The sequence below is a fragment of the Dreissena polymorpha genome, chromosome 3 (genome assembly GCF_020536995.1).
Source record: "Dreissena polymorpha isolate Duluth1 chromosome 3, UMN_Dpol_1.0, whole genome shotgun sequence".
Lineage (NCBI taxonomy): Eukaryota > Metazoa > Mollusca > Bivalvia > Myida > Dreissenidae > Dreissena > Dreissena polymorpha.
In genome coordinates this window covers 67569234-67713412 of record NC_068357.1, presented here as the reverse complement: position 1 = coordinate 67713412, position 144179 = coordinate 67569234, and the positions used below count along the sequence as shown (strand labels likewise).

The 144179-nt window shown below is 37.9% G+C and overlaps 1 protein-coding gene and 1 non-coding gene across 9 annotated transcripts; both read left to right on the top strand.

Annotated features, from left to right (window-relative positions):
* Positions 1 to 29998: 29998 nt before the first annotated feature.
* LOC127874600 (cytoplasmic dynein 1 heavy chain 1-like) lies at positions 29999 to 133543 on the top strand. Of its 8 annotated transcripts, none has more exons than XM_052418994.1 (86): positions 29999 to 30343; positions 35392 to 35494; positions 36703 to 36876; positions 37184 to 37439; positions 37746 to 37932; positions 38228 to 38448; positions 38742 to 38962; positions 40198 to 40351; positions 40581 to 40672; positions 42220 to 42436; positions 42838 to 42924; positions 45165 to 45320; positions 45940 to 46074; positions 53609 to 53815; positions 60804 to 60887; positions 61476 to 61655; positions 62259 to 62417; positions 63135 to 63281; positions 64138 to 64275; positions 64642 to 64742; positions 65092 to 65395; positions 65742 to 65981; positions 66572 to 66695; positions 67165 to 67310; positions 67620 to 67730; positions 70014 to 70223; positions 70713 to 70859; positions 71126 to 71292; positions 71698 to 71871; positions 72542 to 72707; positions 74612 to 74797; positions 75263 to 75463; positions 76530 to 76812; positions 77241 to 77341; positions 77613 to 77769; positions 78968 to 78985; positions 79917 to 80157; positions 80857 to 81040; positions 82592 to 82804; positions 83789 to 83941; positions 84450 to 84535; positions 84831 to 84987; positions 85435 to 85650; positions 85959 to 86162; positions 87201 to 87368; positions 87762 to 87995; positions 88415 to 88589; positions 89180 to 89333; positions 89739 to 89904; positions 90406 to 90569; positions 93319 to 93505; positions 95716 to 95979; positions 96829 to 97041; positions 97499 to 97590; positions 98775 to 98868; positions 99125 to 99316; positions 99925 to 100104; positions 100831 to 100984; positions 106530 to 106725; positions 109324 to 109441; positions 112532 to 112747; positions 113179 to 113317; positions 113943 to 114043; positions 114628 to 114812; positions 115057 to 115126; positions 115956 to 116102; positions 116524 to 116613; positions 117272 to 117586; positions 118507 to 118638; positions 119025 to 119222; positions 119898 to 119969; positions 121382 to 121457; positions 121892 to 122052; positions 122386 to 122497; positions 123637 to 123935; positions 124306 to 124476; positions 124912 to 125013; positions 125763 to 125884; positions 126408 to 126543; positions 127299 to 127436; positions 128334 to 128348; positions 129185 to 129377; positions 130059 to 130198; positions 130781 to 130891; positions 131365 to 131519; positions 132319 to 133543. In XM_052418994.1, exons 1-86 carry the CDS (start codon positions 30106 to 30108, stop codon positions 132491 to 132493), a joined length of 13968 nt encoding a protein of 4655 aa, XP_052274954.1. In that variant the 5' UTR covers positions 29999 to 30105; the 3' UTR covers positions 132494 to 133543. The 8 variants fall into 8 exon arrangements, with proteins under 8 accessions (XP_052274954.1, XP_052274953.1, XP_052274959.1 ...); XM_052418993.1 differs by lacking the exon at positions 106530 to 106725 and adding an exon at positions 105739 to 105934; XM_052418999.1 differs by lacking the exon at positions 78968 to 78985.
* An 8765-nt stretch (positions 133544 to 142308) lies between these two features.
* Positions 142309 to 142390, top strand: Trnas-gcu (transfer RNA serine (anticodon GCU)). The gene has a single exon. It is a non-coding gene; the product is annotated as a tRNA-Ser (tRNA).
* The last annotated feature ends 1789 nt before the right edge of the window (positions 142391 to 144179 follow it).

Sequence of the window (144179 nt, the reverse complement as noted above, 5' to 3'; positions counted from 1 at the left end):
ACTTGAAATGACATGCATAATGTCCATATTGCCATCTATCCATGTTTCAAGTTTCATGAAAAAATATGGAGAATTTTTAAAGTTATCGCAGGATCCAGAAAACTACCATTTTCAGCAGTATTTCTAGTCTATTTGTTGCCATAGCAACCAGAATTTTTGACGTAGGAACAAAATGAAATGACGAGCATAATGTCCATATTGCCATCTATCCATATTTCAAGTTTCATGAAAAAATATGTAGAACTTTTAAAGTTATCGCAGGATCCAGAAAAGTGTGACAGACAGACTGGCAGACAGACTTATGGTTTTCGCTCTGTGCGTCTGTGAGTCTTGCTGTCTGACAGACTCACAGACGCACAGAGCGAAAACCATAAGTCCCCTCCGGTGAAACAGGTAGGGGACAATAAGGCATCCAATTGGCTGTAGCAAATCCCTAATCACAATTCATGTACAGGTAGTGATCGAGATGTCTTTATAGTCAGACAGTCACAGATGGACACCATCCAATCGATTTCTTTACATCAAAACGACCCTATACAATACAGTTACATATTTAAGAAAAACTAAACATTTATCAGAAACAAACATAATTTTAGTGTTTATTTATATGAAATACAAAGAATATTCTTAACATAAAGTGTAGGCTGATATTCGAAGACACGAAAGCTTGTTTATCATAATGATTAACATGTGAATGTTTGAATTTAGAGTATGCTTTATCAAGACTTGTGCATGCGAATAGCTTTGAAATATAAAAGACTAGACTCTATGCGTTGTTGTTTTTTTTATAAAAATAATTACAACACCAGTACATAATGAACATGACCTACGTTCATGTTGAAAACTGGACATCATGAAAAAGATCGCCCTTATAAATATAAATTCACAGCGAATAAATTAAAATCCATAACACATGTGAGACGTTAACCGATCCGCATTTTTAGACTTTTGTTTTTAAATGTACTAATTCAAATCACGTACTGATCTGAAGGTCCGGACCGGAAAGATCGAGTAAATTATGTATAAAGTTGATATGATTCGCAGGTATTATCGTTCTTGCCAATTTTTTATTAAACACTAGAATAAAAACTGAAATATATCAAATTAAAAACCCTACAGAAAACACCAAAACCCAAAATAAATGGCAAGTCCTTTTCAGAGAACATGAACTTAATTGGAAACACATATTTACCATGCCATATAAAGCAACTATTGAAAGCACACAGAGAAATTTTCAATATAAATACATCCATAGAATTATAGCTACAAATAAATATCTCTTTAAATGCAAATTATCTAACTTAAATCTGTGTGACTTCTGCGGTGAAAACATCGAAACTATAGAACATCTTTTTGGGGAGTGCAAACACATCCAGCCTATTTGGAATCAATTAGTATCTTTTCTTGAACAACAGCAACTAAACGTTAAACTATCTTTCTTAAATGTAAGTTTCGGAATTAACTCAATGAAATCAATAGACTGTTATAATATTGTGAATTGTATTCTTATATTGATGAAATATTTTATCTTTAACATGAAGTACAAAAAACAAGTACCAAATTTTAATTGTTTTGTCCATAGTCTTAAACTAAAAATCCAGATTGAGAAAGAAATAGCCCTCAGTAATGACACATTACAAATCTTTGAACAAAAATGGAATCGGATTAAATTCTCATAATGTTTGTCCACTTATATACATTTCACTCTAATGTTAGTTTATCTTTCTAAAATATTTTTGTATATTTGTTTTCAATCTTATAAGATCATTGTGAATACACAACAAAAGACACAAGTCCAATATGCTTTCTTCCCACTTAATACAACTCATCATTTTTCATAACTATTCTTCTGTTGTTCTTTTCTTTTCTCTTTAAAAAAAAACACCTATCACAAACAACCAAAGAAAAAACATATTAACCCATTGTTTTTTTTGGTTGTTTTTAATCTTAAGGAAACCAAAAAAAGTATATATTAGCATATCATGTATAACATTTCTGAACTCTATTGCTTTGTACAATCACTTTGTTGTATGATCATATACATGTATACATTGTATATATTATATTGAATAATAAAAAAAACACTAGAATAAACGTTCGGATGAAGTGGTAGCAGTTAAATAAACAAAAATTAGTGTTTGCAATCAAAAAATAGTATCGTTAATAAAATAGAAAATCTATTCATGTACACTGCTTTGAAATTCCAAACATACGTTTAGAGGTTAATACATCAGGACTTTATGCTTAAGAGTACAAGTGACACCTGTCAAACAAGTTTTTATGTGTAGGCATATGGAAATCAATGTCATTTAAGAGTTTTTGGAGGTGCGTTTACAACACCTTATCTCTCTGCTATTATTAGAACCATGTCATAAGTGTCGGGAAACTGAAACTAAACAAATTTAAGAGGTTCATACTCGAGTAATATCATCGTGTATATCATCTGCTGTTGTGTACTTAATTTACTGCTTCCAATATAACATTACAAAACATACAAAAATCTTTTAAGAATATAAATGCAAAAAAAGCACAATTGATTTCAAGAACACGTGTCTGTGTTCTATGAAAGCGTATCGTTGGCCAGTTACGCCCGCTTAACCAGCCGCCTCGCATCCTTCATTTTCGGCACGAATTGACGTCTTTTCATTATGAGTTCCGATGGAAATTACTCGAAAACCCGGTACGCCTTGCCAACAAAAAATTGCCACCTTTTCCTCACCATTTCCATGTCCTTTAAGAAAGAAAACTTCACCTACATGTGTATAATCTACCGTGTGTTTGTGATCCCGGAGACCGATGAACACGTTGGAACCTGATAGAGGTATCAACTGCCTGTGTTAGCTTGAACGCGTTCTCCAAATGCCTCCATCGCCTCCGGCATCTCCATAACGATTCCGGTAGCCTCTGATTCTAAAGTGAAGATTATGTTATTACTCATAGAATGCAGAAGGGTTTCAAACTCCTGCACTAGCACCTGGACTCTCTCCTCAAGCTCTGCCGCTTTGATATATTCACCTTCGATTTTATCGCCCATGCGTGATACCCGCTCTTCCACCTTCTTGGCCTTCTCTTTATGAACCACCCTCAGCCGTTTCATTTATTTTCGAAACTCTCTATCCGCTTCTCGATAGAGTCCATAAAACCCAATTGCGCCTCTAAACACTGTAAACGAGAACGAGACGAGACGGTCGTGAGCAACACCATCACATCCCGTGTAGTGGGCTCAGAATTTATTTCTGCCACGTTATGATCAACTCCTCTTCCGGTTTCACGGATAGGATCACCACTGATACTTCCACTACAACTAGAAATCAGTAATACACTGTTCTACGTCAAACACCAAGCAACACTTAGTTCGCTTATCTTAGTCCATTTAATTTGTTACTAGTTTTGATGAGATGTCTTGCAAGTTTCTTTGTACACGGTTAATTGAAAAGCGGTTGCGAAGCTCGTTTTTGACGATGTGAACAGCATCGTCCAAGGTTTGATAATCACCTAAAACAAATTCACAATGGCAACCTATGTAAAAGACCGAGCCAGTTCGATTGAGATAACTCGATTTTTCAGTTACTTCCCTTTTGCATTCGCCACTGCGTAGGCATTGATAACATTCTCCTAGTAGAATTGTCGTTCGTGTTTCAACATTCAACAATGGCCGCCACCACGAGAGTCTCGATTCAAAACTTTCTTACTGCATAAATTGGCTTGTTTCGCTATTTAGAAGCTGTCATTTAGGACATATGAATTATTTATTCACTAAATCTTCGCTTATGAAAACAATAGTTGGAATTCGAAGGATATATACTCGATGTGAATGAAGGACTTTCTGGATCGTAACAGCTTGACACGGCAAAACTGGCATACTGGTATTTTTAGTTATCAATATAAGTCACATTGTGCTTTATAAATTGTATTCGAGCATTTTGCGACTTATTGAATGACTATGATACCCGATATCAACATTTCATCGGGGATTTGCATATCACCAAGCTGTCCTGAAATTCAACATTGATTTCAAACTCTTTACTGGTTTGTATACTCTTTCTTAGTGTTAGTACTTTTTATCATTTTAAAGTTAAATGAACTGTGTCACAGTAAAAGAGACATTAAGGCGATTGTGGCCAGTTTGGATCTAGATCAGCCTGCAGTCGCTTGAAAGCTGTTTGCTTAAAAGCGTTTTTCTGACAATAACAAATAATTTAATTGGATACTGATTTGACTGCACTTTTCCTGTGACCTAGCTCAAATAATAGAATTGTCATTTATCAAATTATTTGTTTGGAACATTAATCAATTGTTTTTCTTGTCCCTCGGGATCAATGACTCCAGCACTTTCCTGTTGAGAATTGAATACTGCTAAAGGCGATGCTAGGGGACGTGAGAGATGTTGCACCTTCCAGTATCGCTCGATTGATCATTGTCGGCTTGGGTACTACGTACATGTACCCCGGGTACTCTTAAGTATACTTACATGTATCCCGGGTACGGTAAATATACTAAAATGTACCCGGGAAATTTAACCCTAAATCAGTCGTTGTCGACTATTTTTTTGTAATAATTATATATACACATCAGGGCTTAACACTAACTTTTTTTTCAACTAGCCCGTTCGGGCTAGTAAATGCAGAACCTACTAGCCCTGACCAATCTTTCATGTGCCCTGACCCAAGTATTATAAAAACCTTTATATTTATCATTCAACTTGTATTTTCTTGTGCTTGGAGATGCGCAATTATGATTAAATCATTCTTATTAGCTTGCCTTACTAATGCTATTGAATTCAATATTCATCTATTTAAGACATCTATTTGTAATCTTCACGCAATTTCTGGAGAAATTTGCTTGTTTTTTTTATTTCCTCATACTTTCTCTTACTTTCCTCCTTCCCTTTTCTTTTCGTATCCGAGGAACCCCCATCCCCACCCGTAAAGCCAAACTTAAACAACGACATGAACGTTAAAACCTTTTTTACATAGATTGCCGGGTTACCGTCTTACAAGAAATGGTAAGTGAATCTTAGCAAAATAACGTGTTACGGTAGTTGTAACAATTGAACAGGGTTAACTCTCTACTAAAAGCCGGGATCGACCATTAATATTAGTTTTGCTAATTGAATTGCGTAAAAAATATTGTCAAAACACTTCTAATCTAAATAAAGTCTCTATCTTCCTCTAAATGGATTTATTAATCGTCTAAAGGATGGAATAACTTTTCCATAACGACAACTAATTAAAATTATTTAAAATTGATAAATAACTATTAATTTTATAGTTACTTTGTGTTAATGTCGAGTTTTATACCTTCATCATTCCGGACGATCCTGGGCGATCCCGGCTTTTAGTTCCAAACGTATTTTCATTGAGAAAACTCGTCACTTCGAGGAAACCAATCAAAAACCGTGTCTAGCGGCATTCCGTTTAAAAATAGGTACTGACGTGTTTTACCAGGAAAACCGCCAGGGATTTTCTGAATTGTCGGCCTCTTTTTGATTGCAATCAGGGGGTTCCGAATCTATTTCGAGATACGATCCGTTTGTTGTCTCCGAACTCACTCTGGGATTTAATTGTCATCTGATCGTACTGTATTAAGATTTTTGCATCTTTGAAAAGCTTTATTAAAACGCAGTTTATTGATATAGAACATATAATCCCGCCCAAAATACACACGACCGGTCGGGCATGTTCCTGGGACATTGGCTAGCCCGGACCAAGGTACAGGCAGTGAATGTCGTTCGGACGTGCGTTAGTGTTAAGCCCTGCACATTAATGTCAATTTTCTGTAGAATTGCCTCTATTTTATCGGAACACATACTCAAAAAGAATGTTGATGCAGTGTTTTTTTAAGAGAAGTGTGTTTAAGATAATCGGTTGCCCGTTTTACGACATCGGATTTTGGGCGCGAATACAACTCGGGTACAGTCTAATATGGACCGAGTACAATTACGTTTATTTACCGTACCTGGGGTACATGTAAGTATACTTAGAGTACCCAGGGTACATGTAAGTGTACTTAAGAGTACCCGGGGTACATGTAAGTAGTATTAGAGCCGACAATAACCAATCGAGCTCCATTATCCCTCATGAACCGACTCAAAAACCGAGTCGGCAATATTTGACTCAATTTTTGGTTTGGTTGCTCTCGAGGGATCAAAAATTTCAGAATCTTCCTTAAAGCCCTACGGGTTTGATCCCCAGAAGCGACATTGAAAACTAGCATACTTTGTTATCTAAAAGGCTGCTAAACCTGATATACAATGATAATGTGAATTTTCTCTCACATGATGTTCATCAGTCATATTATATAAAAACTTACAGCAGTAGTAAACAACTGGACAATAATTAATGAACGCATCTTTCATTTGTCTTTGACACTTTGATTTTGACATGGCCTAGATTTAAATATGTGACTGGACTTTACCAGCACTCTTGTAACAGAGCAAAAGTTTAAATGTACCATTGAAGATCACCTAAATCCATATTTGCTATTATAAACGTGTGGAAAGTTTTAAGGGTGTGACAAGTAAGCAAAAATTGGTCATTACCCAGAGGCCACAACTGATCTATGACTGTATTAAAACAAGAAAAATCAGTGCCTGATTAAGATTTCCTTAGATAGTTCAATGAAAAACTAATTCCATAAGCCTGGTAACAGTTTAACCGTAATGCTACCAATGTGTCACACCAGGGCCTTGAATTTGAAATCTAGGACACGCATGGTCATTTCTTCATGAAATCAGGACACAAAATTGTATTTTAAGTCCTTAATTGACCTGGCTATAGTTCTCAGATTATTATAAGCTCAATCAGTATATTTATATCATTATTTATGCGTTGTGTATTGTAAACATATACACAATCATGCAGTAACATGATAGTAATAAATAATATCAAAGCTACCCATACTATAAAGGTCATTGACAAAGCCTATGGTCAAAATGTGAACACATTGAGTGTAATCGCCCTCTCGTTCCAGCAAAATCAACACGTTGACAGGTTGTCATTTTTGACCGTTCTACTTTCACTTTCATTTTGTGATATCAAACTATTAACAATTATGTGGCTGAGAAAAATATCGCAATTGCTTTTTATGCCCCCGGTAGGGTGGCCTATATCAGTTGAACTGTCAGTCAGTCAGTCAGTGTGTCAGTCTGTCCGTCCGTCCGAAAACTTTAATGGCCATAACTTTTTTAATATTGAACATAGCAACTTGATATTTGGCATACATGTGCATCTCATGGAGCTGCACATTTTCAGTTGTGAACGGTGAAGGTCATCCTTCAATGTCAAATATAAAGCATCTGCCTGTCTGTCCAAAATCTTTAACATTGGCCATAACTTTTTCAATATTGGCGTGCATGCGTATCTCATAGAGATGCACATATTGATTGGTGAAAGGTCAAGGTCATCCGTCAAGGTCAAAGGTCAAATTCTGCAATATTGAAAATAGCAACTCCATATTCGGCATGCATGTGTATGTCATGGAGCTGCACATTTTGAGTGGTGAAAGGTCAAGGTCATCCTTCAAGGTCAGAGGTAAAATATATGGCTTCAAAGCTGCGCAGCAGGGGGCATTGTGTTTCACAAACACAGCTCTTGTTTAATATATTTTCTGCACATTTCTTTAAAAAACTTACATCAATACACGATTTTCTTCGTTAATTCAATCATTTCTGACAGACTTGTGTACATATTTCGCTTACATTTTGACGCGCGTAGGTAGGACCGCATTACCGCTTCCGAAATGTGTATTCATACTATTGCCTTCGAGGAACTTATCTGATGTTTGACGGAAAGGGCCGAAAATGTGCGAGTGTGGGTCAAGTTCCCCACAGGTACTACTTTCCCGTTCCCCCAATTTTTTTTCCGTACCTAAAATTTTTCGTACCCAATTTTTTTTTCGTACCCATTTTTGTTTTCATCCCCAAATTTTTTTTCGTACCCAAATTTTTTTCGGTCCCAATTTGTTTGTTCCCAAATATTTTTTCGTACCCAAATTTGTTTTCATACCCTCATTTTTTTCGCAAAATTTTTGTACCAAATTTTTGTTTCGTACCATCATACACAATTGTGGTGATTGTGGTGATGTAGATAAACTTAACTTCATGCTTTTATATCCATCCTCTCAAAAGCATCGTCACACCAGCACTGTCAGTACTTTGATTGCTAATATGCCGGTATATCGCTGTACCGCGCGGAACAAAAATGTCTGCACAAGAGAATCGGTCGAAGCCATTTAACAGATTATTTGTAGTAATATGGCATGTAATGTCGGAAAAGCAGTGGGATCTAAGATGTTATAATATGGAAATTTTAAAACAAAATGATCATTTGTTTATGGAGACCTATAAGGACACAAGGAGGAATTTACTAGAGACCTTCTGTATAGATCGTAGTTCAATGGTTGACATTGTTAGACTCGTTTGATCCAAATTTTACAAGCCAATTTAATACAGATACCGTTGGGTAAGTATGTAATATAAAGAAACAACGGAAATTAAACAAGCACGTGTTTTCCAAAATGCAAATAACAATTCCCGATTACTCTTAACCCATTTATGCCTAGTGGACTCTCCCATCCTTCTTAATTGGATCAATTAGTATACTAGTATATTTATTTCTATATTTAGAATACTTCTTACAGAAATTCCTTTTAAGCAAACAGCGCATACCCTGATGAGACGCCGCATCATGCGGCGTCTCATCTGTGTCTACGCTGTTTGCCAAGGCCTTTTTTCTAGACGCTAGGCATAAATGGGTTAAATATAGAAACCAGAGTTATTTGTATTTGCCATTTTTGTGATTAATCAAAAAATGATGTTTCAAATAAAAACTTCTTCTACTTGTCTCGGTATGCCCCGGACAAAACAAAAACAACAACAACAAATTCAGTGCAATCACGGTAGTCAAACAAGAAAGCCATTTATGCGAGGAATCGAAGAGGGGCTTTTTTACGTTTTATATTTAGAGTAAACTCATATTAAGCGTGATGAATGCCCCTCCTCAAACTAAAATATATTGCGTTACTCATTTGTACGCGAGTAACAAATAATTTTAAATGGTTAAGATTGAAAGAAATGCAAATGTAATAAAGACATTGGAAGAATACGTGACTGATCGACTGTTTAATTGCAAATTCAGTCATTTGAATGAAGGAAACAAAACAACTAAAAAGCTAAACCGTTTTCGTTGTGTAATGGTACATTGTTTTTAAATGGTAAATGGTTTACACAAAACTTGGTACATACTGATCATCAGTCGTATTATTTCCTCATCCCGGATAAGTAAGAATAATTGAATAAAACGTCTGCCTCCGTTTTAATAAGCGATCTAAAGTTACTATATACAATTATTTGTTATTTGACACCCGTCACGCTTATGAAGAGTATTTTAAGACAACTGAAACAAAATTATTTTCAGTGGTATCCATATTATGGGTCGACACAGATTTTGGAGATCTGAAGAAAAACATAGTATATGCAAAACTTTCTTTGTTTTAAATAAGCAAAGTAAGTTTTTCTTGACAAGATAACATAAATGTACATACTCGAGTTTTGGGTCAATAACATGAGCTTAACAGGCAACGGAAGTAGAAGTAGGGTTTACAGATCTACCGGATTGCACAGCTACGCCTCAATCCGCATGAAACTGAGAAATAATAATGATTTTTTTTATTCCCGTTAAATATACGCAAATTATATAGCCTTAATGAATGTGATTGTTTTTCCTTCTGTAAGCCTTTCGCATCGTCTTTAGTTGTTTAAAATTCGTTAATTATTTGCGCGAATGTCTTAAAATATGTTGTTGTAGGATAATATTGTTCAATCATATAATACGTCCAACATATATGTGAGGGTCATAATTTCACATAAGTTTACGATAAACCTAAGACGAGACTATAGAAGAATAAACTTTCTATTGCAAAGTAATAGATGCAGTCATCATTCACATCATGGCTTAAAGCATAGAGTAATCATTATCATAAGCAGAATTAGCATAATCAGCCGTGGCACTACCACAACAGCCACTATCACCTACAGTATCTTCATTAAAACATAACTATCACCAATACTACCATCATAATTATAGTCATCAGCACATAAACACCGCCAGCTTAATTATCATCAATCATCAATACCATCATCATCACCGCAATTTATCATCATTTTCATCAGACCTATAATCATCATAATAATCATCATCATCATCATCATTATCATCATCATCATCATCATCATCATCATCATCACCACTACCATCATCATCATCATCATCACCATCATCATCATCATCATCATCATCACCGCCAAAGTTGTCATCGTCATGCCGCAAAAAACTATTTATGATCATAGCTATGTAACTATCCACTCAAATTTGATGAATTTTGTGCCTATACCCCGGTTTCAGGGGGCAAAGAACACATTCATTTCGTCAGACAAAGTGTAAGTTAATAATGTCACACAGAAATTCAACATGGTGTCAAAAATGGCTGCCAAGATGGCCGCCAAATCATATCAATGATCATAACTATGTTACTTTCCACTCAATTTTAGATCTACATTTTGGTGTCTATAGATAGGTTTCAGTGGGCAAATAACACATTAACGTCATCAGACATTTTTAATAAGATTATTATTTATCACTCAAATCCAAAATGGCCGCCAAGACGGCGATCAAAACCTATTTATGATAATAAAATATGACTATGTAACTGTTCACTCAAATTTGATTAATTTGGTGTCTATACCCAGGTTTCAGGGAGAAAAGAACACATAAATATCACATTTATATCATCATACAAAATGTAAGCTTAATTATGTTACACAAACATCCAACACGGCGACCAAAATGGCCATTAACACAATACGAAGGACTACAGGTCCATAACTTGTTACTTAAAAGTTATGGTTGTTATGTAAAACGCCATAGTTTAAGAGACAAGGAACACTTAAATCGAGTTGAGGTTATCATTAAGCAGTTGAATAATCATAAACTCCAATTTATGACATTTGGAAGAGAGAATAAACTAGCACGTGACTTCAAAATAGGATCAGGTTTTACTAACTTCTGCAGACTTCATTTTTTACCGTTGCTGAAAATCATTGAATATTAATTACAGCCTGAATAAGCATGAGTTCTTCCGTAAGATTAATATTATACACTTTGTGTTCCTTCGACAATGTATTTACATCAAAGCAGAAGTAGATGGTTTTATTGTCCCTTTCGGAGTAATGCAGGATGAGCAAATCTGTATCCTCGCCCTACAACTGTGTGGTGCTACGACGGGATCGTTATACTGTTTCTTTAACAATTTCAACGTCTGCATCCGCTGAAGACAGAACAATATAGCATCCCATTTAAGGAAGAGTTTTGCTGATCAGAGCAATCATGCCGGTCGTGTTTCTGTCACGAGACAAAAAGTCTCCCTTTTGTACTAGAGCATTTTGTTTCTTTGCCTAAACTTACAATATGATTCACTTCTGTTTCAGCGTCTCCGGTGCGTGTTGTCTTTGTTATAATGACCGTCCTCGTAGCCATCGAACCTCACTGTCGCATGTACGTTATGCATTTTCTATGAATCTACATAAGACTCGGCTATTGCGTTATATAAGTCGCCCTTCTCCATGGTCAAGGATTCAGCAAAGTGCCACCATCATGCATCTGTTTCATGAATACAGTTCATCTCAGCCTCACATGATTTGTCTATAGCATACTCTCAACTTGCTTGAGCGATCGTAGGCTTATCTGTTGTACACAGTATGTTCTTGGTTTCAAAGACGGCAGCAGGAAGGGAGCTCAGTTCAAAAGACGATACGACTGCAAGGGAAGGATCTTCAGATTTTAACACCACCAGAAAACGCTGGAACAGAACAGCAGGATAAAAAGCACGGTCAGACGCGATCTTAACAGCCAAGCTATTCCCAAGAGCTTTGGCTCTGTATTTTCTCGTGAATTTGTAAGCAAAGACCGAGTTTCCTATGATATCTCTTATGATCGTTTTCCCAAACGCCTCAACTGCATGAACATTCACATCTGACACAGCCACTATCTTATTGACCATGTTTCTCAGAGTAGGGCTAGCTGTGTATGGAGAGCAGGTTGTAATCTGTGTCTGCATTTTCTCTAGATCAAAAGAATCTCCTTTGATGCACGCCTCAGTTGAATCTTTGTGTTGTGGAATTGAAGTATAGGTCAGATCTGTGAAATCCTGCATCCCACTGTTGTGCTCGGGTGATGCAGATAGGGTCCAAGAGGGTTGCATTTCCTTGGCAATTTCACTGCCGCGAGCTAGACCACATGTGCTCTATAAATACATCATCAATGTGTGCTCAATGACAAGATCACGTCCTAGCCAAGCATAGCATTGATGGCTCCTACGAACAACGTGAAAACCAATACCGAACTTTTGATAAACGTCTGGGTGCGTTTCCTCTAGGTCGCTTATTTGCAGCAAAGATGGATAGCAAATCGGGCACTGCCTGCTCATGCATCAGCCAACACTCAGTACGATATGCTTTTATGCTTCCTGGGTCATTTCGGCTGCAAGCTGGCTGTGTATGCCCTTTTCAACAAGAAGATGGCCCCGTGAAGCACTCTGGACAATTTTTCATGTCACAATGTGCACAATCTGCGCATTTTCTCTATAGACTGCCACAAGTATGTTTTTGAGAGCGGTTTCTGCCATGAGGGATCTTTTGCCCCCCCCCCCCCGCAAGCTAATACGTTTATGAAACATCCCAAATTTTAATCAACACTTTGTGGCGCATCAGTGACGATTTCGGCAGCCTTCCAATACAAGGGTTGGTCAAACGTTACAACAATGGTGTGAAGGTTGTGGCAAGGTTGCAAACTAAGGCTTATGTTGACAGAATGCACGCTTTGTCCCGAGTGTACATATTAATCATAGGCAAGAATTTGAATGACAATTGCAGCCCTGAGTACTGTATTTTCTGATTCAAGATACGCATCATTCCCTGCAAACTCAGTGTTGCCTGAAGCTGAAAAATATCGATCCTCTTGTCAAAATCCAAAAATCACGACAGGTCCAAACTATGGCGTTTCACATAACAAGCATCACGTCAAAAGTAATGGACTTGTGGTCCTTCGTATTGTGTCGTTTAACGCCATGTGAGATTTCAGTGTAACATAATACACTTAAACTATGTCTGACAATCGTAATGCGTTCTTTGGTCCCTCGAAACCTCGGTAAAGACACCAAAATCATCAATTGTGAAAGTTACAAAGGTATGATCATTAATAGATTCAGGTGGCCATATTGGAGGCCATTTTGGACGCCATGTTGGATTTGTGTTTAATATAATAAACTTAAACTATGCCTGATGATCTCTAATGTGTGCTTTGCCCCTTGAAACCTATGTATAGCCACCAAAATAATCAAATATGAGTGGATATTTACAGAGTTATGATCATTAATAGGGTTTGGCGGCCATCTTGGCAGCCATTTTAGACGCCATTTTGGATTTGTGTGTACTATTGTAAACTTAAACAATGTCTGATGATCTTTATGTGTTCTTTGCCCCCTTGAAACCTAGGTATAGACACCAAATTCATCAAATTTGAGTGGATAGTTAGATAGTTATGATCGTTAATATGTTTTGGTGGCCATCTTGGCGGCTATTTTGGACGCCATGTTGGATTTGTGTGTAATATAATAAACTTAAACAATGTATGATGATCTTAATGTGTTTTTGCCCCTTTTAACCTATGTATAGCCACCAAAATAATCAAATTTGAGTGGATATTTACATAGTCATGATCATTTATAGGTTTTGATGGCCATCTTGGCGGCCATTTTGGACGCCATGTTGGATTTGTGTGTACTATTGTAAACTTAACAATGTCTGATGATCTTTATGTGTTCTTTGCCCCCTTGAAACATAGGTATAGACAACACATTCATCAAATTTGATTGTATAGTTACATAGTCATGATCATTAATAGGTAATTGGCGGCCCTCTTGGCGGCAATCTTGAAAAAATTAACTTTCCGGAGGTCCGATTGTGTTAAACTTTTGATATGTGTTAAAGACCTTCTACCCTACCAGGATCAGTTAAAATACCCTTTGTAGCAATTTTTTGGTGGATGAAGGTATTATTTCATATATTGACCGTACTAGTACATCTTGCTAAAAACAGAGTATTGGCGGTCATCTTGAGAAAATGCCGCCATTTTGATTTTTCAAGTGGCTAACATGCTTTTTGAAGAAAGGGGTACCTATGGGTAATGTATGCCAAGTTTCATGCTTGCATCACTAAGTGAACGATTTTTTTCAATAATCAGCGCAGCTAATCGTGTTCAAACAAATAATAACACAGAATTTAAATCTACACTGTTTCAATTCAATGCCTTTCATAAAATATCTTTGTTATTTGCTTTCAAATTAAATATTTTTCTTATTAGGTATTCGCTCGATCTTTTCCGTTGGAAAACATTTTCGTTCGTAAATATATACATTTTATTCATTAACACTTGTATAAGTGAACACGTTCATATGTAAATAAACTACAACCAACAAAAGAAAATAGCCAATTATGCAAATAAAAATGATCATTATTGAATGAAATATGGAGTATAGATAATGCAATAACCCGTAGATATAAAATGGCATACCGTTTCCATTACGACCGGATTTCTGCAATTAAATCGATGTCTATAGTGACCGAATGAGACTTAGGTCCAGAAATGTTTAAGTGACAATTTAAAGATCGGTCGTCCGTATGCACGAAGATTTACTTCCTTTCACGCTGTATTTTATGTGTAAGTTACTTGTAAGCTGCATAAATATTACCCTACCGATTACACGTTCGTTTGTGTTTTCACTGTTCACGGTTCTTTAATTTGCTAAGAACCGTCAAGTGCTTGTCAAACTGAACCCGCCTCTGAACCATACCCAGAATAATTGTCTATACTGGCAAATGAAGAATAATAATATGATGATTATGTTTATTTCTTCGCCCATTTTCCTTAAAGTGGCCTTTTCACAGATTTTGGCATATTTTGAAGTTTGTCATTAAATGCTTTATATTGATAAATTTTAACATTGGATCTTAAAAGCTCCAGTAAAAAATCAAGAATAAAATTTAAAAAAAGGAAAAAAAAGTAGCCGGTACCAGAGCTCGAACCAGTGACCCCCGGATTCCTGGTGTTAGTCTGGAGTAAAAACACACTAGCCCTCTCGGCTATTCCGCCGAATATACACGATTTAAGTATTTTATACCTTATATAAGCAATCTTCGTAGTTTCGTAAATGTAAACAACAACAGAACTCTCCAAATTATTCAATCGTTGCGAGTTGCAACGCTTTATAATTTTTAGGTTTTCAAATCGTCAAAAGATACATATAATGGCTATATTGGACTATGGTAAATGTTCAGTAATACTGTTTCCCCACAAATATCATAACTAAAACGAAAATTTGCGAATCTGAAACAACTTTTTTCAATTTTGTCAATTTACCAAACCGTGAAAGATCCCTTTAATGTATTTTGAACATTTCAATTTACTGTAAAGATTTTTTAACTTTAAAGGAAAATAAAAGTAATCCAATATATACAAATAAATTGTTGAATCATGTTAAAATTACCAACACATTTGAGACAAGTACACAATTTAAATCGAAACATATTTAGGATTAAAAACATGATTCGCTTCTAAAGCTTAATCATTTATTATCGAATAAAGATTTTAGAACAGAAATATTGTAATGGTCTATCTTTCCATTTTCTATAGGCGTAAAGTTCTCATATCTAGGTGCCCTCCAATGAAATTTACCTCAGTTTATTGCAAATAAATCATTACCTAGTTAAGCGGACATATGTGCTGACTTTTTATAGCCATGCATTTGAAGTATGCGACTATTGAGCGCGTAGAACACATTGAATTTAACTTTAAATAAATTTATGATATACATGTATTATAAACGTATAAAAAATAATACCTATTTCAGAACATATGAAGCCGTACTTGTGTTTATTAACAGGGCTATGAAAAACAATAAATGAAGCGATCTCGCAAGTCTAGCTAGTACTGTTGTAATATAACCGATGGTATATTACTACTGATAGACTCATGTAAGCCACACTTATTACCGCATAGGCCATCTAAAGGAAAATGATCTATAAATAGTCTGTACTTTTGTGAAAATGTGGGTTTTTAATATCATCAGTTAGGCGCTTTCACTTTCGCTTTTAAATTGCATGGTTTTCTTACCCAATCTCCGCGCAGATATTTGATTGGAACCAGCATCGTTGGATCAAATCCCTGACTTCTTAACCAACCACGAGATGATTGAGGAGCCATAATTTTCCCGTTGTTATTTTACGTTACTTTAATTTAGGTAATTTATTTCTTTATTATAAACCTAAACTTATACATTATTTTCAAAATTTAAAGGAAAATGATACTACTTTTCATAATATAATACTAACATCATAAAATCCTGCCTTATCTAGTATTATTTTCTTGTGATGCCAGAGATTGTATTCGAGAGCAGGGAACACGAATGCTTTTTACTTTGACCACGAAACACTCCAGTTCGATTGGTCATTGTCGGCTCGGGTACTACTTAAATGTACCCGATTACTCTTAAATTTTCTAAATATACCCTGGTTACGGAAAATATACTTACACGTACCTGGCCAATTTAGACTGTACCCGAGTTTAATTCTCGCCCGAAGTCCGATGTCGTAAAACGCATAACGGAATACAAAACCAACTATCTTTAGACAAAACCTGTCTTTACATTTTTTTGAGTAGGAATTCCGATCAAATAAAGAGTCCATTTGACAGAAAACAGACATAACTATGAACATAACTACTTTGATAAAAAATAGCCGACAACGACCGATTTAGCGTTAGAATTCCCGGGTAATTATCAGTATATTCTCCGTTGCCGGTTACATTTAAGTATACTAATGAGTACCCGGTGTACATTTAAGTAGTACCCGAGCCGACAACGACCAATCGAGCGTTACTACGCCATGTTTAAGCATAATTGGTGACCTTCCAATACCGGTATTCATAACTCTAGGTGGAGATTTTTGGTAGGGGTAACAGAAGACTCAGCGTATAGGAAACAATTTCCGGAACATATATACGAAACTATATATTCTTTATACGTTTACAAATCACTTGAAAGCTACTCTTAAGACAGAGACTGTGTAATTAAATACTAAAATGCATGAATTAACAGATACATGTTATACTGTGGTGACATATACATAGGCTCACTAGAAGCAATATTAGTACAAAGAATTTTGTCACAAAATATAAACTAATAATAACAAACAAGCTTGGATGCATAAACGTTCATTTTCACACCACCTTAACTGGTTTTATATTTGCACCAAACGGCGAAATCTTTGCAGTTGTTGGTGAGAATGTTATATTCATTTACACCGAGTTTAGACCTCGCCCTTGAAATAACAACGTCTGGCTCATACGTATCTCCTTCCCTGTAAATCACTTTGTAAATTGGCTCCTGAAATTGAATCGAATCTTCAACAACTCCGTCCATGTATGTACTTCTTATGACATAAAGTAATTTTTGCCCTGGGTCTGTTGCTACAACAATAGCGTGACATCTGGGGTGGAAAAACGAGGGGCAGAAGACAATCTGGTCACCTGTTGAAATTTCACGTATGTTTTTCACGGCTTTGTCGTCCCATTTGATGAAATTTGTGATGACCTTCCCAAGCTGCGTCCCTAGAAAAGACCCCAATACACGTCCTCCTAATGCACCTGCGGTACCTAAGACCACACTTCCGATGAACATCCCGATAGCAGTACCCGCTGCCGTCCCCACAACAGGAATAACGCTTCCAATTGCCGCCCCAATGGCTGCCCCAGACAAACTTCCCACGATTGCCAATCCAGCGGCAGATAATGCCTCCATAAACCGTTGCGCACTTGACTCAATAAAATCTTTTTTCGAAAGCCCTCCGTCTTGCCTGTGCTCGTACATTTTACTTATGTCCCATACCATACATCCGCCTTCGACAGCTACAACGAGTATGTTTCCCAATGTGTCAGTCTGATTAAACGCCTGTTCAACACCTTCAGCCAGTGTTATTTTCCCCGCGCCTGAGAGTGTTTCTTTAAATGTTATTTTTACTGCAGCTGTTGTCATCTGTGCTTTGACGACTTTCACAATTTCTTTCATTTTGCCCCAGAGCCATCTCACCTGACAACTTTCACTGACTCCCGTCTTGCAAAAGGAGGCCATAGATTCGCAATTATTGCTGAAAAGGCTGTATTTTGTTTCACCCAGTTTAAAGTGAGCCCTCGACAAGACGAGAGATGATGGATTTGTTTTATTGACCTCCTGATCGTAATTAATCCGATATAAACTGCCCCATTGCTGGTCAACTTTGATCCATTCCTTTACTATCTCATACTTAGTCTGCGCGTCTTTCACTTTACTGTAATGTATAAGCTGAAGCCGCCGTCCGGGCATGTCCACGTTGACGACAATTGCATGGTGCCAGATGATGTATGGTCGATGCCAAGTTATGTGGTCACCTGGTTGCAAGAATTTCCAGTCCTCTCCTGGCAGCTGTGTGCGATTTCCACGCACTTGAAACACTTCTTGCTCTTGCTCGAGTCTGTTTTCATGGTGGAACAGTTCTTGGCTCTGAAAAACTATTCTAGCATCACGATTCCCTGTGACATATTCACCCTTCAGCCATTCTTTTCCACAAGGTGTACAGTTGACCCCTATAAGCTCCTTTTTGCTCTGGTCTATATACTCCCTAAAGCTTGTTTGTCCACAGCTACACTGCATGGTGTTTGCTCATACAATGGATTAACGTTTGTACAAATGATCCGAAAGACAAAGAAAGCAGTTGCACAATCGTGTCTAAAAATAGATAGTTGGGAAAATAGCGTTTTCAGAAAAAAGGTCAAATGGTTTTGTCAAGTTGAGTACAGTTGCAGAATCGTGTTTAAAAATAGATTATTGGGAAAATAGCGTTTTCTGAAAAAAAATGTTTAATGGTTTTGTCAGGTTAAGTTCAGTTGCAGAATCGTGTTTTAAAATAGATTATTGTGAAAATAACGTTTTCAGAATCTGAATGCGTAAATAGTTTTGTCTATCAAGTGAAGAGCAAAAAATGCGTACCACGAAATACGCATGTGTCATCTGATAATAATACACACAACGATTTCATATAAAACTATCTAATCGGTATATATTTATGTAAAATTGACCAAGTACAGTCAAGTTACCATTACCGGATCATTACCCATAACGGATCAAATTGATGTTCAAGACTGCGTATCGCGATAAATAGTTGACATTTTTAGATGATATTTTGCACACAGCATCTTCAAGGCCTGTTCTTTAAAACGCATTGATTGAGTCGTAATCGGAGCTACTCTTTGTCAAACATTTCGGTATGTTTTGCTTACATTTACACACGACTGTGTTTTCTTCCGTCTCGTTTACAAAACGAGGTGGAACATTTTTCGCGGCCACATGCTATAACTCTGTTGTAAAGTAAGAAGTTTACGCATTAATTTAAATACCATTTAGTAGTCTTTTTGCCTACAAAAGTCCATTTCAGTTTTGATTCGTGTTTAAGATTTTGCAACACCTTAAATGAAATGAAGAATTAGGGCAATAACGGATCAAGCGTGATACTCTGCGTATTGATAATATATATTATTAAAATATATGCAAATCTTGTTGATTCTTACAATAAATGATCTCAATCTAAATGTTTTATTTATGTTCCATGTTCAATATCGATGATTAGATATGATTCAAACAATGTATATGGTTTATAAGATGCCCATATCTTTTCGATCTTTTTAGGATTTTCAACAGATAATTCACACAAGAACACCATGCGTAAAGTGTAGATACAAGCTCACATATAGGAAACGATTAATAACAAAACAATGAATATAATTTATAACTGGAAATGTAACTTGGTCATTGTTAACAACACAGTTCGTGTTTCGACAGTTCAAATAGCGTGTTAGATGCCCCCTGAGTGGTTTCGATCACGTGATCCATTATGGCTACAACTGATCCGTTAATGCATGAATTCTGCGGCATAATAAAGCTATCACAAATACATTTTGCCTGCGTTTAAAAATAAGACTATGTGCTGAATAAGTAATCAAAGGTAATATTTAATCAAACTGGTGTAAAAGAAGTCTCAAAACATTTATTGCTTTTCACCAGAACAACTTTATAACGCTATACTGATCCGGTAATGGTAACTTGACTGTATATATTTTTTAATTACTGCGCTGACTTAAGAAAATCATTTATTAAAATAACTCGTGCATTTTTAGCGAATCCGATGGCAAAATCTTCTTGAGATTACTAGTAGGTTAATATTGTTTTGTTCAATGTCTCTCCGCTCGTTCTATTTCAGTTGATTGGTTTACTTTACGTTTCAGACTTACCCACTCTCAAATTGCGCTAATCAATAACATGTTTCAATACTTTTGCACACTACTTTCAATTCTTTCGTGTTTTGAACATTTAAAATATAAAAATGACACGCTCAGTTTCTTCTCACAAAATGAATTGTCGTTTGCCAAGTTCAACAAACTATTCAGAAAAATGGTATACGTGTAAATGTATTTCACATTATGCTTGTAAATGTGCATAATAATAAATATGTAATTTGTCAAGTCAAATAGACGTATATATCAAATATTTTTATATCAGATTTAATCTGTAAATAACGCTTAAAGGGGGCGCAATACTATCGATGTGAGGAAAGTGAGACAGAGTAATCTACCTTAATTATATATTGGTATATGTATTAAAGTTAGCTTTTTGGAACCATAATTGCAATGAACAAAACACGAGAATTGAAAGCAGATATCCGCAGATTTACCGGTGTTCCGTACATTTATTTATCTCATTAAAAACCTGCTTGTAATTTGCTAATTACATAATGCTTTTGTTATTTTCAGAACGTATGGGGGTCTAGAGAAAACAGCGCTACATCTTCACTCTAATCATTGAATAGGTCTTCATGAATGAAAACGTTTCCGAATGATCCCTAAAAAACTTCATAAACTACCAGTGTTGTTGACATGAGAAGTTCCTAGTTACATTCTATTGCATGCAATGAAGATAGGAGATCTGATTAAATATGTGTTTGTGATTAACAGAAAATGATCTAAACTTAACCCATGTATGCCTAGTGGACTCTCCCATCCTTCTAAATTGGATCAATTTATTTCCAAAATTAGGGATGTCCAATATATTTATTTCTATATTTAGAATATCTCTAACAGAAATTCTTTTAAGCAAACAGCGCAGACCCTGATGAGACGCCGCATCATGCGGCGTCTCATCTGGGTCTACGCTGTTTGCCAATGCCTTTTTACTACACGCTATGCATGAATGTGTTAATTTCACTAATTTTGAAATATCTGAAGCGTCTATTGTTGAACATGATAAATAGTTGAGCATTGTCAAATAATCTAAAGAATGTTATGTTCTTAAATTATGGCGAAGTCTTTTTAGGTAAAGAAGTGATAACACATTAAAAAACACGCATAAACACATTCAGGAGTTGAAAATCTAAATACCAGTATACAAATAGTACCAAACGGTGAACGGCATTGTGATTTAGCAATAAATAAAGTTTGGTTCAAATTATATAAAAGTTCTGTGGTTAATTCATGTTTCTTTAAACACTATAAAAGTATTTCTGTCAAAAGTCGTAGATGATAAAAAAAAATCTTAATTATGGATTGAAACTCATGGAAAAAATAAATTCATGTGTGTGTCTTAAAAGTTTAAAGAATCGAATTTGTCGGCTTTAACGTTTATAATTTAATGATTATAGTATTTCATTTCAGCAATAATGGAAAAGGTATTAACATGTGTTTTTTTATTGCATAAGTCTGCTGTTGCTTAAAATATATATTTTGATTTTTAAGAAAATGACCAGGAAACTGTTTTTTTTTATTTTATTTTATTAATATTCTCATATATTTGGATGTTGTACTCTACAAACATATTTCATACCTTATTTTCGAATATGATGAACAATGACTTTAAATTGTCAGTAAGTTTCATAAAGTTGTGTTATTTTTACACATAGTAATTAAAAAAAAAATTGAATTAATTTTTATACATATTTAATCCAATGTTTTATATTTTGCTTTAGCTTTATTTTCTTACATTTATCTTTAGGTAGAGAATATGTTTAGCTGAAAGCACTTATTTAAATGCATGTAAAAGTAATTCCTCAAGTTTAAGATCAATTATGATATAAAAAAAAACTAAATAAATATGTATAGCCCTTCTATGACGTGCAATTCAATGCTTAGTATTTGTTTATTTTGAACATTACAGAGATTGACTGATTAAGCTGATAAATCGAACCTGATTGTGTTAAAAATCTATCTAGTGAGTAGAAGGCCAGTGTTACAAAGTTTTTCCGACTAGCAACAGTTGCTGTTGTCAGTGTTGTTGTCTGTGAATCTTTGTTTAGCACATTCGCTGCTTGAACAACTTACAAATACAAAGACAAGTGAGACATCCATGAAGTAAGCTAAGAGAGAGGGGGGAGGGGGGGGGGGCTTAAACATCTAATACGTATAGCTAATGATTTTGGTAAGATTACTTGCAGTTAATGACTTTTCGTCATCCACCATTGTTGGTCTTTCCTTTATTAACTTAAACAAAATACCGACAGAGGTGTCATTATATGTAGGCCTTATAGAGCCTTGCCTACAACTTGTCTCCTTAATTCGAAAAGAAGATTATGAAAAATGCATGTAAAAACGAAGGCTACGTTCATTGAGGGTCGATCATTTTATTCCAGTTCGATCAGCGATAAAAACTTAATCCTTGCGAACTTGTCTTCTAACATTATTTTTTACTTTACATCTAATCCGTATGGTTTGATGGCAAAATACATGCAGCGTGTTTTCTTAATATGATAAACATCTAACTGCGAATCTCCGCTTTATGACTTTCTCAGAAGCTGAAACAAAATCTAGTTATGCATCTTCTTACAGAAAAGCACCATACGCTATAAGCATTCCGGATATCGTGGCGGTAAGGAATAAGAACGGAACAATGGAATTGACTGTAGCGGAACACGGTTTGACCCGCACGGCAACGAAGACTGGCCGAGACTTCGAGAGGCGTTTGGTGATTAAAAAAAACAGACGGCGATCCCTACTACGTTTAGTGAGCTTATAGCCACATAGATAGCCACATAATTTTGATTGGCTTAAATAAGCGACGTATAGTTCAGAAAACTGAGTGCGCCCAATCACTCCTACCCAATTTACATCAAAACTCACTTAAATTGGGACGAATTTTGATCTATAGCTGCGATTTACAGCTCCTAGTATTTAGTTTTCGGAGGAAATCATTCTTGTCCGGTATCTAATGAAGAATAAAATAGAATGAAAGAGTAGAATGAAACCCCGTAAATGGCAAGAAGCGTGTGTGGCTATTCATACAGCATTTAATATTGTGATCTACATAGAAGCGAACCAGTGTACACACCGTCGTTTCTTACATTACATCTGTTCACTTTTAACGCTTAGATTAATTGTCAAATCAAGTCGAGAAATGTCCGTGAATTTCCCATCAATACGTTGCAGCATTCTTTTTAACGCCTTAAGAAAGCGCTCGGCAATATGATCGAGAAGCGCAAAGTTAAATGCGATATAAAAACTTCAGAATCGGTTACAACTATTGATTTCAAAATGAGTTAAGTAAAAAAAAAATGGGAACAAAACACGACAATCATTACATATTGAACAAAAGAAAACAAATGAAATCGCTTTATTGATAAATGATCAAGAAACTACGAAGATGACGGTAGAGGTACATGTAAAAGAAAACTTCTACGAAAATAGATGTTGTGGAATTGATCGATAAACAAAAAGATCGTAAATTACTATTCGTGGTAAAAGGAGGGAAACACGGGAAACATATTCCTAAGCCAATATTTCATCGCTTCTAGAGATGCAAAGCGTCTTGAAAATGGCAATATCAACTATATCAGGTTCCTGTACACCGGTCATTTTTTATTTTGGCGCGTAAAACGACAGACCACTACACGATGATCGAAAGCATCAAGAACGGGATCTTGTGCTACTGCAAATATCAGTGCATGCAAAAATGATTCGAGGCCTCCTACCAGGGTGGTCTCAATGAACCAGGACCTACGCGTTCTACAACCTAGACCCATGTGAGGTGGCGGCACCTATCATTCCTATCGAGGATATTGACCTAACTCCTGAGGGTGAGACACAGTTAAGACACAGTTTGCATTTTCACGTATTTTATTCAATAAAACATGCTATAATTGTACAATTATTGCGTATTCAATAGCATAAACGCTTGATAGTTAAGAAAAAAAATAAAGCAAGAAATTATTGATTCGAAACATTTGTCCGTCATGGGTTTGAGAAACGCGCATTCCGCAGTCTTAGCGTCCACCTTCGTTGGTCTAGTTCAGCGAGCAGTGGATTTTAACCGGCCATCCTGCTCGCTTCGCTCGGGGTCGTGTGCGTCCATATGGTCGCGGTTCTCGTCCTGTTCCTAGGTGTTTCATTTTATTCTCAGGTGAATTAGGCAAGAAATGGGTATAATACTTTGCATCCTGAAAAAGGCCCCTCTCTGATCTCTGGCACGGGTTATTATTTTTTTTAGCATTGTAGGGTGCCCAATCCTTCATACTAGTTGTATCCTTAAAATCTAATATATTGGTAAACAATCCATAGAGATATAAGTTGTTCACTGTGGTCACAGTACCCGCCTTGTTGTCCCCCATGGCTCTAAACACCCACTTGTAGATGTTGAGTGATTCAGGAACTTTGCCCAACTTCGGAGATTCAGCAACATTGTAAGCATTCCACCAGGGTTTTTTGCCTTTAATGTAGTCGTAATTCAATGCTGGAGAATCACTTTTCTGAAACACGGATAACACTTCTTCCTTGTTGATACGTAGCGCCGTTTGATCTGCTGACATGATGAACCCAACATAAGTCTGGAATGCTCCTATGATGGTCAGCAATAGATGAAAAATTGCCCACAGTAATTCCGTATGGACTTGCAGGAACTTGAGTCCAGTATACATGTAGCTCCCTCTTCTTGGACATGCTCCTTCTTCTCTTATTGGACCTGCTCCCTCTTCTTTTATTGGATCTGCTCCCTCTTCTTCCATTGGACCTGCTCCCTCTTCTTTTATTGGACATGCTCCATCTTCTTTTGTTGGACCTGCTCCCTCTTCTTCCATTGGACGTACTCACTCTTCTTTTATTGGACCTGCTCCCTCTTCTTTTATTGGACCTGCTCCATCTTCTTCCATTGGACTTGCTCCATCTTCTTATTTTGGACCTTCTCCCTCTTTTCATCATTCTGGCCACTTTTCTTGTGTCCAATCTTCTCATCTTACCGGGGATATTCTTCCTTCTGCTAACCCGGCTACCCATCCTCTTCCTTGCGGTTAACACCATCTTCAGATTGAAAACGTTACGTTCTTTCCCGCTCTTTATAAAGGCGCATTGTTAGGTTTACCTAAAGGATTAGCCAATCAACGTCGTCGTTGTATTTTTAGAATAAATAATACGTCAACCAATCAATCAAAACGGAAAGATTCTGAAATTATATACCCACGCGGATGTCCTTGGGAAAACCGGGCTTAATGCATGGTCGTATACGTTGTATATGTGCGCCCGTTTCGTTTCTTGTCATACATGTACTGGTTATCTGATGTGAATGCGAGTATAAATTTTGCTGTCTACTGATGAGTACTATGCAAACTGATTAGCTAATCCGCCTTCCTTCCGTTTGAATGAATATAACACCGCTAAAGCCCAAGTCTCACTATTGCCGGTAGGGCCCCGGTCCATCCCGGTTTGCTAACGCCGGTCAACCGGCGAGAACCGGGATGATTCGTATTTTTTTTTAATGCGGTCACACTATATCCCGGTGCCGCCCAGGTTGAAGCCGGTCAACAGCCCGGCAGATTCAAGGTCAACCCCGGACTGGTTACGGTTTATCCCGGTGAAGCCCCGACAGAGCCCCGGTTGTCGCCGGTAATGCCCCGGTTGAGCCCTGGTGTAACCCGGCAGCATCCCGGCAGAGCTCCGGTTGTGCCGTTAATGCCCCGGTTGAGCCCTGGTGAAAGCCGGCAGCGTCCCGGCAGAACCCCGGTATACCGTAACTCCGCCGGCACTCACCGGGGCTATACCGGCATTAGACCCCGGCAGAGCTACGGCAACGCCCCGGTTTAACCCCTGTCGTCACCGGTAATGCCCCGGCGGAGACTCGGTGAATGCCGGTGGCGTCCCAGCAGAGTGCCGGTTTACTTATGTACCGTAGCTATACCGGGACTCTGCCGGCATTCAGCGGGGCTCTTCCGGGGCGTTGCCGGAGCTCTACCGGGGTCTGTATGGGCCCCGGTGGAGCTACGGTGCCGTCCCGGTTGTTTCCGGTGTTGTCACGGTTGTTCCCGGTGCCGCGCCGGTCGTTGTCGGTCGTTGCCGGTCCTTCCCGGTGACTCCCGGTTCATCCCGGAGGTATTAAACATTTTAATACTTTCCCGGTGGAGCCCCGTTTGTTCCCGGTTCATCTCGGTCGTCCCCGTGTCTGCCGGCATCATAGTGAGACTGGGCCTTAAGATAATGAATTCATTCTAGTATAAACTAGTAAATTGGGGGCCATTTAAAACCAATTCATATGTGTATTTCCTTCTTCTTCGGTTTGAATTGTTCAAATGAATACCTTCACAGAATGTTCATAGACAATAAGATTAAATAATTACAAATAAGCAAAATACTAGCATGAACCAGTTTTACGTTTCAAAGAAAAAGGATCAAATCCAGAGAAAAATATACACGTTTGACACATATTCTCAGTTTTTAATAATAGAGCTATACTTGAAACGCTTTATGTTTTATATTCCATTACATTTTATGACAAACAAATTATTTATCATCTAACCATTTAGAATAAAAACAAACACATTTGTTTAGGTGTCATGACAAGCAGGGTATTTTATTTCTTGAAACACACGCACGGAGTGGGTGTTTGTATCTGACAGGGCTTTCTACACATAAATGCAAGAAACAAATTTTCTGACGATCGTATGTGTTCAATGTGCAACAGATATCGACCCCAATGGCACCGCTCAGTTGAATAGTCTCGAGACGTCAGTAAACGTTACGACATCCTTCTCATAAATTTAAGAACTGAAACGATACTAAATCCATTCTGTAGAACACGTCGTTATACGTATCATTAACAAGAGCACCGCCTTGCGGGTGCAGACCGCTCATCTATTTTCATTTTAAAGGTGAAGGGACTCTCATTTTCAATCACAAAGGTGGGAGGGGTGGAGTGAAGAGGGGTGTATAGTGTGGGGGTGAGGACATTTATTACATTATTTTCCAAAAATGCGAAAAAAAAAATCGGGGGGGGGGATGGGGATTCTTGGGTGCGATGGTTGGACGGTAGTATAAACATAAATTAATAAAAATAAAAATTTGTGTTTTTAACCGTTTCAAAAAAAAGGGAAATTTGGGAGGGTGGGGTGGGGGGGGGGGTATAGTGTGAGGGTTTGGTGGTCATTTGTGAGATGATCTTAAAAAAAAAAAAAAATAATTAGGGGGGGGGGATTCGGGTGGGGGGAGGGGGGGGGGATTCTACGGTGCGATGGTTGGACGGTATTTCAAACATAAAATAATAAAAATAAATCTTTGTGTTTTTTAACAGTTTCAAAAAAAATAATTTGGGGGGGGGGGGGTGGGGTGGGGGGTATAGTGTGAGGGTGTGGTGGTCATTTGTGAGATGATCTTAAAAAAAAAAAATAGGGGGGGATTCGGGGGGGGGGATTCGGGGGGGGGGGGAGGGCACGGGGGATGGTTTGGGTGGAGTCTATTGTGGTATGTCAGGTAAGAGTAGTTTTGTCAAAGTATAAATCAAATCTAATCATTAATAAAGAAGTTATGGCAATTTTAGCAATATTTAATAATTTGACCTTGAGAGTCAAGGTCATTCAAAGGTCAAGGTAAAATTCAACTTGCCAGGTACAGGAACCTCATGATAGCATGAAAGTATTTGAAGTTTGAAAGCAATAGCCTTAATAGTTAAGAAGTAATGTGGATCGAAACACAAAATTTAACCATATATTCAAAGTTACTAAGTCAAAAAAGGGCCATAATTCCGTAAAAATGACAACCAGAGTTATGCAACTTGTCCTTTTACTGTACCCTTATGATAATTTGCTAGTGTTCCAAGTATGAAAGCAATATCTATGATACTTTAGGGGTAAAGTGGACCAAAACACAAACTTAACCAAATTTTCTAAGTATAAGTGACCCATAATTCCGTCCAAATGCCAGTCAGAGTTACATAACTTTGCCTGCACAGTCCCCTTATGATAGTTAAAATGTGTTGCAATTATGAAAGCAATAGCTTTGATACTGTAGGAATAAAGTGGACCTTAACACAAAACTTAACCAAATTTTCAATTCTCTAAGTATAAAAAGGGCACATAATTCTGTCAAAATGCCAGTCAGAGTAACATTACTTTGCCTGCACAGTCCGCTTATGATAGTTAGTAAGTGTTGCAAGTATGAAAGCAATAGCTTTGATACTTACGGAATAAAATGGACCTTAACACAAAACTTAACCAAAATTTTCAATTTTCTAAGTATAAAAAGGGCACATAATTCTGTCAAAATGCACGCCAGAGTTATCTAACTTTGCCTGCCCAGTCCCCTCATGATAGTAAGTAAGTGTACCAAGTTTGAATGCAATAGCATTGATACTTTCTGAGAAAAGTGGACCTAAACGCAAAACTTAACCAAAATTTTCAATTTTCTAAGTATAAAAAGGGCACATAATTATGTCAAATTGCATGCCAGAGTTATCTAACTTTGCTTGCCCAGTCCTCTCATGATAGTAAGTAAGTGTACCAAGTTTGAATGCAATAGCATTGATACTTTCTGAGAAAAGTGGACCTAAACGCAAAACTTAACCGGACGCCGACGCCGACGCCGACGCAGACGCCGACGCCAAGGTGATGACAATAGCTCATAATTTTTTTTCAAAAAATAGATGAGCTAAAAATGCTCATGCGTTACATGTGAATAATTGAATATTATTAATACCCATCAGACGTCAAGCCTAAACTCAAAATCATACAATCGCACAATTTAACTACACAATTCATAATCACAAGCCCAACCAAGGACGCCACGGCCCTAACAACCGCCGCCGATGCCCAAAGCGCACCGAGGACGCCCCCTATGCCCATCCACAACGCCTATTCGCGAAAAGAACATAAAGTGCAGCATTAGTTTTGATTAAAGCAGCTGCGATAATTACAAGATTTATTCATTACCATTAATTAAGAGAAGTGCACATGACTTCACGTACACCCCAAACAATAATCGGTGGTAACGAACGATTCAGGTGTAACCGCGAGCGGGATACGCAACCCTACTGCTCATTTTTCATTTGTCTTTTAATGGCAGGGGGGCGTTTGAGGACCCATGGGTCAAGACCGGTGTCTAGGTGCCTTCATCACCCCCTGAAACCTCTAATTTTAGAGAAATCTACAAATAATCAGCTGTTACTATATCGTAAACGTTAAGTATTCTTTTTAGAAAACCATGTAAATCTAATGGTAAAATGTCCGGAACAAATGCCCCTTTCTATCTCAAGTCAGTCATCCGTCTGCTCTCATAAAACTCACTGAAACACATAAAACATAATATTAACATCAACACACAAACAGAGCATAACTAAATAAAACGATTTAAATCAAGTCTTCGCTCTACACTGCTTGCCTGTCGAATGACTAAACCTACCAATCTGTGCACGAGGAAATCTTGATTTCAGCATCATTGGACATATATCACCTTCAAAAACCTGTATAACCAGTTTATTCATTCACACAACGATAATAAATACATTTAATGTATCTTTGCGCGACAAAAGTCGTTGGCTAGTTTGAGTGTTTCGTCGTGAATGGACTGTGGCGGCGTTAGCTGTATCACTTCCGCCTGTGATTCATTCAGTTTCCAGACGAGATAATTTATTCGTCTGGAAGAATTTGCGCACGAAACAACTGTCAAAATGGCAGAGCCTGGTGAAACTGAGGTTCCACCAGCGCAGCCAGTTCACTCAGTAGCAGATCCAGATAAATTTGCGGCGTATTTGTTTCGTTGTGTGCCTGTTTTACTCGAAGATAGAGAGGAGGCGTCGACGGCCTTGAGAAATGCCGTCGTCGAAAAAAATAACAGCGAGCAAATCAAGAAATTTCTGAATGATCCCCAATATCCTGTCCTGCTTGTTCAAAGGTCTTCAACTAAAGGTAAGCCTTATAACGCAAGACGTATTTGTTAACATTTCTCAGATTTTTAAGTTAGATCTTTGTATTCAAATGTGTGTTGACCACAGGGGTCAGTAAAAAAAAATAAAAAATAGTATATCCTTCTTTCCTATGGTTTCGTTCACTCGTATGGTTTCGTGAACTTATCGATGACGCAATTTAAAACCACTGCACGTTCACACACGCGTCCGCAATTCTATTCGTCTTTTGCCGGAAGTATTTTGCTCTCCAGAAAACAGTGAAATGCGGAAGAAACTGGTATTTTAAAGGGTGCTGGAGGTTTCGGTAAATGACAAGTTCGGTAAATTGATTTATATAGTAAAAGCCGTGGAGGTTTCGGTAAATTGATTTTATAGAAGAGGTTTACCTACAACGAGGTGTTAATGACACTTATTAGCGGCTTGCAATAACATTAGGGGCATTTATTTGCAAACTGTGGATTAATTTTGAGTTGAGTAATTAATGCTATGCCTAAGGTAAAGAATTAAGGGAAATGAATGAGCTTTACACTTTGCAAACATCTCTAATTTGATAAAATCAAGTCCGTACATTTAAACAGATAATTTAATTAGTGCCAAACAACTCAATTAATGTACATCACAATTAATCCACAGTTTGCAAATAAATGCCCCTAATGTTAGCCGATAATATGTGTCATTAACACCTCGTTATAGGTATACCTCCTATATAAAATCAATTTACCGAAACCTCCACGGCTTTGACTATATAAATCAATTTACCGAACTTGTCATTTACCGAAACCTCCATAACCCATTTTAAACACTGTTTACAAAAAACAACAACACTGTTTACCACATCCCATGCTGTAAATGCAACATTTTTGTAATGCAAATGTCCATTCCTTTTGATAAAAAACCTTTCATTTCCCAATTTCTGTCATTTGTTTCTTTCCCCAGTGTCAGCAGACGCTGTCAGCTGTTTTTGGTACGATGCTGTCCGGTAATCTTGCGCAGTTAAGGGTCAATTGGTTTAAAAACATGTTCTTTTATAAATTGACAACATATTATCTAAATTTATTATGTAAATAATAAATTAATGTGCTTATTAACACAAAAATATCTGAGTAATTCAGTGAAGAACTGTCCGATTTGATTTCAAAACAAACATGACTCACCTCATTTTCAAACTATCACCGTGTCCGGTAATCTTGCGCACTTTCTGTAATGACCGCGTTTCGGCAAAATTGTAGACATATGGTGTCCAATTATTGACAAAAAAACATGCAAGAAAAATATTTTTAAAATCAGTTTGTAAAACCATTGAAATTAAATGTGGATTTCTAGTGCAGTTTTTGTTCACCACAAATCAACAAATAATATAGTCACTAGTAATAGTGTACAATTAATAAAAAAGTACCGGTATGCGTAAAACAAATGTGTATGCATAACGGGTTTGATTTTACCAGGATCATGCTTCCATAGTGTACATAAAATATCAAAACTAGGCCATTGCGCATGCGGAGATCATACCAAATTGGTTTGACAGAATGGCGGGAAATAATGACTACAGGAATTAATTGACTATGTCGGTCTGATGCGATATATTTTCATGGCCAAAACTACCATAACTGATCGGATATTGTGCAATGGAATGCTAAACTACACGTTGGTTTTATGAATTCTTAATTTAAAGTATGAAAACGCTAAAGACTGCAGGGAATTTGTGATTCATTTAGAAATTTTCGTAAGTGGGCCAGTGTTTACGATGCATAGGGATGACGCAACCGGTGTTTAAATGTAAAGATCAAATTTTATTTTTGCATGAAATACGTACCTTTTTAATCCGTTAATTATTAAGAATGTGAAATTCCATCTTTCATCACTAAACAAAACCATTTGTCGTCTGCGAGATTCACAAATGCCAAGTGCGCAAGATTACCGGATGCGCAAGATTACCGGACTTAACTGTATATCACGTGATAGTAAGGGACATAACTTTGCACAGCTATATATCAAGAGGCCCGTCATGTGGTTAAATATAGATCTATTTGATTAATCGTAATGATATGAATACTTTTCTCTTAACCTCATTTAGTAAGACAGATTTGTTTTTTGTTCTTTTCTTCAACCTAAACCCCCAAAATATCACTCAAATTATAAGAAGTACAATTCTGACAATTAGTTGAAGGCCTATAGCGCCGTAAAATCAGACAAAATCAGTGTACGCAAGGCCGCTCTGCAGTACAGCGTACCATACCAAACACTTAGAGATAGACTAACTGGGAAGGTTGACATAGAAAACTATGACAAACAACCGATTTTGTTAATTCTCGACGGGCACACCACACACACGTCGCGCAGCATGATAGACTGGGCTTTATCCAAAAACGTCCACATCTTTCTGCTTCCTGCCCATTCTTCACACGTACTGCAGCCTTTGGATGTTGCAGTGTTCGCCCCCTTCAAGCGCTATTATTACAGTGAGTGCGCCGCGTACATGAAAGAGCATATTGGAACGGTTATCTCTAGATATGAAGTGGCAGCCATTGCAAGTAAGGCATATTTGAAGGCAATGTCTCCATGGAACATTGTGTCAGCTTTCAAAAAAACAGGCATACACCCACTTAACAAAGACGTGGTAGCCCCAGAGCGACTTCTCCCATGTGAGTCATTCCGTGACACGACGCCAGTGCTGAAGGTCAAGGCAATGCAAGCTGGAAGAGATGCAGTAGAAGAGTATCTTCAAAAGAAGCTTGCATCGAAAAAAGCCGTCTGCACGTGCACATCAAATAATGCACCTAGAGCAAAAAAACGACCAAGTGCAGGTGGAAGAGAATTAACCAGCCCATCATTCATTGCAGAGTGGGATAGATATGAAGAAAACAAGGAAAACGAAATATCAGTACAGCCTCAATTAAATCAGAATTCCACCATCAACACCATTAGGGCTGTCACGATTCACCGGTATATCGCGGTGCATGTCGTGAAAAAAATCGCTCCGCAGTACGGCGTTGCCGCACCGGTTTTTTTAATATTATTATATTTGGACAGATATAAATACATTACATAATTATTTTGATATAGATATCGTTTTGAAAAATGTAAAAGCGATTCAAAAGGGCTAAATAAATAATCCGTTATTATCCAGGTCAAGCAAGCGCTTCCACTTGTAGATGTTTAACTTTCACGTTTAAAATACGACGATGTATGGGTCCGTACCTTTTTTGGAATTAGGGACAGATTTCCTTTGCAAATAAGTTCATTATTATCCAAAAGATGTTTATTCTATTTCTTATTTTTTTTCTTTAGTATATCGATCGTTCAAAGCATGGCACTTCCGAATCATGTTATCTTAATTAAGATTCTGAATAAGTCGAGGAAGAGTCAGAACGCTACGGATTGTCAATACTGGGCCCGCTGACTCCGCATTTTGAACATGCCCTTGAAGCGTTCGATTTACACAGATCGTAGTCACAGCTATTGTAAACAACATGGCGGACATTTTAGAAAAAGGCGCGAACAATAACAATGACTACTTCTATCAAGTTTATTACAGTTTCTTTTACAGTTTCTAGTCATACTATGATACCAGTGTTTTCTGATTATTGAGTTTAATAAAGTTTGTAAAACTTGTTATTCTGCTGTTTTCTTCACAGATACATATTCTGTAAAATATCGCGGTACGCTCACGGCGTATCGTGACAGCCCTAAACACCATCAACGCTATTGCAAGCTCTATTCCATCCACAAGCTGCATTCAAATAAACAGACGAAACACGCACATGGACACAGAGACTGATGACGACTCGGAGATGATGAACGATTCTGACACATGCTGTGTGTGCAATAAAACGTCTCCTCCAAACTTGGACAAGAGGCCATACTTAACTGGGGCCAATGTGACCAATGTGGACACTGGACACTGGGTCCATTTACAATTTTGCCATGAAAAAGTAGTTTTGCAGCGAGGAGACGTGTTCATGTGTCGTCACTGTTCATAACTGTTTATTTTTAGATTTGTTTCGAAGCGTTCAGTTCCCTCCAGTTAACTTTTTCTAGCTTATTTTTATTTGACGTTGTTAATATAGTGCACTTGAATCAATTATTTCATTGTTGTTAGCTCGTTTTATGTGTGTGACGATATATGGATGCATTTTAATAAGTAACTACAGTCCTGGCCTCATCTAGCACCTGCAAATTGGCAACCAATCAAAATTCACGAAACCACAGGAAATGACATGGTGAGTCATACAGTGTAGGTCATGTTTATGTTCTTGTTATTTTTAGCGTTAACACAATCTGTTTATACAAACTGTTTTATTTATTCTAACAAACATATATTTCTCTATTTCATGATACAAAATGTTCTTTGAATTGTTTCATATTTATGCGCATACGATTGTTCAAAATATTATATTAGCGAAACCATAGGAAAAGTGGCTATATATTTTTCTTATATATACTTTTTTTTTTGACTAGCCCCTGTGGTGTTGACGTTTTAAAAGATGCTCTTCGGAAAATGAACATTAAAGTTTATGGTCAATAACGCTTAATATACCAAATAAGAGAGGATCTCTGGTTCTTGTCTTTTCAGCGAGGTAGTTTCAGTAATCCAATTACAAGCTACTGACCCCAGTTGCAGGGAGTTGCAACTCCTTAAGGAGCTACCTGTCACATACAAAATTTGCATTCCCTGTGCAATACCCCAGATTGTTTGGATTGAACAAATCATGTAGTGTTGACTAAACTTTGGAAATCCATGTTAAAGTTGCAATAATCCAACTACCAGCTATTGACCCTCTGGCGTCTCATCTGGATCCAAACTGTTTGCTATTCTGATAGTATTCTTTGAACAAAATTCGAAGAAAATGCTAATTTTAGAAATTCAGCAGACGACATTTTAGCAGACGACAAATTTCCCAGCATGCAAAGGGTTAATAGCAAACATTATTTATCAAAAATCAAAATTGTAAAATTTGCTTCTATTAGTTAAATTTAAGAAAATTAAATGTCAATCCTAAACTCAGGTGTCCATTTGGTATGAGTTGTAACAACGCTTGTTTGCTACAGATGACACAGACATGGTTCCAGAGGGAGGGGAAGGGGAGACTGATGGGGGAGTCAGTTACTTAATCTCTTCAGATGTCCACTTCACAAGCTCTAAGGTTACAAGGTACACTCATTGTGTATTGTATAAAACTATATGTATTTTGATCAAGTGTCGTGGGAAAAACAATCATGCTCTTTAGAAAATCATGCATTGAATAGCCTTAATACTATTAAGATCTTAAATCAGCTTTCTGTGTGTTGACTTCTTGAAAGTTTTGGAATAAAAAACAAAATGTGTCAGTGATTAAGCAGGCATTGCCAATCAATGCCTGAAGCATCAAGCAACATGTTTGGTTTGTTTGTATTTTTATGTCCCCCACTATAGTAGTGGGGGACATATTGTTTTTGCCCTGTCTGTCTGTTGGTCTGTTGGTCCGTTGGTCTGTCTGTCTGTTTGCGCCAACTTTAACATTTTGCAATAACTTTTGCTATATTGAAGATAGCAAATTCATATTTGGCATGCATGTGTATCTCATGAAGCTGCACATTTTGAGTGGTAAAAGGTCAAGGTCAAGGTCATCCTTCAAGGTCAGAGGTCAAATACATGTGGCATAAATCGCTCATTTTATGAATACTTTTGCAATATTGAAGATAGCAACTTGATATTTGGCATGCATGTGTATCTTATGGAGCTGCACATTTTGAGTGGTGAAAAGTCAAGGTCAAGGTCATCCTTCAAGGTCAGAGGTCAAATATATGTGGCCCAAATCGCTTATTTTATAAATACTTTTGCAATATTGAAGATAGCAACTTGATATTTGGCATGCATGTGTATCTCATGGAGCTGCACATTTTGAGTGGTGAATGGTCAAGGTCATCCTTCAAGGTCAAAGGTCAAATATATGTGGCCCAAATCGCTTATTTTATGAATACTTTTGCAATATTGAAGATAGCAACTTGATATTTGGCATGCATGTGTATCTCATCGAGCTGCACATTTTGAGTGGTGAAAGGTCAAGGTCAAGGTCATCCTTCACAAGGTCAAGGTCATCCTTCACAAGGTCAAGGTCATATATAGGGGGACATAGTGTTTCACAAACACATTTTGTTAGAAGCTGTTCATAAAAGTATATCCATTCTCTATAAAAAGAATTGTCATGGAAATAAAGTATGTACTTTGATGTGAATATTCATGAAAGAATGAAACCTGTATAATATAATATAACATGCAACTACTCTGTTTATGCTATTTTGAGAAATATGAATTTTGCAATTAACGATGCATAATAGGTGCATGCTATTTGTTCATTCTATTTGTTTAACCTATTCCAGCTTGGTGTTCATCAAGAGAGGCCCTGTGCTGGAAGGAGACAAGTCATTTCCCTCACAGCTGCAAGTCATGAACATCAGTGACGGCTCCCCGTACGAGGTACTGCACTCCTACATCAGCAACGCAGTGTCGCCCTACTTCAAGTCCTACATTCGTGAGACTGGCAAGGCTGAAAGGTAGGCACTGGCTGACAGGTCTGATAAAGCCCTCACCTTACAAGACAGACTCCTGTTTGATATTTATTTTTAGGTTAAAAACTTAAAAATGTGCAAATTTTTAATTTGTACTTTTTGAGGAAAGTAGATGTTAAGACTCAATTGTATGTTTGTTTGGTTAACCCAGAACGTGAATTTAATAAATTGGATTGGATTGTTAGATAATCTTCTTTTATTTTCTTCATTAATGTAAACCCATGAGGTTAAATTTTATTTTTGTCTCCGATAATACCAGACTATTTTGACACACCTCAATTCCACATTAAAGGGACGGGGACAAGATGGCTCCTGCAGTTGAGAAAAAAATCGTAGACCTGGAGATGGGCTTGTTACACCTTCAGCAGAACATCGACATCCCTGAGATCATACTGCCCATCCACCCCAACGTCTCTGCAGTGATAAAGAAGTGTGCGGATGAGGGACGCAAACCCAAGGTCGAGGACTTTGGTGATAAGGTGGAGGATGCCCAGTTCTTGAACGCTCTACAGAGTGGCGTTAACAGGTGGATACGAGAGATACAGAAGGTATGTGGCACACTGGTTCTATTGTTCTAATGAAATTAAGATAAAAATTCTTTTAATATATTAGTTGTTATTTTCCCATGTTTAATTAAGGAGTTTTTGTTTGTGACAATTTTGAAATTTGTTTTCAAAACAAATGTATCATCTTATGTAAAGACACTCTTCTTAATGTTTAAAAATCTTTTTATGAAATAAATTACAGTTTAAGGCATTGAAATGTTTTCTGAATTTTGCCATAAATGTTTTTGTACAAAACTCAGTTAATGGCTGAAATAGGCATTTACGCAATGGTCTGCATATGTGTTTAAGGTGACCAAACTGGACCGAGACCCAGGGTCAGGCACTGCCCTGCAGGAGATCAGTTTCTGGTTGAACCTGGAGCGCGCCCTGCTCCGTATCCAGGAGAAACGGGAGAGTGCTGACATTGTTCTCACTCTCGAGATACTAAAGCATGGCAAACGATTCCATGCAACTGTCAGCTTTGATACTGATACTGGTAAAATGTTGCTTGTATTATTTATTGTTATAGTCATTGTCAGACAAAGAACTTAAAACTAGCCATGTTTATCCTCATAAAACATTTTCATCAAAGATAAGATAAAGGGTCTAAAGGGGCACTTATTCCTATTCAATTTTACATATAGTTTCAGATTTATATTACTTCAGTGGTTTAAAATTTGGTTGAAACTTCAATGGCAGTATATTAAACATGGCAAGGTAAACTTGGTGAAATGCATTCTCTACTTCTAATTGCATTTTGCAGACATACAATTAATACTGCTATTTTGCAGGATTGAAGACGGCCATGACAACAGTGAATGACTACAACCAGCTCATGAAGGACTTTCCCTTGAACGACCTCTTGTCGGCCACAGAACTTGACCGCATCCGTGTGTCCCTGCAGGCAATCTTCCTGCACCTTCGCAAGATCAGGCCCACAAAGTACCCGATACAGCGAGCACTGCGCTTGGTCGAGGCAATTTCCAGGGATCTCAGCACTCAGCTACTGAAGGTGAGCCATGCAACTCCTTTTTCTGCTTTGCATTATCTTTTTAACCCCAGGGAGAGATGACGTCTTGTTAAAGTGTTGCTTTTGGTTGGTTCGCTTGCATGAAATATTATTCTTATTAGTTTCTTAGGGAGAATTTCTTTCACGTCTTAAGTATTTTATTATCCAGAGATTTATTACACGGATTCCACATTTTACTAGCATACCTACTACAGTGACAAGATTTTATTAATAAAAAGGTCACTTGGGAAGAGTTAATTTGTACACAAGTTACTTGCCTTATTCCCTGTGACCAGGTGCTGGGTACGAGACGACTGATGCACATCCCGTATGAGGAGTTTGAGAAGGTGATCTCTGCGTGCTTTGACGTGTTCAGCACATGGGATGACGAGTATGACAAGCTGCAGGGCCTGCTGAGGGACCTCGTAAAGAAGAAAAGGGAGGAGCACCTGCGTATGGTCTGGAGGGTCAACCCCGCACACAAGAGACTGCAGGGCAGACTGGACAACATGAGGAAGTGGGTGGTTGTCTTGTCTGAAATCAGGATTTGGTTCTTTTATCAGTCAATTCATCATGTAATTTAAAGTTAACCACTCTGATACTTATTTTTATGTGTTTGAAGTCCCTTAGCAAATCAAATAAAATTAACGACATCTTAACAGATTCATGGTTAAAGGCTTCATATCCAGCCAGAAGTAAATGTCGAACAGCAAACAGCATAAAACCTTAACCGACTGTTAGTTACTCGCAGACTGTTCTTGTTTTGTGCTGGTTGCATATAGGGAAATATTGCTTTGCTTCTGAGTGGGAAAATCAAATGGTTTATCAGTCAATCTATCATGTACTTATGTGGAAATACTTATTTTGTAGTTCTTTGGACAAGGCAAGGAAGTGGGATATTTTCTCTTTATCAGGATTCGATTCTTTAAGCAGTCAATCCTGTTGTTTACATGATTGGAGATATTTTTGTAGTTGTTCGACTCTTCGAGTCATTTGGAAAACACAAGGGAATGAATTTAATAGGAGGGTATTCTCTTTTGCTTAGACATGAGCTAAGGGTCTTGTGAAATCAACTTCATGTCTACATAAGTAAATTTGTCGAAATTTTACTAGGCATTACATAAAGGTTAAAGGTGTGTGTCTGAAAACAGGGTTCCCAGCCAACCTGGAAATCAGGGAAAATCTGGAAAAATACTTTCATTTTTTCCAGTCAGGGACAATTCAGGGAATTTGGGAAAAGTTCCTGAAGTCAGGGAAAAATCAGGGAATTTTGTTTGGTCAGACTTTCTCGACTTGTGTTGAGAAGTCCATACAATTAAAACAGCAAATTGATTCCTCTGCATGGCTATGGTGGCTTTTTAGTATACATGTAGCTTAGTTATATCTGCAACTGCTATTTATTGAGGGTGTCTTAAACAAGAAATAGGTCAAAATTATGATCCTGGAATTTTTATTTTCCATCAGGGAAAAATCAGGGAATCTTGTTCATACAAAAAGCTGGGAACCCTGGAAAACAATAACTGACAGTTAGGCTTTTTTCACCATTCCTCACTTGCTGTAGATGGCTTATATCTGTAAATTTCTTAGTCATGATTGTGAAATTACATTTTAAATGTCAACTATGATTCACACATAATCATTATTGAAAGCATTTGTACATTTTACCAAATGGGCTTTACAATATCCATTTTTCTTTGTGTTTAAGTACACTTATGTAGTGAGTTGTGTTAATATGTTATATTTTTTAAATAGATTCCGTCGTCAACATGAGCAGCTGCGTCAGGTTATTGTGCGAGTGTTGAGGCCGGTTTCCAGCAGCAAGGCTGCAGTCATGTCACCCAGCGAGGAGATAGTGCCCAAACTGGAACCAGTGGTGGATGAGGCAGCTGATGCCAATGCCATTGAGGTACAGCCCAACTGGAGTAGTGAAAAGGAGATTGTGCAAAAATGATTTGTTGAATGCTAGAACTTACAAATGCTTAATTAATGTTAATTGCCATGTTAAATTCTTTTTATGACAGTTTAAGACCAAACAAGGGAAGAACAAAAATGGATAAGGAAAACATAAGCAACCTAAAAAAGTCAACAAATAGGTGATGAAGCTGTTTTCTGTAATCAGTTGCATTGTCTTGCAGGAGGTGAACCTGGCGTATGAGAATGTAAAGGAAGTGGATGGCCTGGACGTGTCCAAGGAAGGCTCTGACGCATGGGAGGCTGCTATCAAGAGGTGCAGGGAACAAAGCATCAATCAAGACTGTTTTCAATAAGAGAAAAAACATGAAAAAAAAATGCATTTCTTAACCCTTAATCACTTGAAAGTAAAAGGAAAATGGCTATGTGCTAACAGCATAAAACCAGAACAGCCTGCGAGTAACTCCTAGTCTGTTCAGGTTTTATGCTGTTTGCTGCTTATCAGTATCTTAGGGTTGGAACTGAAACCTTTCAAACTTGGATCTAGTATGGAAGGCCTTTAATAAAATGTAAATTTCTGAGGGACTGCAAATGTATAAAAATACGGATCTAAGTGGTAAAGGGTAAAATTATCCAACCCTTAAGATGTTGCTTAATCCTTCTTCATATGATCTACTTTCAAGTCTGGTGTGCTATACTCCTGTTGACAAGCCCACTGCTGTGGTCACAGCTTGTATGCAACAGGTTTCTAGTTTCAGCTGAGATCAATACAGTGATATTATTGTGCATGCCATAATTGTTGAGTCAGCAGGGAGAAAACATGCCAGACATGGATAATTGATTTGATAATGGATCAATGCTATTGAGAAGCCAGGCATTTCTTAAAATAGGCTGTAAATAGCAGAGCTTTGAATCTTTTGCAGATCCATGGAAATCTTAAATTGCATCAACAGATTTTACATTAAAAGGGGTTAATTTTGAGAAAGGTGTTGCTGATAACAATTGTTTTTCTGGAATGCCCTAGCCAATCAACCACCGAAAATGATTTAATATTATTAAAAATTGAAGCCTATACCAAAATTTCACTGCCCTCATGCATTCATAAAGTGTGTCTTTTAGTTGTTTATTCGCTCAGTAATTTGTACTTCGTAATTCATTATGCCCCCCTCCGAAGAAGAGGTGGTTTTGTTTGAGAGCACATCAAAGACCAACTGACCAGCTGAAATAAAATACTTGCAGATAAAGGCATTATCTGAAAACATGAACTTTTTTCAAGTAATGTAATATACCAGTCGTGATATTTTAATCAATATACAACTGATAATTGTGAAAAAAAATACGGTATTTTACAACTTTTCTTTTCTTCGTCGTCGTGGTTGACAGTCCCTTTAATGGAAGTCTTGTTATGTACACAAAGCAGTGTAATTATCAGTGGTATATAAATAAACGGCATTCAGTCCTGTCAAGAATTTCAGCTCATTTTAGTTGTGGCTGTTCACAGTCATGAAGCAGTCTGTATATAGTCAGTCAGGCTATATTACATTTAAATGCTCCAGTATTTCTTATTTTACTGTTGTTTACATTGATTTTCATATGAAATCTGACATTTTGAAATCTGTAATAAATCTATTTATTCCCTAATGAGCTTTGTGAAGACCATATCTGATGTGCATTTACTTATATTGGAGAACAGTTTTTTTCTTATTTTAGTATTCTTTTCATTTTTCACAAAGAAACCTTTATGTACAGTGTTTTTAATTAATATCAAACTTGTGAAACTTACATTTCAACATGATTTATTGTTGAATGTTTTTATCATTTGAAGAAAATAAAACGTTAAATTGTAATTCTAATTCTGCCCAGGTATGATGAACGTATTGACCGTGTTGAGACGAGGATCACAGCTCGTCTCCGAGACCAGCTGGGAACTGCCAAGAACGCCAATGAGATGTTCCGCATCTTCTCACGGTTTAACGCGCTGTTTGTGAGGCCGCACATTCGGGGAGCGATTCGGGAGTATCAGACCCAACTAATGCAACGGGTGAAAGACGACATTGAATCCTTGCATGAGAAATTCAAGGTATGAGGTTTTCTTTGTAATTTGATCTAGGACTGTAGTTTCTAATGTATATTGGATGTATCTTTTTTACTTATTTGTAATGCAACATGTGAAGGATGACATTAAAACTTGACTTAAGAAAGGTGTATTATGTATAAAATGCCAGTAAATAGTAACAAATGTTATTTTTTATTTGGCTAAATTGAAATCTTGATCGTTTTGTTACTATTACAAGTATTAGCTGCTGCTTATAATGGTCATATTGTCAGTTTAATTGTCATTTACCTACTTTAATGAAGTGTTTAAGTGTTTTACATTTAGCTATCAGGGAGGACTTTTACTTGGTTCACTTCATTAAAACCCACCACCTTATGGTGTAAGAGTTTTTATACGTTTAAAAAAGCCTTCAATGTTTTTTGTAGGTCCAGTATCCTCAAAGCAAGACCTGCCGTATGAGCAAGGCCAGAGATTTCCCTTCAGTGTCTGGAAGCATCATCTTTGCCAGACAGGTACTTTATATATACAAGTGTTTCGATTCATCATAGACTTTTTTGTGCTGAAATTGCATGTTATTTATTTCATACTATGCAAATGAAAATTTAAATTTAGATTTTGTTGTATAGAAAGATGGTATGAGGTGTGTGTACTCTTTTAGCAATGTAAAAGGTTGAATGATATTGTAAATGGTTTGTGTAACTTTTCTGATGCATTGGAATAAACTTTTAATAGAAATAGACGACTTCCTGCATCAAGTTGAGAACATTTTATTGTTTTATGTTCTATTGTACATACATGATCACTTCAGATTGAGGGTCAGTTAACAGAATACGTTCATCAAGTAGAGGAATTTGTTAACATCTCATATTATACATTCAAACCATTTAAATTTTTCTTCATTTGGAGGAATTAAAAAAAAATCACATACACACAACATATCGTAATGTTATATAAAAAATTATATGCGTTTCCATTCTTTCTTTTTTAGCTCATCTATTTTTTGAAAAAAAATTATGAGCTATTGTCATCACCTTGGCGTCGGCGTCGGCGTTGGCGTCGGCGTCCGGTTAAGTTTTGCGTTTAGGTCCACTTTTCTCAGAAAGTATCAATGCTATTGCATTCAAACTTGGTACACTTACTTACTATCATGAGGGGACTGGGCAGGCAAAGTTAGATAACTCTGGCGTGCATTTTGACAGAATTATGTGCCCTTTTTATACTTAAAAATTGAAAATTTTGGTTAAGTTTTGCGTTTAGTTCCACTTTTCTCAGTAAGTATCAATGCTATTGCATTCAAACTTGGTACACTTACTTACTATCATGAGGGGACTGAGCAGGCAAAGTTAGATAACTCTGGCATGCATTTTGACAGAATTATGTGCCCTTTTTATACTTAGAAAATTGACAATTTTGGTTAAGTTTTGTGTTTAGGTCCATTTTATTCCTTAAGCATCAAAGCTATTGCTTTCATACTTGCAACACTTACTAACTATCATAAGGGGACTGTGCAGGCAAAGTAATGTAACTCTGACTGGCATTTTGACAGAATTATGTGCCCTTTTTATACTTAGAAAATTGAAAATTTGATTAAGTTTTGTGTTTAGGTCCACTTTATTCCTACAGTATCAAAGCTATTGCTTTCATACTTGCAAGATTTATGAACTATCATAAGGGGACCGTGCAGGCAAAGTTATGTAACTCTGACTGGCATTTGGACGGAATTATGGGCCCTTTATACTTAGAAAATTGAAAATTTGGTTAAGATTTATGTTTTGGTCCTGTGACTTTACCCCTAAAGTATCATAGATATTGCTTTCATACTTGGAACACTCACAAACTATCATAAGGGTACAGTAAAAGGACAAGTTGCATAACTCTGGTTGTCATTGTTACGGAATTATGGCCCTTTTTTGACTTAGTAACTTTTAATATATGGTTAAATTTTGTGTTTCGATCCACTTTACTTCTTAAGTATCAAGGCTATTGCTTTCAAACTTCAAATACTTACATGCTATCATGAGGTTACTGTACCTGGCAACTTGAATTTTACTTTGACCTTTGAATGACCTTGACTCTCAAGGTCAAATTATTAAATTTTGCTAAAATTGCCATAACTTCTTTATTTATGATTAGATTTGATTGATACTTTGATGAAACTACTCTTACCTGACATACCACAATAGACTCCACCCAAACCATCCCCCGTGCCCTCCCCCCCTCCCCCCCCCTCCCCCCCCCCCCCTATTTTTTTTTTTTTTTTTTTTTTTTTTTTTTTTGTAAGATCATCTCACAAATGACCACCACACCCTCACACTATACCCCCACCCCACCCCCCCCCAATTTTTTTTTTTTTTTTTTTTTTTTTTTAAGATCATCTCACAAATTACCACCACACCCTCACACTATACCCCCCCTCCCATTTTTTTTTAAAAACTGTTATGTTTGAAATACCGTCCAACCATCGCACCCAAACCCTTCCCCCCCCCCCCCCATCGCCCCCCCCCCCCCCCCGATTTTTTTTTTTTTTTTTTTTTCGCTTTTTTGGAAGATAATGTAATAAATGTCCACAATCCCACACTATACACCCCTCTTCACTCCACTCCTCCCTCCTTTGTGATTGAAAATGAGAGTCCCTTCACCTTTAAAAAGAAAATAGATGAGCGGTCTGCACCCGCAAGGCGGTGCTCTTGTTATAACTTTGTTATAACGCCAAGTTTTTATTGTATTATACATGCAAGCCCACGTCTTGCAGATTGAGCGTCAGCTGACCGCTTACCTACGTCGTGTAGAGGACGTGCTGGGCAAGGGTTGGGAGAGCCACGTGGAGGGACAGAAGCTGAAGGGAGACGGAGACAGCTTCAGGAACAAGCTCAACACCCTCGAGCTCTTTGAGGAGTGGAGCAGGAAGGTAAAGGACAAAATATCTTTAGGAGGTTGCAATACAAAAATCACAGCCTGATGTGGGTTTTGGCTTCAATAGATATGCCTCCTCACAAACTTGTGTTGAATAGTTGTTGATAGTAAGAATTATTTGAAAATGCTCATTAGAATATCACACCAACAAATTGCACATGTTCGTATGTCTAAATGAGGCAGACCAGCTACTAAACTCATGTTATTCAAGTGCAATTATTGGATAATGATTGCACTGTATTTTAATATTATTTACTTATGTTGAAGCGTCTATTGTTAATAACATATCAAGTTTTTACTTTAAGAATAAGCAGGAATGGAAATTAGTGGTTGGTCATTAGCAGAGGCACATATTTCGTGCAATTAATCATTGAATAAAAGTTGCCAACTGTAATCAATATAAAATACTGTAGTCATTAATTTAGGCCTAGGAAATCATATCAGACTCATAATAGACAAAATGCATTACAAATGTGTAATGTCAGTAATATTGATCTATCAAACACCATATTTAAAAATAAAAGCCCAATTGACTTCAATTATGCCCCTTAATGAAGCTATCGAAAAAGAAAGAAAACAAATGTCACTACTCTGCATCTTGTCTGCCTCTACAGGTAACCCAGAGGCAACTGCAGGTGTCTGGCCGCATATTTACCATCACCAGTGTCAAGTCACGTATCCCAGGCAAGCCGAACATTCTGAAGCTTGGCGTCAACTTCCAGAAGGATATCATCACCCTCTCCAAGGAGGTAACCATTCCATTAGTTTGGTGTGAGCATTTGGTTCAGTTTTAATGTCATAAATACTGACCTGTTATCGTATGCTTATACTTTCCAAGGGGAAATAACTCATCCGGAATTTTAACTGGGAATCCGCCACCTCAATACCGTAATACAGGCCAGGTTAAACATAGTGCAATGCAACCTAGCCAAAAATCGGTAACCAACCCTCAATATTCTTTCCGGATCAACCAGGTGTATACGTGTCTTTTACGGCTCTGAATTAAAATATTGTTTTTCACTTGGTTGATTGGGGTTTTGAATAGATAAATTGTGTTATTTATCTTTTTATTTCTCATTCGGATTAATTTGTGTGGATTTAATGGATTTTGTTTCATTTGTAAAAGGTAAGCCATGCTTGTTTTTATCGAACAATGGTTTATTTCTACCATGCTGGGTGTTTTCAGGCGCGAACGACCACGTGCAAAACGTGCTCTTCTAATACATTGCTAGAACGTGCAAAGCATGTTCTTCTAATGTGTTACGAGATCGTGCAAAGCGTGTTCTTCTATTGACAGATTGTTTATCATTTGCCATTGTGTGCAATAATGATTTTAACGTTCCGTATGACAATCTAATTGATCGTCATTTTATTTTTCATCTGTTTTGAATTAAACTTTTGTTTAATTTATGATCTACGGCAGTATTATTATAATTTTCATTATGGTCAAATAATGATTTTATGTGCCGTATGATAATCTGGTCTGTGACCAGTTTATGGTTGAATATGCTTTGCTCTTGTTTTTCATATATTCGACTACATGATGGTCGCAGAAACAAGAGTGGATAAATACCCGGTGACTTCGCAGATCATGGATGATAGTTGCAGTATCAGTCACCGGGTATCGGGCACGATCGCGACCGTACTATGCTAAGTCTCTTAGACAGTCGGTCAACATCAGACCATATGGCGACACCCGTCAGCCGGTCTTTGCCCAATGGCATTGGTCAAGGACATCGACCAATGCCGGACCATTTGGCATCCGCCATACGGTCATTATCCGGTGACAACACTGGTCATGATATGACCGGTACGTCACCGGGGACGTTGATCACGGACCATTGATCGACGTCTGACCGGCCGGTCCGGTCACCGGTCATGTCACCGGTCCGGTCCGGTCATTGATCACCGGTCCGGTCACCGGTCATGTCACCGGTCATGTCACCGGTCCGGTCCGGTCATGTTACCGGTCCGGTCCGGTCACCGGTCCGGTCATTGATCACCGTACCGGTCCGGTCACCGGTCATGTCACTGGTCCGGTCACCGGTCATGTCACCGGTCCGGTCCGGTCACCGGTCATGTCACCGGTCCGGTCACCGGTCCGGTCCGGTCACCGGTCCGGTCATTGATCACCGGTCCGGTCACCGGTCCGGTCACCGGTCATGTCACCGGTCCGGTCACCGGTCATGTCACCGGTCCGGTCACCGGTCATGTCACCGGTCCGGTCATGTCAACGGTCCGGTCATGTCAACGGTCCGGTCCGGTCATTGATCACCGCTACGGTCACCGGTCAACAGTCATCAGTTAGGCCTGCCACCGATAACACCAGTCACCGGTCAAGAAGAAGAACTCGGTCTTCTTCATTGAATTATTCTCCTATTCTTCGTTGAATACATCGTTTTCATCAAGGATTAGACATCGGACACGCTCTTCTTCGTCGAGCAGTTCTCATCGTCGCGGCTCTCGTAAGCGATCACGTCGTCACTCACGGAGACGTTATTCTAGAAGATCTCGGTCTCATCACAGCCGATCCACATCTCGGCCGATCCAGATCTCGACATCGCAGAAAACGAGGACGTCGTCAACCTTCACATAGACATCAGCGGACTGCATTGAGCACCACTGGATAGTTATCGAACATACCTCTCCTTCATTGAGCAGTTCTCGGCGTTCATACGCTCGTAAGCGATCATGTCAATGCTCACGGAGACAATATTGTAGAAGACAATATTTCCAGCGTAGCCGAACAATATTTCGGCATCGAAGTTATATGGATGTCGCCACTTCTCACGTAGGCGTTAATGAACCTACTGGTCATATCGACGTTCTCCATTTTATTCCTTTAGGAATATCATGTCTCCATTCCACGTGTGATGGTTCTTCTTATGGCATCCACACATGTTGCAGTCACCGAGCCGTAGTTGTATACGAACACTAGTTCGTTTAACATTCAGGCTTCGGGATAAGCTGTTCTTTTCTCCACTACGACTACAAGGACACTTATGCCTATTAATACTGATAATCTACCCAGAGCTCCAGATAAAAATTTGGTCAAATTCTTATTTACTCCCTATTTCGAAAATTAATTCTTATTTTACCCCCTATTTATAAAATTAATTCTAAACACTATATTACCAAATAATGTTTTTATGCTTTGTTTTTGACACATCAACAATCCAACATTTTGTTTTATAGTCTTGGAAAAGCCTGGCTTTCTTTTCCGTTTCTTGCTTTCCCATAATCGGACAGCTTTTTCTGGCTCAAAAGACCCCACATCTCTCTTGCTCATCTTGCTTTTTTTGCCTTCCACGCTTCGAAACACCGCTTCGGAAGGCCATTTTGATTTTTTATTTAAAACAGTCACTGACACTTCGGCTTAGGTCATAATGGCATTTTGGTCGCCGTTAAAGTCATATCAAAAATATATATTTAACATTTAATTTTAATAGGTATATATAGGTATATTGTATATTACTTGTGTATAAAAATTTCGATAAGTGTAATTAAAAAGGTACAATAAACAGTAATGACTCGCCTGTAATACCAGGAGAACAGAATCGAGAATGTTTGGCCTTTCGACCGTTCTTAAGTGTGGCCCTTCCTCACAGCAAAGTGACGTTGACTTAAAGTTGCAAGTTTTAATTGAGCGCCTCGACGAGTCAGAATCGTGATGAAATGTTTACCATATATAATTTGCTACTGGAAGTTTTACGCACGTTCCAAAATGTCGAATTCGTGTTTTATTTTTTCAATGCGTAACTTTACGCAAAGATTTTAAAACTAAATCGTTATTTAAGAAATTTTATTCATTTTTACGCCTTTACGCATGTTATCTGGAGCACTGATCTACCGTTGTTTTCCGGTTAACATTATCAGATGACTTCGTGGATGGTAATTCTTCTGCACCAGATATTTCCATTCTGACGCAGTTATATTATACCGGTCCCGATCACCGGACATCGGTCACCATTCATCGGTCATATCACCGATCACTGATCACCGGTCAGAATAAGTGATGTCTCATCGCCATCGGATTGGATTTTTTTGGCATGGTCTTCTTTTCCGAGCAGTGCTTGACATTGATAACAGACCATATGGATTCCACCATTTTTCGGTCTTTAACTGGTAACGTCACCGGTCATATTATGACTGGTCCGTTCACCGGGCTACAGTTACCGGTCATTGACCGGTCCGGTTCGGTCACCACTTACCAATTACCGGTATTCCGCTGTGTTTTCATCGGTCAATTTTTAGTATCACGGGTATCGTCTACATTACATAGTTGTATACCCCTGGCTATGATTGTATTGAATACTATATTTTATGGATTCAACAATCTACATGACTTTTTGTGTTTTTCAATACTGATGTTCTACTGGCGACGGTTATCAAATTATGCTATATCTGTTATTTGTACTTCTATCTCAACCGGCTACATGCAGACTACTGGTCTTGCAGATAGATCGGCTGAAGTGGGCTCGGAGACTAGCATTGAGGTCGAACATTACTAGTTGACCTCTATTAATTTATGTTCGAGACCCGAAGGATGAATTGTTTTAACCGCCTTTACCTGTCGGCTACAGACTTTGCAGTCAGTGTCACGGAACAGTTGGGACACATTAATGACGCTAGCAGGATTAGCAAGACGACATTTGTATCGACTTCTGCTTTTCTATTGCTCCTACAGCAGTGCATATTTTCAAGTTACTGGAATCAACAAGAGTTCTGATACATAGGATTGCCTATCAGATTGACCGCATAGCGGCTACAGTCTTGTAGATGGCTTAGGACCTATTGAACTCAGATCTTAGATCCTAGGATCTGGAGGGACCTCATCTTAAAGTTATTCTTCTATTACACTTCTGGCCATAACAGGCCGTCTTCCTATAACTGGTCGTATTCCTTTCGGAATTCGTCCCGGTTAGAAGCCTTGAAGTAAATGGATTAATCAAGTCAGAATTTAAGACTTCCATGCATTCTACCGGCAAGCGTGGACCCGCTTAAGGTTGCCCCTAGGGTTTTCACCTTTTTCTGCCATCACACCTCCGATTCCGGAGGTACCACTATCAATCATATTTCCGTACTTCGCAAATCGATGACTTCGCGATCTGTATTATCCAGGATTTTAAAGGCGCCTGTTATTGGTTCAAGAAGAGGCTATATTCTGTAGATAGATCATAAACTTATAAAGTGTTAAACACTGTCCTATTCTACCAATTTTCAAGTGTGTTTGGAGTGGGAAAGTTCGGCTTGCCGTGGTTTCTTTGCCCACCCATCCTTGACAAATGGTTCCGGTCACCGGTCGGTATTTACCGGTCCGGTCACCGGTCCTTCTGCTGAGACGTCTTTTCTTACGTCCGTTTCAGCTTTATTTTTAAGATAATTATATTAATCTCGGGATTATTTAATGACACAGATTTCCATCTTTTTGTCATTATTTACCACTATTCAGTGGTGTCTAGACTAGAAGATTATCTTGGCAAGAATATAGTTTATTCTACCACAACCTTCCTTACATCTTATACAGATGTGAGCAGATAAGGTTATGGACGATCACATAGAACAACGTATCTTGATTTTCTCAATTATGTGGTATCCTAACGAATATCACCTGCACATCTACATCTTGAAAAGCGAAAATTCTTTTTAGCTGTTTTTCATTTACAACACATTTTCACGATTCCTTTGTGATGGTTTCAACTATCACACATCGGTCGTGGTTTACTTACAGACACGGAGGTGATCATATTATCACTCCTTGTAACTGGAAATCAGGAACTTATTCGTTCTTTGCAAGAACAACAAATTTTCTCTATCGTCTTTCTCATACCAGTTCGTCTCAACGCCCTGTTGGACGTTTTTGTCCTGCAGTTCTTTCTTTCGAATTATTTTTCCGTTGGGTTCAATAATGTAATTGCGCATGCGCGGCAGTGAAGTTGCAGACGAGTTGCATGGTGTACATAGTATATCAAAGAATGTTGTTTATCATCAAACGCTAGTTATTAGCGTTATGCGATCGTATATCGCAGTGTATACCGGTATGCTGAACAACGTCAACAATGCAGTTCACAGAAATCGATCCAGCAGTGTGTGCGATTGTTATACATTCGTCCATTGACATAAACTGGAATATCTTGCCTTCTTGGTAAGTTTTTGCAATAACTGAGTTTTTGCCATAATTTCATGAAATATACTTAATGAACCATGGGATTATGGTTCTACGACCTTTTAAGTCTCCTGTACAATTATTTTCAGGAAACTTCTTCACAGGTCAAATATCATATCTCACTGAGACATATTTTTACTGATCCAAACATGTGCCACTTCATGTCTGGCCATTAATAACTTTTAGTTATCTCTACAGAAGAACGTTTTTCTGTTAGAGTTTCAATCCTTGTTACTTGTGCAAGGATAATTCCATCAGAACTGTATAAAGGTTCTATGGAAATTCATTTTTTTACTGGGTAATTGAGAGCATAGTTATTACCTTAATCACTCTGCTAGATACATAGAGGTTTTTCTCATCTTTTTCTTGATGATAAGAAATTTGTTCTTTTCTTCATCAAAGGATAGAGATGTGCTTTCGTATACCTTGTTTTGTGTAAGTCATAGCAACTCTGTGCTGTCTTACCTATTTTGGAACTGATCCAAACTATGGAACGTCAACACTATGTTTTTCGTTCCTTTACCTTCTTAAGCGGTTTTGACTTGTGTAACATGTTGGGATGCTTAATGAGCTCCCTATGAACCTTTTTCATCAGGCTTATTAACAGTTCCAATATAATTTGAAGACGGTTTTCCTTCTTATTATGGCTTTTACCATACGGAGAAGTGAAATTCATGCTTTTTCTGTTGAATACGACCAATTCCAGTTGGATCTATTGTCGTTTTCACTTTGTTGTGTCAGCCAGGATTCCTTGCTTAATATCAAGTCCTCTATATGGCTTCTACCTTCAAGTTTCCAAGTTTTCTTAAACTGGTAGTCATGAAGATGAGGATAAACTTCTTTGGGCAATCAGGGCTTTGAAGTTCTATCTCAGCAGTGTTAGTCAGAAGTCCATTCGAGGTTCTCAAAGACACTCTTCATTTCCCCAAAAAAGGGGGGGGGGGGAGATGTGTCTGCGGCTTCTATTTCTCGGGGTTAGACCTCGACTAAGGAAAGTTAATCTTATCCTATCTAAGGATTCATTCCTTTTTAGGATCTGACCGCATGAATTAAGAGCTCTGTCTGTTTTGTGGGCATATATTAATCACACCCCACTTTTTGACGTGCTCTAAGCTGTTTACTGGAGGAATCCGACCACCTTGTCATCTTTTTATCTTCGTTTTCTGAAGTGCCAACAATACAATTTGTATACGTTTGGGCTTGTTGTGGTTTCACTAACGGTAGTGTCTTCTTTATGACATAGACATATTACTCTGTCCGAGAAGTCATAATTAATACCGTTTTAACGAAGATTACTTGATATCATTAGCTGATAACCCTGTTTATGGGTTCTACTGTGTTGGGAAAATATATACGAACCTTCCCACCGCAGCTGCAAAATCAGCATACGATAACAGGTCAGTATTTATGACATTAAAACAAATTTTTAAAATAAAATTCATTTTAATTATTAAATACTTACCTGTTATCGGTAAGTCCCACCTCCCACCCCGCTATTCGATTAATATTTTTGTATATATATTGAAAGAATATTGAGGGTTGGTTACCGATTTTTGGCTAGGTTGCATTGCACTATGTTTAACCTGGCCTGTATTACGGTATTAAGGTGGCGGATTCCCAGTTAAAATTCCGGATGAGTTATTTCCCCTTGGAAAGTATAAGCATACGATAACAGGTAAGTATTTAATAATTAAAATGAATTTTATTTTAAAAATTTGTTTTTGTAGCATATTATCTTGTAATGCATTTCTCTAAAGAACAATAAAATAAAAAAAGTGAAAAATGTTATTATATGCTTTTGTTCATAAATAACCTACATTTGAAAATCAGCTTAACACTCTAGAAATTCTTAGAGAAAGCAGTAGCAAAACCAGAAAAAAAGTGGAGCTGCTGAAACCAGATTATAGGTGGTGTAGCGGATATGGTGTCCTCCTAGCAACTGGGAGGTCATGGGTTCAATCCCTCTGTGGGAGTTTTCTTTAGATGTCCCCAAAAGACACCAAGTACTGGTTGGATCCAAGAAACGTACTCAATAATGTTACAATTAGCACTATTATCTTGATGCAATCAACTTTAAATTAAAAGGTTTAAACTAATCCAGTTCTATTTTCCTGCAGGTTCGCAACATGAAGTGGCTGGGATTTAGAGTGCCCCTTGCGATCGTGAACAAGGCCCACCAGGCCAACCAGCTGTACCCATTTGCTATGTCGCTGTTCGAGAGCGTGCGCACCTACCAACAGACCCTCGAGAAATTAGAGGACCGATCCTCCATTCACCTGCTGGTGGCTGGACTACACAAGGAAGTCCAGAACCTTATCTCCGAGGTGAGTGGGAAGTGTACATGTGAGCTCGGCACTGGAAAAATAGGGCGTAATGCATGTGCGTAAAGTTTTGTCCCAGATTTGCCTTTGCAGTTAAAACAGGCTTATCTGGGACAACATGTTCCCCCTAGACTGCATTTTTGCTAATAATACACTTCCTTTATAAGAAAAATACAATAAAGCGGAAAGTTTTGTCCCTGATTAGCCTGTGCAGAATGCACAGGTTTATCTGGGACAACATTTTACATACATGCTTTACTTCCCGTTGTCCGAGAGCGTGGCAGATATATGATTTGAGTGCTCCTCCTTTTAATGTCATAAATACTGACCTGTTATCGTATGCTTATACTTTCCAAGGGGAAATAACTCATCCGGAATTTTAACTGGGAATCCGCCACCTCAATACCGTAATACAGGCCAGGTTAAACATAGTGCAATGCAACCTAGCCAAAAATCGGTAACCAACCCTCAATATTCTTTCCGGATCAACCAGGTGTATACGTGTCTTTTACGGCTCTGAATTAAAATATTGTTTTTCACTTGGTTGATTGGGGTTTTGAATAGATAAATTGTGTTATTTATCTTTTTATTTCTCATTCGGATTAATTTGTGTGGATTTAATGGATTTTGTTTCATTTGTAAAAGGTAAGCCATGCTTGTTTTTATCGAACAATGGTTTATTTCTACCATGCTGGGTGTTTTCAGGCGCGAACGACCACGTGCAAAACGTGCTCTTCTAATACATTGCTAGAACGTGCAAAGCATGTTCTTCTAATGTGTTACGAGATCGTGCAAAGCGTGTTCTTCTATTGACAGATTGTTTATCATTTGCCATTGTGTGCAATAATGATTTTAACGTTCCGTATGACAATCTAATTGATCGTCATTTTATTTTTCATCTGTTTTGAATTAAACTTTTGTTTAATTTATGATCTACGGCAGTATTATTATAATTTTCATTATGGTCAAATAATGATTTTATGTGCCGTATGATAATCTGGTCTGTGACCAGTTTATGGTTGAATATGCTTTGCTCTTGTTTTTCATATATTCGACTACATGATGGTCGCAGAAACAAGAGTGGATAAATACCCGGTGACTTCGCAGATCATGGATGATAGTTGCAGTATCAGTCACCGGGTATCGGGCACGATCGCGACCGTACTATGCTAAGTCTCTTAGACAGTCGGTCAACATCAGACCATATGGCGACACCCGTCAGCCGGTCTTTGCCCGATGGCATTGGTCAAGGACATCGACCAATGCCGGACCATTTGGCATCCGCCATACGGTCATTATCCGGTGACAACACTGGTCATGATATGACCGGTACGTCACCGGGGACGTTGATCACGGACTATTGATCGACGTCTGACCGGCCGGTCCGGTCACCGGTCATGTCACCGGTCCGGTCCGGTCATTGATCACCGGTCCGGTCACCGGTCATGTCACCGGTCCGGTCCGGTCACCGGTCATGTCACCGGTCCGGTCCGGTCACCGGTCATGTCACCGGTCCGGTCACCGGTCCGGTCCGGTCACCGGTCCGGTCCGGTCACCGGTCCGGTCATTGATCACCGGTCCGGTCCGGTCCGGTCACCGGTCATGTCACCGGTCCGGTCACCGGTCACCGGTCCGGTCCGGTCACCGGTCCGGTCACCGGTCCGGTCACCGGTCCGGTCATTGATCACCGGTCCGGTCCGGTCACCGGTCATGTCACCGGTCCGGTCACCGGTCATGTCACCGGTCCGGTCCGTTCACCGGTCATGTCACCGGTCCGGTCATGTCACCGGTCCGGTCATGTCAACGGTCCGGTCCGGTCACCGGTCCGGTCATTGATCACCGCTACGGTCACCGGTCAACAGTCATCAGTTAGGCCTGCCACCGATAACACCAGTCACCGGTCAAGAAGAAGAACTCGGTCTTCTTCATTGAATTATTCTCCTATTCTTCGTTGAATACATCGTCTTCATCAAGGATTAGACATCGGACACGCTCTTCTTCGTCGAGCAGTTCTCATCGTCGCGGCTCTCGTAAGCGATCACGTCGTCACTCACGGAGACGTTATTTTAGAAGATCTCGGTCTCATTGCAGCCGATCCACATCTCGGCCGATCCAGATCTCGACATCGCAGGAAACGAGGACGTCGTCAACCTTCACGTAGACATCAGCGGACTGCATTGAGCACCACTGGATATTTATCGAACATACCTCTCCTTCATTGAGCAGTTCTCGGCGTTGATACGCTCGTAAGCGATCATGTCAATGCTCACGGAGACAATATTGTAGAAGACAATATTTCCAGCGTAGCCGAACAATATTTCGGCATCGAAGTTATATGGATGTCGCCACTTCTCACGTAGGCGTTAATGAACCTACTGGTCATATCGACGTTCTCCATTTTATTCCTTTAGGAATATCATGTCTCCATTCCACGTGTGATGGTTCTTCTTATGGCATCCACACATGTTGCAGTCACCGAGCCGTAGTTGTATACGAACACTAGTTCGTTTAACATTCAGGCTTCGGGATAAGCTGTTCTTTTCTCCACTACGACTACAAGGACACTTATGCCTATTAATACTGATAATCTACCGTTGTTTTCCGGTTAACATTATCAGATGACTTCGTGGATGGTCATTCTTCTGCACCAGATATTTCCATTCTGACGCAGTTATATTATACCGGGCCCGATCACCGGACATCGGTCACCATTCATCGGTCATATCACCGATCACTGATCACCGGTCAGAATAAGTGATGTCTCATCGCCATCGGATTGGATTTTTTTGGCATGATCTTCTTTTCCGAGCAGTGCTTGACATTGATAACAGACCATATGGATTCCACCATTTTTCGGTCTTTAACTGGTAACGTCACCTGTCATATTATGACTGGTCCGTTCACCGGGCTACAGTTACCGGTCATTGACTGGTCCGGTTCGGTCACCACTTACCAATTACCGGTATTCCACTGGTTTTCATCGGTCAATTTTTAGTATCACGGGTATCGTCTACATTACATAGTTGTATACCCCTGGCTATGATTGTATTGAATACTATATTTTATGGATTCAACAATCTACATGACTTTTTGTGTTTTTCAATACTGATGTTCTACTGGCGACGGTTACCAAATCATGCTATATCTGTTATTTGTACTTCTATCTCAACCGACTACATGCAGACTACTGGTCTTGCAGATAGATCGGCTGAAGTGGGCTCGGAGACTAGCATTGAGGTCGAACATTACTATTTGACCTCTATTAATTTATGTTCGAGACCCGAAGGATGAATTGTTTTAACCGCCTTTACCTGTCGGCTACAGACTTTGCAGTCAGTGTCACGGAACAGTTGGGACACATTAATGACGCTAGCAGGATTAGCAAGACGACATTTGTATCGACTTCTGCTTTTCTATTGCTCCTACGGCAGTGCATATTTTCAAGCTACTGGAATCAACAAGAGTTCTGATACATAGGATTGCCTATCAGATTGACCGCATAGCGGCTACAGTCTTGTAGATGGCTTAGGACCTATTGAACTCAGATCTTAGATCCTAGGATCTGGAGGGACCTCATCTTAAAGTTATTCTTCTATTACACTTCTGGCCATAACAGGCCGTCTTCCTATAACTGGTCGTATTCCTTTCGGAATTCGTCCAGGTTAGAAGTCTTGAAGTAAATGGATTAATCAAGTCAGAATTTAAGACTTCCATGCATTCTACCGGCAAGCGTGGACCCGCTTAAGGTTACCCCTAGGGTTTTCACCTTTTTCTGCCATCACACCTCCGATTCCGGAGGTACCACTATCAATCATATTTCCGTACTTCGCAAATCGATGACTTCGCGACCTGTATTATCCAGGATTTTAAAGGCGCCTGTTATTGGTTCAAGAAGAGGCTATATTCTGTAGATAGGTCATAAACTTATAAGTGTTAAACACTGTCCTATTCTACCAATTTTCAAGTGTGTTTGGAGTGGGAAAGTTCGGCTTGCCGTGGTTTCTTTGCCCACCCATCCTTGACAAATGGTTCCGGTCACCGGTCGGTATTTACCGGTCCGGTCACCGGTCCTTCTGCTGAGACGTCTTTTCTTACGTCCGTTTCAGCTTTATTTTTAAGATAATTGTATTAATCTCGGGATTATTTAATGACACAGATTTCCATCTTTTTGTCATTATTTACCACTATTCAGTGGTGTCTAGACTAGAAGATTATCTTGGCAAGAATATAGTTTATTCTACCACAACCTTCCTTACATCTTATACAGATGTGAGCAGATAAGGTTATGGACGATCACATAGAACAACGTATCTTGATTTTCTCAATTATGTGGTATCCTAACGAATATCACCTGCACATCTACATCTTGAAAAGCGAAAATTCGTTTTAGCTGTTTTTCATTTACAACACATTTTCACGATTCCTTTGTGATGGTTTCAACTATCACACATCGGTCGTGGTTTACTTACAGACACGGAGGTGATCATATTATCACTCCTTGTAACTGGAAATCAGGAACTTATTCGTTCTTTGCAAGAACAACAAATTTTCTCTATCGTCTTTCTCATACCAGTTCGTCTCAACGCCCTGTTGGACCTTTTGTCCTGCAGTTCTTTCTTTCGAATTATTTTTCCGTTGGGTTCAATAATGTAATTGCGCATGCGCGGCAGTGAAGTTGCAGACGAGTTGCATGGTGTACATATTTACATAGTATATCAAAGAATGTTGTTTATCATCAAACGCTAGTTATTAGCGTTATGCGATCGTATATCGCAGTGTATACCGGTATGCTGAACAACGTCAACAATGCAGTTCACAGAAATCGATCCAGCAGGGTGTGCGATTGTTATACATTCGTCCATTGACATAAACTGGAATATCTTGCCTTCTTGGTGAGTTTTTGCAATAACTGAGTTTTTGCCATAATTTCATGAAATATACTTAATGAACCATGGGATTATGGTTCTACGACCTTTTAAGTCTCCTGTACAATTATTTTCAGGAAACTTCTTCACAGGTCAAATATCATATCTCACTGAGACATATTTTTACTGATCCAAACATGTGCCACTTCATGTCTGGCCATTAATAACTTTTAGTTATCTCTACAGAAGAACGTTTTTCTGTTAGAGTTTCAATCCTTGTTACTTGTGCAAGGATAATTCCATCAGAACTGTATAAAGGTTCTATGGAAATTCATTTTTTACTGGGTAATTGAGAGCATAGTTATTACCTTAATCACTCTACTAGATACATAGAGGTTTTTCTCATCTTTTTCTTGATGATAAGAAATTTGTTCTTTTCTTCATCAAAGGATAGAGATTATGCTTTCGTATACCTTGTTCTGTGTAAGTCATCGCAACTCTGTGCTGTCTTACTTATTTTGGAACTGATCCAAACTATGGAACGTCAACACTATGTTTTTCGTTCCTTTACCTTCTTAAGCGGTTTTGACTTGTGTAACATGTTGGGATGCTTAATGAGCTCCCTATGAACCTTTTTCATCAGGCTTATTAACAGTTCCAATATAATTTTAAGACGGTTTTCCTTCTTATTATGGCTTTTACCATACGGAGAAGTGAAATTCATGCTTTTTCTGTTGAATACGACCAATTCCAGTTGGATCTATTGTCGTTTTCACTTTGTTGTGTCAGCCAGGATTCCTTGCTTAATATCAAGTCCTCTATATGGCTTCTACCTTCAAGTTTCCAAGTTTTCTTAAACTGGTAGTCATGAAGATGAGGATAAACTTCTTTGGGCAATCAGGGCTTTGAAGTTCTATCTCAGCAGTGTTAGTCAGAAGTCCATTCGAGGTTCTCAAAGACACTCTTCATTTCCCCAAAAAAAGGGGGGGGGGGAGATGTGTCTGCGGCTTCTATTTCTCGGGGTTAGACCTCGACTAAGGAAGTTAATCTTATCCTATCTAAGGATTCATTCCTTTTTAGGATCTGACCGCATGAATTAAGAGCTCTGTCTGTTTTGTGGGCATATATTAATCACACCCCACTTTTTGACGTGCTCTAAGCTGTTTACTGGAGGAATCCGACCACCTTGTCATCTTTTTATCTTCGTTTTTTGAAGTGCCAACAATACAATTTGTATACGTTTGGGCTTGTTGTGGTTTTACTAACGGTAGTGTCTTCTTTACGACATAGACATATTACTCTGTCCGAGAAGTCATAATTAATACCGTTTTAACGAAGATTACTTGATATCATTAGCTGATAACCCTGTTTATGGGTTCTACTGTGTTGGGAAAATATATACGAACCTTCCCACCGCAGCTGCAAAATCAGCATACGATAACAGGTCAGTATTTATGACATTAAAACAAATTTTTTAAATAAAATTCATTTTAATTATTAAATACTTACCTGTTATCGGTAAGTCCCACCTCCCACCCCGCTATTCGATTAATATTTTTGTATATATATTGAAAGAATATTGAGGGTTGGTTACCGATTTTTGGCTAGGTTGCATTGCACTATGTTTAACCTGGCCTGTATTACGGTATTGAGGTGGCGGATTCCCAGTTAAAATTCCGGATGAGTTATTTCCCCTTGGAAAGTATAAGCATACGATAACAGGTAAGTATTTAATAATTAAAATGAATTTTATTTAAAAAATTTGTTTTTTTCTCCATTTTAGCAATTTGATGCTGGAGGCCTGATGTGGAAGTCATTGCACTGTTTGTCATTGATTTAGTGATTAACTTACTAAATTATACAATTAAAACTGTTATTTGTTTGTAGTTGAACTTTTTTTAGTGATTTAATGATTTTGTTTCAATATATCATATACAAGTAATTTAACATTTGAAAATCAATAATGATATTTGTTTTGCCTTTACAAAATAGTTGTAGGATGATATCTGTATAGTGATATTATTATTATTATTACATAATTACCCACTGTTGTTTATTTTGAGTAAATTTTGAAAATCAATTTGGTCTGATTAATACACATTTAAAGCACACTCTATAATTTTCAGGGAGTACAACTTGTTTGGGAGTCATACAAGCTAGATCCGTATGTGCAAAAACTGGCAGACACCCTTGTCAACTTCCAGGAGAAAGTAAGTAAAGATATTGTGTACATAATGAAAGAGTAAATTAAAGCAATATACCAGTAGCAGAATATATTGTTTCCATAGAAACATAAATTGATATGAATGTTATCGGTATGTAGCCTAAGTTGTGATGTCCAGCACCGGTCAATTTTATTACTATTAAGTTGTCATTCAAATTTAACTTGACTAGGTAACACATGCTAGTGTTGTTAGAGAGGGATGGATCAGTTTTCCAAGAGATAGTGATTCTACATGTTTCCAATTGTGACTGAATCTTGTTAATGAATGGCTCAAGCCACTACCAAATGACACTGAAGGAATAATATGTGTCTTGTCCTGTGAAAACTGGGCTTAATGCATGTGCTTAGAGTGTCGTCCCAGATTAGCCTGTGTAGTCCGCACAGGCTAATCAGGGACGACACTTTCGGCCTTAACTGGATTTTCGTGTAGAAGAGACTTCCTTTAAACGAAAAATACCATAAAAGCGGAGTGTCATCCCTAATTAGCCTGCACAGGCTAATCTGGGATAACACTACGCACATGCATTAAGCCCAGTTTTCTCAGAACGCGACCCATATATTCTGCTTTTTCCAGGTGGATGACCTGCTGGCAATGGAGCAGGAGATAGATCTGGAGGTGAAGTCCCTGGAGACCTGTGCTTACAGCAGCACCACCTTCAAGGAGATCCTGGCCAAGGTGCAGAAGGCAGTGGACAATCTCTCACTGCACTCCTACTCCAACCTGCCACAGTGGGTCGCCAAACTGGACGAAGAGGTGAGATTGCACGAGAATCACATAGAAATCTGTCTGAAAAAAAGTGTTTCCAAACATTAAGGTGCTGTTAGACACAATGTCTAATGAGATATTGGCAAAAGTGTTGGCATGTGTGTCTTGACAGATGTCTGTCATGATTCCAATCTAGCTAGAAAAAGGGTCTGACATCATGCCATGCGGATGTTTTGAGAAGTCTAGGATGAGTCATGTTTGTTCTGTGTTTTTAATAAGTGACAACTTTATTGCAAAGTAGTACCTCATGAATGTGAGTGTTTCCACTGTATTTGTAGTATAATGGGAAAGATTTGACTTTCCCTGCTTAGAAGCAAGGTAAAAATAGCTATATGCAAATAGCATACAACCAGAACAGCCTGCAAGTAACTCGCAGGCTTTTCAGGTTTTATGCTGTTTGCTGCTCATTAATATCTTAGGGTTGGAAATGAAGTCTTTCAAATTTGAATCTAGTAAGAAAAGTCTTAGATTTATTTTGATTTTTTAAGAGACTGCTAACACTTAAAAGTGCATATCAGAGTGATAACGGGTTAAGGGATGTGGTTCAACAAAGCTAGTTACATTGTAAATTCGCTATTTCTGTATATATAGGTTGAGAAGCGTCTAGCTGCGAGACTGGAACTGGCTCTGGATTCATGGAACAAGTGTCTGCTGGGAGCCAAGGACAAGGATGATACAGTGGACCACAGCATGGACACAGACGCTCCCCAGCAGCTAGCCCTGAAACTGGGAGGGGAACCAAACATCAAGGTACATGGTTTGCAAGAAATTCATACTGAAAGAGACCGTAATTATGATTGGTACTTTTGGATGTGGCCCTTTCGAAGAAAAGAGGGTATATAGTTTTCGCATTGTCCGTCGTCTGTCAGTCTGTCACACTTCGTCTCCGCTCTCTAATTCAAATAGTTTTCATCTGATCTTTACAACTTGGTCAGAAGTTGTATCTAGACAATATCTAGGTCAAGTTCAAATATGGGTCATGCCGGGTCAAAAACTAGGTCACGGGGTCATAAAAACAAATCCAAGGGAAGTAATAAGCTTTAAATGGACATAATTATCTGACCTGCCAAATTATATATTTTTTTTAAATAAATCAAAGCCGCGCAGTAGGCGTCATTGTGTTTCTGACAAACACATTGTGGTAAAAGGTCAAGGTCAAGGTCATCCTTCAAGGTCTAAGGTCAAAAATACAAAACCAAGGGAAGTAATAAGCTTTAAAGGGAGATAATTATTCAATATTGAACATAGCAACTTGATACTTGGCATGCATGTGTATCTCATGGAGCTGCACATTTTGAGTGGTGAATCTACAGTCACAGTAGTGACTTTTAATTATTTGCTACTAAAAATAGAGATTTATTAGAGACAATTATTTTCAAGGGAAGTAATTTATATAATTATAAATCTCAGATTATATATTTCCTTACCAAGAATTTAAGTTTAAACATATTGCCATCTTGTTTACAGACATTCGTGCACGAGTTGCGCATCACCAACCAGCTGATCTACGTGAGCCCACCCTCTGAGGAGGCCCGTGTGAACATCATGCAGGAGCTGTTCAGCTGGGAGGCCATCATCACCAGCCTGCCTCGCATCAAACACTCCAGATACCAGGTGGGTATACTGGTAGGGAAACCCTTTCCTGCTCTGAAGCAAAGTGAAAATGGCTATATTAAACCAGCATACAACCAGAACAGGTTTTATGCTGTAGGCTGCCTGTAACTATGTTCCTTAGGGTTGGAAAAAAAGCTTTTAAAACTTGAATCTAGTTAGAAAGGTGTTTGATTTTCTAAATGACAACAAACACGTCAATGTGCGTAACTGAGCTTGAAAGGGTTCAAAAATACTGTAAGAAATACTGTCCAATGATATCTTGTGAAAGCATGTACATTTGAAAATGGGATTTGTTAGAGAGTGACTCAATAAGGCTGGTTATAGAAATTTGTTTGGGGGATCACTCTGTACCAGACAGGTTTATTTTGGAGCTGGGGTTTGGGTTGGGGGGGGGGTAAAATTGTTAGCTAATCATTCCATATAAACAATAGGTGTTGACCTGCTTGGTGCACGTGGTCATAGACAATTGGTCAATCACTTGTGATCTTGCTACCTGGAATTTAGTTAAAGAACTGTTGACTGCCTACAAGAATGTATAATTCAGTTACAGTTTGTTTACTTGTGCTAATCAAATGAGCCTTGTTCAGCATAAACTGGGCTTTATGCATATGCCTTAAGTGTTTTTCCATATAAGCTTCGCAGTCTGCACAGGCTACTAAGGGTAGATACGTTTTTCTTACACTGGATTTTCATTTAGAAGAGATTTCCTATAAGCAAACAATTCCATAAAAGTGGGAAGTGCACAAGCTAAACTTAATCTGGGCGAACATTTTAAACACATGATTCAAGCACAGATTTCCCAGAGAATGGGGCAAATGCTGATAAGAAGTCACTAGAATCCCTGTCTCTGTTCTAGGTTGGTCTGGATGTGGAGTCAGAGTCCTCAGCCACTTACAAGAATGTGCTCACCAAGCTGCCAGGGGGTATGAAGGTTGTGGAAGAGTCGTACGCAGCCATTCAGAAGATTGTCAAGGAAATGGAAGATTACATACTGGTAAGGAGTGGCAAAAGGTTTTTGTTAACGTATTTTATGACTCTGTATACATATATTAGACTCGAAAAATATATTTGTATAATTGAGGACTAATGGTATGTATGATTTGTTTATAAATTTGAACAAACCTAGATATTTTGTTTCACAAACAACACATATAGTTTCTTTTGAGGCTTATAGATGTTTATAATAAGATGTACACATTTTCATAAAAGTTTGTGAAAAAGAGCTAAAGAGAGAAGCGAAGAAGCTAATAAGTTCTTTGTAAGTTATGATACCATAGCATTCCCTGTTTTCACAGCCACATTCACCATTAAGCATGAAGCCTGTAGAGACAACATATTTCTAACTGATTTCATTCTTCAGGTGTGGCTGCGCTACCAGGCCCTCTGGGACCTCACTACCGACAATCTGTACAACAGAATGGGGGACCTTGCCACATGGATGAGGACCCTGGAGCAAATCAAGTATGTGTTCTACCTTCAATGGATTTGTGTGTGAAGCTCTGTTCTCCATTACATTAGGTTCAAAATGTATTTGATAGTCATTTTGGCATGGCCTAACAACCTGAAATATCTTAAGTTTGGAGCTTAGCTGGATATTTTGAAGACAAAATCTTAGATAAAGCACATCCTACAGAGGTCCTTGTCTCATTAAAGTTACTTATTAGCCCAAACACCATTAACAGGCCAAAGCCGAAAGCTCACTAAAAAATAAAGTTTTGAAATGAATCTTAATTAAAACCCTATGATATTCACAAATATGAAACACATTTGTGTAATCTATAATTATGTTAGATATTTGATATTTGTTCAGGTCGGCAAGGAAGACGTTTGACACCTCGGAGACCCAGAAAGAGATCGGTCCCATTGTGATACAGTTCAGCAAGGTGCAGTCAAAGGTCTCCCTCAAGTACGACTCCTGGCACAAGGAGGTGCTCAGTCGCTTCGGTAACATGCTTAGCAACGAGATGACAGAGTTCCACGCCCACATTCAGAAGTCCCGATCCGACCTGGAGCAACAGTCCATCGATACGGCCAACACTTCTGAGGCCGTGGGCTTGATCACACAGGTGCAGTCGCTCAAACGCAAGATGAAGACCTGGGAGAAACAAGTGGAGGTTAGGGACTGTTTAACTTTGACTGAATGTAATTTTCTATGAATAGTTAGTTATTATGAATACTAGGTTACTGATATGACCAGAGAATATAGCCTATCCTGCAAATAGGTCCATGCCATACTAAGGCAGCAATTTATAATAAAAGTAATAAAGATGTTTAAAACAATAGTCCGCAATCAGCTGACCAGTTCTGACCAGGAGGAAATCAGGCAACATATGCAGCTTTCCTCTTGCAAGGGATAATGCCTTGATAGTTCTTTCTTTATTCTTGTAATTTTACAATGATTTTAAATACTGATAGGTTCTTGTGAAAGATTTTTAAACAATCTATGCAACTCCTCTGTAGATGTACAAAGAAGGGCAACGAATTCTTGAGAGACAGAGGTTCCAGTTCCCAAGCAACTGGCTCTACAGCGACAACATTGAGGGCGAATGGGGGGCTTTTGCGGACATCATGAAGCGTAAGGATGGCTCCATTCAGACCCAGGTGGCCAGCCTGCAGATGAAGATAGTGGCAGAGGATAAGGTGGTTGAAGGAAAGACATCTGACCTGCTTGTGGATTGGGAGAAAGAAAAGCCAGTTGCTGTGAGTTAGAAGAGGTTTTATACTTTCCAAATATTTCCTTTGATGGCCAGAATGAACCTTCAGCATTTGTGCAAAGACTAATGATAGCTCCTTCTGTCTATTTAGGAATGAATGGTTACAGATTTCAGGATATACATTTACCTGTAACTATGTCTATGAGGAGTAAAGTTTTTTTTGGCCTGTTTTGGTTTTATAAGTTAGCATCTCACTTGTTGAGTTTTTATAGTCGGTTAGTTAGTTAGAATCTAACCCATGAAATAATTAGATGCTCTGCATGACATTTTCTTGTGTGAGTGGAAATGGACCAATATACAAATTGTATGATTTTGGTGTGAATTCAATTCAATGTCATGATCTAGAAATGTTGTCAAGATAAGGTCACTGGAGTATATTCACCTTTTAATGATTGCATTTGACTGATTAAGAACCTTTTTTTCAAAACTTAAGTCTCAGTCTATTATTATTACAGACTAACCAATACTTTACTCCTTGTATTTATCAGAAAACTGCTGTGTATAGTGCTAAAATTACTCATAGGTTTCTCACAGAATACATAATATATACCTTGCTACTCTTACCTTGGTTTCCAGGGAGAGTTGCCACCAGACGAGGCCCTGAAGGCCATCACGATATTTGAGGGGAAGTTCTCGCGACTCAAGGAGGAGAGGGAAAATGTGGCCAAGGCCAAGGAGGCTCTCGAACTGGCAGAACCAGGTGTGTAGGTCTTGCATCAATCGGCAATGAAATAGTAGTGTAGCTCACCTGTTTCATACAAAAAATAAGGTGTGTAAAGCAGGCTTTATAATGATTGGAAATATTTTTTAAGAACATGTTACTTAGTTCAAGCTACAGCTGTTAAAAATACTTGATATATTGTTAAGTCAAACTCCTGAATCTAATATACTATTCAATGATATTTCCTCAATAATACTTAATTGGTGATTATGTCTCCCCCACATGTTGATGAGCCGCTATTTGTTGGTACCTTTAAATTTTGTTTCTTACTCATAATAATATAATTTGGTGTAACTTGATATGAAAATTAATCTGCATACATGATCATCCTTTCAAGATATCATGTTACAAGCATAGACCATTTCACTCCCTTAAATGGTAGGGGAGACATTAAAGGTTTTCGTTCACATGAAAATGTCTTTATTTCCCCATTTCTGCCACTTCTCAGGTCAGATCAGTGCAAGTGAGGAGCGTGTACAAGTGAGCCTGGAAGAGTTACAGGACCTCAAGGGTGTGTGGACAGAGCTGGGCAAGATCTGGGAGCAGATCTACGAGCTCAAGGATAAACCATGGCTCTCAGTGCAACCCAGAAAGGTACATCAGGGCTTCCTGTGGCTAAAGAATTTCTGTAGCCAAATTTGCCTTGCTTAGGCAGAATTCTTCTTGTTTTGTTTGGTTTTAATGAAGAAAAAGTTGTAGCCAAATAGAATTTTCAAAAATCATCAATATTTTTCGAATTTCAGGCAATTTTGTTTTCATTTAATTTTTATTTAATTTGTCTTTTGTATCTTTTGGAACCAGTGGGACCAGTAATAAAATCACTAACTGAATCTTTAAAGTCCATCTTCTCTCCTCCAAAAGATTTTGATTGATGTAAAAAAAATGAATTCTTGAACCATCCAGATTCGTCAGAGCATTGATGGCCTGTTGAGCCAAATGAAGGAGCTGCCTGCGAGACTGAGGGCATACGCCTCATATGAGTTTGTGAAGAAACTTCTGCAAGGATTTGCAAAGGTGAGCCAAGAATGTCCTAAAGATTGTGTAGTATGTTGTTCTTTACAATGTATTTCTGTGAGCCTACACCTCATGGGTTTATGATCGGACTTCCTGGCAGTTTTCCCCACCATAAACTTGATAAGGTTTCTTCTTGAGAAAAAAATGTTCAGTGGCTGAGTTTGCAATATTTTTACAATATGAACAAAGTGAGTGCGTGTATTATGAGGTCCTTCTAGGCCTAAGGCTGCATAATGTTAAGACACAGAGTGTGTGTCAGCACTCCTTACATATTTGCTTTCTAGACTTATGAAAGTTGGGATGAATTTTGAATAATAGCTGGCTTTAGCTGCAATTTCTAGTTAAAAGTTATTCAATTTGGTGTGTTCTTATGCTATGGATGGAAATTGAAGTGCCTGGAGGAAACCCACCTGTCTGGTATGGTGTCTACCTTCCAAATCGGTATGTGCTTGATGAACAAATTAAATAACAATGAAAGAGAACTAATTTTTAGCTCATCTATTTTTTGAAAAAAATATGAGCATTGTCATCACCTTGGCGTCAGCGTCTGCGTCGACGTCCGGTTAAGTTTTGTTTTTAGGTCCACTTTTCTCAGAAAGTATCAATGCTATTGCATTCAAACTTGGTACACTTACTTACTATCATGAGGGGACTGGGCAGGCGAAGTTAGATAACTCTGGCGTGCATTTTGACAGAATTATGTGCCCTTTTTATACTTAGAAAATTGAAATTTTGGTTAAGTTTTGTGTTTAGGACCATTTTATTCCTTAAGTATCAAAGCTATTGCTTTCATACTTGCAACACTTACTAATTATCATAAGGGGACTGTGCAGGCAAAGTTATGTAACTCTGACTGGCATTTTGACAGAATTATGTGCCCTATTTATACTTAGAAAATTGAAAATTTGGTTAAGTTTTGTGTTTAGGTCCACTTTATTCCTAAAGTATCAAAGCTATTGCTTTCATACTTGCAACACTTACTAACTATCTTAAGGGGACTGTGCAGGCAAAGTTATGTAACTCTGACTGGCATTTTGACAGAATTATGGGCCCTTTATACTTAGAAATTGAAAATTTGATTAAGTTCTGTGTTTTGGTCCACTTTACTCCTAAAGTATCATAGATATTGCTTTCATACTTGGAACACTCACAAACTATCATAAGGGGACAGTACAGGACAAGTTGCATAACTCTGGTTGTCTTTTTGACGGAATTATGGCCCTTTTTTGACTTAGTAACTCTGAATATATGGTTAAATTTTGTGTTTAGATTCACTTTACTTCTAAAGTATCAAGGCTATTGCTTTCAAACTTCAAATACTTTCATGCTATCATGAGGGTACTGTACCTGGCATGTTAAATTTTACCTTGACCTTTGAATGACCTTGACTCTCAAGGTAAAATTATTAGATTTTGCTAAAATTGCCATAACTTCTTTATTTATGATTGGATTTGATTGATACTTTGACATGACAACTCTCACCTGACATACCACAATAGACTCCACCCAAACCATCCCCCACGCCCCCACATCCCAGAATCCCCCCCCCCCCCAACAAAAAAAATATGAAAAAAAATTCTTTTTTTTTTAAAGATCATCTTATAAATGACTACACCCTCACACTATACCCCCCCCCCCATTTTTTTTGAAACATGGTTAAAAAAACAAAAATTTATTATTTTATTTTTGCAATAACGTCCAACAATCCCACCCAAGAATACCCCCCCCCCCCCCCCCCCTAAAAAAATAAATATTTTTTTGTTTGCATTTTTTTTCTTATTTTTGGAAGATAATGTAATAAATGACCACACACCCACACTATACACCCCTCTCAACCCCACCCCTCCCTCCTTTGTGATTGAAGTATATAGATAGGTCCCTTCAGCTTTAAAAGAAAAATAGATGAGCGGTGTGCACCCGCAAGGCGTTGCTTTTGTTAGACTTACTACTTCCCTTGTGCACAAATGAGCCTTGCTCTGAGACAACAGGGCTTAATGCATGTGTGTAAAGTGTATTCTCAGATTAGCCGGTGAAGTCTTTACAGGCTTATAAGGGACAACTCTTTCCATCTAATATGATTTTTTGCTAAAAAGAAACTTCCTTTTAAACAACAAAGTCCCTAAAAACAGAAAGTGTCATCCCTGATTAGCCTGTGTGGACTGCACAGGCTAACCTGGGAGGACACTTGGCACATGCATTAAGCCCCATATTCCCAGAAAGAGGCTCATTAAAAGTCTGACCACTTCGCCCTCCTGTATATTACACAGTTTTCCCTTGCTCCAGGTGAACATGCTGGTTGTGGAGCTGAAGTCAGAAGCCCTGAAGGAGCGTCACTGGAAGGCACTGACGCGCAGGCTGAACGTCAAGTGGGTGCTGTCTGAGCTGACCCTGGGGCATGTCTGGGACATTGACCTACAGAAGAACGAGCTTATCATCAAGGATATCATACTGGTTGCCCAGGGAGAAATGGCCCTTGAAGAGTTTTTGAAACAGGTAGGACGACAATGGAGAATATTGTGAGTTCTGTGTACCATTTAACAGTGTATAGCCTCTTGCATATTACAGGTGAGGTGAAATAAAGTGTCTGTATAGTTCCTTTTGTGCTAGAGCATACTCTAACAAATGAAAAATTGATTAATTCGATGTTTAATTGATTAATGGAGAAGTTGATTTAACTTTTTTCAAAATTTAACAAGTGAGCCCTTATAAGATTTAGCCTCCCTTGAATAAGTTTCATTTACTTGTTAGAGCTGTTGCTTTTATATCCTAAATGATGACAATGTTAACATTAAAAAATCTTATATCCATAGGTTTACATAGTATGACTGAATAAATACATGTAATTAAGAAAATACAAAATAGCCATTCATTGAATAACTGACCATTTGATGCACATTGTACTATTTTTAATGGTCATAGTTGGAACAGTTGTCTTCTATAAGGATATCAAATATAGGAATAAACATAATTTGCTCTGACCAGGTGTCCGAGACCTGGCGCGCCTATGAGCTGGACATGATTGGCTACCAGGGCCGCTGTAAACTGATCCGAGGCTGGGATGACCTCTTTAACAAGGTCAAAGAGCACATCAACAGCGTCATGGCGATGAAACTCTCACCCTATTATAAGGTAGGTAACCATTTGTTCCTGGAATGTAAGAATTTTGAAAGTTTGATTTCTGGCCTAGTGATTTAACATTGTAAGAACCACATGGACGGGATTGTTAAAATTGGCTTGCTTTTGAAATAAGTGGATTTTTGAGACAAAAGCGGAAAGCAGGGTCATCTGTTTGCTACAGACACCTGTTTTGTTCTTCATGTACTTTAAACATGTTTGTGCACAATTGACAAGTATACACTTCATATCTGGACCTCCGAATCATGTTATTCCCACAGCAATTTGAGGAGGAGGCGTTAGCATGGGAGGACAAGTTAAACCGCATTAACGCTCTGTTTGACGTGTGGATTGACGTGCAGAGACGCTGGGTGTACCTTGAAGGCATTTTCACTGGCAGTGCAGACATACAGCACCTCCTGCCTGTAGAGACACAGAGGTTCCAGGGGTAAGTGGGTGGACACATGAAATCTTAAGTCCTATTAATATAATTATTAAAACGTATTGGCTGTTTTGATGTAAAAGTTGATAAAACTCTGCTCTAAAATTAATCGATGATATTAAATTTTATCTACTGTAAGATCCTAATTTTGAAATGAATTAAAGGCAGAATTGAAACATGTTCAAGTTTCAAGGCAAACTATTGAACAATTGATCACTTGTTTGAAGTTGTCTGGGTGCGTTTGCACGGATTGTTTTGATCCAGAGTGTGATCCACCGACTGAAACACTGTTAACACCCATTTTGAATGATTATTTTCCCAAAATGGTTTTGAGGCATCATTACTGATACTGCCAATAAACAACTACAGACAACAGTTAGTATGTTTGCAAGATGTCTATCTTGTTTTCAGAGTGAGCACAGAGTTCCTGGCCTTGATGAAGAAAGTGGCCAAGTCTCCACTAGTGATGGACGTTCTGAACATCCCCAACAGTCAGCGCCAGCTGGAGAGACTGGCAGACCTCCTGGGCAAGATACAGAAGGCTCTAGGAGAGTACCTCGAGAGGGAGAGGGCCTCATTCCCCAGGTATAGTGGCTCCAGATTGGCTCCGTTTTGTTTTAGTGGTAGCACAGGATATTTGTTCACACTCCTAGGATGCAGGGGGATTTATTAAGACCCTGGTTTTGGTAAAATGACCTGATTTTTTTAATTAGACCCTGCAAATCTCAGTAGGTTCTGTCAGACCTATGTGCTTGTGACATAAGTCTTGCGGACATTTGTCCATTCTGTCAGACCTGCAAATGCTTGTTAGATATGCAATTTCAAATGTCTTGTTACACATTGTGTCTGAATGTCAGAGCTGAAATGTCAAACCTTTACATTTTTTTATTAGATTTGTCTGACACATTTAGCAGATTCTGCAAATATTCAACAAAACCCAAGTTTCTTTTCGAAGCTTTGTTAAACATGAATCAAATACCCCTTGTACTTCTAGAAATTATTAGCCTAATTATAAATTTTATAAAACCTCTTGCGTGAAGTGCTCCTTTAAAAGGCATTGTGTTAGACTGTGAAATTATGAAGACACTTGGCAAAGTATTGTCTGTTGTGGAAAGATGGCATGACTATATTTTCATGTTATGAACAGAAAATCCAAAAAATGAAATCCCTGGTTGAGTTGTATGACAGATATTCTTATGCACTACAAATTGTACTGTTAGATATAATACAAATCCACCCTATCTATATCTGTCAGATTCTACTTCGTGGGAGATGAAGACCTGCTGGAGATCATTGGTAACAGCAAGAACGTTGCCCGCCTGCAGAAGCACTTTAAGAAGATGTTTGCTGGGGTGGCCACCATCACACTGAATGATGACAACTCTCAAGTCCTGGGGCTGCTCTCCAAAGAGGGAGAAGAGGTGGGACACTGCTTGAATTGACATTGTAGGGTGCAGCTTTTGAGGCAGGGCAATTTTACGTTTGTGGCTTTATTATAATCATATAACACTCTAAAAGTTACATTTTGACTTGCTAATTGAAAAATTTGCTCAGAACATTAGAAAATTGTGTTGTATTATATGTTATGACTAAGAAAATGATTGTATTTTGTTTAAAAACATGGCTGCCAAAGAGTAGTTTTAGTCTGCTGTGAAACATTGTGAGCAGTAACTCCTCAGAACAGTTAAGTTCTATGGCTTCTTAGGTTTATGCCTTACTGCCTTTGACCCTCTTGCTGGTCTTCTATAGAATGTAATTGTGAAAATTGTGTGTGCTCGACTCATTTTTAACGACTATGTGGAGTATGTTCATTCTTTCACAGCTGAAAGACATTAATAAGTAGATGATCATTGGAAGGAATTTTAGCTGTAAACAATTTTGGCATAATTTTCCCGCGTTGCTATTTGTTTTTACACGTTTTATGAATACTTTATCTTTTTGGTGATCAGCAAGTCCTTTTAATCTGACTTATGTCCAAAAATATGTTATGGCAGCATCAGGTCAGTGACACATCTAGTTTTCACCTGATCTTTTCTATGTTAATACAGAGCTTAACACTAAGGCACGTCCGAACGACATTCACTGCCTGTACCTAGGTCCGGGCTAGCCAATGTCCCAGGAACATGCCCGACCGGTCGTGTGTATTTTGGGCGGTATTATATGTTCTATATCAATAAACTGCGTTTTAAATAAGCTTTTCAAAGATGCAAAAATCTTAATACAGTACGATCAGAACACAATTATATCCCAGAGTGAAGAGACAACAAACGGATCGTATCTCAAAACAGATTTGGAACCCCCTGATTGCAATAAAAAAAAGGCTGACAATTTAGAAAATCCATGGCAGTTGTCCTGGTAAAACACGTCAGTACCTATTTTTAAACAGAATTCCGCTAGATACGGTTTTTGATTGGTTTCCTCTAAGTGACGTGTTTTCTCGATAAAAATACGTTTTAAACTAAAAGCCGGGATCGCCCAGGATCGTCCGGGATCGATGAAGGTATAACACTGGACATTAACACAAAATTACAATAAAATTATTAGTTATTTATCAATTTTAAATAACTTTAATTTGTTTGATCGATTAGAAGTGTTTTGACAGTCTTTTTTACGCAATTCAATTAGCAAAACTAATATTAATGGTCGATCCCGGCTTTTAGTAGAGAGTTTACCCTGTACAATTGTTACGACTACCATAGCACGTTATTTTGCAACACCTAAGATTCACTTACCATTTGTTGTCAGATGGCAACCGCGGCAATCTATGTAAAAAAGGTTTTAATGTTCATGTGGTTGTTTAAGTTTGGCTTTACGGGTGGGGATGGGGGTTCCTCGGATAAGAAAAGAAAAGGGAAAGAGGAAAGTAAGAGAAAGTATGAGGAAAAAAGAACAAGGAAATTTCTCCCGAAATGGCGTGAAGATTACAAATAGATGTCTTAAGTAGATGAATATTGAATTAATTAGCATTAGTAAGGCAAGCTAATAAGAATGATTGAATCATAATTGCGCATCTCCATGCACAAGAAAATACAAGTTGAATGATAAATATAAAGGTTTTGATAATACTTGGGTCAGGGCACATCATAGCTTGGTTAGGGCTAGTAGGTTCTGCATTTACTAGCCCGAATGGGCTAGTAAAAGTTAGTGTTAAGCCCTGTAATAGCTTGTATTTCAGCTTGCTCTTCACAAACCAAGCAGTATTCATGTTTCTTTTCACCATTTCTATTTGGTAGTTCGTACAATTAATGTCAAGTAGCTGTTCTGTTCCCAGTAGCGTTTTTTATTGTTTGTTCACGTATCTTATTTAATCCACCCTGTATTTCAGGTTGTGTTTGCGAGTTCAGTGTCTATCGCCCAGCACCCGAAGATCAACGAGTGGCTGACATGTGTAGAGAAGGAGATGCGGGTCACCTTGGCCAAGCTTTTGGCTCAGTCTGTGAAGGATGTCACCACGTTCAAGACCGGCAAGATAGATCCACACCAGTATCTCATCTGGGTGGACAAGTACCAGGTGGGGGTTAAGGGCTTGCTGTATTACATATCAACACTATGAATTTAAATGATGTTGAAAATTGATATTCAATTATTCAATAAGAAGTTATTTTGATGTGTTACTACGTATACCTTCTTATGTAGTGTTATGATGAGCTAAATGAGGTCTTTATATAAACAAAATAGTATCTTGAATATTGTGTCAACATTTTGGTGTCACCTTTAATGTTAACTTATGAGTGAATGAAAAAATGTTGGTCAAGTTGTAATATAGAGCTAGACACTCTTTTTTTCACCACATTTTCATTACAATCAATTGTGTTTAATGTGCTGTCTTGATACTCAAACTGCAGCTTGAGTTCACCCATATAGCCCAGGTCAATACTCTTGACAACCAGCTGGTTTATGCCACCGTTCAAGCCCATCTTGTTCTGTTAGTGACCCAAATTGTGTTAATTTGGCCATGTTTTCCTCCACCCTACAGGCTCAGCTGGTAGTGCTAGCGTCCCAGATCTCTTGGTCAGAGAGTGTAGAGAATGCCCTGAACACGGTGGCAAACAAAGGCGGTGCAGACTTCACCGCTCTACAGGAGGTACTGGGCATGGTGGAGTCCACGCTGAACATCCTGGCGGACTCTGTGCTCCATGAGCAGCCACCTGTACGCAGGAAGAAGCTGGAGCATCTGGTATGTGTGTACATTGATGTGAATGACACGGATTTGATGTATTATCATATGTGAATTTCAATGAGTTTCTTGTTTATCATTATTCACTGGTTAGTACGTTCCAAACATGTATATATCTGCAGGAATATCTATGAATACCTGACTTGTTGGCATGATCAAAATGCTTGCCACACTCAATGATGGGCATATAGCTTTGTCCTCCTTTCGCTCATCCCTTTCTGTCCTTTTCATACTTCTGACATTACTGCAGCAAAAGACCCTTTTAACTTATAACAAAAATTTTCATCCATTGTGTCCCCCATTTGCTTTGGAGTGCTTAACTAAAGAATTTATGGTGCTTACAGGATTAAACTTAAAAAACATATAAACCAGCATGTGAAGTTGCCCACCTCCGTATTTTGGTATGGATATTTCTACACAACAGGATTTATTGTTACTTATTGGAAGTATAAAAAACTTTCCAATTTTTGACATGTGTAACTCACCATATACCTGACCCCGACATGCTGAAAATGCTGAGAGGGCTGAAACTTTACAAAAATTAACCAGTGTGATAACTTGTTCCCTTTTTTTTTAAGGAATTAAGGGGAGTTGTTTTTTTTTAAGTGAAATGTTTGGCCATCAGTTTCTCAATGACACATTTCAAGTAATAAATTCACATGACGACTGTCAACCCAACGCTGGCATTAAGAGGAGACGTCAGTGAATGATTGACAAATTTCTTTCTGTATAATTTTGTATTTTTTTATGCTCCTCATAGCTATATGTTAAAAATGTATTTATTTGTTTTTGTTGTATACTGGTATGTTATTTTTCAGTGTCATAATCCTCAAAATATCCGTATACTTTTTTATTAAGGCATCTTAACTACTCCATATGGTAATGCGTATGCCTTTGTACTCACATTTGATGAGTTGACAGTTGATCACTGTTTTATGCGTTAATCTTACCACTTTATGATGATTATCATAGAAAGAAACTGTCTGCTGGGCCTCATCATGTTAACATGACTTTAAATATATGTACACAAAGAAAATAACCTAACACTCTGTATGATTCTCATCAGATCACAGAGCTGGTTCACCAGAGAGATGTCACAAGAACCATGATCAACAACAAGGTGAACTCACCCAAGTCCTTCGACTGGCTCTGCCAGATGAGGTTCTACTTCGACCCCAAGAACCCCGACGTTCTTCAGCAGCTCTCCATCCAGATGGCCAACGCCAAGTTCAACTACGGGTTTGAGTACCTCGGAGTGCAGGATAAACTGGTGCAGACTCCACTCACTGACAGGTGTTACCTCACCTTGACTCAAGCTCTTGAGGCTAGGCTTGGAGGATCACCATTTGGTAGGTGGAACTTTGCCATGCACCTTCACATTTTTAATAACTTTGGGATCGCATTATTTTATATTGCATATCTTTCTGTAATACAAAATTGAACACAAATAAAAAAGTTGTTAATTTGTTGCTTAGATATCTTTAAGTAATTATTACTAAATGACATGTTATTAACAAGCAACGCTATCATTTATAGATGTTATTATCGACCGGGATTACAGGAATACCTTTGCATAAGGTAATTCTCAGATTGTTGCAATTGTTTGGGAAATGTGGTTTGGGAATATTTGTTAGTATATATTTAAAAAAAACAAAAACAACTTAAGTGTCCGAAAACTATTAAGAGTTATTACAGGAAGTTGTGATTCATGCTGCTGTTAATAATAACTATTGCCACCTGATTTTCCTACTTAAGTCATCTTTTTTCTCACATGTAGGTCCTGCCGGGACTGGGAAGACTGAAACTGTTAAAGCCCTTGGAAACCAGCTGGGAAGATTTGTGCTGGTGTTCAACTGTGATGAGACATTCGACTTCCAGGTAAGTCATTCTATTTGTGTTTACCTTCTTTCTGATGATAGAGCAAAATTTAGCTGTCTTGGTCTAATTCAGTGTTAAATATTTAATTTGACTTTGTGTGCACCCCGTTGAAGAAGGCGGCATGTAACAGTGTGACTAGATGTGTTTCCCATGTCTGCTTATGCCACTATGACATATCGTAAAACTTAAGCCATTCTAATCTTTTTTATTGTCGTCACTCACTTCATGGTACGCTGCATCTTCCGTGTCATTTATCATGTGTTTTATCCAGGCTATGGGTCGCATCTTTGTTGGTCTGTGTCAAGTGGGAGCCTGGGGCTGCTTTGACGAGTTCAACCGACTGGAGGAGCGCATGCTCTCAGCCGTCTCACAGCAGATTCAGACCATCCAGGAGGCTCTGAAGGACATGGCTGGGCGCAAGGATAAAGGTAGGCCAATGGTAGATGTTAGTCTTGAAGATAGTGGAGCCTACCTTTGGGAAAACGGGGGCTTAATGCATGAGAATAAAGTGTTGTCATAGATTAGACTGTGCAGTCTTCACAGGCTAATCAGGGACAACACTTTCCGCCCAGACAGGATTAGTGTTTAGAAGGGACTTTCTTAAATGAAACATTCCATAAAAGCAAAGTTTTGTCACTAATTAGCCTGTGATTGAACAGGTGTATCTGGGATGACATAGTACGCTCTTTCATTAAGCTCGTGTTTTCACAGAGCAAGGGTCATTTATGTAATATGTATCTAATTAGTGGGTTATGCATGTATAAAGTGGTTGCAAGAAAGACAGGAAAGAAGGACGAAGTAAAAGGTCTGAAGTGTGAATGGATTTAAATTGTGCTGAATGTGAATTAGTACAGAGATTGAGAATGGTCCACTGTGTAGCTCAAACGGAGCAGATTAGTAGAAGTGCCTTTTACTTAAGAAAAGTAAAAAAACAACACATTTTACTTGTCAGTTTTAATGGCACCAGTAGTGTTGTTTGAATGTCACACAGAAATGTGAAGGTGCATGGCAATATTTCTTTTTAACGCATTACATTATATTGACCATCTTTGTATTTGATGTGTACTGATTGATTGCTATAAATTTAGTGAAAATCATGTGTAACTTTTCATTCCAATCTGGAGCATGTTATCTAGAAATTTTATATCTTGTCACAATTCTGAGATGCAACGGTTTGTTTAAAGATCACAATGGCTTCTGTGCATCACATTGCAAAATATGCTCATGCCAAACACAAATTAAGTGGTCTTTTAAATTGCATAATAACAAATGAAGTTTGAATGTCTTGAGTTATGTATTTATATAAGTTTTACCATTGACAACTTATTGCAACGGTTACTCAACGTTATTAATTTAAGTAAAGTAGCCTGACAAAGTAATGTTAATTTATAACTGTTTATGTATGGCCAATGTTTAAAAAAAAATCATCATGTTCTTTTAAATAAAATTGGACCTTTTTTTTCTTTCAAATGTGTTCTTATAATTGTTTGCATAATTCATGTTAATGTTTTGTAATGTGAAATACATAAATATGTCTCAAATATATGTGAGTGTGTTGTAAAAGCCTTAACAGATATGCCTTAATGTGTGCTAATCTATGTATTGTTCTTCTAACCCTATTTAAAGATGGCAAGAAACAGAAGGGTAGGCTGTGTTGTTAGCACTAATACTCACTGTTGTTTGCATCGTCTCAGTTCACTCCAGCTTATTTGTTCAGTCTTGTATCACTGTACTAGTTCCACAGAATCTTGTATGCACTGTTTTTAGTCTCTATGGTGACATACAGTTTTCCACCAATTTTGTTTATGTAAGCCAAAATCTTTTGTACCATTTCCGTGTTTTTGTGCTTTTTAAAGAATTTTGCTGTCAACTCTTTCCTTGTAAATGTGTATGATTAAATTTCGCTGAAAGTTGTAGACTTTTCATTCTCTTTAAATATACTTATGTTATTAAAATTATTTTTCATTTAAAACGTTCTTTTTGAATATATTTGTTGTGTTCCTGTTCTTTTATTAAGCAGTATTTAAAATTGTATTGTGAAATAGGATTTTTGCATGTTGTTTCCATAAATGGTTTAATTCCTCTTAACATTTGTAAATAAAATCTCAATAGTGTGTTGTTGCAGCACTGTTTACGTGTGAAATGCACATATTGGTGAAAACACAGGATTATAATAAGACAGTGGTTTTGATATGTGCAATGTCATTATAAAACAAAACAATTCCAGCAGACACTTTGTATTTGTATGTTTGATTGTAGATTTTCAAGAAAAGCTATTCAGTGTACTTTCATTTCACTGAATTTCACAAAATAATAGTAATTGCAGGTTAATTGAACAAAAAAGTTAAAGAAACAAAAACAACACCAGCCTGTTCAGAGACTAAAGAAAAGAAATGAATCAATATAATTTTACTGACACATGTGAATGGTCCCTGCTCAAGTTTCAACTAAAAAAAAAAAACTACCTGAAAATTATTTCATTGTCTCAATGCTATTTTATAAGGTGTATGCCAGGTGACTTTTAGTGAGAACTGTAACACAAAGTCATGCACTAATAAACTAGCATGTCACATAGGTACCCCGATGGTGGTAGAACTCATTGGCAAGCAGGTGAAAGTCAATCCAGACATGGCCATCTTCATAACGATGAACCCCGGATATGCTGGCCGCTCCAATCTGCCAGACAACCTGAAGAAGCTGTTCCGTAGCCTCGCCATGACGCAGCCAGACAGACAGCTGATTGCCCAGGTGATGCTGTACTCACAGGGATTCAGGACTGCCGAGAAACTGTCCAACAAGATCGTGCCCTTCTTCATGTGAGTGAAGTACAGAATTTTCATGTATGTTTTATTTATTATATGCGATGATAAGTTTTCCGTACCTCACCTGAGCATCTGAAAATGAAGTGATCAAAATTGGCTATTGTATCACCCTTTGTCGGGCATTTGTTGTTGTTCAGCCTTTGTTGTGTAGTGTGCGTCGTAAGATTGTTACCCCAGTAGATCCCACATTTCTGATCCAAACTTGACAAACAATTTGTTTAGGTTGACAATAACTATGCAAGAGTTCACATCTGGATTTTGTGCATAAAAAACTAGGTCAATCTTGGAAAAACCTTGTTACTTTTCAATTGGCCACATGTATGATTCAGTCTTGATGAATCTTGGTTAGAATGTTTAAATTTGGGCCCCAATGGTCCAAAAACTAGGTGATCTGGTTGAATCTTAAAACAAAACTTTATCATTCTAGAGGTCACATTAATGACTCAATCTTGATGGTTCTGGTAAAAACTGTTTTATGTAATATTGAGCTCTATGGAACAAGTTGTTTAAAAATATTAATGTTGGTTTAATAAAGCTTTGTTAAAGTTTAGAGACAAATTTCTCTTTCTTTTTGGTCATAAATTTTGCTTTAAAGTTTGAAATATGTTGAACTAGTGACTTCTTTCTGCTGCTGACTGGTTAACAAACTTAACATAATAATTTATAATTTCAATATTACTATGCATTCTCCAGCCTCTGTGATGAGCAGTTGTCGCCCCAATCCCACTATGACTTTGGACTGCGTGCCCTCAAGTCTGTACTGATATCGTCTGGACACGTGAAGAGAGACCGCATTCAGAAGCTGAAAGAGGATCTCAAGGAGAAGGGACAGACAGTGGAGGAAGCTTCCATAGCAGAGAACCTGCCTGAACAAGAGGTAAGGGAATTTACTTTGTAGGAATCTACAACAAATTTCACTGTTGAATGTGTTTTAAGTTAGTTGATCCTAACCTGCCTGAACATACGGTATGGGGATGATCTTGCATTAGATTGGTTGTGGTTGTAGGGCTATGTGCTGGTTAACCAATTATTAAGGTCATTAATATAATAATATATGGAATGGTTATGAGGGAAACTTTTATTTGATGTACATTGACATATACACTCAACAAATGTTATAAAACTAATTATTTTAAACAGAAGCTATCACACCAAAGAGGAATAGTTGTTTTCTTTCTTTATATTTATTCATTTTTAGCGAGGCTGTTTTCGGAGAAAACCCGAGCTATTGTCATAGCCAGCTCGTCATGTCGTGTTGTGTTGTCCACCGGCGTCGTGCTCAAACCTTAACATTGGCTCTAAAATCAAAGTGCTTCCACCTACAACTTTCAAACTTCATATGTAGTTGCACCTTGATGAGTTTTACACGCCACACCCATTTTTGAGTCACTAGGTCAAATGTCAAGGTCACTGTGACCTCTAAAAAAAAAAAATTCTGACAAGCTTTCGCAGCCGAGCGTGGCACCCGTTATGAGGTGCTCTTGGTAAATGTCAGCTATAATTATTTGCAGATTTATTTATTTGTGCATGTGTTAAACACAATTATGTATTTATTGTGACAAAAATGTGAAATATGTATATTGATACGCAACTGCGTTTCTATATATGATATGCATTATCACTTTTGCTAAGTTTTTATTCCCATGCTTTCTGAAAAGCGTGGGGATATTGTGGTTATCTCTGCCGTCTGTCTGTCTGTCCGTCCGTCCGTCCTGGCCACTATCTCCTCTTACACTTTAAGCACTAGAACCTTGAAACTTACACACATGGTAGCTATGAGCATATGTGCGACCCTGCACTTTTTGGAATTTTGATCTGACCCCTGGGTCAAAAGTTATGGGGGTTGGGGTGGGGCCAGGTCAGAGATTTTCACTCATTTTTTTTATGTTATTTTACATTAACTTTCTACACCGATTTACTTCAAATTGATACTGAACATCTCTTATGACAATACGGTCAATCTCAACTATGCATGGCCCCATTACCAACCCTGGGGTGCCCCGCCCACATAGACCATGCCCGCCCAAAATTGCCTTTTACTATAACTTCTTCATTTCTACACCGATTTACTTCAAATTGATACTGAACATCTCTTATGACAATACGGTCGATCTCAACAATGTATGGCCCCATTACCAACCCTGGGGCGCCCCCGCCCACAAAGACCACGCCCACCCAAAATTGCCTTTTACTTTAAATTCTTCATTTCTACACTAATTTACTTCAAATTGATACTGAACATATCTTATGACAATACGGTCAATCGCAACTATGCATGGCCCCATTATCAACCCTGGGGTGCCCCTTGGGTCAAACATGCGGCGTGGGGATACGCTTCGGCCTCTGCCGCGCCAGTTTTAGTTGATAATGAAACAGAAATGAAGCAACTAGTATGATTCAAATAATTGAGAAAATGTTGCCTTTCTAGATCCTGATCCAGAGTGTGATGGAGACGATGGTGCCCAAGCTGGTTGCAGAGGACATCCCGTTGCTACACAGCCTGCTGTCGGACGTGTTCCCAGGAGTCAAGTTCAACGCCGCCGCAATGGAGGCCCTCAGGCGGGAGGTTAAGCACGTCTGCCAGGAGATGTACCTGGTATACGGAGAGGGAGACGAGATGGGCACCCTCTGGGTTGAAAAGGTGAGACTTGCAAACGAGTTGTATCGAGCCATGTACTCAGGTTTCTCTGTTGTTGCCCTAAAAAGCCAATGGCTACAAGTAAGAAAATTTAGCTAGAGAAATTTCCATTTAACTAAAAGTTTTTTCCATAATCACCCATTAAATATCCAAATAAGAATTCAGACATGAAACGGTTAATTTGGCTACAGAAAATTTGAGCCCGGTCGAGTAGACCAGATGTAGGGTTTGGGATCTTATTGCACAATAGTGAATGGTGGGCACTGGTTGGAAATCTGTGTAGGATGAAGTAAGCGGCCGTAAAGGGGCCTTTTCACAGATTTTGGCATGAATTGAAGTTTGTCATTAAATGCTTTATAGTGATAAATTTAAACATTGGATCTAAAAAGCTCCAGTAAAAAATCAAGAATACAATTTAAAAAGAAAAAAAAAGTAAACCTCAACAGGGCTTGAACCATTGACCCCTGGTGGCCTGGAGTAAAAGTCTACCCATGAGACCACTCGACCATCCTTGCTCATAACATGATGGTTGTATTTTATACTTTATAAGCAATCTTCGTAGTTTCACTTAATATAACGACAAGAACAGAACTCGCCAAATTATTTAATCGTTTTGCGTTGAAACGCTTTATAATTTTCAGGTTTTTAAATCGTCAAAAGATGCATATAATGGCTATTTTAGAGCATGGTAAATGTTCAGTATTACTGTTTCCTAACAAATATCATAACTAAAACGAAAATTTGCGATTCTGAAACAACTTTTTAAAATTTTGTCAATTTTCCAAAACGTGAAAAGGCCCCTTTAAAAGATTAACTTGCACTTTGTGTGTATGTAATTCTGTTGGACTTAAGCAAACGTTAGGAAATGTGTGTTATGTTATCAGGGAGAGAATGAGCGATTTGGCAATAGACTTTTCAAGTGTCATATATCTTAGATGGAGGGTATTCATCAAATATGATATCAGTTGTCACTGTTGTGTCTTACAGGTCCTACAGCTGTACCAGATCACTCAGCTGCACCATGGCCTCATGATGGTGGGCCCCAGTGGGGCAGGCAAGTCCACAGCCTGGCGCGTGCTGCTAAAGGCACTGGAGAGACTGGAGGGAGTTGAGGGAGTCGCTCACGTCATTGACCCCAAGGTACAGGCACTGCTGATGGGTTTGAGTGGCAAAATGTAATGCGAATTTGTAACCTCATCTTGTACTGTTATTGAGCGGATGATTTTACTTATATTTTGTATTTTCCTAGATCTATATTGGAAGTTGATAAATTTAAGAAATTACAGATGCTGAAACAATATTTTGAATACCTGGTTTGATATTTGTATGTTACATTTAATATATTATATCCTTTGTCGCCATAAACACTTTAATTAGGTTATCCTTTGGATGAACAGATGAATTGTGTATATTTCAAATAAATGAGATATGGCTTACATCAAGTATGCAAATGAGCATAACGGAAATTGTGTGATAGTCGCAAATAAACCTTTCAGGTAAATATTATTTATATAGTATTTAGTATCCTGTTTAGAAAGAACAGTAGAAAAATGTTCTTAGAACTTTTTATTAATGACAATATTTTATTTAAACCCTGACCTGTATAATGGTTGTGCTCTAAAATGTTTGAATGTATTTAACATTCCAGTCAATCTCCAAGGCCTACCTGTATGGAAGCATGGACCCTAACACCCGAGAATGGACTGATGGTCTCTTCACCCACACACTGAGAAAGTGAGCGCTCACTGAAATATTGTTGGATTGTTATACCTCCTTGCATATGAAGCTGTTGTATCAATACATGAGCAAAATGCATTCGCATGTTTACAAAATCTTATATAAAAATTAAGAAAACCATCAAGGTTCAGAATTATGTGATTAAGGTTTGAAAATGTTGAGTCTGTTGACAAGAGCTCAAAAAGCCACGTATCAACTGGACAGATAGAGTCTCATAATAATCACAAACTGTTAAAAACTTCACAAACTGTTTTAAGTCTTCATAGTACGTAAATGTTTCTTTGCCTTCCAGGATCATTGACAATGTGCGTGGAGAGCTGCAGAAGCGCCAGTGGATCATATTTGATGGAGACGTGGACCCAGAGTGGGTGGAGAACCTGAACTCCGTGCTGGATGATAGCAAGCTGCTTACCTTGCCCAATGGAGAACGTCTGGCCATCCCACCTAATGTAAGCCAGTACTTTGTGGTAATTGTAGAGAGGGATATTGTATGTAAATTGCTCATTCCGTGTGAATGTCTGTGATTTGGCCTCGTGATTATCCATGCTGCTGGTTGTTTTCTGTTGGAAAAAAAATGCATTTTAGTATTCTAGTATTGAATTATGCATTTTTTAGCATCACATTAGTGTATAAATTGTGTGGAATATTGCGCTTAATTTGCATAAAATCTGATGGTGCTTACGCATAAATAAGGCGTAGTTTTCCAGACAGCTGGGAATGTTAAGTCCCCATTTGGGAAAAATGTGTATTTTTACCCATCAAAAATGGGTCCTTCTACAGGCCCAACATTTGAACAAAAAACATTTGTAATACTAGTATATTAACAATTATTATTGTTTTATTCATAAAATTTGTTAGACAATAAACTTGAACAACTTGTGTTCCTCCTAATGTAGGTACGGATCATGTTCGAGGTGCAGGACCTTAAGTATGCCACACTTGCCACTGTGAGTCGCTGTGGCATGGTCTGGTTCAGTGAGGATGTCCTCTCTATGGAGATGGTGTTTGACCATTTCATCCAGAGATTGCGCAATATCCCCCTAGAGGAGGAGGACGTGGAGTCATTCAAGGGAGGCAAACCAGAGGAGGAGGTTGTGTCCCCTAATATGCAGGTATTATAGATTGGATTGTTTCTTTCAGATGGCTTTTATATTCCTGGAGTTTGGGGTTGATTGCCATAAAAACCTATGATTTATTTTGTATAAAAAGGCTGTCATAAATAAAAAACAATTTAGTATTTATTGTCAGGCATTACAGATTAATTAACATCTGCAAAAAAATGATCAACATCAGTGCCCAATATAACAGGTCCCTGAATTAGTTAGTATTTGGATCTCTGAAATTGTAATTCAACACTTTTTTGTAAAGATAAGATTTATAGATTAAGTAAAGCTTCCCTATGAATGATTTTCATCTCCAGGTTCAAAGGGACTGTGCAGCCCTTCTCAGTCAACATTTCACGTCGGACGGTCTTGTGAACCGCTGCCTGCAGTTTGCTGTGGGTCTCGAGCACATCATGGACTTCACTCAGCTGCGCGCTCTCAACTCCCTGTTCTCCATGCTCAACCAGGGTGTCCGTAACATCATCACGTACAACTCCAGCCACTCAGACTTTCCAATGTCGGTATGGGTTTGTTGTTGAATTGGGATTCAAGATTGCTGAAGATTTTCATTTATAGCTGTGAAGATTGAAATGTCCTCATAGGAATTTCATGGGTTTCACTGAAAGAAAATACTTTTTCTTACATAGTGATTGTTCCTTGAAAAGTAGAGTATCACATTCCAATATTGTAAACACAGAAGGACTATGTCCATTTCTTGCTTTACAAAAGGAAAGTAAGGATATTTCACCTAACAGTTTGAAGTTAAGAGATAAACAGGAATCACCATCTGTCCATCCATCTGTATAAACATGTGTATGTTCATAGGCGAGAATATACGTAGACACTTACTTGTCAGCAATTACGTCTTTTTTTCAACAATTTCAAATTTGCAGGCATAGCTCCTTATAATATGAAACTTTGCATGGTTGATTTGTATTGCTCTGCATGAAAAGTTACGAAAGTTATGCTTCTTTTCTATGATAAAATTTCAGTAATCATATTTACTCAAGATCTCTGAAACTATAACCATTTGATCTGTTACATTTGGTATGTAACATTCTATATTGGCCCTCCACTATTTTTCACCAAATTGTGACCCTAGCGTCATTACTACTTCAGGGAGTCAAATTATTTATGTGGACTACATGTAATCTTGTTAAAGAACTTAAAAATCTTTTCTTCTGAAACAACATGGCCAAAAGATTTAACATTTGGTATGTAATATTGTATTGTGGTTCTCTACAACCTTTGTTAAAAAAAATCTTCTATGGTTAAAACTGGTCAAAATCAAGTGTCCAAATTTTAATTGGTACAGTTTGGTATATATTACAACATGCGGCATCGGTAGCTATTTGTCACTATTGTGACGAGTTATCATAATTAAATTTAATTCAACCAACGAGAAAAAAAAACTAACATTTTAGTACAAGTTTACTACCGTTCTGGTGAAGATGTCTTTTAAATAAAACATTTACTTCTTCAATAGCTGAAATAAAGGAAAGGAAAGTCAGTGTCTGATTAAGACAAAATCGTATGAAATGTTTGTTTTATTCCTTCAGCAAAGCCAGCTGGAGTCCTACATCAGCAAGTTCCTCATCCACAGTCTGCTGTGGTCACTGTCTGGTGATGGGAAACTGAAAGTGAGGGAGGACATGGGCCAGTTCATACGTGGAATCACCACCATACCCCTCCCACCCAAGAACAACATGAGGATCATTGATTATGAGGTACAATAGGCTTGTTATACCCTACAGGGTGGGAGTAGATCGGAACCATTTGCCTGTTGGTCGGTCGAACAGTCTGCATTAAACCCTTCACTATTCTCTGCTCGCATCATATTATATACATATTCATTTTAAGAAATGTTTTTATAAACGATGTGATGAAAAAATGCAAGGCATTTGAGTTGTCATATATAGGTGAACAATTTTGATGTTTTAACACCCAAGAATAAGTTCACGCACATTGTCATGTTGACACTTTAAACAGGTAAACCAGCTTGTCCTTGAAAAAGGCCATATAGGAAATTAACACGACTGAAATATTGTTGAAAACAGCAAAATATCCCAACAAAATTGCATTTCCATGTTATTTTATATGCTCATGAAATTTCCATTCAGGTTCTCATCACTGGAGAGTGGGCTCCCTGGCAGAACAAGGTACCCCAGGTGGAAGTGGAGACCCACAAGGTTGCCTCCCCTGACGTGGTCATCCCCACGATAGACACAGTCCGTCATGAGAGCCTCCTGTTCACATGGTTGGCAGAGCACAAGCCTCTGGTGCTATGTGGACCACCAGGGTCCGGCAAGACTATGACACTGTTCAGTGCACTCAGATCACTACCTGACATGGAGGTGATTTTTGTCTTTGTTTTTTTATATTTACTTATGGGATTTTTTGTTTTTCTTTTTTCAATATTTAAACTTTGCTTGATGAGAGTGTGCTATTGTAGTCTTAGTAACAGAACAGATTCAACATGTCACTTAATATTTGAAATTTTATGGTCACAAGTATGGTGTCCGCTTTGTAAATTGAAGGTTTTGACTTAGATTTCTACTAATGGTCATTTGAAACTTTGAATCTAGTTATGGGTCTACCAAAGAAACAGACCCTTTACATTGAACCTAAATTTAGTATATGGTGATTTCCTTAATGAACATTTTGTTCAAAAAATTCCCATGTAGTAATGGTATATGAAAGTGATCTTTTGCATTGTGCCAATATAACACAAAATTACTAGGGCTATTTCAAACTCTGATATTGTCTGTGGCAGGTTGTTGGCCTGAACTTCTCAAGTGCCACCACACCTGAGCTGCTCTTGAAGACGTTTGACCACTACTGCGAGTACAGGCGTACCCCCAACGGCGTAGTGCTTTCCCCGGTACAGCTCAACAAGTGGCTTGTACTCTTCTGTGACGAGATCAACCTCCCAAACATGGACAAATATGGTAAGAGCCTGTATGTGTGTTACATAGACATGCATGCGCTGAAGGATTTTGAAGTCAGTGTTAACCATAAATGGATTGTTGCATGCGCATTCCAAATGGCTAAGGGTTCCATACTTGCGAAAATTAAAGTAAAAGGCAACACTTATTGTCAGAAATATATGTCCTCGTCAAAGCAGTTTGTGTTGGTATAAATGATCTTCAATCATAGCTCTATATTAGGCAAATTTATAAATAAGCTGTGCTCTGGGAAAATAGGGCTTAATGCATGTGCATACAGTGTAGCCCAGATTAGCCTGTACAATCTGCATAGTCTAATCAGGGACGACACTTTCCACTTTTATAGTATTTTTCATTTAAAAGTCTCTTCCTAGCGAAAATCCAGTATAGGCAGAAAGGGTCATCCCTGATTAGCCTGTGGGAACTGCTCAGGTTAATCTGGGATAACACTTAACGCACATGCATTAAACCCTGTTTTCCCAGAAAGAGGCTGAAATACATTGCCCTGCTGTTACCCCTTGCTACCACTTTCAGGCACCCAGCGTGTCATCTCAATACATAGCCATGCTGTTACCCCTTGCTACCACTTTCAGGCACCCAGCGTGTCATCTCGTTCCTGCGTCAGATGCTCGAGTACGGTGGCTTCTATCGCACTGCCGACCAGACCTGGGTAAAGTTTGAGAGGATACAGTTTGTGGGTGCCTGCAACCCACCCACAGACCCAGGAAGAAAGCCTCTTACACATAGGTATGCAATACATCTAAGAGATTTGATTTATTTGTGTCATGTGTTAAGACATGAAAATATTCGTTTCACAACCTTCAAAATCACAATGAGAATTTAAGATGGTGATAAATATTCAATATTTAATTTCTGTAAATATTAAGTAACAAAACTGTTATAATGTTTAATTGGAGACTCTAGATTACCACCAGTAGATGTTCATAAAAGCATATTCTTGAACTCTTTCAGCTCAACCTTTTGGTGGCTCAAAAATTTACTTTGTGGTCCCTGTGATTTTGGGTCAAGGGAGACAAGTGAACGTATATGTTTGCCTGTTTTACTGTCCATTTAAGTGTTAAGACTACATCTTATTTTTACTGTACTAAAAAGTGCTATTAAAAACACTCAGAGACATGCTATACCTCTCAGGTTCCTGCGACATGTTCCCGTGGTTTACGTTGACTACCCAGGGCCTATCTCCCTCACCCAGATCTACGGCACCTTCAACAGGGCCATGCTTAGGCTTGTACCCAGCCTCAAACCGTATGCAGAACCCCTCACCAGCGCCATGGTGGAGTTCTACCTCATGTCACAGGTATGCTTTCATTGTAGTCAGGGTTAACCCTTTCCCACTCAAAAGTAAAGTGAAAATAGGGCTAAATGGTTAAGCAACCATCATAAAACCAGTACAGCTTGGTAGTAAATGGCAGGGGTTTGAGGTTTTATGCTGTTTGCTGCTCATCAGTATTTTTGGGTTGGACTGAAGCCTTTAAAACATGAATCAAGTTAAAAGGTTTTGAATTTAATTAGATTTTCTTTGGGACTAGAAACGTGTCAAAGGGGGTATCTGAGTGCTTTGGGGTAAAACTCTTGTGATGTTCTTGAATCTGCAGAGCATTGCATTGTTTGCTTATGTTTCAAATATTTATCCAGAGATCTAAGATACATAGATAAAGATAAATGTACAGTCCTCAAAGTCTCAAGTAACCATAGTTTCATGGGCATTGTACAAAAAAATAAATCAATACAAAAGATTTTTAACATTTAAGCAATTTTGAAAGTGTTCAACAAAGCATCACAATATTTGTCTCCTTAGGAGCGGTTCACGCAGGACATGCAGCCCCACTATGTGTACAGCCCCCGTGAGATGACTCGCTGGGTGCGAGGCATATGTGAGGCCCTGCGACCCCTTGACAGCCTTTCTGTTGAGGGACTGGTCAGGATCTGGGCCCACGAAGCTTTGAGGCTCTTCCAAGACAGGTAATGGTGCATTGATGTTGTGTAAGAAAGCATGAAAAAAATGCTTGCAGATATTTGGTGAATAAAAAACAACAACAACTGCAACGAGAGCAATTAACAGAAAAACAAACAGGTGCTTATTTATTTATTTTTATTAGCTCACCTGAGCGATAGCTCGGGGTGAGCTATTGTGATCACTCAGCGTCCGGCGTCCGTCCGTCCGTCCGTCTGTCTGTCTGTAAACAATTTGTAAACATCTTCTACTAAACCATTGAGCCAATTTCAACTAAATTTCATGTGGAGCATCCCTAGGTCATGGGACAAAAGAATTGTTAAAAAAAATTTGATCACATAACCAAGATGGCCGCCATGACCATATATGGTAAAAACCTTAAAAAATCTTCTTGTCAGAAACCGCTCATCAGATTTTCAAAAAATTTCACAGGGATGACCTTTGAAGGCTCCCCTGAAAAAGTTGTTCAAAGAAATTAGATTCGTCAAAAAACATGGCCGCAGGAGCTCGTTGAACTTTGCATGTTTCTTCGTTTTTGCCTATTTTGTGAAAACTTTAAAAAATCTTCCACATTTTTTGTCCGATCCTTTCCAAATTTGCACAGTGTCTTTATATCAATGAGGACACGAACCCTACAAAAAATGAGCATTATTGGTCCATGAAGTACAGAATTACCTCCCCTTGAATTGAGAAAATGGTGTTTATGCAATAAAGTCCAAATTTTTCATCCAATTCTTTCCAAACTTGTAAGGATTTAGCATGGTTCAAACAAGGGAAACAACTACGGTTTATGCATGTTCTTTTTATGACAGATTTGCCTCCCTTTAATTCATTCAAAATCTCATTTTACAGCAGAGATTCCAAATCTGACCTGTAAATGAGCCCCATATTTTCTGCCAGTGCTAGGTTACCTTTTCCCATTTGATCATTCTTAAGTATTGGTCTTGTAATACTGCTACTGCTTCTGCTACTGCTACTGCTACTATTACTACTACTACTACTTCTATTACTACTACTACTTCTACTACTACTACTACTACTACTACTACTTCTACTACTACTACCACTACTACTACTACTACTACTACTACTACTACTACTACTACTACTACTACTACTACTACTACTACTACTACTACTAGTACTACACCACCACCACCGCCACCGCCGCCGCCGCCGCCACCACCACCACCACCACCACCACCACCACCACCACCACCTCTACTACTACTTGTACTACTTGTACTACTTGTACTACTTGTACTACTTGTACTACTACTACTACTACTACTACTACTACTACTACTACTACTACTACTACTACTACTACTATTACTACTATTACTACTATTACTACTACTACTACTACTACTACTACTACACCACCACCACCACCACCACCACCACCACCACCACCACCACCACCACCACCACCATTCACAGTGACAAAAAACGTATTCACACAATGGCTGCTACTACAACTTATAGCCCATATAGGGGGGCATGCATGTTTTACAAACAGCCCTTGTTTCTATGGGATTTTAACCACAACTGTTCATGTTTATCTCCGACACATATTTTTAGGTCACCTGTCATGAAGTGACACGGTGAACTTATGTGATCGTGTGATGTCTGGCGTCCGTTGTGCGTGCCTGCGTGTGTCCGTGCGTCCGTCCGTCAACAATTTGTTTGTGTAGACAGTAGAGGTCACAGTTTGCATCCAATCTTGTTGAAATTTGGTCAAAATGTTTATCTTGATGAAATCCGGTTTGGGATTGTGTTTGGGTCATCTGGGGTCAAAAACAAGGTCACTAGGTCAAATAATAGAACAATCTTCTGTAGACAATAGAGGTCACAGTTTTCATCCAATCTTTATGAAATTTGGTCAGAATGTTTATCTTGATGAAATCTGGGTTGGGATTTTATTTGAGTCATCTGGGGTCAAAAACTAGGTCACTAGGTCAAATAATAGAAAAACCTTGTGTAGACATTAGAGATCACAGTTTTCATCCAACCTTTATGAAATTTGGTCAGAATTCTTGATGAAATCTGGGTGGGATTGTATTTGGGTCATCTGGTGTAAAAATGTAGGTCAAATAAATAGAAAAACCTTGTGTTGACAATAGAGGTCACAGTTTTCATCCAATATTTATGAACTGTGGTCAGAATGTTTATCTTGATGAAATCTGGATTGGGATTGTATTTGGGTCATCTAGAGTCAGGAACTAGGTCACAAGGTCAAATCATAGAAAAACATTGTGTAGACAATAGAGGTCATAGTTTTCATCTGATCTTAATGAGTCAGGTGAGCGATTCAGGGCCATCATGGCCCTCTTGTTTAGGTGCATTGTGACATTAGGCTAAATATTTGCACTTTCTAAAAACAAATGGATGTTGGCAATGTTTAATTTACTTATGTTCAATGCATCTTATCCAGCAATTTTAAGTACATTCAGTACAATAACCGCATTAATTATGGGTGTCTTGTTCTGATAAAACTGGGCATAATACATATGCATAAAGTGTCATCCCAGATTAGCCTGTGCAGTACACACAGGCTAATCAGGGACAACACTTTCCACCTAAACTTGATTTTCGGTAAGGAGGGACTTCCTTGAAACTAAAAATACCATTAAAGTGGAAAGTGTCGTCCCTGATTAGCCTGTGTGGACTGCACAGGCTCATCTGGGACTACACTTTATGCACATGAATTAGACCCAGTTTTCACAGAACAAGACACATTTATTCCTTCTGTAGACTAATAGAAGATGAGGAAAGGCAATGGACAGATGAGCATGTGGACATGGTGGCCATGAAACACTTCCCAAGCATCAACAAAGAGGAGGCTATTGGGCGGCCCATCCTGTACTCCAACTGGCTCTCCAAGGACTACAGTCCTGTGGATAGGGAGGTGCTTAGAGAGTACACAAAGGCCAGGCTTAAGGTACGGGAGATATTGGGCGTATAGAGTGGTTAACATTACAGTCTTTTGTTGTTTATTTGTTGTCAAAATTTCTTTCTTTTTTAGCTCGGCTGTTTTGGAGAAAACTTGAGGTATTGTCATAGCCAGCTGGTCGTATCGTCTGCAGTCGGCGTCATGCTAAAATCTTTTTATTTTGCTCTAAAATCAAAGTACTTCCACCTACAACTTTGAAACTTCATATGTAGATGCACCTTGATGAGTTCTACACGCCACACCCATTTTTGGGTTATAAGGTCAAAGGTCAAGGTCACTGTGACCTCTTAAACAAATTTAAAAAAAATCTGACAAGCTTTCATTTATTAGCTCATCTATTTTTTGAAAAAAAATTATGAGCTATTGTCATCACCTTGGCGTCGGCATTGGCATCGGCGTTCGGTTAAGTTTTGTGTTTAGGTCCACTTTTCTCAGAAAGTATCAATGCTATTGCATTCAAACTTGGTACACTTACTTACTATCATGAGGGGACTGGGCAGGCAAAGTTAGATAACTCTGGCGTGCATTTTGACAGAATTATGTGCCCTTTTTATACTTAGAAAATTGAAAATTTTGGTTAAGTTTTGTGTTTAGGTCCATTTTATTCCTTAAGTATCAAAGCTATTGCTTTCATACTTGCAACACTTACTAACTATCATAAGGGGACTGTGCAGGCAAGTTTATGTAACTCTGACTGGCATTTGGACGGAATTATGTGCCCTTTATACTTAGAAAATTGAAAATTTGTTTAAGTTTTGTGTTTTGGTCCACTTTACCCCAAAAGTATCATAGATATTGCTTTCTAACTTGGAACACTCGCAAACTATCATAACGGTACAGTAAAAGGACAAGTTGCATAACTCTGGTTGTCATTTTTACGGAATTATGACCCTTTTTTTGACTTAGTAACTTTGAATATATGGTTATTTTTTTTTTAAGATTGTCTCACAAATGACCACCACACCCTCACACTATACCCCCCCCCCCCACCCGATCCCCCCCCAATTTTTTTTTTGGAACGGTTAAAAAACAAATATTTATTTTTATTATTTTATGTTTGAAACCATCACACCCAAGAATCCCCCCCCCCCCCCCCCCCGATTTTTTGTTGCATTTTTTTTCGCATTTTTGGAAAATAATGTAATAAATGTCCAGGGGCCCTATCAAAGATCTTACGACATTCTCACCTTACGATGCAATTTTCGAAGCGCCATAAATACGTAATCGTCACATTTATAATTACTTTTGTTGAACATTTCCATTCATTTTCAAAGTAGCTGTCAAATATCCTTTATATTTGAAACATACAAATCATTATCACTTATATTTTAAAATTACAAAATTCAATCGTAAGTTAACATTGTCGTACGATCTTTGATAAGACGGACCCCAGGCCCCCACACTATACACCCCTCTTCACTCCACCCTTCCCTCCTTTGTGATTGAAAATGAGAGTCCCTTTACCTTTAAAAAGAAAATAGATGAGCGGTCTGCACCCGCAAGGCGGTGCTCTTGTTCAAAACTGCATCTGCAGCAGAGCGTTCACTCCCTTTATGCAGTGCTCTTGTTTATGATTTGTTATCAGTTGAAACTTGAAATAATATATTAACCATGTTGAAAAGTGTTGATTCAACATAAAATAGGCTTTTGAATTTGTGCATTTTTGCTCAAAACTTTATAATCCACAACATAAGTATTAATCATTATTTGTTGAATGTGTGTCTATAATATCCCTTAATACAGAAACATTGTTGTTGAATGCCTGTTAAATAATATTTATCTTAAGTTTATGAATAATTGCAAATGCATCCCAATGTTAAATGTTTTATGAAGGATAGCTCTCTTTAATTTTTGCTTAGAAGCTTTCAAAGTTGAAAATGGCAAATATAACAGAAAATATGTCACCTTTGTATGTCCTTTTATTCTTGAACATTGTTGTTTAACACCAATAATATATGATGTTTTCTCATAACATTATCATTAATGCTTCCCACTGGCATGTGTTCTATGATAAAAAGTTCTCTTTTAGTTTTGCTTAAAAGCTTTAAAGTTAAGAGATCACAAACTTAACAAAATATTATTTGTCACCTCTTTATGCATGCGACGTCCTTAAATTCTTTAACACGATGATTAACATCACTTCAATACTATGTGTTGTTTTTTCTTATTAAATTATCAAACGTGCTTCCCACTGACAGGTGTTCTATGAAGAGGAGCTGGATGTTCCCCTGGTCCTGTTTGACGAGGTACTGGACCACGTCCTGCGTATCGACCGAATCTTCCGCCAGCCCCAAGGTCACGTGCTGCTGATCGGGGTCAGCGGTGCAGGAAAGACAACTCTGTCGAGGTTCGTGGCCTGGATGAACGGGCTCTCGGTGTACCAGATCAAGGTGCATAACAAGTACACAGCATTTGACTTCGATGAGGATCTGAGGACCGTGCTCCGGCGATCTGGCTGCAAAGTAAGTGACGTAACTAGATGTGTTCACTTATATTTGTATACAGTTTGTCACTGAATTGAATGAAACTGTTCGCATCATAAATAAATCTTTTTATTTAAAGAACTGCGGGAGCAATAATGTGTTTTTTTTATATGATAGTTTCTTGTTGACTCGTGGTTTCTTTAGGGTCGTGGTTATAGAGATCGCGTGAAATAATGTGATTACACGTTCCAAAATTATGCAGTTGTTAGAAAAATAGTTTTGACCAGGTCAACATCGTTTTTCTTATTAAAAATGCAACAAAAACAGGTCAATATTGTAATTCATCAGAGCTCTTTTTCAAATATTTCCCCTTTTATAAATTGTTCTTACAGTGTTCCTTAGTAACACAAAATGGTTTATTTATGTTAACTTTTCTTAATAGACTGTCTGTTGGCATTTTTTCACAAGAAGTTATTCTTCTCTGCAATGTCAGTTTTAAGGCTATTTATAGATATGCAAATCTTGAAATTGGAATAGCCAATCAGAATACACGTCTCAACAAGACAACATTTTCAAGATGGCAGTTTGACACTATCAAGACAATCGATTATTTATTATTATTTCAGATGATTATCTTTTTCGAAAAAAAAGCAACAAATATAAAGAACAAAGGTTAATAAGTATGTTTATAATGATTCATTTACTTAAATTTATAGAATATGTGTGATGTAACCACTTGATGAAAATTACCCACGACTCAACCAGCATATAGCATATGACTAAAAATGTTTGCTGTAATTTATTTTTATTTTTTTATATATAATTTAAGTAAACACATTTTTGCAACACTAGAAACTTGTATTTGTCAACATCTCATGCTCACTATAGGGAGAGAAGATTGCCTTCATCATGGATGAATCCAATGTACTGGACTCAAGTTTCCTGGAGCGAATGAACACCCTCCTGGCGAACGGGGAGGTTCCAGGTCTGTTTGAAGGGGACGAGTACACTACACTGATGACCCAGTGCAAGGAAGGGGCCACCAGGGAGGGGTCCATGCTGGACTCTTCTGAGGAACTCTACAAGTGGTTCACACAACAGGTGCATACACTGTTTTCTAAGGCATTGAATTTATACAGTCAGATTGTATTACTTACTGGTAAATTTTTGATAATTGCTTTCCATGAACACAACATTCATATTGTGTAAGCTAATAGCATTTGTCAATTGTTTTTAACTTCTTTTTGATGCAGATCAAGAGGTCTCTTTTTATTATTGGATTTTTTAAATATATGTATTTGGAGGTTGTGAGATTTGATGAATTGATTTGTACATGTAGTTGTCCTAAGATCACGAGTCAGAATCAAGTAAACATACAACTGCTTTGATAAGTAACATACTCAAATATAATCAAAGTATAAAGGCAAACTTCTAAAAGCCTTTGCAGGCAAATTACATATAAAAGTGTGTTTTACAAATTAACACTTTCAATTACTAAATTAACCTGTCCTTTAAATCCTGACATTGCTTGTCAACTGTGTATAATCATTCTGTTCAGGTGATGAGGAACCTGCATGTGGTGTTCACCATGAACCCATCCTCAGAGGGACTCAAGGACAGGGCCTCCACCTCGCCTGCCCTCTTCAACAGGTTGGCACTACAGCTTGCTCTAGAGCTTATTATCCCTCGCCATAGGCGGAGGGATATTGTTTTGGCGTTGTCCGTCATTCCGTCCGTCCCTCTTTCCGTCCGTCTTTCCGTCCTTCCGTCCGTCTTTATGTCCTTCCGTCTGTCCGGCACTTTTGTGTCCGGAGCCATATCTTGGAAGTGCTTTTGCGGATTTCAATGAAACTTGTTATGAGTATATATATATATGGATAAGAGGATGATGCACACCTAATGGCATTGTACACCATCTGTTAATAACAGAGTTATGGTCCTTTGTATCTTGGAAAAATGCTTTTTTGTGTCCGGAGCCATATCTTGAAAGTGCTTTTGCGGATTTCATTGAAACAATGGCATTGTACACCATTGGATAATAAGATAATAAAGGAGTTATGGCCCTTTGTATCTTGAAAAAATGCTTTTTTGAGTGTCAAATATAACACTTTTGTGTCCAGAAGCATATTGGCGGGGGATATCAATTCAACGAATTTGCTTGTTTAATACAAACATGTACCAGATACAAATGCTCCTGTGTGTCAGTCTATTAAATCATCTGATTTAAAATATATTATGTGATTTCAAACAATTTTTTTGGTTTAAGCCTATCAACCATTATTGAAATTATAAGAATGATTTCGTGAGACAAATTTAGTCCTAGTGTTCTGTAAGGAATACGCATGGTTAACTTAGTGGGAAGGTTAAAATTTAGATTTACTTGACACAACTTCAGACTGGATTTTCCATTAGAAAAAAACTTTCTTAAAACAAAAAATGGAATTAAAGCATAAAGTGTCATCCCTGATCATCTTGCGCAGACTGCACACGCTAATCTTGGAAGACCCTTTACACACGTGCACAAAGCCTCGATTTTCCTGAGCAAGACTTCTATATGAGTAGTGTTCTGAGAAAACTGGGCATAATGCATGTGCGTAAAGTGTCGTCCCAGATTAGCCTGTGCAGTCCGCACAGGCTAATCAGGGACGACACTTTCCGTTTTTATGACTTTTTTCGTTTAAATGAAGTCTCTTCTTAGCAAAAATCCAAGTTTGGCGGAAAGTGTCTTCCCTGATTAGCCTGTGCGGACTGCACAGGCTAATTTGGGATGACACTTTACGCACATGCATTAAGTCCAGTTTTCTCAGAACAAGGCTCATATATTCCTCTTTCAGGTGTGTACTGAACTGGCTGGGAGACTGGAGTACAGGTGCCCTGTACCAGGTGGGCAAGGAGTTCACCAACAAGGTGGACCTGGAGAAAGGACAGGTGAGTAAGACTACTGGTGATAGGGAGAGAGATGTGAAATTATGAGGCTTGCAAACATTACATGGAATAGTAAGCCCTGCTCTATGTAGATGTTAAACATTTATAATAGTACCAAGTATTATATGCTATTTACCCCTACCTTGGATTCAAGTAAGGCAGTTTTAAGTCAATGGCACAAGTGTGTATTTAGTACTGGTAAACCAGCTAATCCAGCAAGAATAATAAAAGGGAATAAAGTACCATTTTACAATTGCAGTATGTGGCCCCAGCCTCATTCCCAGTAGCCTACCCCAGCCTACCACTGCCCCCAGGCCACAGGGACGCTGTGATCAACGCCTTCGTGTTTGTGCATCTCTCCCTGCACCAGGCCAACTCCAGGCTGCAGAAACGTGGTGGACGTACCATGGCCATCACACCTAGACACTACCTGGACTTCATCAACCACTTTGTATGTGTTATCAAGACTTTATGCATATTAAAGTGAAGGTTCAAGATGAATTCAGAAGATATGTATATATGAACTGGAGCAATTGCCCCATTGAAACCTAGATTTTCTAATAAAAAACTCAAATTTCCTTGAATGCAAGACGAATGGACAAGTATTTCAATGTGTGTAACACAAAGTGCAATAAATTATGCAAGTAATTTTTAGCTCGACTGTTTTCGGAGAAAACCCGAGGTGTTGTCATAGCCAGCTCGTCGTCAGCCGTCCGCTGTAGGCGTCGTGCTAAAACCTTAACATTGGCTCTTAAATCAAAGTGCTTCCACCTACAACTTTGAAACTTCATATGTAGATGCACCTTGATGAGTTTTACACGCTTCACCCAAATTTGGGTCACTAGGTCAAAGGTCAAGGTCACTGTGACCTCTTAAAAAAAAAAAAAAAAAAATTTCTGACAAGTTTTTGCAGCCTAGCGTCGGCACCCATTATGCGGTGCTCTTGTTCTGATATGCAATTTTTAGGTTAATAGGTAAAGCTGAAATATTGCTGATAAAATAACACATACATGCGCTATAACAAAATATCCATGAGAACCTGTGTCCCCCATGTGTCAGGCCAAGCTGTACCAGGAGAAGCGGTCTGACCTGGAGGAGCAGCAGCTGCATCTGAACATCGGCCTGCAGAAGATCCACGACACCGTGAAGCAGGTCGGAGAGCTACAGAAGTCTCTCTCAGTCAAACGCATAGAGCTGGAGGAGAAAAACAACGCTGCCAACTCAAAACTCAAGCAAATGGTAACTTTATTACATAACATTTTGATATCAGCTGAAGTGTGTTTGTTATTATTTTGTGCATTTGACGTGTTTGAATACGACACAATTGTGCATTGACTAAATGCAAATGTATCTATAATGTTTGCAATGGAATTGATGTTTCATGAAATTGTTTACCTTTAACAAGCAATCCAAGTTCCTTTTAATTGTATACCACCTTAACCCTTCACACTCAAAAGAAAAGTTAAATTGGCTACATGAATATGCAAACAGCCTTAAACCAGAACAGCCTGCAAGTAACTTGCAGTCTTTTCAGGTTTCATGCAGTTTGCTGCTCACTAGTAGTTTAGTTTTGGAAATAAAGCCTTTTAAACTTTAATCTAATAAGAAAGGTCGTTAATTTGATTATCTAAGGGAATTCGAAGACATCAAAATGCTTATCGAAAGCCCAAAGGGTTAAATACTAATGACCCTGGCTGTGAGTATAAATGGGTTTAATTCATGTTCCTAAAGGGTCGTCCTAGATTAGCCTGTGCAGCCTGCACAGGCTTATCAGGGAAGACACTTTTCGCCTGAACTGGATTTTCATGAGGAAGTGTATTCCATTAAGCGTAAAGTACAATTGAAGCGGAAAGTGTTGTCCAAATAAGCGTACGCGGGCTAATCTGGGATGACACTTTACTGACATACATTTAACTCCCTTTTCTCAGAGCGTGTCTCAAATGTTTAACAACATTGTTTTCTCAGGTTAAAGACCAGCAGGAAGCTGAGAGAAAGAAAGTGATGAGCCAGGAGATCCAGCAGGCAATTGCTGAGCAGACCCTGGTCATACAGGACAAACAGGTGTTTGTGAAGGAGGACCTAGACAAGGTCGAGCCTGCCGTCATAGAGGCACAGCAAGGTGAGATTGTGCGAGGGAGCTGTAGTGTTTTGGAAAACTAGGCCAAATGCATTTTCCTAAAGTGTCGTCCCAGATTAGGCTGTGCAAGTCTAGGCGAAATGTGTCCTCACTGAATAGCCTGTGCGGATTGATTGCACAGGCTAATCTGGTACAAAACTTAACACACATGCATTAAGTCCTGTTTTCCTATTACAAGGCTCCTTTAATATCTTGGAGTAGAGAACTTGCATGACTATCTTGTAAAAGTTTATGTGGTAAAGAGATTTTGACACGACGTAAAATATGTTAAGAGTAGTTGCTTATAATCGCGTATAAAGATCTTAGAGAAAAAATGTCCGTACATACATACAAGTAAGAAATTTGGTGCAAGTTGCATGCATACTGGCAAAATATTTTAACACACAGGTCAAAAGTAGTACAATAAAAAGCTTTTTTATAGTACAATTTATTAAGGGAATATTGAATAACGTTTTAATCGTTATTTTTGAGGCACAGCAAGGTAGACTTGATAGAATGTTGTATATGTTTAAGAGTTTATTATGTAGCCAAGTAGAATGCAATTTCTTTTCTTCAAGTAAGAAATGTAGTTTATAGATATTTTAGAAGTTCGAAATTGTATAGTATGTAGTAGGTAATTTATTATGTGTGTGAACTGATCTTAGTTCATTCCATGTTCACACTTTTATTTTATTTCGAAGTGTGAATCGAGAATAAACTTTTGTACAATTGAGTTTGTTTTTATTTCCTGCCTTTTGAATAATGAAAAGAAAAGAAAAGGTTTTCTGACAGATGTACAATCCTGTCAGATGCCTTAATATTGTATTGCGTTTGTTATCCACCGCCATAGGCGGAGGGATATTGTTTTGGCGTTGTCCGTCTTTCCGTCCGCCTTTCCGTCCGTCCAGAGACATATCTTGGAAGTGCTTTGGCGGATTTCATTGAAACTTGGTATGATTATATATACATATATGGATAAGAGGATGATGCACGCCAAATGGCATTGTACACCATCTGTTAATAATGGAGTTATGGCCCTTTGTATCTTGTAAAAATGCTTTTTTGTGTGTCCGGAGCCGTATCTTGGAAGTGCTTTGGAGGATTTCATTGAAACTTGATATGAGTTTATATATATGGATAAGAGGATGATGCTCGCCAAATGGCATTGTGCACCATCTGTTAATAACGGAGTTATGGCCCTTTGTATCTTGAAAAAATGCTTTTTTGAGTGTCAAATATAACACTTTTGTGTCCAGAAGCATATTCGCGGGGGATATCAATTCAACGAATTTGCTTGTTGACTTTTACATTCAGGTGCAATTTGATAATTATTTTTATTTCTTTATTGTTATGTTATTTTATATGTATGATCACAACATGTTTCTTGCAAAAATATTTCATTATCTTTTAATGATAAAAAGTATAATTACATGAAAATAAACAGAAAAATTGGCAAGATGGGAAAAGTGTGCAATTTTTTATGTTGTGATATTTTTGTACCCCTCATTTGCTTGATCTTTGCATCTTGAGTTCTGCTTGAAATAGTTTAAGGGAAAGTGGTTGCTTTGGCGGGAATTTAATGGACACATTTAGATTACTTTACAGAATTTATTGACTTCACCCTTTCATGCTTTTCTAACCACACGAAACTTTAAAGATATTAGTTATGAAATATCAAAACAAACATAATTATTGGCCAGGTTCCTTTTTTTGGCACATCCTAGGTCCTCTGAATATTATGTTACTTGCTGTCCTCTTGTATCTTCCTCATCTTTTGTTGCTACTCGATCTTTTGCTAAAATTAAGTTGTGCATTCCCTTTTATTATATGAACATCTTGTTAGCTTGGTGTTTTCGGAGAAAACCCGAGGTATTGTCATAGCCAGCTTGCCGTCCGTGTCGTGCTAAAACCTTAACATTTTGTTAAGGTTTTGAACATTGGCTCTAAAATCAAATTGCCTCCACCTACAACTTTGAAACTTCATATGTAGATGCACATTGAGGAGTTCTACACGCCACACCCATTTTTGGGTCACTAGGTCAAAGGTCAAGGTCACTGTGACCTTAAAAAAAATAAAAAATTATGACAAGCTTTCATTTATTCAAAACTTCACCCGTAGCTGAGCGTGGCAACCGTTATGTGGTGCTCTTGTTTTTGTCATTCATCATCTCGTTATAAAATATCTTTTAGTAGTTGGTGTCTAAAAACATGTTCTTTAGCTTGTTTCTTCTTATGTAGAATACATATTCAGCAAATACATACACATAACCCTGTACTGCACTTATTTATATAAAGGGACAAACTCAAAGCTTTAAATGATGGTGGAAATGTATTCTTAAGTTAATTTATGCAGCTTTCCAGCATCACCTAACCTCACTCAAATATTTGTTATATTGATATGCAATAATCTGGTAATGGAAGGTTATGACACACTTTTATAATACTATATGTAGACATACATACATACTAAAACTGTGAATTCTTTAAATAATCACTGATAAAACAACCAATCTTAAATGTATGAACTACATTGTTAATATTAATTTGACTAAGGTTTCATTGTATCATCTCATTGGAAAACATTATACCAGCATCAAGTGTGATAATAAAATAGAGCAATGCATTGTTTCTTGGGGAAAGGTGATGTGCACTGAACAATAAAGCAAAAAACTAAATATTTTTTAAAAAAGACTAAATTTTTTAATTATACCCCCACAAACGAAGTTTAGGGGGGGTATATAGGAGTGAACTTGTCTGTCTGTCGGTCGGTCGGTCTGTATTAAGTGTCTGCTCTCTTATTCAAGTAGTTTTCATCCGATCTTCACCAAACTTGGTCAGAAGTTGTATCTATATGATGTCTAGGTCAAGTTCGAACATGGGCCTTGCCGGGTCAAAAACCAGGTCACGGGTCACTTAGTGCGTTTTAAACATTCAGCATGTTGTCCGCTCTCTAATTCAAGTATGTTTTCATCCGATCTTCACCAAACTTGGTCAGAATTGTATCTAGATGATCTTAAGGCCATGTTCAAACATGGGCCTTGCCGGGTCAAAAACTAGTTCACGGGGTCACTTAGTGCGTTTTAAACATTCAGCATGTTGTCCGCTATCTAATTCAAGTAGTTTTCATCCGATCTTCACCAAACTAGGTCAGAAGTTGTATCTAGTTGATCTTAAGGCCAGGTTCGAACATATGCCTTGCCAGATCAAAAACTAGGTCACGGGGTCACTTAGTGCGTTTTTTTACATTCAGCATGGTGTCCTCTCTCTTATTCAAGTAGTTTTCATCCAATCTTCACCAAACTTGGTCAGAAGTTTTATCTAGATGATCTGAAGGCCAAGTTCGAACATGGGCCATGCTAGATCAAAAACTAGGTCACAGCGTCACTTAGTACTTTTAGACATTGAGAATGGTGTCCGCTCTATATTTCAAGTAAATTAAATCCGATCTTCACCACACTTGGTCAGAAGTTGTGACTAGATGATGTGTAGGTCAAGTTCGAACATTGGCCATTCCGGGTCAAAAACTAGGTCACGGGGTCACTTATTGTGTTTTAAACCTCACCATGTTGTCCGCTCTCTGATTCAAGTTGTTTTTATCCAATCTTCACCAAAATTGGTCAGAAGTGGTATCTTGATAATGTCTAGGGCAAGTTTGAATATGGGTCATGCTGTGTCAAAAACAAGGTCACGGGGTCACTTAGTGCGTTTTAAACATCACAATTTTATCCACTCTCTAATTCAAGTAGTTTTTATTCAATCTTCACCAAACTTGGTCAGAAGTTGTATCTAGATGATGTCTAGGTCAAGTTTGAATATGGGTCATGCTGGGTAAAAAACTTGGTCACGGGGTATCTTAGTGCGTTTTAAACCTCACCATGTTGTCCGCTCTCTAATTCAAGTAGTTTTCATCCAATCCTCACCAAACTTGGTCACAAGCTTTATCTAAATGTTCTCTAGGACAAGTTTGAACATGGGCCATTCCGGGCCTAAAACTAGGTCACGGGGTCACATAGTGCGTTTTTTAACATTCAGCATGGTGTCCGCTCTCTAATTCAAGTAGTTTACATCCGATCTTCACCAAACTTGGTCAGAAGTTTTATGGAGATGATCTTAAGGCCAAGTTAGAACATGGGCCTTTCTGGGTCAAAAACAAGGTCAAGGGGTCACTTAGTGCGTTTTAAAAATTGAGCATGGTGTCCGCTGTTTTTTGTTAAGACGACAAGCAAAATATTATGTGTCAATGCGGCATGTGGGGGTATTCGTCACGTCTTTGACAAAGCTCTAGTTGAATATGCAGTTATAAAAATAAAATAATATACCCAGTTTATAATTACAGAATATATTGAAATAATTTAGCCTATCTAGGAGAAATGGGGCTTAATGCATGTGTTTTAAGTGTTGTCTGATAATGGTCGGTATAGTCCGCACAGGCTAATTAGGGACAACACTATGTGCTTTTATGGCTAGAAGGTTGTCTCGTTTTAGCAAAAATCCAGTTGAGGTCGGAAGTCACACCTCATTAAACTGTGTGGACTGCGCAGGCTAATTTGGAATGACGCTTTGAGCACATGCATGGTGCTCTGTTGCCCAGAATAAGTCAATAATTATTGTAGCTGAACATTAAAAGCTACAATAACCCTCTTTATTACTCAGTGCACACTGCCTGTTTTTGTTTTCCACATATAACCAACGCATGCTCTGGATTACCTGTTGTTTATTTGCACATTCTTCCCTCTACCCCGCCATGCCGCGCACAGCCGTGAAATCCATAAAGCAACAGCATCTCGCTGAGATACGAGCCATGCCCAAACCTCCAGACCGTGTGCAGCTCTCACTTGAAGCTATTTGCCTGATGCTAGGCCAGCAAGAGACTGACTGGAAGGCTATTAGATCGATTATCATGAGCAGTAACTTCATACCCAGTATAATCAATTTTAGGACTGACGATATGACGTAAGTCTGCCATTTTTAATATATTAGATGTTTTAATGTGTGCGCACTTGGAGAGGGGGATCTGTAGCTGAATTTCAAAAGGTTTGGTAATCATTTACATTCCTTATTTTACCTTTATGTTTTAGAATTGAAAGTTGCCTTATTGTCCCCTACCGGTGAAACCGGAGGGGACTTGTGGTTTGCTTTCTGTCTGTTAGTCTGTCACACTTTTCTGGATCCTACGATAACTTTAAAAGTTCTTCATATTTTTTTCATGAAACTTAAAACATGGATAGATGGCAATATGGAGATTATGCACATCATTTCATTTTGTTCCTACATCGAGAATTCTGGTTGCTATGGCAACAAATATATAAAAAAAATAAAAAAAATACTGACAATGGTGGAGTTTTACTGGTAGGGGACAATTTTGCTTGGCAATCTCTTGTTTAATACTGAAGAAATATTGGAACTGAAGTTGTTGTTTTTTTTAAAATTTGTTCAGGGTTTCCATAAGAACTATTTTGAAATGTTAAGCTATGATCCCCCTCCTATGTGGACACCTTAGCCTAGTTAGATAATTCAGTATCATTTTGCACGCATTCTTGGATTTTAGCCGTACAATCTATCAAAAAGAAGGACCTGGTCGAGATACGATCAATGGCCAACCCACCGCAAGCCGTAAAGAACACTTTGGAGGCCATATGTCTGTTACTTGGGGAGAACTCCAGTGACTGGAAATCCATCCGTGGCATTATTGTTAAGGATGACTTCATTAGTAAAATTGTGGCTCTTAGTACTGAGGATATTGCGTAAGTTCTGCATGGGTGGATGGCAGTTCAAAGGTCCCCTACAAATGTTCTGTTTCCCCCCGAATTATAAACCTATATGTTTTTATATCCCCATTACTGGTAATGGGGGCTATATAGGAGTCACTTTGTCGGTCTGTCTGTCTGTCTGTCTGTCCCGAAAATTTCATCTGATCTTCACCAAACTTGGTAAGAAGATGTATCTAGATGATGTCTAGGTCAAGTTTTAATATGGGTCATGCCGTGTCAAAAACTAGGCCACGAGGTCACATAGTGCGTTTTAAACAGAAAGTTTGTCCGGACCATAACTATGTCATTTATCGTTAGATTTTAAAATGGCTTTGTACATTTGTTCTCCATCATGGGACGGTGTGTCGCGTGAAAAAAGTACGTCAATATCTCAAAGGTCAAGGTCACACGTTGAGTTCAAAGGAAAAATGCTTGTCTGGGCAATAACTTTGTTGTTTATTGTGAGATTTTTAAATCATTTGGCACATTTGTTCACCATCATTGGACTGTGTGTTGCGCGAAAGAATTATGTCATTATCTTCAAGGTCAAGGTCACACTTTGAGTTCAAAGGTCAAAAATGGCCATAAGTGAGCTTGTCCAGGCAATAACTATGTTGTTCAATGTGAGATTTTTAAATCATTTGGCACATTATTTTGTTCACCATCATTGGACGGTGTGTCGCGCGAAAGAATTTAGTCAATATCTCCAAGGTCACACTGAGTTCAAAGGTCAAAAATGGCAATTACTGAGCTTGTCCGGGCCATAACTATATTGTTAATTGTGAGATTTTTAAATCATTTGGCACATTTGTTCACCATTATTGGACAGTGTGTCGCGCGAAAGAATTACGTCGATATCTTCAACGTCACACTTTGAGTTCAAAGGTAAAAAATTGCCATAAATGAGCTTGTCCAGGCCATAACTTTGTCGTTCATTGTGAGATTTTAAAATCATTTAGCACATTTGTTCACCATCATTGGACGGTGTGTCTCGCGAAAGAGATAAGTCGATATCTCAAAGGTGAAGGTCATACTGAGTTCAAAGGTCAAAAATGGCCATAAATGAGCTTGTCTGGGCCATAACTTTGTTGTTCATTGTGAGATTTTAAAATCATTCGTTCACCATCATTGGATGGTGTGTAACACGAAAGAATTATGTCGATATCCCCAAGGTCAAGGTCACACTTGGAGTTCAAAGGTCAAAAATGGCCATAAAAAATCTTGTCCGGGCCATAACTATGTCATTCATTGTGAGATTTTAAAATGACTCTGTACATTTATTTTGTTCACAGTCATTGGATGGCGTGTCATGTGAAAGAATTCAAGAGTTCGAAGGTCAAAATGACCATAAATGATAATGGCATAATAATTCTTAAAAATCGCCATAAATTAGCTTCTCTTGTTTTCTGAAGACCGAATGCAAAATAGTCTGTGTCAATGCAGCATGTGGGGTATACGTCACGTCTGTAACAAAGCTTTAGTTGTAATATGTATATTTTGAGACATTTATTCTTGGTAATTATTATCCCCCGCCATAGGCGGAGGGATATTGTTTTGGCATTGTCCATCCTTCCGTCTTTCCGTCCTTTCGTCTTTCCGTCCGTCCGTCCGGCACTTTTGTGTCCGGAGCCATATGATCTTGGAAGTGCTTTGGTGGATTTCATTGAAACTTGGTATGGGTATATTTATGGACAAGAGGATGATGCATGCCAAATGGCATTGTACACCATCTGTTAATAACGGAGTTATGGCCCTTTGTATCTTAAAAAAAAAATGCTGTTTTAGCCGAGTGTCAAATATAACACTTTTGTGTCCAGAAGCATATTAGCGGGGGATCAATTCAACGAATTTGCTTGTTTACTTTAATTTTGTAGGTTTATATCCTTCTTTCTTTGACAGCTGACAAAATATGCAATTCTGTTCATGTACATACTTGCGATCTTATCTGTATTGTTTGGAATCATGCAGTTTGGAGTACTCTTACTGTACATTATTTTTGAAAGACTTACCCAGTTGAATCTCTATTATTTAGTCATGTATAAATATGAATCCCTCTTATTTTATAAATCTGAAACTACCCAGTTTTACTTAGTTGTGTTTTGTGGTTCATTTTGTGATGATATCTATGCAGGGTTTGCTTATTTCAGGGACATTTTAGCAATCTTTTCAGACTATGAAAACTTAACTACAACAATGAATGAGATACATGTTAGTTGAATGACATTGTCTAAATGTTACATTGTTGTTTGAATTACAATATTTGATAAACAAAACAGAACACAACAAAAACACAAAATATATCTTGCCTTGTATAGTTATTTTTATTATGGAGTATATTTAAGTAAAATGTGGGCTTTAATTGACTGTTATTTTGATGAATTGAATTTAGATTTTATATAAGTTCTATTTCTGACTCAATGTGATGCCAATTGACTAAATATAAAAATTATATTCTGAAAATCATAACTGTTTACCTTTTTATTCAGTCATTTTCTACTGTTAACTTCACAAGTTTAATTAGAGCCCTGTTAAATGATGTACCTCCAGATATGCTGCTTCTACATTCATATATCATTTCTCCCATCCTTGCAGTGATGACATCAGAGCTAAGATGAAGCAGAAGTACCTGAGCAACCCAGACTTCACTTATGACAAGGTCAACAGAGCTAGCTTGGCCTGCGGACCCATGGTGAAATGGGCCATTGCTCAGGTAGGACGTGGGTGTTAGTGTTTGTGTGATTCTGGCAGCAAAGTAACATCAGTTTATAACTATTATTAACATATTGTTTATTACATGACACCTTACTGACCCTTTGTCATGAGATACTGAGTGAGTTAAATACTGCAGGGCAAGGGTATAGTTTGAACCAAATATAAATAAACTGTTCCTGTATTACACACTATGGAGTCAGAAGCACTGTAACATAATTATTGGACAGTTTCATTTGTCTTAACAAACCACAACCTAATATTTAATGCTTCTTAAATGTTATTTAGTGATATGCAATCAGCATGTGACCTGACTGACCAATGAAAAGTGAGATTTTTGTATTGGGTTGATTACTGGTGTATTTATCCAATTGCAATATTTTTTTCAGAACAGAAAATTACAAAAAATGTTATCTTGCACCTTAAAAGATTTTACTTAATGTGATAAGCATAACTGTTTGCATTTAACATACATGTACCCATGTATTTTGACAAACAGATTTGCTAAACATGCACACTAAGTTAAAGCATCCTTTGTACATCTATGTTGATATTCTTATGCTGAATCAAGCCACTTTGCAATAAATTATAAGACATAGAAAGTAATACCCAGTATATGCAGTGTTCTCCATAAAATCTAAAGTAGCCAGAAATATTTTAAAGTAGCCAGTGACTAAGCACGCGGCATGTCGCGTGCACGAGCCGCGAAGTGGCGAGTGGGGTAGGTGCGGGAGGGGTATCCCCTCCTGCCAGGGGGGTATGGGGGGTCTCCCCCAGGATTTTTTTAAAAGTACATGAGTGAAATGGTGCAATCTGGTGCATTTTAGGGAGTTTTTCTTAGATTGAAGTAACCTAGCATTTTTCATAGAAAATAAAATATTTATTTGAAATTTATTGAATAACTCTCTCACAAACTTTGAAAAAAGAAACATGAAATTGCAACAACTGTTTTTTCATAATCTGAATCTGAAGATCCATAGTCAGAATCTAGCCCAGATCCTTGGTCATCCATGCCAAGGGCGTCGAGGGCATCTTGGTATTCTTTAAACAGCGGGTAATAATCTTTTACGGAAAGATACGAACTACAGTACACTCTACGCGTTTTCCCCAAAAAAAAACGCGCTCCCTCCGCGGGTTTTTTTCTGCTAGCGAGTGTTCACGCGGCATTGGAAAGCGAGGTGAACTCGATAAAACGCTCGGCATTACGCCGCGTTCGCTAATTCCCGCGGCGTGTATTACTTTAGCCAAGTCGGTAAATGCAGACGATTTCCGTTCTTATCAGTGACCGCCGCGCAACACCGCGTTAGCAGTGTGCTAATGGGCATACCAAAAAATAAAATAAAAAAATAAAATCCAGTAATTATCCAACAAGACACCGTTATTTAGGATGAATGTGTTTCGAATTTCGTAAACACGCGGACGCCATTATTAGTAACTGTACAAAAAGTTGGGAAAATGGCCTTTGTAGGAAAATCCGAGATAGATTTATTTGTTGTGAGCTTAGACCAAGTAATTACGGCCATTCAGGACTCAACTTTTCGTAAAACATGTGTTCAATTAACTGTTAAACTCCACCCTTTGTTCCCTGTAAAAGATTCGAAAGGCGGAGCTAAGCACATGCAGTTACATCTTTCGACAGTTGCTATTGAGTTATAAACACCCCACTGGTTTAGCGTGTTGATTGTCAAACAAAGGAAGCCAATTTTGTCGGCGAGAACAGTGTGTTTTTCATGCCTTCAGACAGGAAGCGGTTTTTCTTTCATGACGTCAAACTGTCAATTCACACATTTTTGCAAGACTTTTAATAGGGTCCTCGGTCATTTGTCTACATGTTCAGTATAGAAAAAACACCTGCAAACATAAAAACTTTGGATTAAATTATCAAAATAAAAACAATGTTGCAAACTGTGATTATATTAATTGGTAAGTATCAGTTAAAAGACAACGCTTTGTTTGTCGTAAATCAACGAGTTTTCTATACAACAACAACTACTTCTACAACCACGTCGGGATCGATCTATCTTGGTTGTTTTTTTTAATTGTATATATTATACTACATGTATGTACTTGTAATAAATGTAATTTTATTTGAAAATCAGGAAGTCAAACAACGTTAAATTGATCGTTATCTCGTTAAACGCGGAGTTTCCCCCGCGTTGCCAACGCCGAGGGCCGCTGCGTTGGCTTATCAATTTTGCCGATCGTTAACCGCCGCGTCCAAAATCATGCAAACGCCGCGTATCGCGGGATTTTCTTAATCTCCCTCCAGGTCACTGCCCGCGGAGAAGCGTGAGAAATTGGGGAAAACGCGTGGAGTGTACTGTATCGATCGGTTTTATCCGTGCTTCTTCCTGTTCGGCGCATAATTAACGCGCATTAGAATAGAAACATCCGGTTAGTTAATTGAAAGACGAAATTGAAAAATCGCGTCACAACTGGAATTAAAATTGATATTTTTTGGGAAAGTAGCCGGCGCCTAGACTGTCAGTAGCCGGCGAAATCGCCGGCCGCCGGTGCTTCCGGAGAACACTGTATATGTATCTTCCTGGGTACAAATAACATGAAGAACTACTTTGAAATGAATACTTGACTTGGGGAAGTTGGGCAATGGGTGATACCGTGCAAATAGAACACATTGGAATTATTAATTTTAAAGTGGGCTATGTATGGACAATACAACACGTAAGCTAAAAAGAAAGTTATTATCCCCCGCCATAGGCTGAGGGATATTGTTTTGGCGTTGTCCCTCCGTCTTTCCGTCCGTCCGTCTTTCCGTCCGTCCGTCCAGAGCCATATCTTGGAAGTGCTTTGGCGGATTTCATTGAAACTTGGCATGAGTATATAAATGGATGATAGGATGATGCACACCAAATGGCATTGTACACCATCTGATAATAACAGAGTTATGGTCCTTTGTATAACACTTTTGTGTCCAGAAGCATATCAGCGGGGGATATCAATTCAACAAATTTGCTTGTTAATTTGAATATTATGACTGTGAAGAATTGACCAAATGGAAACACATTGACCACTAGCTACATCTTTTTCAAGTACAACAACTATAAAATGCATAATCCCTGTATGTGCCTAGATAAACTATGCGGACATGCTGAAGCGAGTGGAGCCGCTGCGCAATGAGCTCCTGGACCTGGAGAGTCAGGCCAATGACAACAAGCTGAAGGGAGACGAGGTGATGAAGCTGATAGCCGACCTGGAGCGCAGCATCGCTAAGTACAAGGAGGAGTACGCACTGCTCATCAGCCAGGCCCAGGCGATCAAGGCTGACCTCTCCGCTGTAGAAATGAAGGTAGGCTGGGGTGGTGGGAGTGAGCATCGTTCATGTGAGCCCCTGGCTGGCAAATCTGGGCTAAATGTATGTACAAAAAGTGTCTTCCCAGATTGGCCTGTGCGGTCTCAGATTAGCCTGTACGGCACACTCTGTTTTTATGAATCTTTTTTTTTTTAAGGCAGTCTCTTCTAATTGAAAATCAGATTTAGGAGGAAAGTATCTTCCCTGATAAGCCTGTGTTTTCCCTGAGGGAGGCTCATGTGTGAACTGTTTGTAGAGCTGGAAACACCCCATTTCTCTGTTTCATGTAATGGAGTTGTCAGTTACTGGCATAAGTATGTAAACAAATAAAATTTTATTCTCTCACTCCCTCCATATGACAGACCTTTTCGAAATGGTAGTGTTCATATAAAAATGTGTTTATTGACCTGTGAGTATTGGTTGTGTAGGTTGAGCGCAGTGTTGCCCTGCTGAACTCACTGGGTGGTGAGAAGGGTCGCTGGGAGGCAGGCAGCGTCACATTCAAGAACCAGATGGCCACCATCATTGGAGACGTGCTGCTCTCCTCTGCCTTCATGGCATATGCTGGTAGGCATCAGATTGGTTGTTGAGGATATACATGTGAGACATGCTCTGATAAAAAGGGTTTAATTCATGTGCCTGAAGTGTTGTCCCAGATAGCCTGTGCAGTTCGCACAGGCTAATTAGGAACAACAATATCCGCTTTCAGTATATGGAATTTTTGTTTTAAGGTTGCCTGGCCTAAATGAAAATCCAGTCCAAGTGGAAAGTGTTATCCCTTATTAGCCTGTGCAGACTGCAGAGGCTAATCTGGGATGACAACGCACATGCATTAAGCCCCATTTTCATAGAGTGTGGCTCATCTATTTACAGTTTTACAGCAATTAGTCACTCCCTCCATATAACAACCGTTACCTATTCCTCCAAAAATTATTTGTAATAAAAACAACCAATGACTATTCTAAGTTGTCCCATTAATGTCCACATTAATTTTCGTATTTCATCACTTGGGCATATAAGCAACTTGTGTATCCTTACTGATCTTTACTTTTAGGTGGGACATATCTGACAAGCGGTATTGGAATTTCAGTTAGGTTAAACTATTTTTTCTGCGACCACTCTTCAACAAAATTTGATCATACACCAAAAACAACATGTATCCTCTTTAAAATGAATGTTTCTTATTCTTCAGGCTACTATGATCAGAAGATGCGTCGCAATCTGTTCAATGTGTGGGCCACCCATCTACAGAAGGCCAATGTGCAGTTCCGTTCAGACCTGGCCAGGACTGAGGTAAACTCTTAATACATGTTCTGTGCTCACAACATGGTCTTTAATTGAATGCATTTTTTTGTATTGATTGTGTGACATTTGATTGTTGAAGAATTCTTTTTCTGAATGAAATTATAAGCAAATCTAATCAAAATAATAAAAACAATCTTGAAAACTTGTTGTTTCAATTGCAAACTCTTGAATCTTTTAAATATAAGCCCTTCAAATAAAACCATCTCACAAATACAACAACTATAGATTAGATGATGATGTGCAATAGTGGAAAACCCTTCCTATAATTAGACTTCTTTATTTCATGTTCATACATCTGGGTGCTGTTCTGGAGAAACAGGGCTGAATGCATATGTGTAAAGTGTCATCTCAAAAAAGCCTGTGCAGTCTGAACAGGCTTATTAGGGACAACGCTTTAATGGTATTTATCATTAAAAAGAAGTCCAGCTTTAGTGAAAATCCCATTAAGTGTAACATGTTGTCCCTGATTAGCCTGTATGGACTGCACAGGCTATTCTGGTTCAACACTTAACACTTATGGATTAAGCCCCATTTTGCCAGTGTGCTGCTCATATCCATCCTTATTTCCCCAGTACCTGTCTAACGCTGATGAGCGCCTGAGGTGGCAGGCCAATGCCCTGCCTGCTGATGACCTGTGCACTGAGAACGCCATCATGCTGAAGAGGTTCAACCGCTACCCACTGATCATTGACCCCTCTGGGCAGGCTACCGCCTTCATCATGAACGAGTACAGGGACAAGAAAATCACCAAGACTAGGTATGTATTGTATAAAGACAAAAATTAAATCAAAGTACAAATAGAACTTTTTAACTGTAATTTGTACATGTAGATCATTACAAAAGGGCTTCTTGAAAATCATGTCAGAGAAAATTATGTATTGAAAGCATTTCTTGATATGCTCTTTTGCGTGAACCTTTACCAAATTCATTTCATATCATATGATATATGTTACATATATTAATTCCCATGTACTTGTTCAATAAATATTTTATAATTTCAGTTTCCTTGACGATTCGTTCCGTAAGAATCTGGAGAGTGCCCTACGTTTTGGCAATCCACTATTGGTCCAGGTAAAGATAAATATACTACACATTTATATAATATATATACAATTACACTTTCAACCTTCTCAAATGATTGTGTTCAGCGAGATCATTTGAACATACCCTTATAGGGGTCAAACTTACAATATCCAGGATGCAGGATGAACAAGGTATCCATGACACAACTAGGGCTGTTCTAATTGCTGTACTTGCCCTTAATTGTAAGCGAAAAATAACATAACAGGATGTTCAGTAATGTTATATTTTTACTTTAGTCGGTAGTCAATAATCCATGATTGAGCGCTACACTACAAATCCGAGTATTGCAGGTTCTATCCTAAGCCTGGCTTGTGGGGTTTGGTCATGAAATACTTTCTATGGCTGTTCTACCCATACCTCTGATTCAATAAGTGCTCTTGTAGCTTACTGGCATAGGTATGTGCACACAGAACTGGTTAATTAGCTAACCCATGAACAGTGTTGATTAACCCTTTACCACTTAGATAGGTATTTTGATGTGTTTGTAGTCCCTTAGAAAGTTAATTTAATTAAAGACCTTTCTTACTAGATTCAAGTTTGAACGGCTTCATTTCCAACCCTTGGATATGGATAAGCAGCAAACAGCATATAACCTGAACAGACTGAGAGTTACTCGCTGGCTGTTCTGGTTTTCTGCTGTTTGCAAATAGCCATTTTGAATTTCACTTTGCTTCTGAGTGAGAAAGGGTTAACTGACCGCACTGATATGACTAAAATATTGTTCAAAAAGGAAAAATATCCAATGAAACAAACTATATCCCACTGCTTGATGAACATGAAACATGACTCTGTACATAGGATCAATGTTTTCTTGTAGGACGTAGAGAGCTATGACCCGATTTTGAACCCCGTCCTGAACCGTGAGTTGCGTCGCACGGGTGGCAGAGTGTTGATCACCCTGGGAGACCAGGACATTGATCTGTCACCTTCCTTCACCATATTCCTCTCCACCAGAGACCCCAATGTGAGTACATTGAACTTTTATTATGTCCCCCAACACTATAGTGGGGGACATATTGTTTTTGCCCTGTCTGTTGGTTTGTGTGTTTGTTTGTTTGCGCCAACTTTAACATTTGCAATAACTTTTGCAATATTGAAGATAGCAACTTGATATTTGGCATGCATGTGTATCTCATGGAGCTGCACATTTTGAGTGGTGAAAGGTCAAGGTCATCCTTCAAGGTCAAAGATCAAATATATAGCTTCAAAGGGGCGCACAAGTGGACATAGTGTTTCAGACAAACGCATATCTTGTTGGACATTATAATGCTTGTAATAAGTATTTGTTTGGTTCAGATTTCTATATTGGATATAATTTCTTGCACAGCCCTCAGTATGTGGTTTTACGTGTTACTTTCATAAAATGTGTTTTACTGCTATTACAGGTTGAGTTCCCACCAGATCTGTGCTCAAGGGTGACCTTTGTGAACTTCACTGTTACCAGAAGCAGTCTCCAAGACCAGTGTCTGAACCATGTATGTAATTAATGAAGAAATCAGGATCCCTGATACTATGCCGTACAATTTAAGTGTGTTTCTCTTACCATTCATAGTGCATTTACATTAACGAGGGATAACAAAGCAGCAGCCCTTTTCTGCTTGAATTTTTTCTTAGCCCCTTAGTATTCCTATGCCCTCTATACATGAGGTATTGAATTAATAGTGTGGGCACACATAGTGTAAATGTGAGTATTTTAACCTGTTTAAATTATCCTTTTGTAGATTTGGAATCTTTCAGAAGCATAGAAGTTTTATACCAGTTTATTTTGACCTTTAATTTCATTTTGCTGCAATGTATTGACACTCACTTTCAAAACGAAGGTTTATAATAATGCCAAGGGCATATGCAATGAGATTTCAAAGTTTTTCCACACAAGACACACAGAACAATTCCTGTTATCTAAATTTTAGTCTCACTCTGTTGATGGGATCCCCACTCTTAAAGGATTCATAAGATTTCTCTTCAGGCACTTAGTACTGGTTCTACCCAGGAAACAAGTTACGCAGTATGCCATTTTCATTTCAATGCATTAAAGGATTGATAATTTGGTTAATAATAGAAACAAAATGATAATTTATAACTCAGATATTGAGAAAAACACACATTGATCAAAGAACACACAATCTTCCCCAGGTGCTGAAGGCCGAGAGACCGGACGTGGACGAGAAGCGTTCAGACCTTCTCAAGCTGCAGGGAGAGTTCCAGGTACGCCTGCGTCAGCTGGAGAAGTCCCTCCTGCAGGCCCTCAATGAGGTCAAGGGTCGTATCCTTGACGATGACAGCATCATCTCGCACCTGGAGAAGTTGAAGAAGGAGGCGGCAGACGTGGCGCGCAAGATGGAGGAGACTGATGTGGTGATGGCTGAGGTGGAGACCACGTCCCAGCAGTACCTGCCCCTCGCCAGCTCCTGTAGCAGTATCTACTTCACACTGGAGGCTCTCAAACAGGCATGTGGCGGGTTGTTTGTAACCTTTACTGCTCAAATGCGCATTTTGAGGTGATTGTTGTCCCTAAGAAAATAACTTAAAAATTAAGCCTTTCTTCCTAGAAGTTTTAAAGCTTTCATTCAAACTATTAGGCACTGATGAGCAGCAAACAGCATAAAATCTGAATAGACTGCAAGTTACTCAGAGGTTGTTCTGATTGCATGCTGTTTGCACATAGCCAGTTTCACTTTGCTTTTTAGCGGGAAATGACTGATTGGGTTTTTATACCCCCACAAACGAAGTTTAGGGGGGTATATAGGAGTGAGCTTGTCTGTCTATCAGTCAGTCGGTCCGTATTAAGTGTCTGATCTCTAATTCAAGTTGTTTTCATCCAATCTTCACCAAACTTGGTCAGATGTTGTATCTAGATGATGGCTAGTTTGATTTGTTAAATTATCTCATTGATGTTATTCATTGAAGTTTACAACTTTGTACATACAGATGTCTGTTCAGAAATGTTATGACCAGTTACTTAATAAGTATGTAAATTTTTTTAAGGTTTATATCAGTAATTATGTTTTCCTGATTTGCTTATGTTCATAATGTTCTGATGCATTAACTGCTACCCTTGTTTGTGCTTTTGTTGTTCCCCCGTCTTAAGCATTTTATCAGACCCAATAAGGTGGGGCATTCATGTACTATGCGCATAATTATACTTGATTGAGACTTTTGTATCATTTGAAACACGCATACTCATTATGTCATGAACTGATCCATTGTTTTATGAAAACTGGGATGAAATACATGTGCATAGAGTTTCTTCCCAGATTAGCCTGTGCAATCTGCAAACTGCACAGGCTAATCTAAGACGACGCTTTTTGCACATGTACTAAGCCAAGTTTTCCCATAACGAAGCTCACTAGTTCCATTGTTTTGCACAGGTCCACTTCTTGTACCAGTACTCCCTGCAGTTCTTCCTGGAGATCTTCCATGCGGTGTTGAAGAGTCAGAAGCTGGGAGGTGTGAAGGAGTACGGCAGCAGGCTGGCCATAATTACACAGGAACTCTTCCAGGTAGGGGGCACTACTCAGTTCCAGCCTCACGTAATGTTATAACCAGGGCTTTTTTTGCTCCCAAGAGATCAGCCGTTTTTCACAATTTTGAGAAGTTGGAGACTCGAATGTTCACAATATTGACAAGTCTATGACTCATTTTGTCACAATATTGAAAAGTTTGCAAGTCATTTTTTAACAACCTAAGCCCAAAGGCTGCTTCGCAAAGATGGGAAAAAAAGCCTTGATAACATTTGTGCTAATTGTTTGCTTGAGATCATTGTTTTATGTTCTTCTACACACTTTGTTAGGAAACCTACAGCCATGACGGGAAAGGCTTGTAACACTCGTATGTTATAGTTTGGTTGAATCATTTCTTTATTCTTCCACGTATTTGCATGTTCCAGGACACGTACAGCCATGTGGGTCGAGGCATGCTACACGAGGACAGGATCACGTTTGCCATCCAGCTGGCACGTATCTACCTGAAGGGTCTGCAGAGCGAGTCCACATATGACCAGGAGTTCCATCAGTTCTTGAGGAGTCAGGAGACCCTCCTCACCGGCCGTCTACCTGCCCCAATACAGGGCCTCACTCAGTCACAGGTGGGAAGTGTAATGATTGCCCTTATGAGGCTGAGTCTGCGAAAAAGGGGCTTAATTCATGTGGGTACAGTGTCATCACACTTTCTGCTTTTATTGTATTTTTCGTGTAAAGGAAGTCTCTACGTAGCAAAAATACAGTTTAGGCGAAAAGTGTCTTCTCTGATTAGCCTGTGCAAACTGCATAGGTTTATCTGGGAAGACACTTTAGGCACATGCATTAAGCCCAGTTTTCTTAGAGCTAGGCTCATATGAATATTGCTTAGAACTTGTTTACCTATTTGGCACCACAGGCTTGTGTTTGATGGACGATTTATGTCTTGAATGTTTTTATTAAACTTTTTTTACTATTCATTTGTTCATTTTTGAAATTGTGCTTTCATGCAAAGCTTTGTCTTAAGTTAATCTGCTGGTTTGCATTTGTTAGAATATTTGTCATGCAGAGATTTTAGCAAACAATTTCAAGCAACCCTTTTTGCCACTGCTTCTTGCTGGTTTGCTGAATGCACTGCGTTTACCTTAATGTATGCTGCGAGTTAAAATAACAAGCATGAAATTTGAACTTCATAAAAGTTTGCCTCAACTTTGATTACAGTGTTTGTATTGGCTTAACATGTATTTCATGACCACATGGCTGTTTTGAGGCTTATTTGCATGTAGTTTTGTCTCCTATTATAGCAAGAAGCGCTGGTGAGGTTGTCCCAGACCAAGCAGTTTAAGAAAATTATTGATGAAGTGAAAGGAAATGTGGTATGTAGACAAGTTCATCATTTGAAAGCCTGTATAGAACTTTATGAATATTTTTAAGTAAAACAGGTCTTAATGGTCGGATTAAATATGAAGGATTATAAATATTGATGATTATTTTAGAAATTATCACTTTTAAGGATCCTCTTCATGATTTTAGACTGTATGGTGCCTGGCCTCATTTCTATAACAGATCTTAATCTTACAAAGAACCTAAACTTAAAACACCAGCCAACTAGAAGGTTTTGTTATAAATGAGAATTGATTTCCGTTGCCGAAATGTTTAAAATCAGCTTAAAAATCTTCGTAATCATTTGGACAACTCTTATGTTTTTTCGAAAATCAAAACATGATATATTATTATGATTATGATTGTTTTTTTCTTTAAAGTCTATTAATATTAGATAAAAATGTGCTGCATTATTAATACAATGGTTAAGTTACCTTTACCTCTTTGATATTTTACTTTTTATAAATATGGTCATTGTCTAGTGAAAGGGATAAGCAACATATCTGGTATAAATAGTGACATGCTAATCAAATACAAGTATTTAATGATTCTCAAATAATTCCAAGTATAGCAATGTATTGATTGTTTTGTATGATAATGTTTCCTATCATTCGACATTAATGTTTCTGCTATCAGAACAAGAAGAAGGTAAGACCAGAGTGTTGTAAGACAATGTGTTGATGTGGTGCAAGTGGGTTGCCATGGGGTCACAGGGTTCAAATAATTGTGTGTGAATTGAGATTTGTTGTCTTTGACACACTCACTCATACAGTTTAGTGCAATTGCAATGCTGTCTCCTCTTTAAAGAAGGTACAATGCTTGTACAAGTTGAGTTTCAATTTTCGAATACTTGTTTAATGCACTGACAATAAATTGTCCTGATAAGATTGGCCTCAAAGCCAATATAAAAGAAGACATGTCTCAATAATGCAGATTTTCTGTATTGATGCCTGTCCATAACAAAAACTATTATGAATAAATACATGGTGAAAATGATTTGGTCTCGATTCTGTTTACTTACTACTATGTGTATTAATTAATATTTTAAAGCATACATTGTTAATGGATTTATAAAAAATATCTAATAGCATACTAATAAAAAGAGCTAGCAATATCCAATATGATTTCATTGGCAATTTCCTTAACAATTCAAGATATAAGTCTATACAGAAAGTAAGTGCTTGTTCTTGTCTACAACGGATAGAAATAATTTAGGAAAATCTATGTAACTGCTTTACACTTCTATATAAAAGTCTCCTGCTCAATCCTTGAATGATGGGTAAAGTGTGTTAACTGTTAGTGGTTTGTGAATCCCTTACTGTTCAAAACGTCGAAAAATCCAAAGGGATAAGCAAGCAAACTTCAGTGTATGATCAATTATCAATGAGTGTTTTCTTTCATACAGGAGCTGCAGGCCTGGTTGGAGAGTGCCAGCCCAGAAACAGACATACCCCAGCTGTGGACTGAAGAGAAAGAACTAAGTACGTACCTAGGAAATAGTTTGATGACTTCCTCAGTCTCAATTCTTAGCTTGGAGTAATGAATAGTTATTTATTTCTCTTCTTTGATTAAAAAATGAATGTTTCTCAAATTACATTCCAGAAAGAGTAATGATATTGATAGTGTTCTAATTGCGTAAACATAATTGGTTGAATGGATGACCAGAATAGAAAAATCTGAATAATAGAGTTAATTAGCTATAGTTCATCTGGAGATTTGAGAACTTTTCTTTATGAAGTAAAGGTGTGTGTATCACAATGTTATGGGGTAACATGACAGGAACAAAGCTTTCACGACATAAAAGCAAATTAGTTAAATAACTCATTAAGCGGTTATGCTAGGCATGTATAATATTTATTTTAGTATGGTTTTAAATGAGAACATGAAAAATAGTGCATGGTTATTGTTTCTGCAGCGCCCATCGGCAAGGCTGTCAATGGACTACTGGTGGTACAGGCACTAAGACCGGATCGTCTCACATCCATGGCGAAAATCTTTGTGGAGAAAGTGCTTGGATCTACCTTTGCACATGCTGCTGATAAAGAGCTGGATCTTGCAGAAATTGTGGAGAATGAGGTACTGTTACTTAGGACAATGTAAAAGAAAATGATTTAAAACATTACTTTATATATCTGCTTATGTGTTTTTAAAGTCATTGCGCAGTCTCAGCAAAAGTCTGGGACCTGAATTAACACCAGTAAAAATGTATGAGGGCCTGTACATTTTCTTAGAATACTGGCCCGCATAGCAGGTGAAAATTTGGTAAATTACTGTATGTGTTATAAGAAAACCAGACCTTGTGGCCAGTAATGGACTTTGAATTTCTGAGTGACTTATCCAGATTGCATTGTTGCTGCTGTATTGAACCTGAACGTACAGTTTAGTGTATTGCTACATGTTGGTCTTCAGATCAAGGCCAATACGCCAGTATTGATGTGCTCAGTACCGGGATATGATGCTAGCGGCAGAGTGGATGATCTGGCTACAGAGCTGGGCAAGCAGCTCACATCCATTGCCATTGGTCAGTATGGACTTTTCTCTATGAGATACTGAATGAGGTTGATATGATTGTGAATCAAATAGCAGTGGATTCAATAGTCACAAGTTACAGAGACCAACATTTTACAAACAAATTAAGAGTTATTGGGCTGATAAATAGTTATAAAGTTTGGCATGGTATTTGTTTATTGTTTATTTTAAGTAATAACAGCGTAAGAATTTTGGCTTTCTTGGCCAACCTAAGCCAAAGTAGCCCTTTGCCAGTCAAGATAATTAATCTGTTCACATGCTTTTTGAAAAACAAAAACAAAAAAAACTTAAAATCTTTAATCAAGCAGCAAGGCTTTCATAGTTTGACAAATATGGTTTGTCACTGATGTTTTTCAATGATTTACCACAATTATTGTTGTAAATTCTACAGTTTTAGAGTTAACTGATTTTTTGATGTACAAGAATGAGTTATTGTTCAGCTATCAAATACAAACATAAAAACCATTCTTGAGTGTTGTTCAGTAAAATTATTTTCAAATTTCATTTGCAAAATTATTTTTCAGTTCATGTGTTAGAATTGTAATCCATTGGTATAGTTTATAACCCAATTAAAAGTTCTTATCATTCTCAGTGTTTTGGGAAATGGGACTGGGACTTTGGATTGGGAAAATGTGCGGCGTTTGACTTAAATTGAGAAATTGGTGTTGTTGTTTTGCTAAAAATTGCTTCAAAATTGAGAATGTAAGTGTTTTCAGTATTATATATTTACTAAGGTTGAACTTTTATGGATGGGAGTTGAATAAAATATTGAGTTAAAAAAAAATAATTTTTTTTTGGGAAACCTATTGGGGATTTTCAGCTCCCATTTGGGGAAAATATATACTATTTTCAATTGGGAATGGGGCCGATTACCGGACCCGATTTTGAATAAAAAAAAACACTGATTCTGATGCATGCTTATTCAACCATTTCAACACAATTATTGAAACTTAAATTCCTATGCATTTTGTATCAATATTATTGTTAATTGGTCAGTGCTGAATGATAAAATCAAACATATCACCCTTAGAAAACCATCCATGGCACCTCTTTCTTTTTAAAGTTCTGTAGAAATGCTACTCAGCCTGTCTGTCACTTCAATCCTTATAAAGCTATGCTATCCCGCCACAGGTTCTGCCGAAGGCTTCACGCAGGCAGACAAGGTGATCAACTCCTCCAGCAAGTCTGGCCGATGGGTGATGCTGAAGAACGTGCACCTGGCGCCCCAGTGGCTGGTCCAGCTTGAGAAGAAGCTGCACAACCTCACGCCCCACCCGGCCTTCCGGCTGTTCCTCACCATGGAGATCAACCCCAAGCTGCCTACCAACCTGCTGCGTGCAGGCCGCGTGTTCACGTTTGAGCCCCCACCAGGTGTCTCTGCTAACCTGCTGAGAACCTTCAGCACTATTCCTGCTACCAGGATGTGTAGGGTAAGTGAACAATAGGGAATTTGGTGCTGCTTTGGTGTTCAAAGTTAGTCTTTTGAACGGTATAAAGTTAGGGTATATATTTTGAGATTTTGCTGTGGTTGGTGCTCTATTCTACAATTACCCATTTAAACTGGCATTGCTTACTTAATGATTTACAAAGAGGGGAAAACAACTTTTTGTTGAAAAAAAATCAAATCATTTTCTATCCAATAAAGCATGGCATTTATTTAATTGGTATATTACAGTTTAAAGACTGATTAAGATTTCCAGAACACCTATGCCGATGTCACGTTAAAGATTTTGTGGGACAATTTTACCTTGTGTAAAGAAGTGTTTTCATTTTTGTATCAATTGTGTGTCTACCATATAGGAGCCCAATGAGCGTGCACGGCTGTACTTCCTGCTGGCCTGGTTCCACGCAATTGTGCAGGAGAGGATGCGATACATGCCCCTGGGCTGGGCCAAGAAGTACGAGTTCACTGAGTCCGACCTCAAGGTGGCCTGTGACATGCTTGATACCTGGATAGACAGTGTGGCATTGGTGAGATTGGTTGTTTAGTGTGCAGTTGGCTTTGAGTCCATGTAAAGTTAACACCAGGAATACAACAATAACAAAAACTATTAAGAAGTAAATACCTGTTAATGAAATATAATGATGTTCATAAACAAAGTAGTTATTTATGAGAAAAGCAAATTTGATGCTGGTTGGCAATGCACAAAGATCAGGGGGGTTTTATATGAAAAGGGAATTCAAATGCCATGTATGTTCTGTCCATTGTGCGAGACTCAGTTAACATGATCTTATATATAAAACCATGTGTACTTTACAGGTTTGTCAGAGTTATAACAAGGCCATGCTATGTATGGGCTTGCTGCCATTTGCGTCAAAATGCTTTAATACCTTCAGCGTATATCTTGGGCCTTAAGGTACTAGTTTGATATTTGTTGGTAACTGCATGTTCCATGTTTTGTCTAGGGTCGAACCAATCTGCCCCCTGAGAAAGTGCCCTGGGATGCCATCAAGACCCTGCTGTCACAGTGCATCTATGGTGGCAAGATTGACAACAACTTTGACCAGGTATGCATCGATGTACAGCAGTTTGTTGGAGGGGTATTCTATGAAGCAGTGCAGAATCTAAAGAGGTTGTCAATATAATAATGAACCCTTAAGCCATATAAGCAGGAGGCATGCTTTGTTAAGATCCACAAACATACGCACATATATAGGATCTGGCACAAGTTGTCATATCATACCATATTTTATTAAACGAGTTTAGGAATTTTGTTAGTAAGCGAGCCTTTGGCGAGCTTACTAACGAATTTCCTGGACGAGTTTAATAAAATATGGTATGATATGACAACACGTGCCAGATCTTTTTTATCACATGCTTTTAAATGAGCAAATTAAATAATAAATAATTAAATTTACGCAAACATAATGATAAATCCCGAATGTTGTTTACATTTCGTGACGTCATTTGACGTTGCAACGTCATTTCAGCAAAATAACAAAATGTGATTGGTCAAAAAATGAAAACTAAGCCAATGAAAACGCTTAAAAATGTTGTATTACACATGTGTAATATAAAAAAATATGTAATGGCATGAGATTTATACCCATGCATTGTGAATCTAGGCAATTGTGACTTTTTGACTTTATCTAGGAATGAGACGCAGCAGAATATAAGACATATGAAAATTTATCTGGAAGAAAGTTGCTTTGTATTCCCAAGAAAATACCGTATTTAAAATTCTGGTCTTCAAATTCTTGAGGCAGGTTTTTGTTTAATATAACCACATATCACATGAAAACCTTCGTTATTTCAGCGGCTACTGAGTTCGTTCATTGACAAGCTGTTCTCACCAAAGAGCTTTGAGGGAGACTTCACCCTGGTGGCTAGCCTGGGGGAGGGCTTAGGCAAGAAGATATCCATGCCCGACAGCATCAGGTGAGCTATGGGGGATGGTGGTAGATGTTGTCTTATATGTATGAACTGATATTGGTTAAGTCCTTGCATTTTGACGCGGTTTAAAATGTCTGGACGGATTGTCAATTTGTCGTAATAAAGTGAATGATTGATCATAATATTATCTGAATCAGGCATTGATTAAACATTTGATCGCTTACTTGAGATCTGTTATTTAATCGGAAATGTGTTGTGGTCCAACAAACACATTAACAAATGTCAATAACATACAGCCCGCATCATGCAAAAATGGTTTTTAAGCCATAGGTATCCAGTCTATCTCCAGACCAGCCCATGCATCAACACTGTCTAGTCAGAAGCTTCTCTATGGGTTAATGAGACCATTAAACGTTTGCTTGAATTTTTTAGTGCACAAGGTATCTGGTTACAAGATTAGCATAGAAGCAAGCTTGTTTGGAGCTACGCTGGAGGCATTTGGCATGAGACCCATTTTTGCAAGACCATGTTTATACCATTCATATTATTTGTCCATGTATTTCCCTAGGCGTGAGGAGTTTGTAGCATTCTCAGAACACCTGGAGGCTGACAGACAGACACCGTCCTGGCTAGGACTGCCAAACAATGCAGAGAAAGTGCTGCTCACCACTCACGGCTCAGACATGTGTGCTAAACTCATGAAGGTAAAAATACATCTTTGATGCAATCCAAATAGCCTGTAGTTTATACATTACCAATTGATATTTTTTATGCTCCCCCAAAATTTATTTTGGGGGAGCATATAGTCGCCGCTTCGTCTGTCCGTCCGTGTGTCCGTCCGTGCAAAATTTTTGTCCGGGCTATTTCTCAGCAACTTATTCGGAAATTAATGAAATTCAATGAAACTTTATGGGAAGATTCACTACCAAGAGGAGATGTACATATTATCAGCGGGTTCTGGTCAGATGATTTTTTACATAGTTATGGCCCTTTGACATTTTCTATAAAAAAATTATTGTCCCCCCAACTACTGAATTGCAAGACGTTTCCTTTTATCTGAATATATAGTGCCATATAATTGTGACAAAAAAACTTTGGGGAGCATCACCCGTCTCTGATGGTTTCTTGTTGTTATCTGTGGGAAAATTTAAAAAATAATAAAGTTTAATTATGCACTTCTTAGACTTGTATTCTACATTTAAATATAAATATGAGCCTTGCACTTGGAAAATGGCTTTCAATGCAAGGGCTTTAATAAAGCGTCGTCCCAGATTAGCTGATACAGTCCGCGCTTAACACCTAAATTGGTTTTTTGCTTAGAAGAGATTTCCTTTACTCATAAAACACCATAAAAGCGAGAAGTGTCATCCCTGATAAGCCTCTGCAGACTGCACAGGCTAATTTGGGACTACACTTTACACACATGCATTAAGCCTGAGGCTCTTATATTTGCCTACAGGTTGAGTTGCTGGAGGATGATGATGAGCTGGTGACCCTGAGTCCTGATGATGACGAGAAACGAGTGGTGGACGGGCGACCCGCCTGGATGAGAACCCTGCACACCTCTGTAAAGACATGGCTGGACCTCGTACCCAAGGTGAGCAGTAGGCTGTGAACACATGTCACTACAGTCTCCATTCAAGTATTGGATTCCAGGTCATAAAAAAATTAAATGAGAAATGCTCTGGGAAAACGGGGTTTAATGCATGTGCATAAAGGGTTTTTCCTAATTAGCCTGTGAAGTCTGCACAGGCCAGTCAGGGATGAAACTTTAGACCTTAATTTGATTAAAATTAAAAAAAAAGATTTTCATTTGACACAAAAATCCATGAAAGCCTAGTGTCTGACTGCACAGGCTAATCCTGGACGTCTCTTTATGCACATACATTAAGACCATTTTGAAAGAGCAAAAATTTACTATCCACTCATCTACAAATTGGAAATTAAGTCTATTTTTGTCACTGGCTATGATAGTCATTGTTCTGTATTTTCTTTTCTGGACCTTGTTCCATTTATACAGACATTGTTTAGGGCTCGTTGACTTAAGTGGAGACTGTGTTATGTATCTGTCTTGTAGTGTAATGTGTGGATATTAGTTTGCACATAACACTGTTGTATATAATTTACTAGTTTGACTTTTCGACTTTGTCAGTAGAATGTTGTATGTTCTCTTCTAGTTTCTTGACTCAGCATGTTACTAATGACTAATTTGCTGACTTTCTATGTGTATCTCAAAAACTTTATATGGTGTAAATATCTGAATGTCTTTGTAACTTTCTGTGTTCTTGTTATTTTGCATGTAAATTGTATAAACCTGTACATATTTCATTTCATATGTTGTATCTACTGTAACCTGTATATAATAGTGATTGTCTTGTATGATTTTCTGTTATGTTACTAACAGTTGCACTATGTGTATCATAATGTTTGTATACTTGTTAACATTTTGACTAAACAAATGAAAGTTAATACTTGTGAGTGAACCTGTTGCTAGGGATATGAAGAAGTGGTACGTATCATACATGTATCTATCTTTCCCCACCCCCCATTTTACCAAGGTTTCCCAATGCCAAATCCTATTTCATTCTTTGATTTCACATTTGACTACATTGTATTCATATGCAATTCAAGTTGATTTTGGTTATTGATTACATGTTATAGGTAAATTAAAAAAAATGCATTTATATGTGTATGTTAATAGATTTAGTCAAATATGTATCGAAGCTGGTTTTATTTAAGCTTTAATTTATACAAATTTCTTTAACGAATGTTTATAAATTGAGTCAAATATGTGTGAAAGCTGGTTTTATTAATTCATTACAGCTTTCAATGTTATTTGTTTCTTTGGAATTCTACATTCATTATGTGCATGGGGTATTTATGTATTGAAATGATCGCTTCTAAAAACAACTGTAAGGCCAGTAGGCAATGTTTTTCATTTTGTGAGGGAGTTTGGAGCATGTAAGCTTCACTGGTGAAAGAATTATGGCTCATTAAGTTGTTGTTTGGGACTTTTTTGCTTTACAGCTTCAATATGTGCTTAAATTATAAATAAAAGCTAAAAACATTCGTTATATTTGCTAATTTTTGGCATATTTGTAGATATCTAATGGACATCATGTGGCTGGTCATCGTGTATGCTTTTTGATTCTGTAATAATGGGCTCTCTGACATACATAGTGCATTGTAAGATTCTTCTCAAATTAAAATAACCCAACTATCAGTAGCAGTAATACAAATAATCTTTTCTCATTTATGCAATTAACATACATGGCATATTTCTTTAGTAGTATATACCTGTAATTGTTGTTGCCAAGTGTATCATATTTTACTTGATATTGCCAGACTGTTGGAGCCATGAAGAGGACCATTGAGAACATCAAGGACCCCCTTTTCCGATTCTTCGAGCGCGAGGTTAACCTGGGAGGTCGGCTGCTAGGGGATGTTAGGCGGGACCTTGCCGATGTGCTACAGGTGTGTGTGGGAGAGAAGAAGCCTACCAATCACCATAGAAACATGATGGCAGACCTTGCTAAAGGTATGTTTATAGGGCGAGATTGCATTGAGGAAAAAAATGGGAACAAGAGCACTGCATAACCGGTGCCAATGCTCGGCTGCGTGTTTTTTTGTTTTTTTTTTAGAGATCACAGTGACCTTGACATTTGACCTAGTGACGCCAAAAATGGGTGTGGTGTGTAGAACTCATGAAGGTGCACCTACATATGAAGTTTCAAAGTTGTAGGTAGAAGCACTTTGATTTTAGAGACAATGTCAAGGTTTTAGCATGACGCGGACGGCGGACGACAAGCTGGCTATGAGAATACCTCTGGTTTTCTCCGAAAAGAGCCGAGCTAAAAACTGAATTCGCTTTGTAGACTTTTTTAGTAAATGATTTTTATTGAGACAATTGTACTTTTCTGCTTAACCATATTCCATAGATTTGTAATTTATTTCTTTTCTATTGCATATTACACATTTTTCCTTAGATAAAAATTAAGTTTATGTGCAAAAGCAAAATTTAATTAAATCTTCTTTGAAAAAAATATGTTTAAAATGTGAGATAGTGTATCAAGTGAAAACTTTCATCAGGACAAGTGACTACAAGTTGCAATTGTCAAAGTTTTTAGTCATGAACGTCCTTTGATAAAAATTTAAAACATATCACATGATTTGTTCAATTGAACAAAACAAAAGCTAAGGCGATGTGTGTATTCCCCAGGTATGATCCCCGAGTCGTGGCGCAGGTACACAGTGCCGTCTGGGATCACGGTGATTCAGTGGATCACAGACTTCAGTCAGAGGATCAAACAGCTGCAGGCTGTGGTCCAGGTGGCTCAGGGAGGGGCCAAGGAACTCAAGGTGACACTAACACACACTGTTGTCTATTACTGCGTGAAAGCCTTGCCTACTCAATAGTAAAGTGATAATGCCTCTATGCAACCAGCATAAAACCAGAACAGCCTGAGAATAACTTGCAGTCTGTTCAGGTTTTATGCTGTTTGATGCTCATCAGTACCTTAAGAGTTGGAAGTGAAACCTTTAAAACTTCAATTTAGCAAGAAAGGACTTTAGTTTCAATTTAATTTTCTAAGAGCTACAAATCTGTTAAAATGCGTTTCTGGAAGGTAAAGGGTTACTGGTAAGGGCAATATAATGCCTAGGGCAGAAGTTTTGCATCGCAAGACCAAAATATTAGCTCTTGATTAAAATATATAAATTATTGCATATAGTATCGTTTGCAATTCATAAAATTTAAATGTGTGTCTTGATCAGGAACATGCTATGCAAACGTCATTGTTGCTAAAAATAATGTTAATCTTTTGTAGAAGAAAGTTTTTTAGGTTCTTATAAAGAACCTGCAGTTTATATTATCTATACATCAATTTTCAGAAATGATGATTTTGGCCATTTTAAATTCTAAGTGCAAGCCCCTTGTTTCAGAACCTGCAAGTGTGGCTGGGAGGCCTGTTCATTGCTGAGGCCTACATCACAGCCACAAGACAGTATGTTGCCCAGGCTAACAGCTGGTCCCTTGAGGAACTACACCTCGATGTGAGTGCATGTTTGAGTCTAATTATGAGAAAACGGGGCTTAATGCATGTTCATCAAGTGTTGTCCCAGAATGTCCCGTGCACTCTGCACGTGCTAATCAAGAACACTTTCCACCTAAACTGAATTTTCACTAAGTAGAGACTAACTTTAAATAAAAAATACCAAAACTGTGGTATAAAAGTGTCGTCCCTGATATGTCTGTGGACTCTTTTTGTTCATTTTCTCCTTGACTCTTATTCCTACATCAGTTAGTGGCCCAAGTATCTGAACTTATTACTGATACACTGGTTTCCCAAAGAAAAATGGAGTGTATTAAATTACCTATGTTATAAAAAGGAAATGACAAACAACACAGAATGACTCTTTAAGCAGGTTTCTCAAAAAATATGGAGTGGGTTTTAAATGACCTATGCATACGAGGGTAATGACAAACAAACTGAGAATAAACAAGAAAACATTGAATGTTCTTCCAGGTGAATGTGACAGATGGTAAGTCTGGTTCCCTGGATGCATGCAGTTTCTGTGTGACTGGCCTCAAGCTGCAGGGAGCTGTGTGCAAGCAGAACAAGCTGCAACTGTCCTCCACCATCTCCACAGACTTGCCTCTTACCCTGCTCAGATGGGTCAGGTACGTTCTAGTACTGTTAGATTTTCAACAGAGGTCAGGGTTGCATGGTGGATATGGTGTCCATCTAGCGAACGGGCAGCCATGGATTAGATCTTCAATATGGGCGTGCTCTTTTTATCTACCTAAAAGACACAAAGTACTGGTTCTACCCAGGAAATGGACTCAAGTATGTTTTAATAAGCCTAATGCTTTTGAGGCAATCGATCTAAAAGAAATAGGTTTGAACTAAATGTTTAAATAAGCACTTGTAAGCATCTACAATTTGTGAGCTAGTTGGGTTTCTCGACTTTACCGTCAGCATTTAAAAAATCCCCATGAGACAGATTTAATAAGCGTCAATAATGTGAGATTATTGTAGCAGTCTCCTTGTGGACAAGAGTTAATGGCAACTACTGTTGTTTCTTTGTTGCACTTGCACACCATTCTTTTATTTAACCCAATCTCATTAAAATTGAATCTTAATATTGGCTTAATTTTTTTTTGATGTAGGGAATTTGACTACATCACGTACAAGGTCACATTCAGTTTACCTTCAGTTATCTTTAATCAATGAACACAAAATAAAACCAAAAAGACAATTTGTTTAGTTATTTAAAGATTATCTGAGCATAACCTCTCATGCGATATTAGATCAAATCTGTAGAACATAAAGTGTCAGACTGGGAACTATTTGAATGAGATTTGCTGTGTAACCATAGTGCGTTCAAGCTTGACAGTGTTTTCAGCCATTGTCAAATCATGAGCTTAAATCAAGACAAATTTCTTCTGGCAGTTAATAGTTTTCCATTCCCATACCCAGGCTGGACAGCATTGAGGGTGGGAAGGATGTCAAGGTCACTCTGCCAGTGTACCTGAATGCCACCCGGGCCCAGCTTCTGTTCACACTGGACTTTGCCACAGAGGGTCAGGGATCCGGCAAGGATCACAGCTTCTATGAGAGGGGAGTGGCATTCGTGACCTCTGACCTGGGATAGAACGTTGTCATGGTTACTGCAGACAGATTTCTGAAGTTATGGATTATATTTGGTTTATTAACTTGCTGATATTTACTTTTGTGAACTTTTAACAACAAGCAATATTGCTCTTTGGATTGCAGTGTTAATTATTAGTACCAACTTTTCTGCTAGCAGTTACAAAGTCAGCATACACTTTGGATTTCAGTGTATGATATTAACTTGACTTTAAACATTTTTTAAAAAGAAGAAAAAAAGCTATGTACACTTTGGATTTCAGTGTCTTCTGCAAGCAATTACAAAACATGCTATAACTTTTCATTGCAGTGCTAATTGATATAACACTACATTTTACAAAATATACTTGGGATTTTATTTTGCTAACTTTATGAACTTAATTATATAAACATTGTGGAAAAAGGTAGTGGTAAGAACAAAAAACTGTCAGTTTATTTTAATGTGCTTCTGTTGTGTAATGTGCTTTTGATTGTGCAAGTGATTACTTAATTGGCTTAGTATTTTTTTGTTTCCTCTCACTTACTGCCACTGATTGTTTTGTCAGTTTATCATGCTCTGGATTATACATGTATTTAAAATTAAATTGTCCTTAGAAATTTCCCACAATACTTATTCTCCCTTTAAAGAATAATAACATAGTTTTGTTCTTTGAAAAATGTTTATTTATACTAATTGCATTGTTTAAGAATGAAACCTATTCAATTAATATGTACATCCATATACAAATGTATATCCCTCTGTCAATTATACATCTTTGTTTCAGTTATATTTTCTTATCAACTTTTGTCAATCTTTTATCTTTATGTTCTTTACAATTCTGGGTTTAAATATTGGAAAATAAATGCATTTTAAATAAATGCGAATGTACATGGAAACATGATATTTTATAGGTAACTTTTATAAATTATTCCTTTCACCAAACTTTTGATTGAATAATGTTTACTAGTAAATTAAATGGCATCAAAGGAATTGTTAATGTTAATTGCAACATCTACATATAAATGCACACCTTGTATGGTAGGCTATTCTGGAATAAACTTTTTTGGCTGCTTACTTTGTGTTTTGTAATTGATTACATGTCCATATGTTCTTTTTTTATGCACTAGTTAGACAATACAAACATATATATTGTAATATTTTAAAACAATTTATGTGTATTCAACGATTGACATGGTATGCAGAGTGAGATGTGCGTCTGTAGCCTATGTAAACCATGTAACGACAGCTCGAACAGCCCTGGCATTGAGCAAGCGTTAGTTTTTTATGCATGAACTAAATTCTACTTTAAGGGTTGAACATGTCTGTAAACATGCCATGGAACCACAGCAGCGTTTAACCAACAAAAGACTGGTATTTTATATATTATAATGTCTGGATGCAGATCTGGAAAGTAACACACCTACATGTGATCTTTTATATTTTCCATTATTCTGATTTCAAGCTTATTGTTAGTGTTGAGCGTAAGTTGTTCATGTTTAGCGTAAGTTGTAAAAAAAAATTGTTTAGACCCAAATACAATAACTTTTAAAATATTAAAAAAACGTAGAAGCGAAAAAAAAACTAAACACAAACTAGTAGTCATAACAAACATAAATCAAATACTTGAAGAACAACGCTTATTTTTCGAAAACCTCTATTAACGAAAGAATGTCGAAAAAACCTTTTTAGAAATGCACATCATGCTTTAAATGAAGCGGTAAAAGAATTATGTGACAGATTACTAACTGAATATGAATGTGGATTAGCTCTTAAAGAAATGCAAAATAACTAAAGTCCGGGATCTGATAGCATCACTATCGAGTTTTATAAAAATATTTTGGAACGATATTAGAACACATTTAACTAGTTCACTAAATTATTCATTTAACAACGGAAGTCTAACCACGCTTCAAAAACAAAGTATAATATCGCTCATTTCAAAACCTTGAAAAAACTTAGAATCCTTGTCAAACTGGCGCCCGATTAGTTTACTTTAACAATGATTATAAAATAGCAACAAAAAGTAGCAAACAGAATCAAAAAAATGTTACAATCAATCATTTCAAGATCTCAATCCGGTTTCATAAAGGACGTTACATTGGTGAAAACGTTCGTCTTATAGAAGGCATTAACTATTTCAACAATTCAAATAAATCTGGTCTAATATGCTTTGCAGACTTTGAAAAGGCATTCGATTCACTTGATCATTCGTTTATGTTCTCATGCTTAGAAAATATGAACTTTGGTGAAAGTCTCATTAAATGGGTTAAACTGTTCTATACCGACATAAATAGTATAATTACTCACAATGACTTCCTTTCAAACAGCTTTAACATTGAACAAGGAGTTCGACAAGGGTGTCCACTCTCATCATCACTATTTATCCCCACGCTTTTTATACCCCCATTACCAATGGTAATGGGGGCTATATAGGAGTCACTTTGTCGGTCGGTCTGTCCCGAAAGCTTGTCCGGGCCATAACTAAGTTGTTCATTGTGAGATTTTAAAATCATTCGGCACAATTGTTCACCATCATTGGACGGTGTGTCGCGCGAAAGAATTTCGTCGATATCTCAAAGGTCAAGGTCACACTTTGAGTTTAAAGGTCAAAAATGGCCATAAATGAGATTGTCCGAGCCATAACTTTGTCATTTATTGAGAGATTATAAAATCATTAGGCAGATTTGTTCACCATCATTGGACGGTGCGTCGCGCAAAAAAATAACGTTGATATCTCCAAGGTCAAGGTCACACTTTGAGTTCAAAGGTCAAAAATGGCCATACATAAGCTTGTCTGGGCAATAACTGTCATTCATTTTGAGATTTTTAAATCATTTGGCACATTTGTTCATCATTGGACGGTGTGTCACGTGAAAGAATTACGTTGATATCTACAAGGTCAAGGTCACACTTTGAGTTCAAAGGTCAAAAAAGGCCATTAATGTGCTTGTCCGGGCCATATCTATGCTGTTCATTGTGAGATTTTAAAATCATTTGTTCACCATGATATCTCCAAGGTCAAGGTCACACTTTGAGTTCAAAGGTCAAAAATGGCCATAAATGATAATGGCATATTAATTCTTAAAAATTGCCATAAATTAGCCTCTCTTGTTTTGTGAATACAGCATGCAAAATAGTCTGTGGGGGTATACGTCGAGTCTGTGACAAAGCTCTAGTTGAAAAGCGTGGGGATATTGTGGTTATCTCCGCTGTCTGTCCGTCCGTCCTGGCCACTATTATCTCCTACACTATAAGCACAAGAACCTTGAAACTTACACACATGGTAGCTATGAGCATATGTGCGACGGTGCACTATTCGGAATTTTGATCTGACCCCTGGGTCAAAAGTTATGGGGGTTGGGGTGGGGCCGGGTCAGAGATTTTCCTGCGAGTGCGATTTGAAAAAGGCTCATAACTACTCTGTCCCTTCAGATATTGCTTTCATATTTGGTATGCATTTGTATCTGGACAAGACCTTTCCATGCGCATAAAATTGTTGACCCCTGTGACCTTGAACTTTCGGTCAGCTTTCAGGTTTCGAAATCTGCGACCGCGATTCGAAAAAGTCTCATACCTACTGTCTCCCTTCAGATATTGCTTTCATATTTCGTATGCATGTGTATCTAGACAACACCTTTCCATGCGCACACAATTTTTTACCCCTCTGACCTTGACCTTGAACTTAGGGTCAGTTTTCAGGTTTTGAAAATCTGCGACCGCGATTCGAAAAAGGCTCATAACTACTGTGTCCCTTCAGAAATTGCTTTCATGTTTGGTATTCATGTGTATTTGGACAAGACCTTTCCATGCGCATAAAAAAAATTTACCCCTGTGACCTTGACCTTGAACTCAGGCCAGTTTTCAGATTTTAAAATCTGCGAACGCGATTCGAAAAAGGCTCAAAACTACTGTGTCCCTTCAGATATTGCTATCATATTTGGTACGCATGTGTATCTGGACAACACCTTTCCATGCGCATACAATTTTTTACCCCTGTGACCTTGACCTTGAACTTGGGGTCAGTTTTCAGGTTTTGAAATCTGCGACCGCGATTCGAAAAAGGCTCATAACTACTGTGTCACTTCAGATATTGCTTTCATATTTGGTATTCATGTGTATTTGGACAAGACCTTTCCATGCGCATAAATTTTTTTACCCCTGTGACCTTGATCTTGAACTCGGGCCAGTTTTCAGATTTTGAAATCTGCGACCGCGATTCGAAAAAGGCCCAAAACTACTGTGTCCCTTCAGATATTGCTATCATATTTGGTATGCATGTGTATCTGGACAACACCTTTCCATGCCCATACAATTTTTTACCCATGTGACCTTGACCTTGAACTTGGGGTCAGTTTTCAGGTTTCAAAATCTGCGACCACGATTCGAAAAAGGCTCATAACTACTGTGTCCCTTCAGATATTGCTTTCATATTTGATATGCATGTATATCCAGACAACACCTATCCATGCGCACACAATTTTTTACCCTTATGACCTTGAACTTGTGGTCAGTTTTCAGGTTTTGAAATCTGTGACCGCGATTCGAAAAAGGCTCATCTACTGTGTCCTTTCAGATATTGCTTATATATTTGGTATGCATGTATATCTGGACAACACTATGGGCATAATTTTGTTTACCTCTGTGACATTTACATTGAACTTTGGGCTTGTTTTCAAGTTTTGAAATCTGCGACCGCGATTCGAAAAAGGCTCATAACTTCTGTGTCCTTTCAGACATTGATTTCATATTTGGTATGCATGTGTATCTGGACAACACCTTCCCATGCGCATAAAATGTTTGACCCCTGTGACCTTGACCTTGAACTTGAGGTCAGCGTTCAGGTTTCGAAATCTGCGACTGCGATTCGAAAAAGGCTCACACCTGCTGTGTCCCTTCAGATATACTTTCATATTTGGTACGCATGTGTATCTGGACAAGACCTTTCCATGCGCATGAAATTTTTTACCACTGTGACCTTGACCTTGAACTTAGGGTCCGCGTTTAGATTTCGAAATCTATTATGTGGTTATCTACCCAATCAGAAGAAGTGCAAGCATTTTCATCGGACAAAGGAATTTTTCAACAATGAAGCTTGTGTATTGAAAACACATATAGAGTTACACAGTAGTAGCGCAGAGATGTATTTAGTGGTCAATTGTTTGTGTTAACTCATCTGTGAAATGGTTTAGCTCATCCATCTAATGTTTATACAAGTGATTATAAAGTATTGACGCAAAGGGACACATGTATATGAGAGAAAAGATACAATGCAGTCAAGCATAAAAAGCATGAGAAACTCATGGAATAGAGCCTCGAGAATCTATAAAAGGGCCGACATTTTCAATTTGTTCAATTACACTTTTAGACTCATTACTGAAATCTGTCAAAATGTTCAAAGACAGACATGAAATTCAACATTTTCATTGTTGTGTACAAGATTGCGATAGAAAATTTCTGAGATGCTACTATTTAGTCAACCATTTAACCTCAAAACATAACTTTTCCAAAACAGAAGCAAGAAGATTTGCTATAAGAGAGCATGTTCAGCCATCTCATAAGTCATTCCAATGAGGATGACATGTACATAATGGACGTTAGTGAAGTTGATTCAGTATAAGATTTGTTAGGAGAGCAGGATGAGGAGAAATTAGGGTATAGATTTTCACTCATTTTTTAGGTTATTTTACATTAACTACTACATTTCTACACCGAATTACTTCAAATTTATACTGAACAACTCTTATGATTATACGGTCATTCTCCACTATGCATGGCCCCATTACCAACCCTGGGGCGCCCCTGGGTCAAACATGCGGCGTGGGGATACGCGTCGGCCTCTGCCGCGCCATTTCTAGTTATTATATGCATCGAGTATCTATCACATCACATCCAATCAAATAAACATATAAATGGCATATCGCTAGAAAATAACGAACAAATAAAACAGACACTATTTGCTGATGATGCAACTTTAAAAAAAAAAGACAATTACGACTTTTTCCATAACCTTATAGAGTCGCAAACCCTTTTCGGAATAACATTGTGTCTTAAACTTAACAAAAGTAAATGTACTGTGCTAAGAGTAGGTAAATTAAAACAAAGTCTTGTCCATTACAAAAAAGAAATGAAATTTAATTGGACATCAGATGAAGCTACCACGTTAGGAATTACATTTACAAATAACGAAAATGATACAGTTCTAAAAAACATACTGCCTAAATTACAGAATTTAAAAAACTGCTTAAAATCATCGCAACACCGAAAACTTACACTTATCGGAAAAACACAGTATTGAACACGTTTGCACTTCCTAAATTAATTTATGTACTAACAGTTCTCCCAAATACACCAAATGATATTATTAACGATATAAAATCAAAAATATTTAATTTCATATGGGACGGTAAACCAGATAAAATTAAACAAACTCAGTTAATTCAATCCGTAGAAAATGGAGGTATCCAATTAACGAACATTGGCGCATTCCTGAATGCAATCAAATGCAGCTGGGCTAAAAGATACCTAGATAATACCGATACGAGTAAATGGAAACTATTCTACCAGAAAATTCTAAAACAAATATGGCGATTCCTTACTTTTTGAATGTAACATCAGCAATAATATCCTACATGGAATTGCAAGCGAAAACATTTTTCTATGTAATGTTCTATCTGCATGGAGTAATGTTACTCATAATATAGAATTCCAAAAACATAGTCAAATTATTTTATGGAACAATAAATACATAAATTCAAACAATAAGACGTTTTTTCTTTAAACATTGGTTTGAACAAAACATAAAATATGTCGACCCATTATGATTACAGAATAAAGGACTTCTATTCTTTTGATAATATATGTTACATATACGGAATACCATCAAGTAATTGCCTGATGTACCACACATTAATCAAAATCAAACCCATGCATATTAAATCAATAACGAATACGAATAACACACCATGTTCTCAAACAACATTCGTAGAAAACATACTTACAAAAAAATAAAAATATTTTACACGCTACAAATTAAAAACCCTGTAGAAAACTCCAAAAACTCAAAATAAATGGCAAAGCCTTTTTCGAGAACAAGAATTGAATTGGAAAGACATATTTATCATGCCATGTAAAGCAACTATCGATAGCACACTGATAAATTTTCAATATAAATACATTCATAGAATAATAACAACAAATAAGTATCTTTTTAAGTGCAACCTATCCAATACAAATTTATGTGATGTATGCTTCGAACACATTGAAACAATAGAACACCTTTTCTAGGAGTGTAAACATATTCAAACTCTATGGAACCAACTGAAAACATTTCTTGAGAAACAACAAACACAAGTTAAACTGTCCCTCTTAAATATTAGTTTCGGTGTAAATACCTTCATATTTACCAGAAATCAACAACATTGTGAACTACATTATTATACTAATGAAGTATTTCATATTCAGAATGAAATACAAAAAACAAACACCTACCGTGAACTGTTTTATAAACTATTTAAAACTCAAGTTCCAAATTGAAAAAGAAATAGCCCTCAACAACGATGCACTTCACATTTTTGAACAACAATGGAAACACATCAAAATTTCATAACCAAGTCCAGTTGTCTTCTACCCCACCTTACGCAATTCATCTATTGTTTTAATTACTATATTAAAAAACATAATATGTCACTAACAATTAAAAAACACATGTAAATACTAGCATATCATGTATAATATGTTTGACATTACTACTGCTGTATAACATCACTTTGTTTCTTGACCATGCACATATATACATTGTATGTTTTACATTGAATAAAAAAAACTTTAAAAATATATTTTAAGAAAGCTGTCTGAAAATCTTAAATATTCAAAATTAAATGCCTATAATACTCGAAAGAGCGGTTGGCAGTATAGATAGATAGATAGATAGATAGATAGATAGATAGATAGATAGATAGATAGATAGATAGATAGATAGATAGATAGATAGATAGATAGATAGATAGATAGATAGATAGATAGATAGATAGATAGATAGATAGATTGCCGTATTTAAAATTAAAATCACTTCACACAAAACATATGTTTTTACTTTTAAGTACCGAGAATGGTAAGCACAAATTTTCATGTTAACGTTTGATCAAATAAATAATTGAGTTAATTATTATATTTTCACCAGGGTAATGCGATCTTACACGACACACCTTGTTTTGTCATAGAGTTGAATTATTAAAATGACTATGATTAGATTTACGCCACAGCAATATGTCTTTAAAGGACGTTCAATAGATGTCAACTAAATGACCTAAGGCTAGTTGTAGCGAGAAACAAACAAGCGTATCTGTTATTGTGCGCATACATAAGTGACGTGTATTGCCACGTACATGTAGTCTCACTTTTCGATAAGTAAATGAGCTATTTATATTAATTGATTTATAGAAAAGTATATTTGCTAACGCTTTTATATACTAATAAAATTAATAAAACATGGAACCAACGTTATACAATAAAAAATAACTATGTATGACTCTTTAATATTTAAAACTTCAATTATCGACGGTGTCTATCGGCCGGGAGTTGTGGCGTCCTCCTGTAATCCAGCAATTTGGAGGCCGGGGTCTGGGGACGGTTTGAGGCCGGGAGCCCTACTGTCAGGTCCGTCTGTGTCGATCGGGCGTCCGCACTAAGCTCGGCATCAACATGGGACCCTCGGGGGAGCCCGGGGACTCCAGGTTGACTAAGGAGGAACGTACCGGCCCAGGGTGGAAACACAGCAGGCAAAAGTTCCCGTGTCGAGCAGTAGTGGGATCGCGCCCGTGAACAGACGTCTGTCGGTAGCCCGGCCAATATAACGGCACCCAACCCTTTTTTTAGTATTTGAATATATCATTAGTATATGTTTTATTTATGTCAATATATTATATAACGTCTATATCATTATTATATCATATTATATCATGTTTCATTTAATCAGCATTTTTTTTTATAGATCTTTGATGATATGCTGTTACTTATTTTCTTACAGATCGGAGCATCTGTCTTTGTTTAAACAGCTTTGGCCAGAAATTGATTACTTTAATATACATTTGAGGAATACTGTGTATATATATATTATTTTTTTTTTAAAGAAATTAAACAAAAAGATAAATGCAATAAAATCAGAAGGGGGCTTTTGTAAAAATTTGCTCTTGACCGACTGTATTTTTTCGAAACATAAATACATGAAATGTTTTCAATCTTATTTAAAAACTGGGAAAGTTGTCGCTATTTTAGCAACATTAAATATTTTATTTGCAATTGACAATGAGTATTGTTTATTTTATAGCCATTGCTTAAATAAACATATGCATTAATATCATTTAAATGTCATCTGTTTTTGCGACATAGAGCAAGAGTATACATAAAACTTCTTTAAATATAAATTATGACTGATTATTCGTGTTTCTACACCACGTAATATAACATGATGCAATACTTCAATATTTATATCAACGGCTCCATACTGAATATATTTAAATGAAACGCTTTACACTTAAATAAAAAGAATGAGGATTATGCATGACCATTTTATTCACCAGAAGTCGAAGATAATGTGATGATTACCAAAATAGAACATAACTCAATGTTAAGCCGAGACAGCCGGCTGCGTCGTCCTTCATGTTTCATGAATAAGTCATTGGGACCAATACAGTCCATAAAAGATAATAAAATTATTTAGTTAACAGTGATTGAATACTTGTCTTTGTGGCAAACACATTGTTGGTAGTTAAAATCTTTCTGTGTCAATATTACATTAAATGCGTGAATTAATTTTTCGCCACTTGATCTATAAAGCGTAGGACGAGGTGGCCGAGTGGTTAAGGCGATGGACTGCTAATCCATTGGGGTCTCCCCGCGTGAGTTCGAATCTCATCCTCGTCGAGCATATTTTATTCGGGATCATTTTATAATACACTATAAACATAATTATTCATTCAATAAGTATATATGTCGTCTATTATTAACATGCCATCGCATTCAATACTCACATTTTATCAATGTAAGTTTGAAATATATAAGAATAGTCGACGCGAATTGTTCATCAGTAGAAATAATCAAGACGTCTTTAAATGGCGTTCAATTTATGTAAACTTAATGACCGTAGGCTAGTTGTAGTGACAAACAAGCGTATCTGTGATTGTGCACATACACAAGTGACGTGTATTGCCACGTAGTCTCAATGTGCGATAAGTAAAGGAGCTATTTATATTTATAGATTTGATAAAGCATATTTGCTAACGCTTTTATAGATTAATAAAATTAATAAAACATGGAACAAACGTTATACAATAATAAAAAATGACGACTGTATATTTAAAACTGCAATTAAAGACAGTGTCTATCGGCCGGGAGTTGTGGCGTGCTCCTGTAATCCAGCTACTTGGAGGCCGGGGTCTGGGGACGGTTTGAGGCCGGGAGCCCTACCGTCAGGTCCGTCTGTGTCGATCGGGCGTCCGCACTAAGCTCGGCATCAATATGGGACCCTCGGGGGAGCCCGGGGACTCCAGGTTGACTAAGGAGGAACGTACCGGCCCAGGGTGGAAACACAGCAGGCAAAAGTTCCCGTGTCGAGCAGTAGTGGGATCGCGCCCGTGAACAGACGTCTGTCGGTAGCTCGGCCAATATAACGGCACCCAACCCTTTTTTAATTATTTGAATTTTTAATTAATGTATACTTAGTTTTATTTATATAATACTGAACATTTACCATGCTCTAAAATAGCCTTTATATGCATCTTTTGACGATTTAAAAACCTGAAAATTATAAAGCGTTGCAACGCGAAACGATTGAAAAATTTGGAGAGTTCTGTTGTTGTCGTTATATTTTGTGACACTACGAGGATCGCTTATATTAAGTATAAAAAACATCTCTCATTGTATAAGGATGGCCGAGTGGTCTAAGGCTTAGGCTTTTTAGTCCAGGAATCCAGGGGTCATTGGTTAGAGTCCTGTTCAGGGTAACCTTCTTTTATTTAATATTTTATTCTTGATTTTTTACTGGAGCTTTTAAGATCCAATGTTTACATTTATCAATATATAGCATTTAATGACAAACTTCAAAACATGCCAAAATCTGTGAAAAGGCCCCTTTAAAAGACTGGAGGTAGCCCATAGGTTTTGCGTTAAGCACATACAGTCATTGAAATTGTCTACCAGCACTGACTTCTCACTCGCAGCGTTAGGCGTTGATTCGCTCGAAACAGGTGTTGACGCAATGAAGATTATATTTTTTGACAGTTATGCAGACTTCCTTGTAGATACTTGGCCAAGCACGTGTTCATAATAGACTTACGCGTTTTCTAAACCTTGATTATCAATGCCAAGGTTTCATCCCAGCTATATTTTGGTTAATTTACAAGTACAAACTAAATGAGTATCTAAATATGTATTTGAGCAGTGGGACCTTCGTTTCAAAAATGCAATGGAAGAGCATCCTCCGGAGACACGTGACAAAACCGTCCAGAGAAGCCAGGCACTCGGTAATATGCACTCAAAGACCGTTTGTCCGCGTTATTGCCGAAGGACGGTAACCCATATGTGCCTTATGCAATCTCGAAAATCCACCCAGAGTTGCTTCCCATAGTGAATTCAGTAAATAGAGCGATAGGGCGTATGTTATGATGACTAAGCAGGAACGTACCGGCCCAGGGTGGAAACACAGAAGGCAAAA

Coding starts and splice junctions, on each gene's coding strand:
- LOC127874600 (XM_052418994.1), top strand. CDS start 30,106: ATGGCAGAGCCTGGTGAAACTGAGGTTCCACCAGCGCAGCCAGTTCAC. Junction 36,877..37,183: donor GAGACTGGCAAGGCTGAAAG/GTAGGCACTGGC, acceptor TCCACATTAAAG/GGACGGGGACAAGATGGCTC. Junction 65,982..66,571: donor AGAAAGAAAAGCCAGTTGCT/GTGAGTTAGAAG, acceptor CTTGGTTTCCAG/GGAGAGTTGCCACCAGACGA.